The sequence below is a fragment of the Chelonia mydas genome, chromosome 3 (genome assembly GCF_015237465.2).
Source record: "Chelonia mydas isolate rCheMyd1 chromosome 3, rCheMyd1.pri.v2, whole genome shotgun sequence".
Lineage (NCBI taxonomy): Eukaryota > Metazoa > Chordata > Testudines > Cheloniidae > Chelonia > Chelonia mydas.
The window spans coordinates 81,759,225-81,888,602 of record NC_057851.1 but is presented as its reverse complement, the minus strand read 5'-3'; the positions used below and the strand labels follow the sequence as shown (position 1 = coordinate 81,888,602).

At 44.4% G+C, this 129,378-nt stretch overlaps 1 protein-coding gene and 1 long non-coding RNA gene across 2 annotated transcripts; one reads left to right on the top strand and one right to left on the bottom strand.

The window, feature by feature from the left end:
* Positions 1–23,361: 23,361 nt before the first annotated feature.
* LOC122465028 lies at positions 23,362–26,046 on the bottom strand. The gene is made up of 2 exons (XR_006289549.1): positions 25,894–26,046; positions 23,362–24,523 (listed from the first exon to the last, which is right to left on the bottom strand). It is a non-coding gene; the product is annotated as an uncharacterized LOC122465028 (long non-coding RNA).
* Positions 26,047–34,803: 8,757 nt separating this feature from the next.
* METTL24 (methyltransferase like 24) lies at positions 34,804–121,479 on the top strand. Its single transcript, XM_027819843.3, has 5 exons — positions 34,804–35,619; positions 77,445–77,543; positions 86,606–86,745; positions 90,276–90,504; positions 120,181–121,479. The coding sequence occupies exons 1-5, from the start codon at positions 35,263–35,265 to the stop codon at positions 120,493–120,495; spliced, it is 1,140 nt and encodes a 379-aa protein (XP_027675644.2). The 5' UTR covers positions 34,804–35,262; the 3' UTR covers positions 120,496–121,479.
* Positions 121,480–129,378: the final 7,899 nt, after the last annotated feature.

The window sequence follows — 129,378 nt, the reverse complement described above, 5'->3', positions numbered from 1 at the left end:
ACCATCTGTAACCCCAAAAAACCTCCTTTGTCCTATGACTGTGGAGGTGTTAATGGGCCATTTCATTTTGAATGGTCCCTTGCAACATGCATGAACTCCTGTGCTTAACAATCTGTTCCACCTTGTGACACTCTGATTACCTTTTACAGACCTGAAGAAAACCTCTATGTAGCTTGAAAGCTTGTCTCTGTCTCTTCCACCAACAGAAGTTGGTCCAATAAAAGATTATCTTCTCACACACCTTGTCTCTCTCATATCCTGGGACCAACAGGGCTATAACAACACTGGAAAACAACAGTGGGTGATTTCATATGGTCAGCTGAAAGGTACCTTCTCTCTCATAGATCCTATCCAGAGGTTGGCCAAAGCACAACAACCCTTCACTACGCCGTGTACATAATGACAAAGCACCTACTGATAAATTTGCTGTTCCAAACTCTCTTCCTTTTCACTGTCTTCTCTATTCACTTTCTTTTATTGCAAAACATCCTTCCTTTTACCAGCATATTACTGCAGTCTGTGATAGTCACTGCAGACTATCAGATTCAGACATGCAGGTACCCAGCATGAGCAGCACAGAAAATCTCTAAGGGAGAAATATTTTACAGAAAATCCTATAGCTGTGATTACTTCTACGTAATATACCTAGGGTTAATATTATGCCCATCACTGGGTAGCTGGCACTATGTTAAGTAACAGGGTTTCTGTACTGTAAACAGCAGTAGGACATTGTACATCAGTAGGCTCTAGATTTTGATATTGGAAATAAAACAATGTTCAGTGGGTTTGAATTACATTTGTAAATGGCTGTCTCCATTTCCATGCATCCGATGAAGTGAGCTGTAGCTCACGAAAGCTTATGATCTAATACTTTTGTTAGTCTCTAAGGTGCCACTAGTACTCCTTTTCTTTTTACGAATACAGACTAACACAGCTGCTACTCTGAAACCTGTTTCCTCTTTGGGGCTGAAACCTGCATGCACAAAAATGTTCTCATGAAAAGTGCCAGACTGACAAGCCTAAGCCTAGATAGTAAAGTCGTCTCTTTACCTTTATAGAACACTTCAGCACGGGCAGCAAGCAGTACAGTGGACTCAGCATCGCTTTAAATCTGTGAAGTAAGATTAGATAACTTTCTAATTATGATATGCTTGAATCCAGTTTGTGGGAGAAATTCCACAGCCTGTGTGTACAGGGATTCAGGCTAGATGGCTATGGTGGTCCCTTTATAGAATCACGTGGAACTTTCCAGATGTTCTGAGGATTACATTTTCCTTGAACCTCCTAGAATGTTGTCAGCCATGCCCACACAGGTATATAAGGGCTGGGGAGTCACCAGTCTGTCAGTGAGATATAACAACAAACTGAAGTGAGAGCCATAGGTGCCAACTCCGTGGGTGTTCCGGTGCTGAAGCAACCACGGGAAAAAAATGGTGGGTGCTGAGCACCCACCACCAGCCCCCCTATCAGCTCCTCCCACTCCCTCACAGCACCTCCCGCCTGCCGGTGGCCCCACGGATCAGTGCCTCCCCCTTCCTCCACGCATCTCCTGTGTTCCGCAGATCAGTTGTTTAACAGTGTGCAGGAGGCGCTGGGGGCCGAAAGAGGGGAGAGGGGTTGGGAAGAGGCAAGGCACGAGTGGGGGTTTGAGGGAAGGGTGGTATGGGGGCGGGGTCTGGGGCAGGGCAGGGGTGGGAAGAACGGGTGGGGACGGGAAGAGGCATGGCAGGGGTGTGGGCTTGGGTGAAGTGGAGTGGGGGCAGAGTCTGGGATAGAGCGGGGGTCGAGCACCCCCCGGGGACACAGGAACTGGGTGCCTATGATGAAAGCTGTGATATTGTGAATCTTCTTTTATTGTGTAATTGTGAAAGTGTACTTGTGTTTTAAGACTTGAAGAGTGTAAGTAGTGACTAATAAAAGACATATTTAATGAGACACCAGAAATATCTATCAAACCCCTATCAACATAACAACATAAAAGAAATACTGTTACTTCTTTTGCTATGTATCAGAGGGGTAGACGTGTTAGTCTGTACCCACAAAAACAATGAGGAGTCCGGTGGCACCTGAAAGACTAACAGATTTATTTGGGCATAAGTAAAAAATCCCACTTCTTCAGATGCATAGAATGAAAATTACTTATGGATACAGGCATAAATATATTGGCACATGAAGAGAAGGGAGTTACCTTACAAGTGGAGAACCAGTGTTGACAAGGCCAATTCAATCAGGGTGGATGTGGTCCACTCCCAATAACTGATGAGGAGGTATCAATACCAAGAGAGGGGAAATTGCTTTTGTAGTGACCCAGCCACTCCCAGTCCCTATTCAAGCCCAAATTAATAGTGTTAAGTTTGCAAATGAATTGTAGCTCTGCAGTTTCTCTTTGAAGTCTGATTTTGAAGATTTTTTGTTGAAGGATGGCTACTTTTAAATCTGCTATTGAATGTCCAGGGAGATTGAAGTGTTCTCCTATTGGCTTTTGTATGTTACCATTCCTGATGTCTGATTTGTGTCCATTTATTCTTTTATGTAGAGACTGTCCAGTTTGGCCAATGCACATGGCAGACGGGCATTGCTGGCACATGATGGCATATATCACATTAGTAGATGTGTAGGTGAATGAGCCCCTGATGGTGTGGCTGATGTTGTTGGGTCCTCTGATGGTGTCGCTAGAGTAGATATGGGGACAGAGTAGAAAACGGGGTTTGTTACAGGGATTGGTTCCTGGGTTAGTGTTTCTGTTGTGTAGTTGCTGATGAGTATTTGCTTTAGGTTGCGGGGCTGTCTGTAAGCGAGGACTGGCCTGCCTCCCAAAGTCTGTGAGAGTGAGGGATCATTTTCCAGGATAGGTTGTAGATCGTTGATGATGTGCTGGAGAGGTTTTAGCTGGGGACTGTACATGACAGCCAGTGGTGTTCTGTTATTTTCCTTGTTGGGCCTGTCCTGTAGTAGGTGACTTCTGGGTACGTATCTCGCTCTGTCAATCTATTTCCTCACTTCCCCAGGTGGGTATTGTAGTTTTCAGAATGCTTGATAAAGATCTTGTAGGTGTCTGTCTCTGTCTGAGGGATTGGAGCAAATGCGGTTAGGGCTTGGCTGTAGACAATGGATTGTGTGATGTGTCCTGGATGGAAGCTGGAGGCATGTAGGTAAGTAGAACGGTCAGTTGGTTTCTGGTATAGGGTGATGTTTATAAGAAAAGGAGTACTTGTGGCACCTTAGAGACTAACCAATTTATTTGAGCATGAGGTTTCGCGAGCTACAGCTCACTTCATCGGATGAAGTGAGCTGTAGCTCACGAAAGCTCATGCTCAAATAAATTGGTTAGTCTCTAAGGTGCCACAAGTACTCCTTTTCTTTTTGCGAATACAGACTAACACGGCTGTTACTCTGAAACCGGTGATGTTTATGTGACCATCACTTATTTGCACTGTAGTGTCCAGGAAGTGGATCTCTTGTGTGGACTGATCCAGGCTGAGGTTGATGGTGGGATGGAAATTGTTGAAATCCAGGTGGAATTCTTCAAGGGCCTCCTTCCCGTGGGTCCATATGATGAAGATGTCATCAGTGTAGCGTAAGTAGAGGAGGGGTGCTAGGGGACGAGAGCTGAGGAAGTATTGTTCTAAGTCAGCCATAAAAATGTTGGCATACTGTGGGACCAGGCGGGTACCCATAGCAGTGCCACTGATTTGAAGGTATAAGTTGTCCCCAAATCTGAAAGGGTTATGGGTAAGGACAATGTCACAAAGCTCAGCCACCAGGTGTGCCGTGGCCTCATCAGGGATACTGTTCCTGACAGCTTGTAGTCCATCCTTGTGTGAAATGTTGGTGTAAAGAGTTTCTACATCCATGGTGGCCAGGATGGTGTTTTCAGGAAGATCACCAATGCACTGTAGTTTCCTCAGGAAGTTGGTGGTGTTTCAAAGATAACTAGGAGTGCTGGTAGCATTGGGTCTGAGGAGAGAGTCCAAAGAGCCAGATAATCCTGCTGTAAGAGTGCCAATGCCTGAGATGATGGGGCATCCAGGATTTCCAGGTTTATGGATCTTGGGTAGCAGATAGATCTACGTGTGTGTCTGTGTAGATTTGTTCTTGTGCTATAGCAGGGAGTTTCTTGAGAAGATGGTGTAGTTTCTTTTGGTACTCCTCAGTGGGATTGGAGGATAGTGACCTGTAGAATGTGGTGTTGGGGAGTTGCCTGGCAGCCTCCTGTTCATAATCCAACCTGTTCATGATGACTACAGCAGCTCCTTTGTCAGATCCTTTGATTAAAATATCAGAGTTGTTTCTGAGGCTGTGGATGGCATTACATTCTGTACGGCTGAGGTTATGGGGCAAGTGATGCTGTTTGTTCACAATTTCAGCCTGTGCACGTCGGCTGAAGCACTCTATGTAGAAGTCCAGTCTGTCATTTCAACCGTCAGGAGGAGTCCATGCAGAATTCTTCTTCTTGTAGTGTTGGTAGGAGGGTTCCTGTGGGTCAGTACACTGTTCAGTGGTGTGTTGAATATATTTCTTGAGTCGGAGATGGTGAAAGTAGGCTTCCAGATCACCGAAGAACTGTATCATGTGTGTGGGGGTGGGGGTGCAGAAAAAGAGTCCCCGAGATAGGACAGACTCTTCTGCTAGGCTAAGTGTGTGGTTGGATAGACTAACAATATTGTTGGGTGAGCTAAGGGTACCACTGTTGTAGCCCCCTCTGACTATGCTATGCTTAACACGTAATGTTTGATGACTTTCTAAGACTGCGGAACATAAACTATTGTGCTCCCTAATACTGTCTGCTTTCCCCTATAGAAAATAAAAGATGCCCCCAAAGAAGCCTTCAGGAACTCAGTATAGGAAGCAAAAAGCTCAGTTGGAATCTAGTTTGCAGCAAGGGGCAAATTTGATGGAAAAATACCTGAAACAGAACAACAGAGACAGGGCTTTAGGCAGTAGCCATCATCCCAGAAGAAATCTGAGGAGTGAAGTGCAAATGATGGAAGTCCTATTAGTAAGGAATTAGCAGCTTCAGTTCCCAGGGCAAAGGTGAGAAAAGCAACCTTTTGAACTTAAAGGACATTGTAAGGCTGTCACCTACTGTAACGCTATTTAATACTGGTCCACCCAATGTTAGTGCACAGTTCAATTTCTTGATGTTAGTGCATTTCAGTTCTTAAATTAAATAGTTTCTGTAAGCTTAGAGGAAACGATTTTTTAAAATTTTCTTATATATGGCATGAATAAATACAGATTTACAGATCTTAGCATGCAAAAATATATCGTCTTATATAGCAGGGTTAAATCATGCATGCAAATCATGCATCTAAGTTGTGAAATGGGCTACAAATACAATAAAAATATTGTATTCAAAAGTTTAACAATGGAGGGGAAGGCGCCGAAGATGCTCCTCACCTGGGGTCACCATTTGCAGAGATCAGGAAGGAATCCCCATCCTGAATCACCCCTGATTCACAACTGGTCACATGTATTCTGTGTTTGGCTTTTTTTTTCTTCATTCCTCTGTAGCATCAGGGATTGGCCACAGCTGGAGATGGGACACCAGACAGGGTGAACCAATGCTTTGAGGTGGTACAGAGAATTATCTTTCTTAGATGCCTGGCTGGTGTGTCTTGCTCCCATGTTCACAGTCAAATGATCACCAGATTTGGGGTCAGGAAGGAATTTCCCACAGGTCTGATTGGTGGGGACATTGGTGATTTTCACCTTCATCTACAGCATTGGGCATAGTTCACCGACTGGGATTATCTGGGCGTACCTCATCTAATCAATTCCCTGCCATTGCTGGGCCTCGGGCACTGGTGGCGCCTTGGTCTTTTGTGTTGTTTGCCTGTGGCACACAACAGTTTAGTCTCCTGAGGACTGAAATGCTTGAGTCTGACTAAAGTCAAGGGGCTCAATACATGGGTAACTGGGTGAAATTTAATGGCCTGTGATATAAAGGAGATCAGACTAGATACGCTAATGGTCCCTTTTAGCCTTAAGAACTATAGCCCAGATCCTCAAAGGTATTTTAGGCACCTAAAGCCCATGGATGAGGTGAGCCTCAAAGCTGCTTTCACTTATGCTTGGCTGCCTATGGATCCATGAGCCATACGGCATCAGTTGAGCAACACTGGGGCATATAGGTGCCATAGTCACATCTGTTTTTCCCTGGGCACACCTTTCTGCCAGTGCCCAGTAGGTGGGATGGCGAAGGAACCACTTATAGAAGGTATATGCCACTTGGAAATTCCCCTGTAGTATAGCAATCCTTGGGGCCAGATCTGCCAGCTGTATAGCTCTATGAGAGCTAAGTAAAGCGACTGGAACAGAACAGACATGTTCCAGTATGTTGATCCAAGAGTTTATATAGATGTCAGTTTTTTTCATTTGGTTGTTACTATGGTGATTTATTATCGCTTGCATCAAGAAAGACAGTAAGTACATAGGTGTCCTTCCAATAATGAGAGTCAAAGTTATTCCAGCTATATATCGTTGCTATAAATCTGTAAAAGACAAACTTAATAGAATTTTCTAGCTGCAGCCAAAGAGTATCAAATTAACTAATTACAGATACGGTAGTAATGAGTTCTTTCCAGTTGTACTAAATCTAGTTAAGTATTGCCCTTGTTCCTGCAGTTTCCCCAATAAACTCCATCACAATATATTTATTTTATGATTCAGTGAACACACTGCACAATACAGAATTACAATATTGTAAATTAACTCTAACAAAAACAGTTAAAGGTTATTTATTGCAATAAATTACATAGTTTTATATGCATCACTGAGGCTCTGGTTGCTGCATAATCTTACAGTACATTACAATATAGAGCAATATAGGACAAGAAACTGGTACTCATTTCGATCAATCTTGTCTTTTAGCCATTTGCAAACATCTCATTTTTACCTGAGTCCCTTTGACTTTGTTCTTATACACAGTCTTTATGTTTTTCAATGTGTCACACCAGCTGCATTGATTGTGCCTTATGGGATAGGTTTTTCCTCTCTCTGCTTCTGAACAAGAACCCGAAGGGGTGTAGGCTCCAGACTCTCCTTTGTTACTTCTACTCAGAGTTTAGATTTCTTGTTTTTCTCCTCAGGCTGGGCTGATAGGAATAATAAAAAAAAAACCAATCAAAGACCACAAGATTCATAAATAAAATCCTATTACTAATGGAGAGAAGATCAGGTTAAAGACAAATCCAGCTGTACCTGGATATGAGCTAATTAATGAATTTATGCTCACCATTCCATAGTTTAAAGTAGAGCTGAGTTTTATACTTGAAGCAAAGATTCAAATATTTAGTTATGTATGAAGAATATAGGATATCCTCCCCAAAATTATAACAAGGGCTCTTTGGGTACAGAATGATTTTTCTGAGAATTTTACAAGTAAATCTGTTAATCAGTTTATGAGTTAAAATTAGTTTTGAAATAGCTTATTAAAAAATGTTAGTACCCAGATGATTTTTTTGTCCAGAATGATCACAGTAACAAAACAACATAGCCTCTTTAAACGTCTCATATAATTAAAACTCACTGAAATTTTGTGCATAGACTAATTTTAAAGATTTTTTGACATTTAAAGGTTATTTTTGCTGTTATTCTTCATCACTGAAAGTTTCAGCATGACCTGGCAAATAATTTATTCTACACAAAATTCCCTGAAGAATTACCCTATCTCAAAATGGCTGCTATATCCCCTCCCATTGTTCTCAATGGAACTGAAGCCATAGCTGCCCTTAGAAAAGGTCCCTTCTTACTGTTCCTAAAATGAGTGATGTCAAACTGTGTTAAGCTCAGATGTTGCCCCCTGACAGCATAGAGACAAGGAAATTCCCAGACAAAACTCATGAGGAAACAAACTGAAAAAAACTTGATGTGTTTTGAAACATAAGTTTAACTTAATCTGGAACTAGAAACACTACTATGCCCCGAAGAAGTGGGTTTTTTTTAACCCACGAAAGCTTATGCCCAAATAAATCTGTTAGTCTTTAAGGTGCCACCGGACTCCTCGTTGTTTTTGTTACTATGCCCTAAACATAATTGCATGCTACCACCACACGATGGTGTTATGGCCCTAAATGTGAATTCCTATATGAAAAGACAAGGTCTGTTCTTAGAAGCTGACCAAAACAGAAAGAGAGACCTGTGACTGAAGTCATAAGAATGGTCATACTGGGTCAGACCAGTGGTCCATCTAGCCCAGTATTCTGTCTTCTGACAGTGACCAATGCCAGATGCTTCAGAGGGAATGAACATAACAGGGCATTCATCAAGTGATCCATCCCCATCATCCACTCCCTGCTTTTGGAAGTCACAGGCTAGGGACACCAAAAGCATGGATTGCATCCCTGACCATCTTGGACCTATCTTCCATGAATTTATCTAATTTTTTATCCCCCATGTCCCCCACTATAGTTTTGGCCTTCACAGCATCCCCTGACAATGAGTTCCTAATGTTTACTGTGTGTTGTATGAAGAAGTACTTCCTTATGTTTGTTTTAAACCTGCTGCTTATTAATTTCATTGGGTGACCCCTGGTTCGTGTGTTATGTGAAGGAGTAAATAACACTGCTTTATTCACTTGCTCCACACCATTCTGATTTTATACACCTCTATCATATATACCCCCTTAGTTGTCTCTTTTCCAAGCTGAAAAATCCCAGTCATATAAATCGTTCCTCGAATAGAAGCTGTTCCATTCCCTTAGTCATTTTTGTTGCCCTTCTCTGTACCTTTTCCAGTTCTAATATATCTTTTTTTAGATGGGGTGACCAGAACTGCACACTTGATTCAAGGTGTGAGTGTACCATGGAAGTCCAGGAGAGGGGACCTGGAACGCAGAAAGGACATTGACTGAATCCCAAAGAACACTGAAGAGTAGTGAGGAAACTGAGGCAGGGAATTGCATACAAGCGTTGTGATGCGTTCCCTGGGGTGCAACCTGGAACTGGGGTACCACTAAGCCCTGTGTCTCACCAGTTTGGGCTCCCTCTCACACTGTGATGCTGTGGAAAGCTACAAACTTCTGGCAAAAAGAATAGGAGTACTTGTGGTACCTTAGAGACTAACAAATTTATTGGAGCATAAGCTTTCCTGGGCTACAGCCCACTTCATCGGATGCATAGAATGGAACATATAGTAAGAAGATATATATACACTGTGACAAAGTTCCTCCTCTACCTTGGTGGGTCTTGCGCTTATTGGCGGATTTGCTCGCCTTGGAGCTTCACGGCAGCCCTCAGTTTGGCCGTTTTCGTGAACCCACAGTCCAGGTCGACGACTCCTGTGTCTGACCAGGAGTTGGGAGATTTGGGGGGAACCTGGGCCCGCCCTCTACTCTCGGTTCCAGCCCAGGGCCCTGTGGAATGCAGCTGTCTAGAGTGCCTCCTAGAACAGCTGTGCGACAGCTACAACTCCCTGGGCTACTTCCTCATGGCCTCCTCCCAACACCTTCTTTCTCCTCACCATAGGACCTTCCTCCTGATGTCTGATGATGCTTGTACTGCTTAGTCCTCCAACAGTATGTGTTCTCACTCTGAGCTCCTAGCGCCTCTTGCTCCCAGCTCCTTACACGCGCACCACAAACGGAAGTGAGCTCCTTTTTAAACCCAGGTGCCCCGATTAGCCTGCCTTAATTGATTCTAGCAGCTTCTTGATTGGCTGCAGGTGTTTTAATCAGCCTGTCGTCTTAATTGTCTCCAAAAGGTTCCTGATTGTTCTTGAACCTTCCCTGTTACTTTACCCAGGGAAAAGGGACCTAGTTAACCTGGGGCTAATATATCTGCCTTCTATTACTCTCCTGTAGCCATCTGGCCCGACCCTGTCACAATACATACAGAGCAGGTGGAAGTTGCCATACAAACTGTAAGAGGCTAATTAATTAAGATGAGCAATTATCAGCAGGAGAAAAAAAACCCTTTTGTAGTGATAATCAAGATGGCCCATTTAGACAGTTGACAAGAAGGTATGAGGATACTTAACATGGGGAAATAGATTCAATATGTGTAATGACCCAGCCACCCCCAGTCTCTATTCAAACCCAAGTTAATGGTATCTAGTTTGCATTTTAATTCAAGCTCAGCAGTTTCTCATTGGAGTCTGTTTTTGAAGCTTTTCTGTTGCAAAATTGCCACCCTTAAGTCTTTTACTGAGTGGCCAGAGAGGTTGAAGTGTTCTCCTACCGGTTTTTGAATGTTATGATTCCTGATGTCAGATTTGTGTCCATTTATTCTTTTGCATAATGACTGTCTGGTTTGGCCAAAAGAATAAATGGACACAAATCTGACATCAGGAATCATAACATTAAAAAACCAGTAGGAGAACAAGTCAACCTCTCTGGCCACTCAGTAAAAGTCTTAAGGGTGGCAATTTTGCAACAGAAAAGCTTCAAAAACAGACTCCAACGAGAAACTGCTGAGCTTGAATTAATATGCAAACTAGATACCATTAACTTGGGTTTGAATAGAGACTGGGAGTGGCTGGGTCATTACACATATTGAATCTATTTCCCCATGTTAAGTACCCTCACACCTTCTTGTCAGTGGTCTAAATGGGCCATCTTTATTATCACTACAAAAGGTTTTTTTCTCCTGCTGATAATAGCTCATCTTAATTAATTAGCCTCTTACAGTTTGTATGGCAACTTCCACCTTCTCTGTATGTATACACATATATCTTCTTTCTCTATGTTCCATTCTATGCATCCGATGAAGTGGGCTGTAACCCACGAAAGCTTATGCTCTAATAAATTTGTTAGTCTCTAAGGTGCCACAAGTTCTTTTTGCGGATACAGACTAACACAGTTGCTACTCTGAAACTTCTGGCAGGTACTGCAGTTTCCCATACACTCAGAGGCAGGGACACACCAAGCTGAGTTAAATGAATGCTTTTGCCAGCCACTCATGAACCAACAATAGAGAGGCTCCAGCCAATTCCCTCTGGCTCCCCAGCCTTGCACCCCAGAGCTGTATCATTTTGCCCTGGTCAGAAGCCTGACCAGTGTAAGTTTATTACCCAGTCTGCCACTTCTACAAAGGAGAGTGGACATGCACCAGCCCTGGCAACCTGAGCAGATTTCCCAAGCACTCCAAACAAAACACACTGTTTTAGGTAAAATATAAAACAGACTTATTAACTACAGAAAGATAGATTTTAAGTGATTATAAGTAATAAGCATACAGATCAAAGTTGGTTACCTAGACAGGATTTGAATCAAGCAGCATCTGACCATCATGGTATCCTTCCTTAATACATAGGCTGGGATTCTACTTTCCAGTCTGGGACCACCTCCCCAGTTCAAAGTCTGTGTCCTCCAGACATGTTTCCAGGTATTGAGTTGTGGAGTGAGGCCAAGTGATGATGTCACTTCTCCTCTTTTATAGCTTCTTACAGCTTGCTGGAAAGAGCCTTTGCTATGACATTGCTCAAGCAGTCTCCATTGTCTACATGCTATCTCTGAGAAGTCTCCATTGTATACAGTTCCTGGGATAGTCCTTGTGCATGTGTATTCCCTTTAATGGGCCATTAGCATGTCTGGCTCCTCCACAGTTGCATCTGAAAGATTGCGTGTTCCCAACCTCACAACGTATTTCAGTAACACATACATAGCAAAACTTCACAACTCAACATACTGTGATAGCACATACAATACAACAGGATATTAATGTTCAACAGAGCAAGACTTTTAAAATGAAACCTCACAAGGCATACTTTGTACGAAACATGTCATAATTATATGACAGTGGTGAATATTGGGATTCCAGGATGCTGCTTTCAGGGACAGAGTGCCACAGGTATTCATTGTTTTGCTTGGATCTGTATTTTTCTTGTGCTGTCTAAAGTGAAGAGTGACTGATTTAGAAATCCCTATGGAAAGTCTGTGTCTATTTGCTTCAACTGTCACGTGTCTCTGATGGGATAAATTCTAAACGAGAGATGTGGAGGTTTTGGGGAGGGTGTGCTTAAGCAATTAAGTTGTCTTGTGGGGGTTCAGCACTGATCTTGGGGCCTATGGCAGCTGGACTATGGGGGTCCTACTCAGGGCCATCCTTACCCACACGCAAAGTACGCAGCTATATAGGGCACCAGGAAATTTGGGGCACCACATTTCCTGGTGCCCTGAGCAGCTGTGTGCTGCTCTAGCCCTTGCTCCACCCCAGCCCCACTCCCACTCCCCTGAGGAGTGCAGCAGGGCTAGGCCTGCACTCACCAGCAGCGGGAATTGCAGTGACCTGGCCCCAGCCATGCCGCCGGTAAGTGCTGGGGGGTGGTTCCCCCCGTCCCCCAAGCCAGCCCCTCCCTGGAGGCCTGGGGCCCCACACACGCCCCGCACGGCGGGGGAGGGGGGGGATGTGGTGCTGCATAGGGGCCCAGAATAGCTGGGGAAGGCCCTGGTCCTACTTCTGAGAAGGGACGCTAGACAGTGAGTCTATGCCCAGGAAATGTGCCTAGAGGCCAAAGAAAGAGTCGGTGCCTTTGAGCCTACCCAGACCCAAAGGAGCTGAAAAACACACAGAGAACAGTGTTTGGATTCAAGCACAGCCACCTCATGAGCATCCAGCAGAGGGAGCATGACCAAGTATGTGACAATTTACAAAGACATAATTCATCTCCAGCTCTCCTGTTTTAGGAAGTGGAGTCATTTCTGTGTTGTTTCTATGCCACAGATAGCCAGAGAATGTTTCCAGTTTCATTCATTGTTGTATGGGATGTTGTTTCCCTGAGGAAGTTCACCTCAGCCACCCCAGAACCTGCATAGGGCATAATAATAAGCAAGAATTTCCCCTGCCAAACCTGAAATTGGCGTCCGGTGGCAGAGGCTGCACCAGGGGAGGCTGAGCCTTCCCTAGCTTAATATACCCACCGCCCAGGGTTCACCTCCTATCCACTTGTCTGCAGAATGGCTTTCCAACCTGCTATTTGCTTCTCCCCTTTCATCTTGCCTATGCCTGTTTACGAATACAGTTCATTTGTTAACTTTTCTAGTCTCCGCCTAAAATAGGATCCTTTCTCCCATGTCTTTCTCTTGCCTGTCTGAAATCCTTGTGAATGCTAATTAGGCTTCAGCACAGACCTGGCTTCAGCATATTACCTGAAGGAATTTATCATTATGTCTCTCTGGACACAAGTTAAAGAGACCATAGGATCATAGAAATGTAGGACTGGAAGGGACCTCAGCAGGCCATCTGTCCCAGTCCCCTGCCCTGAGGCTATTAGCCTTGAATATGTATTAGCCTTGAATATGTCCACCTTATCCATACTTTGTAATCTATATCAGATATAAATTCCTGGCAGATGGTGCCCAATCTGTCACACTCATAATGTTCTTCAAAGGCATAATTATGGAATAAAAAGGGAACAATTATATTTGAGACATTTGTATCAATCTTTATAATTACAAGCAGCAGATGGCCTGTATGTCTGATTTTATAACCTGGGCAAAAAGTAATCAAGTGGGCTTTTTTATTTACAAAAACAAAAGCAATAAAGATATATTGTCTCACTGTAATCTCCTGCCTGCAGTTTAGTAAATTTGTCAAATTTCTGACAAGTATGTGGAAATTAAGCGTTCAACCATGCAATATATCTTAGTTGAACACTATTGAATATGGAATAATCAGACGTCTAAGAAATAGAATTAATATCATAATTAAAGAGACTAGCATGGCCTAAATGTTTTGGGATGATTTCACACAGGATATAACATTTTTCTACAGTGATATCTCAATTAAACACTGTCAAAGGCTAATTATTTCTTTTGTACCGGCACATTTCTAGTGTTCCACCAGAGGGAGCAGTTGGATCGATCCAGTCCTGAAAGCCAAGAACTCCAGCACAAGAAAAAAAATAGGTGGAGCTGAGTGGTGAGCATCCATGGAAACGTGGGCAGTTTCCCATGCCACAGGGCTCCTACGTATCTAAAAAGCACAGATGGTTTGGCAGGTTTGAGTGCTGTAGTTAAGTTTAAGAAATGACAGCATTCAGCGACTACTGTACCAAGTTCTGGAAACCTCTTTCAAACTTTCTGAGAAAATGGGGCTTGTGAGAGAAGAGATGTACAAAAATACGATTATAGGGTCACTCATAGCTGCACTGTCCTAGGAAGAGACTGGGAAGAAATTGTGTCTTGGAGAGACATATTCCTCCCTTGCTTTCCCACTTGTTCCTGTTGTGGGGAAAGTACTTTGCTACAGCTCTTTACAGGGTACAGCATACTATACCTGCCCTCCCACTAGTGCCCAGTTAACTCTCCTGATTGAAGGGCTCCACATCTACCCCACCCGTTTGCTTACAGTGGGGCATAACGACCCCAAAGACCCTATTCTCGCTCCCATGTAGCCTGCCGATGGTGTGAGGTTTTATGACCCTAATTTCCTGGACTGGTTGCCAAGTGGCTTGTACACACTGAACCTAAGCCTGGTCTATACCTGTAACTTCGGCTGAGGTAGCTATGTCACTCAAGGGTGTGAAAAAATTCACAGTCCTGAGTGACATCGTAAAGCTGATCTAAACGCCGGTGTAGACGCTGCTCGGTCAATGAAACAATTCTTCAGTTTACCTATACCTAGTTACTGCCTCTCATGGGGGGTGGATTAATTACAGCAATGGAAAAACCTCTTCCATCACTGTAGGAATTGCCTGCACAAGGGTGCGACAATAGCACAGCTGCAGAGCCATAGCTCTGCCACTGTAGCATCGACAGTCTAGACAAGCTTTCAGAGGCTTAGTTAATCACGATCAATATTTTTAGGGCTGGCTAAAAAGGGTCGCTTTTTTTAACCCCTTCTTTGGTAAGAAATTTCCAAAAATGTTTGTTTTTTTCATCAAAAATAAAACTAAAAACTTTTGGTCTAAATTTTGCCACTGAAGGAAGGTACAAAAAGAGAGAGAAAGGGAACAAAACTAATAGTTTTGAATTAAACATACATTTTGCCATGAAAATTATCATTTTGTTTGAAAAGGCCTTTTCCATTAAACAATAAAAGTATCAACAGAAAAATTTTGACCAGAGTTTGTATTTTCCAGTGTCACTTCATTCTTTAGGCCTTGATCCTGCAACATTAAGGTCAATGAGAGCTTTGCCATTGGCTTCAATGAGCATAGGATCAAGCCTTTTACACACATTAATTTGTGTCCACCACGCTGTTGTCCATTAACTATATGTTGTTGGGGGAATATGTTTCCTAAACCTGTAACACGCATCACATTCCATGCTTCTGTCATTGTCACATTTTTGCTATTCTGTTTTTAACTACAGCAAACTATTGATTAATTGGCAGAAATCCAAGGCTTACATTTGAAATTTCCTTAATTTATGAGAGTTTTAGGGGGATATATTTAAAAGTCATCTTTGCCACAGAAAGATTAAATAACTAAATAGCCTCTCACTTTCTGAAGGACCCTGCATTTTTTGTGGTCTGCTACTGTACAAGCATGCTAGGAAGCCCAGGATAAGTAATACACTCTTTTCACAAAGTTGTACTGCCAGATGTTAACGTTCCTGGAGCACAAAAGGAAAAAAGGGAGTACATCAGTGATAATGGGATACAAAGAAGGGATTTTGACTCACATTATTATATTTCCCTCTGTGATGAGAGGTGACTCTTTGAATTAGATAGTTTCAATTTAAGCAAATGGGACTGGCAGGGAAGACTTCCATTTAGATAGGAAAGAGGAGAAAGGCGCTTTTGCTTTACTCAAATGATGTAGTATGCACAGTATTTCCAGTAGTCAGTATAGCATTTCTATACTGACTGCTATGAGTACAACCTCAGATTTCCAAGTTCCTCTTCACTGTACGTGTGGACTTTTCAGAAGTGTCTTTTCAGTAGGAGCACACATCCAAATGAAACTCAAAGGGACTTGTGCCCCTGAATCACTAATAGATTTTGAAAAAATTCTTCCCTAAACTCTGTAGGGCAAGGACCACATCTTTCTTCATGTTCTGCACCTGTCCGAGCATTGTTGGCGTTCCAGTAATAATCACAGAATGAATTTCCATGGAGATTTGGAATACGGTAATTGCCTCAAACAGAAGGATATAGCTTTTTTCTAGCATTTAATGGACTTCTCAAGTGAAAAGCAATAAAAAGTATGTGAACAGATGTTTTCACTCTTTTTCCCCCCACTGCTGCATATATTACATAATTATATACTAAAGTGTTCCCGTCTGTTTTAATAGCTTATTGCAGGGTGTATTATACGAGGTAAAAGACAGAGAGAGCAAAGTCCTCACTTTTTAAAGGCCTTTGGAATTTAACAGTTATTTTTTTCCTTTTCACCCATATTAAGCCTGAGAGATGAATGAGAAGTTATATATAGCAAATATTGCCTCTTCCAGAAAACATCTTGCGCTGAAAGGATTCAGCCCCTCACCCATGAGCACCCAGCCTCATCAGCCTGGATTAGCACCTTGCAATTGGACTACAAAAGAAGGACCAAATTGTGATTCTAAGGGTCACTGCTTCCCCATTGCTCCAAGGGAGAAGTAAACTACACCAGCCCTTTCCCTGGTGCAGCTTACTCAACCTTCTGCGCCAGCTCAGCTGCACTGGCTGGCATCTTGCAGGGAGGGGAGCAAAGATGCTGCTTACTTCCTACCCCACCCACCTATACAGGAAAGGTAGCAGCAGCCTGGCAGTGACTGCTTCAATGTGGGTAGCCTGCGCAGGAAAATCAGAGGCTCTTTTCTCCCCCTTCCTCCTCTACATGAGGATACAGCTGGGTTCACGGCTGAGCCCCTGATTACTCTGCTTCCCAAGAGATTGCTGAAGGATTTCTCCATTAGACAATTTTATTTATAACACAGATCTTTCTTTGCCATCTTTCCACAGCAGGGACACAACAGATTTCTGATTAGACTTGAAGAACTCTAGAACAATAATCACTCACTGAAGCAGCAGCTTGCACAGTAGGAAAGAATTTTAGAAGCAATAACAAATATTAGGACATATGGTTCTTATTTATATATTTTGTTAACTATTGTCAATATCTGTAAAGCACCATTTTCCCCACACCACAGCCTGATCTTCATCAGGTGTAATTCAATCAGAAAAGCTTACTAACTGGAGTGTTTAAAAAGCATGAATTTGACTGGCTTCTGCTTGTGGGATCCAGGACTCGTGGTGAATAGAATCCAGGCTGTGGGGAAAGTGGGCCTTCTATGGAAGATAATGCAGAGGATTGTCAGCTGCAGTGGGGACTTAGGCATTTGTAAGCAGGGTCTGAATGAGGTTACCCCAGACTTCTAGTGATGAACTAGGGGAAAAGACTTCAGGAGCAGACCGTATTTACATAGACACACCTTTTCTGCTTAGGTGTTCAGCAAACAGCTGCTTTGCCAAAGTGATCAATTTTGGCAGGTTTTGGGTTACAATTCACTTAAATATTGAATGCAGGGATCATGAAATGTTGGTATCCTTCTTGTATGAGTAAAGGCCAGCAGAACTGTACTTAGCCTGCCCTGATTGAGGGGGGGGGGGTCACTCTAAACTGTACCTCACTTGGTAAGCAGGGGGTAGAGATGCCGAATCCTAGTAAAAGTTAGGAGAGACTTATCTGCCCTAGCTAGTAGGGTGGATTCTACTTTGAGAGTCCTGGAGGGAATTTGACTTTTCTTTCTCCAGGATTTAAAGTTAAAATTGAGTTAACCTCATTATTAAGAGCAGGGTTAAAGGGTAGAACTTCAGAACACAGCATTGCAGAAGTGGTAGCAAGCAGCAGCATTAATTACAGCAGCAGAGGTAACAGTGCGAGCTGAGTGACAGGAGTGAAGTGGCAGGTAGTAGCCAATGGTGGCAGAGGTAACAGTGGCAGTTGTCGAGGGCAGAGGCAGCAACAAACAAGAACAGAGATAGTAGTAGTAGCGAGCCAGTTGCAGAGACGGTATAAGTAGCAGCAGAGGCATTGCTTGACTGTCCCTCTTTTTCAGGAATGGGAGGTGAACCCACATAAACTCACCTCTGAATTCTGGGTCTTCGCTAACCAAAGACAACCAACTGTGCGTGGGGTGCAGCGGAGGGAAAGGAGAGGGGCATGTTAAAGGAACTTTTGTTCATGGGACTTTCACACCACAAACTGGGAAACTGAGGCAAAGGATATTACCAAATGTACTGTGGGGTGGGTGGTTGCTAATGGTTATTTACTTTTGACTTGTGGGTGTGGTGTTTTCCCAAATTAATGCTGGGTTCTCTTTTTCTTTTAATAAAAGTTTCCTTTGTTAAACACAAACTCAATATTTGAGGGTAGGAAAATATTGCCTCTGAGAGGCGCCCCAACTGGTTGTTAATTTTCCCAGATTAGTGGGTGAGGACTTGAGATGGTTCTGTTTTGTATTGTTTAGAGGCAACTCTTATTGTACCTGAACCGGGCTGCTCCTCACACCCCCAGGCACAAGGGTTACAAATTGCAATGCTGAGAATCACAACAACTAACTTTTAGGCACCTAGAAAATCATGAGACAACACTGTGATCCACAAAGCCGGAGATAGGTGTCTCGATACGTTGAAAGGGGAGGGATAGGCCCCCTTTGACTGCAATCCACAAAGCAAGCCCACTAGTCTTAGGTCCCTGCCATACAGTTAGGGTTCCTATGGGAAGGGGTCTCCACCCTGGGATTAGGGTTCCTATGGGTAGGAGACTTGGGACTAGAGTTAGGGCTCATCTGTGTTGAGGCCTCTAAACCAGTCTCCTTAACATTCCAGTCCTCGTATCACCACCAAAAACAACCTCGGGTTCAGAGGGAAGACTGGGTAGCTGACTCTGCTGAGCAGGACAGCTGTGCGGCGCAGTGCTGGGTTTACAATGGCACCATAGCCCACACTTGAAAGGGGCCCATAATGCCTACATGTGGCCCCCATAAAGGATTAATCCAGCCCTAGCCACAGCCTGGCAATGTGTTGCGAGGTGTGCTGGGAGTTGTAGTTCGCATGCTGGGGCATTCCGCCTGGCCCCTTGGACCTGTGCCACCATCTGCACTACAAGTCCCAGAATGCCCTACGCCGGTTGCAAGCTGCCCCAGTTGAAGTGCGTGGTGGTGGAGCAGACCAAAAAAAAAAGGAAATGGTGCAGGGAGAGGGTTTCTGCCGCACAGTATCAGGCAAATACAAGAAAAATGTATTGAACAAAACATGAATCTGTGCAGTGTTTTCATTGTATCAAATGCTTTTGTCAGATCAGTCAATAGAGAAGGATTATGGATGATCCTCCGCATGAGGGGATGCACAATCAGGTACTTTTTAGTGGAGATCTCACTGACTCCTTTCCCATTTCAAATGGAGTTAAACAAGGCTGTGTCCTTGCCCTTGTACTGTTCAACCTCTTCTTTACCCAAGTTCTCAACCATGCTACAAATGGGGTCAACATAGGCATATACAGACACAATGGCTCAGTCCTCCATCTGACAAGGCTTAAAGCAAAAACAAAAGTAACAGAACTACTAATAAGAGAGGCACTCTTTGCCGACGATTGTGCCCTCCTAGCACACGCAGAGGGAGATCTCCAGTGCATCGTAGATCACTTCACTGAAGCAGCACAATTGTTTGGCTCACAATCAGCATGGAGAAAACGGTGGCATTGCAACAATCACCTTCACCACTCTGTGCCGTATCCCCCAGCACAGGGGTCGCCAAACTTTATGAGATGAGGGGTCATACTAGATTTTTGAAGGGGCTTTGTGGGGCGAAGCGACTGTGAAAGAAATTAAATATATGCAAAATCGTTTAAAAATCAACACTACTGTACTGTGTCAGTGTTGCATTAAATTCTAAATCAGGTATAAAAGTTAATCGATGCAGGTACTGTAAGTTGGCTCCCCTTTTTGGGTCTGCTCTGCCCCGTGCCTGCTCCCTTCTCCCTGTGCCTGCTCTGCTGAAGAAAATGACAAAGGATTGAAAGTTTGGCTGTACTTTGGTAAGAGAAGCTCCAGGTTCCCATTGTTGGTTGGGACTGTTTGGTTCTATTAGTGCTGTAGTTAAAATTTAACCATTATGAAATTGTTAATTTCCATCTTCTTTACTCCATTTATTGGAGACGTAATTAAGCATCTGGCTTGTATTTTTACTCTAAGGCAGGGGTCTGTGCCTGCTCGGCTGCAGCAGTGACTCTCCCCTTTTGGGGGGACACCGGCTCCCAGAGGCACTCACCCCTCTGCACAGCTCAGCTGTGCTGCCGCCCAGCGTGAGCTGCTACTGGCGGCCCCTCCCACTGCCTGCTTGGCGTGGCTACTCAGCTGTTTGCTTCTCCCCTCTTGGTTGGAGGGCCGAACAACTAGAAGCCCCGGGCCAGATCCGGCCCGCGGGCCATAGTTTGGAGACCCCTGCCCTAGCATATCCATTAGTGGAATCCAACTAAAGCAAGTTGACAGTTTTACCTGTCTTGGCAGCAACATCTCCAGTGATGGATCGCTTGACAAAGAGATCACAGACAGGATCCAGAAAGCTTCTCAGTCACTAGGAAAGCCACGTAGTAAAGTCCTGAAATCCCATAACATAACCCTCTCAACAAAAATAAAACTTTGTAATGCTTTTGTGCTCACATCTCTCCTCTACTGCTGTGTGACCTGGACACCATACAAATGACATCAAACAGCTAGAGGCCTTCCATATGCGGTCTCTGCGCACCATTATGGGGATCTGCTGGCAGGACAAAATTACCAACCTGCAGGTTCTCCAAAAGTAAAATGCCATAAGCATCGAGGCCATGCTGATTAAAGCCCAACTATGCTGGGTTGGACACATCATTGGGATGCGTGAAAATCAATTCCCTAGAAAAATTTTCTATGGCGAATCGGCACAAGGACACTGGAATCAAGGCTGCCCCAGAAAGCGCTACAAGGACAGCACCAAGAACAGCACACGCTTTGGTGCAATAAAACCGGATGATTTCGAGAAGGCTGCATTAAATAGATCAGCCTGGCAACACACAGCATACAAAGCTTTCCAAGCCTTTGAAGAGGACAGAAATAACCGATTATTAGCTGCAAGGGAAAAGCGTCATACTAATGCTATAGCTACCAAGACACTCACCAATGTCTTTGTCTGCCCGATCTGCTCACAAGCATGCGTGACACACTTTGGACTTCAGTCACTCCAGAATCCACAACAAGAGAGAGCATGAAAACATCATCATTGAATCGATGGACTACACACATACACTTCTTTGGTGGCTAGTCAACTGTCAAACTGACTCTGAGCTGTATTAATTTTTCCTGATATTTAGCCTACATTTTTTTTCTTTATTTTTTTTCTCAGACCTTCATGTTTACACCCTTTAAATATGTAGACTGTTATCATACTCTACAAACCCTTTCCTTATGGCTTAGCAAAGTTATATATACACTTGTTTTCCTGTCTTAACCATTTTTGTTGGTCTTCTTGAGAGCAACACAATACAGGGAGTTCCAAGACGAGAGGTCCATAGGTGCTGGAACTAGGGGCAGTAGGAGTGCTGCTGTACCCCCATGGCTTGAAGTGGTTTCCATCATACACAGGGTTTACAGTTTGGTTCAATAGCTCTCAGCAACCCCAGAATCACCTCTGGCCCATTAGGAGGATTTTTATACAACCCCCTTTCAGGCAAGCTAGAAGATGAACCACTCCTCACATCCTTCAAAGAAATAACAGCTGGGGAAGAAAGTGACACTGCTGGAACCCCTGGGAGCACAGCTGCCATCAGCAGTTAGGGTCAGAAGCCTCCCTCCAGCTCTAATAACACCAGGCTATTATCTTAAAAGCCACAAAGAGGCTAGATGAGTTCTAGTTATCTCCTTTCTTGGGTATATGACTGTAAGAGCCCTGTAGGCTTCATGGCAATATTGGCAGGGAGCTCATTTGTAGGGACTTTCCTTTGCCCTATTTTTCCCTTGGTAATCTCCAGAAATCCCCAGTACAATAGCTTGCTTGTTTTTTAAGTATTGGTTTTCCACACAGTTCCAACCTTTCTGCTGAGCAGGTCAGCTAACTTCAGAGCAGTGTCTATTCTGCTTCAGCCTGCCTGGCTTGGGAAGCCATGAATACCTGAGACTGGATAGAGCTCTCTGCCTCTTCATTTTGTTTGGCATTAGCCAAAAGATAACCAGTAAATTGGTATCAATGTTACTGTTGTCAGCATGGTTTATGATTGCATCAGATTGGCTCTCCCAGACTACTCCTTGGATTAGGATGTGGTTAGTTAAAGTTTGGCATGTTTATAACGGAAAAGCTCACTCGTTTGAGGAGAGATTCTGTTATACAACACAATACTGTATGGTATCCAATTTATATATTATACAGAACATTTTGAAGCCGTGAACACCCTCTCAATTATTAGTGGGTGGATTTAGAACTTGATTGATCATAACCACAGAGAGTTTACAAATATTTGCAGGTATGGATGGGGTTTACTTTTTAAAAATCTTCTGGGAGACTTACATAGTTAACGAAAGTATTCCTCCTATATGGGCTCATTGGTGCCAGTGAAGGTCTCTCACACACATTCAAGGGTAACACTGAGCTCACTGTTATGGGCTAGATTCTCTGCTATATACAGCTGCTTCTAAGCGCAGCAGAAAGGGGAGGCCTTATCCTCTGCCCGCCATGCGTGAAGGTTAGAGCAGCCTGGAAGCTCCTCCAGCCTGCACCTTCCGGCAGTGGTCTCCACAATATCATCCACCAGCTGGGGATAGCCAGAGTGCATAGTGCTCTGGTCATTCCTCCTCCCTGTTTTGACACAGTGACTTAGAAGTTCTAGATTCTTGTTTCTTTTTAACCCTCATTTCTCACACACAGGCTTCCTTGCAGAGGGATCCTTGATAAGGCAATTACTATATAATTTCCTTTCAGTGCTTAATTTATAATGAAAAAGGAACCCAGTTTCAAGCTGGTTGGCTGGAGAGCAGTGGTGGTTGGCCAGGCGCCCAGCTCTGAAGGCAGCACCTCTGCCAGAAGCAGCACAGATGTAAGGGTGAAATGGCATGGTATATTGCCACCCTCACTTCTGCGCTGCTCCTGGTGAAAGCGCTGCCTTGAGAGCTGGGTGGCCAGAGAGTGGCAGCTACTGGCCGGGAGCCCAGAGGTGCTAGGGCTTTGAACTGCCAAGCCTAGAGGTGCTGGGCTCAGTCCTAGCAAGCCCCGGCATAAATTAAGCACCGTTTTCTTGTTAAAGTGAAGAGAGGGCCAACACGGAAGAGAAGGGAGAGAGCAGAGAGTGTTTAAGGATTGTCTATGATTTCCCATTGTATTACACCTTGGTCTAGGCAAGTTTTCTCACTATCCTTGTTTAATATTTCTACCCTTATTCTGAGTCTCTCTCTCTCTCCTCCTAGTCTCCCTTTGTGAGGGAAGGAGATTTATATCCAAAGAAAATAGGAGACATGAGTTATGGTGTATGAGAAATAAAATTATTTTATTAGAAAAAACAATAGTCGAGCATTAGTTTTTACTTTTTTCTTTTCTGGCTAACACTTGATCTACTTTAAATTGAAGTTAACTGAAGTCCCATTGAAGATGACCTGACTGGTATTGTTATTGTAGTACAAGGTCAATGTTTATATTTATGGCTGAGTGATGAGAAAGAATGGCTGCATTTGAGAACCTGAGCTTTCTATTTTACTTGTGTACTGATACAGAAATAACAAATAAATCTGAAGTGATAAAGTCAGCAGCTCCATTGTTTTTAACAACATCCACTCCGTCACACCTCACTAACTTATTTCAGTATCCAATTTTTTAGTATTTTAGGGAACCTTCCATTTCTAATGGCTTAAGCATCACAAGATTATAAAAATAATAGATTTGTGAGTTTTATTTGCCTTCTGGTTCTTGCACTTTAGGGCTCATGTTTTTAAGATTTTTCTCCACCACCATGAGGGCCACAAACATTTTATTTCACTGAAAGCAGAGATTCTCACATTCGTGACTCTAGCAACTGGGATTTGAAGAAAAATACCAACATTGCAAGACTTGTGATAAAATCATGAGGATCAGCAACACTGCAAGACCAGTGAACCATTCCTATTTCATACTGGATTCAGTCTAGTTTTTTAAACCTTGTTTCTCCATGCAAATGCCTTATTTATATAGTCAAAATGAGAGGATAATGTCTAGCAAAAAGCTGTGCTCCTTGAAGCAAGTGTCTCTGTCCTGGTGAATGTGATCAGTATTTTGAAAATCTGGGCCCTTCTGACAAGAATCCTATCAGATGCAGGTAGCCAGTGATTTAAAACTAACACCTGACTTAAAAAAAAAAAAAGTTGGCAATTGTAAATTGGCAGAGCGAACCCACAGGACCATTAAATGTTCCTCCCTGAGGTTTTATTCTCGAGACATAGAGCCCCATAGTGATTAACATGTGGAAATATTCACAACAAATAGTTTTCCAAATAAGTCAGGCTGCTCCATTTCTTCTTCCCCTTATCTTCTTTCATCCAGCTGCTTCCACTCCCCTCCTGCTCCTGACAGGGGTTGAACTCTTTGCCTTGTACACGCTCCTCTTCTGGCAGCAGCTCCCAATCATCTCTCTCAGCAGAGGTCAACTCCAGTTCTGCTCTTTGCTGTGAACAAAAGAGACGTAGCTGAAGAGGCCAAAGCAGTTGCTGCCACAGGCGCTGACTTTCCAAAGTGCCAGGGGGTGCTTGACCCCTGGCCCCACCCCACCTCTTCCTGCCCACACTTCGCTCCCACCCTGGTTCTTTCCGCCCAGTTCTGCCCCCTCCCCCAAACGTGCTGTGTCCTCGCCCCCAGAGCCTCCTGCCTGCACACCACAAAACAGCTGATCGCAGTGGGCAGGAGGCACTGGAGGGGTGGGGGAAAATGATTGGTGAGTGCTGAGCAGCCACTGGCAGCCCCCCTTTTTTTCTCTGTGGGTGCTCCAGCCCCGGAGCACCCATGGAGTCGGATCCTATGGTTGCTGCTGCCGAGAGAGGCAAAGGAGCCTAGGAAGAGCACCAAGGAGAGAAATAGCTCCGTTTAGAAAAGTTACCTCCTATAGCCATATAGTCCATGATAGCTGGAAGGCTGCAGCTATGAGACAGTCACATGAACAAGAAAACAAGCTGGTTTAACAGAACCAGAAACTTCCCAGTTTAGGGTACAACATAGTCCTCACAGGTGCTGGAACGAGGGGTGCTGCCACACCTTCCTGGCTTGAAATGGTTTCCATCATATAGAAAGTTTACAGTTGGGTTCAATGGCTCTTAGCACCCCCACTATAAAAATTGTTCCAGCACCCCTGATAGTCCTATGATCATGTGACACTCAAGCCCAGGGGTAATCAATTATTTTTTGTCAAGGTCCAAATTTCTTGGTCAAGGTTTAGACTCCAGAGAAACATTTTTCACACTGCAAGTGTGAAACAAATTCATACAATGCTGTGCATTAGTAACATACTTCATACTTATATTTTTAGTGCATCAAATGAAAAATCAAATCAAATCACTGTATAACCTAAAAATAACCTCAAAGAAAGATGTAATAAATTACTTCTGAGACTTTGAGAAAGTACATGGATAAAATGTCAAATAGATGCAAATATTAGCATTAAAATACTTCCAGATAACTGTTTTAAGTTTTGAATTTGTTTTGAATTTACAAAGAGTATTAACTTTGGTTTTGTCAAATAAAATTATTGTAGGCATATATGTAGCTAGATAGACATATTTGAAACTTTCAAGCCTTTTGTGGCTTATTTAATATTAGTATCAGAGTTTGAAAGAAAATACTTAGTACACACAAACTCTCTTAGCTTTATGATTATAGTCTTTTCAGTAAGAAACACCCCCCCCCCCACACACATGTATTAACCAAAAGTAACAGGTATTTAACATAATTATTCATGATAAAGCTGTAGCATCACTACTGAAAATGTAATTTTATATGGCAATACAGATGTAAAATAAAATATGTGAATAATTACAATACTCACTATCAGTAGGAGAAATGACAGGTCCTCCACTGGACAAGGGCCTTGAAGTTTGGAGTGACTTCAGTCAAGGCAAGATGGACGCAGTTGTTCAGATGATTATCAGTCAAGGCAGAGTGATTTTGCAATTTAATGTTGTTCACTGTTGAGAATGCTGACTCATAGAATCATAGAATATCAGGGTTAGAAGGGACCTCAGGAGGTCATCTAGTCCAACCCCCTGCTCAAAGCAGGACCAATCCCCAATCAAATCATCCCAGCCAAGGCTTTGTCAAGCCTGACCTTAAAAACTTCCAAGGAAGGAGATTCTACCACCTCCCTAGGTAACACATTCCAGTGTTTCACCACCCTCTTAGTGAAAAAGTTTTTCCTAATATCCAACCTAAACCTCCCCCACTGCAACTTGAGACCATTACTCCTTGTCCTGTCCTCTTCTACCACTGAGAATAGTCTAGAACCATCCTCTCTGGAACCACCTCTCAGGTAGTTGAAAGCAGCTATCAAATCCCCCCTCATTCTTCTCTTCCGCAGACTAAACAATCCCAGTTCCCTCAGCCTCTCCTCATAAGTCATGTGTTCCAGACCCCTAATCATTTTTGTTGCCCTTCGCTGGACTCTCTCCAATTTATCCACGTCCTTCTTGTAGTGTGGGGCCCAAAACTGGACACAGTACTCCAGATGAGGCCTCACCAATGCCGAATAGAGGGGAACGATCACGTCCCTCGATCTGCTCGCTATGCCCCTACTTATACATCCCAAAATGCCATTGGCCTTCTTGGCAACAAGGGCACACTGCTGACTCATATCCAGCTTCTCGTCCACTGTAACCCCTAGGTCCTTTTCCGCAGAACTGCTGCCTAGCCATTCGGTCCCTAGTCTGTAGCTGTGCATTGGGTTCTTCCGTCCTAAGTGCAGGACCCTGCACTTATCCTTATTGAACCGCATCAGGTTTCTTTTGGCCCAATCCTCCAATTTGTCTAGGTCCCTCTGTATCCTATCCCTGCCCTCCAGCGTATCTACCACTCCTCCCAGTTTAGTATCATCCGCAAATTTGCTGAGAGTGCAATCCACACCATCCTCCAGATCATTTATGAAGATATTGAACAAAACCGGCCCCAGGACCGACCCCTAGGGCACTCCACTTGACACCGGCTGCCAACTAGACATGGAGCCATTGATCACTACCCGTTGAGCCCGACAATCTAGCCAACTTTCTACCCACCTTATAGTGCATTCATCCAGCCCATACTTCTTTAACTTGCTGACAAGAATACTGTGGGAGACCGTGTCAAAAGCTTTGCTAAAGTCAAGAAACAATACATCCACTGCTTTCCCTTCATCTACAGAATCAGTAATCTCATCATAGAAGGCTATTAGATTAGTCAGGCATGACCTACCCTTGGTGAATCCATGCTGACTGTTCCTGATCACTTTCCTCTCCTCTAAGTGCTTCAGGATTGATTCCTTGAGGACCTGCTCCATGATTTTTCCGGGGACTGAGGTGAGGCTGACTGGCCTGTAGTTCCCAGGATCCTCCTTCTTCCCTTTTTTAAAGATTGGCACTACATTAGCCTTTTTCCAGTCATCTGGGACTTCCCCCGTTCGCCACGAGTTTTCAAAGATAATGGCCAATGGCTCTGCAATCACATCCGCCAATTCCTTTAGCACTCTCGGATGCAACTCGTCCGGCCCCATAGACTTGTGCACGTCCAGCTTTTCTAAATAGTCCCTAACCACCTCTTTGTCCACAGAGGGCTGGCCATCTACTCCCCATGTTGTGATGCCCAGCGCAGCAGTCTGGGAGCTGTCCTTGTTAGTGAAGACAGAGGCAAAAAAAGCATTGAGCACATTAGCTTTTTCCACATCCTCTGTCACTAGGTTGCCTCCCTCATTCAGTAAGGGGCCCATACTTTCCTTGGCTTTCTTCTTGTTGCCAACATACCTGAAGAAACCCTTCTTGTTACTCTTGACATCTCTTGCTAGCTGCAGCTCCAGGTGCGATTTGGCCCTCCTGATTTCATTCCTACATGCCCGAGCAATATTTTTATACTCTTCCCTGGTCATATGTCCAACCTTCCACTTCTTGTAAGCTTCCTTTTTATGTTTAAGATCCGCTAGGATTTCACCGTTAAGCCAAGCTGGTCGCCTGCCATATTTACTATTCTTTCGACTCATCGGGATGGTTTGTCCCTGTAACCTCAACAGGGATTCCTTGAAATACAGCCAGCTCTCCTGGACTCCTTTCCCCTTCATGTTAGTCCCCCAGGGGATCCTACCCATCCGCTCCCTGAGGGAGTCGAAGTCTGCTTTCCTGAAGTCCAGGGTCCGTATCCTGCTGCTTACCTTTCTTCCCTGCGTCAGGATCCTGAACTCAACCAACTCATGGTCACTGCTCATACATGTATGTCGAGCCAAACATAGTCAGGATGTTAAATGTTACCTTCAAGTGTGGATACTTGGAGTCCAGCAAGTTTCACATGTAGCTTCAGTGTGCTTCACCTTAAGTATGTCATCTGCTTGTAAATCAGTAGGGCCCTACCAAATTCACGGTTCATTTTGGTTAATTTCACGGTCATAGGATTTTAAAAATCATAAATTTCATGATTTCAGCTATTTAAATCTGAAATTTCACGGTGGTGTAATTGTAGGGTCCTGACCCAAAAAGGAGTTTGCGGGGGGATCGCAAGGTTAGTGTAGTGGGGGTTGCAGTACTGCTACCCTTACTCCTGCGTTGCTGCTGCCAGCAGCGCTGCCTTCAGAGAAGGGCGGCTAGAGAGCTGTGGCTGCTGGCCAGGAGCCACCTCCAGTAGCAGCGCAGATGTAAACAGAGCATGGTATGGTATTGCCACCCTTACTTCTGAGCTGCTGCTGGCAGAGCTGGGCCCTCAGTCAGCAGCTGCCACTATCTGGCCACCGAGCTCTGAAGGCAGCAGTGCAGAAGTAAGGGTGGTATGGCATGGTATTGCCACCCTTACTTCTCTGCTGCTGCTGGCGGGGGCGCCAACAGCCGCCGCTCTCCAGCCGCCCTGCTCTGAAGGCAGCGCAGAAGTAAAGGTGGCAATACTGTGACCCCTATAAAACATCCTGGTGACCCACCCACCCCAGGCCCACAACTCCCTTTTGGGTCAGGACCCCAATTTGAGAAACGCTGCTCTCTCCTGTGAAATCTGTATCGTGCAGGGTAAAAGCACACAAAAGACCAGATTTCACGGTCTGTGACGTGTTTTTCATGGCCGTGAATTTGGTAGGGCCCTATAAATCAGTAAGCTCCAGTTGTAGTTTTGCTTTTTCAACATCTGGAAAGGATGCTTCTGCTCGATTCCACCAAGTGCCATTTGGTTGTGCCACGAATGGGCTCTTTGCAAACAGGAAGATGCCTTTCACACTTTTAAATTTTTGGAACCTCTGCTGGAAGTTTTGAGGAAGCCTTTCCAGAAATGATGCCATCTGATTCATGTCTGCAGTGTCCCAGCAGCTTAGCAGCATCAGGAAATACAGCATCTCCCCAGTTTCCAAATCACTTATGAAGAGACTCTGTTTTGAAATGAAACAACACTGCTGTGGATATCCCCTACATTGCGATTTCACCCCTGTAGCTTTAAGTTGAAATCATTTAAGTAACCCGGGGTGGGCAAACTTTTTGGCTCGAGGGCCACATTGGGGTGTGAAACTGTATGGAGGGCCAGGTAGGGAAGGCTGTGCCTCCCCAAACAGCCTGGCCCCTGCCCCCTCTCCGCCCCCTCCAACCTCCCCCTGCCTGCCCCCGTCAAAACCCCCGCCCCATCCAACCCCCCCCGCTCCTTGTCGCCTGATCACCCCCTCCTGGTACCCCCACCCCAACCATCCCCCGGGACACGACCCCCTACCTAACCCACCCCGCTCCCCATCCCCTGAGTGCCCCCCCAGAACTTCTGCCCTATCCAACTGCCCCTTGTTCCCCATCCCTTGACCGCCCCTCCCCCCCCGAACCTCTGCCCCATCCAACCTCCTCCTGTCCCCTGACTGCCCCCCGGGACCCCCTGCTCTTTATCCAACCCCCCAGCCCCCTTACCATGCCGCTCAGAGCAGCGTGTCCGGCCACCGCGCTGCCCAGCCAGAGCCAGAGACGCTGCTGCGCTGCCCTGCCCTGCATGAGCAGGCAGCTCCGCCGCCCAGAGTGATGCCCAGGCAGTGGTGTGGCTGCGGGGAAGGGGGAATTCGGGAGAGGGGCTGGGGGCTAGCCTCCCAGGCCAGGAGCTCAGGAGCCGGGCAGGACGGCCCTGTGGGCTGGATGTGGCTTGCGAGCCGGAGTTTGCCCACCTCTGAAGTAACGTATCAAATCAATAAGAAAGGCCAGGATGCTCAGGCTTGCAGCATCCCTCAAAAATGCATGTAGCTCTTCTGTCTTTTTCCCTGGAATTTCTTGTAGATATTCTTCCATCGGGGTTCCCAAACTTGATTCGCGACTTGTTCAGGGTAAGCCCCTGGCGGGCCACAAGACACTCTGTTTACCTGAGCGTCCGCAGGTACAGCCACTCACAGCTCTCAGTGGCCATGGTTTGCCGTTTTTACTGCTTACCCTGAACAAGCCGCAAACCAAGTTTGGGAACCTCTGTTCCACATGAACTCAAATTTCCCATAGCCTTAGTACTTGCCCTCTGCTCAGCCAGCGGATGCCATTATGAACCAACAGGTCATCTCAATCAGCAGATACTTCTGAAAGAAAGCTTTTGAACTGTCTGTGTTGCAGTGCTCACTTGGACCGAAGGAAGTTGACAAGTTTAATCACGATTGATGTTACATTAGCATATTCATCACTATGCTTTGCACAAAGTTTAGTTTGATGGATTACACACAGATAGGAAATCAAATTAGGGTTCAGGTCTTGCAGATGTTTCACAAGTCCTTGGGGAGTACTGACCATGGCAAGAGCGCCTTCTGTTGTAATTGACACAATCTGAATCACATCAAAATCTTCATTAGACAAAAAAGTTTGAACAGAATTAAACAAATCATCACCTGTCGAGCGATTGTTATGCAGTATTATAAGGAACAACAAATTATCCACAAATTTTTCTCTATCAAAAAAACGGACATACAGAGCTAGCTGAGCCATGTCTCTGATATCACAGGATTTGTCCACTGCCATGGAAAATCTTCCCATTTTCAGTTTCTCACACAACCGCTTGAAAATGTCTTGTGCCATCATCTCAGCGCACCTAATAGCTGTTGTGTCTGAGAGTGACAGTTGTGTGAGCATGTCAATGTCTTCTCTGCAAAAAGAGTTTCAGCTTTAGTAACCATACTTTGCTTAGGAATGTCCTTGTCTGTATGGAAAAGATTTCCTGCGTTTTCCCATTACCCACACACACACACACTTCATGAAGCTTCAGTTGCCTTTTCTTAAGTGCAAGTAGCCTTTGAAATAAAATTTGTGCTCTGAAAATATCCATCTTTTATTGAAGGGATCTTGTCTGATCTTAAACGGGAGCCCAGTGGATATTTCTGGTCAAAATCCATGTTTCACTTCATGTGCTGTTTGATGTTTCCACTTTTAACAAAGACCACAATCTTTGTACAAATTACACATACTGATCAAGAATTTGGACACTGTGGCAAAATAAAACAGTAAGCATCGGTCCATGCGTCTTTAAATGAATAGTTTTTGGTGTCAACTTTCCATTCTTTTTTTTGTTGCCATCATGTGAACCCCCCGTTCGGGGAGGATAGCTCCCTACCCCACCCCTCATGCACCCACCTTGCCTGCCAGAGCCAGAGGAGCCCCAAACCGCGCACTGCGGCTGGAGGAGCTCTCACTAGCCTGGCGAGCCACCCCGAGTTCTGGGCCGCTACCCTGGCCCGAGTCGCCCCAGGCCACAGCCTGCCCGCCTGCCAGCCCAAGCCACCCTGCTCAAGCCCCCGCTGGTTTCAGGGAAGAGACAGAGTGAGGGTGAGAAGAGGAGCAGCAGGGCCACAGCGGAAGAGCAGAATGAGGGAATGGGGCCTTAGGGAGGAGTGTGGGTGGGGCCACAGCCCGGCTGCTTGGGGCAGCTTAGCCTCCCCTGGCCTATTATACCTCCCACTCACGGCTGCCATGTTTAAAAGCAGTGATGTTAAACGCTGAAAGTGTAAGAGGCGGGACTACTGCTTTCAACAGTGTAAATGAGCCTATGAGCATACGGTGAAAATGTAATTTTTTTAAACAGGAACGTACTCTCCGTTTTTTATTGGTGGAAACTTATGATAGCTCAAATTAAGGAAATAAGGAATTAAGGAGAACAACTCAACCATTAATTCACAGTACAATGTATTGGAGATTGTACTGTGAGAGAATGAGAGGGTAAAAATAATAAGTAAATAAAAAGATTTCACAGTCTGTTCAAAAGTGTCTGGCGATCCAGATTTGGCTGGTGGTCTACCAGCTGACTACCTCTATTCTAGCTTGTATAAGATCATGGATTTAAAAAAAAAAAAAAAAAAAAACAGAAGGAAAAACTTGCAAGGGGAGTGGATCTCAAAGGTTGGGCACCAGCCCAAGCCCGAACATCTACACTTCTGTTGTTAGCTCCACAGTCCAAGCCCCGGGAGCTCAAGTGAATTGACCTGGATTCCGAGATGCAATGCTGTTTTTTTATTGCAATGTAGATGTATAGTTTCCTGTGTTCCCTTTAAGATCCTGATGGGCCGTCAGTCCCCAGCCTTGTCACATAAGCCCTGTTCACCTGCGTATGGTGTAAACCAGTGGTTTTCAAACTGCGGGTGGGTGGCGGAATGTAAGACACTGGGTTGCGGTGTCTCTCGTCAGCACCGCTGACCAGGCCATTAAAAGTCCCATCGGCGCTGTTGCCCAGCTAAGGCAGGCTAGCTCCTCTGTGTTCTGACACCGTGTTGCACCCTGGAAGTGGCCAGCAGCAGGTCCGGTTCCTAGGCAGGGGAGTCACCGGGCTCTGTGTGCTGCCCCCACCCCAAGCACCAGCTCCGCACTCCCATTGGCCAGTTTCCAGCCAATGGGAACTGGGGGGAGGAGTGCTTGCGGGTGAGAGCTGCATGGAGCTGCTTGCGTATCTCCACCTACAAGCCGGACAGCCTGCTGGCCGCTTAGCAGCCCCACTGCACCGCTGACTGGGAGCTGCCAGACGTAAATCCACACCCCAATCCCCTGCCCCAGCCCAAGCCCTGAGCTCCCTCCAAACCTGGAGCCCCTCCTGCACCCAAACCCCTCGTTCCCGGCCCCACCCCAGAGCTTGCACCCCCAGCCCAGAGCCCTAACCCCCCTCCTATACCCCAACCCCCTGCCCCAGCCCAGAGCCCCCTCCCACACCCTGAACCCCTCATTCCTGGCCCCAACCCTCTGCCCCAGCCCTGAGCCCCTCATCCCCAGGCATCAACAATTTTCTTCAACTGGGTCGCCAGAAAAAAAGTTTGAAAACTACTGGTGTAAGCAAGCAGTTAACTCCTAGCTTGTTTGAAAATAAGGAAGGCCTCTTTATAGCAATTCTCTTTTGGTAACATCTGAAGTTTCAAAAAATTGTCATGAGTTCAAACTGGCACATTATTAATGACTAAAAAGAACAAAGACTCTTCAGATTTAAAATTTCTGTGCTACTCCCACATTACACTGTAGGATAGTAATTATCAGCTTTTTCCATACCAGGAACACCCCAGGACTCTCTCCCCAACTAGCCATCTAGCCAGGACCCCTCTCCCATTAAGCAATATGGTTAGCAAACAACTTGAACCTCCTGCCAGCTATTTGGGTCGCCCCCAAGTTGAAACCCCTGCTATATCTCAGCCACAGGTGTATACAACAACCAAGCTATTCTCAAATGTCTGTAAAATGGAATAGAAATGAGGCTATTAAATTTGTTCCTCAGAATTTTACTTTCTGAGACAGACTTAATACAAAACGTACATATTTTTCATTTGTTCCTTACCCTTCGTTTACACAATACCATTCTTTCCCATCTAGATTGGCTTTGCCCTTTCCCCAAGACAAAAGGGATTTTGTTGAATTTCAGTAGCAAGTGTTTTGCTCAGCTACCTTTGGTGGCAATAAGTGTAAGTTAATATCTCTGGTAAGTACTCCTTCATTTCAGCAAACACTGTTGGCTGCTTGCCAGCCATCTCTGAAATGACTGAGGCTGGATCATGCATCTTTGAATTTTGCATTTTAAAAAATCAATGACAACACAACAGTTTTGTAAATGTTCTTCCCATCTTAACACTGTCTTGGTTTAGTACAAGTCTCCACCAAAACAATCGTTCTTCCACATGCCCCTGACAAAACATATTCTACTTTCGTTTTAAACATATGACAAAAATATTAAGGACAATTGCTGTTGACAAGATAACCACGAAAACAACAAGGAGTCCGGTGGCAGCTTAAAGACGAACAGATTTATTTGAGCATAAGCTTTCGTGGGTAAAAAACCACTTCTTCAGATGCATGGAGTCAAAATTACAGATGCAGGCATTATTATACTGACACATGAAGAGAAGGGAGTTACCTCACAAGTGGAAAACCAGTACTGACAGGGCCAATTCGATCAGGGTGGATGTAGTCCACTCCCAATAATTGAGGAGGAGGTGTCAATTCCAGGAGAGGCAAAACTGCTTTTGTAATGAGCCAGCCCCTCCCAGTGCCTACTCAAGCCCAAATTAATGGTGTTAAATTTGCAAATGAATTTTAGTTCTGCAGTTTCTCTTTGAAGGCTGTTTCTGAAGTTTTTTTTGTTGCAGGATGGCTACTTTCAAATCTGTTACAGACTGCCCAGGGAGATGGAAGCGTTCTCCCACTGGGTTTTGTATGTTACCATTCCTGATGTCCGGTAACCACCGTGATAGTCTAATGACAAAATAAGGAGGAGGGGGACAAACTTGTCAGCCGCTCCTCTGCCCGGGGACACGCGTCTCGGCGAGCTGAGAGCGAGGCTTGCCCCCCTCACAAGGGAACACCGAACTATTCGGGCGCTGACTGAAGTTCGCTATCCAGGGAGAAGCGCGCACCGAGCAGAGCAGACCGGCCGGGCCACCGCGGCACGGCTCTTAGCACAGAGAGGGGCTCGCTGAGCTCCCCTTCAGCCAGGTCACACCCCCATCCCGGGGGAGCGTCAGGCTGGGTGTGGTTGGTGTCCGCGCCGGCCGCAGCCCCTTTGCACAGCCCGCCCGTGCTGGCTGGCTGGCTGCCGCGGGGCTCCGGCTCTGCCCCGGGGGAGCGCCGCTCGGCCGCCTGCCTTTCCCAGCGCCCCGGCTCTCGCCTGGGACCCCCCCGCCCCGCCGGCCGGGCGCCCAGCCCACGGGCTGTGCCGGCGGCGGCAGCAGGCTCCCGCTCCCAGGGACTCGCCCGCCCAGTCAGCGGGCCATGAGCCCGGGCGCGGCCGCTGCAGCGGGGCGATGGTGCCCAAGGAGAAGCCGCTGTGGAAGGGCTTCGCGTTCCGCCTCTGCCTGCTCTCGGCCGGGCTCTTCCTCTGCCTGCAGCTGGGGCTGAGGCGCTCCCGGGCCCCGGCGGAGAAGGCGGGAGCCGCTGCGGCCCGGGCTCTGCCCGCCCGGGGCACCGAGCGGCGCCTCGGGCCGGTGCCGGCCCGCAGCAGCCGCAAGGGCAGCGCGGAGGCGCACCTGGGGCCGGGGGCGGGGCGGCCGGAGGCGGCGAGCGCCAGCAGGAGGCGGGTGACCTACCTGAGAAGCAGCCGCAGAAGGAGCTCGGAGCCCGCCTGCTGCCCCCTGCAGTCCCTGGGCAGCAGCCGCAGGAAGGTAGGGCCCGGGCGGGGGGGGCGGGGACATGACACGGGCATCGCCATATCACAACATGACACCCCCTCCCCATGCCGAAGGGCCATAAAATCTAGCTAGTCTAAGGCCGGCGCCTGCAAATGGCTCTGCCCGCACGGGTGGTCGGGACCCGCGGGGCTTGGCTCCTACCTCTGATGTGGGGACGCTCTCCGCCTCCCCACCTCGCTGCTGGTGCTGAGCCCAGGGGGCGCTCAGTAGGATGACCATATTTCCCAAAGGGAAAAGGGGACACCACATGGAGCTGGCCCCAGCCGCTTGTCCTGGGCTTTGGAGGGGAAGTTGGGGGAGGGATCGTTCAGTGGTTTGCACATTGGCCTGCTAAACCCAGGGTTGTGAGTTCAATCCTTGAGGGGGCCATTTAGGGATCTGGGGCAAAAATTGGGCATTGGTCCTGCTTTGAGTAGATCCCTTTCAACACTGATAGTCTATGATAAGTTTGGCTCCATATCTGACCTCTGTGGCTATGATGCTAAAAGAGCCATGCAGACCTTCCTGCCCAGGCTCTGAGTGGAGGGTTTCAGAGCCTGAGCCTGAATGCATCTACACAGCGACTTTTAATGCAGTAGTGAGCTCGAATCTTTACACCTGGGCTCCGAGACTAGCTTTGGGGTTTTGTTTGTTGTTTGCTATATAGACAGAGGTACCCTTTGAGGGAAGTGTAGAACTACCAGGATCTTTTCTTGATACTCCAGCAGGCCAGGGAAGAGGATGGAGAAATTGGGTAATTCCCTCTTCCCTTATGCCCACCACATCCAGGAATGAAGGAAGTAAAAGAAGCACATTTTGCCACAACATGGTGACTTTGAGATTTTCTCATGTGGTGTGGTGATGGCATCATGTTACATCAGTTTGCAATGTTGCCAGCTTTTGCAATTTTATTATCAAGTGTTGTAATATTTGGTGTGTTGTCTTAAATCCCCAGCTCCTGATTAGGGGAGATCCATAGCTTTTTTTCAAAAAGAAAGTATATTTTTAACCTTAGTAGTTGCAGGTAAAAACTTTAAATCCTAAGTGTACCTTTAAAAGCTCAAAAGTTAGTAGACAAATACAAAGAGCTCCAATTTATAATTTTTAGGTCAGTCTAATTATTTCTGGGAGGCTTGACTCATGACTTTTGAATACTTGGGGTTGGCACTGTATGTGTTGGTGTTGTGTTGTGATGACACTTCACACCACAAGCACTTTGGGATACAGTGCTGTTATTTTGTGTTGCTGTAAGTTCATTTGAAAGTGAAGTGACTGAAGTTCATGGTCCATGTCTGCATTAAAGAACTGAACTGTTTCCAGTTGAACTGGTGCAATAGAATTGGTTTAAACATAAATAGCTTTATATGTCCACTCAAGGAATATGGATGCATACATTAAAATTTTGCAGTTTCCCCGTTTATCAACACTAGCGCTGTTCTAAACCATTATAATTGCACTGCTCTGAGCTAACAATTTCTGGCATGTCTCCCAGATGTAGTAATTCTAAAGATTTTTAAAGGCTTCTGGTTCATTGTGGCATGGTAGTGTGAGGACTATTTGAACTGTTTGTGCTCTTACATTCGTGGTACTGGTCCACACTGTCACTGAGCCACTGAAATGACCTCATGATCATCTACCTAAAGTACAGTATGCTTCATTTATTGGGATGCTCTTCATCATGCTACTCCCTCTACTGAGACTACTCCCAGGAAATCAAGTTAACCTAATGAAAGAGAATGGTAAAGACTGAGGCTCTGTCAGGGAAAATAGTAACCAAAAAATCACATAGGGTTTGTCCACATACACACAATTTGTACTACTTATCTATGCTGGCAAAATTGGGATGGTACAATCCCCGCAGTGTGGATACAGATATTCCATTATAAGCATTTTTGGAGTGGTGTTGTAGCTGTGTTGGTCCTGTGCTGGCGACCTAAGAAAGAGCTCTGTGAATCTCAAACGCTTGTCCCTTCCACCAAGTGAAGCTGATCCAATAAAAGATATTACCTCACTCACCTTGTTTCTCACATACTGGCATAGTTTATTCCTATATGGGAAGGGGAATAAACACGATTGGGATAAGGCATCTTTGTATTGGTATAATACACAAGCTACGTCTTCACTAGAAATGTAAAATCCTAGTGAGGACAAGGCAGTTTGTAGTCTTTACATGAGTTATAGGTTGAGTTAAAGACTATAGGGGAGCTTAGTCTTTAACTTGATCTGCTAACACATGTTGAAATTACATTGTATTCACTAGGATTTTACATTGAGTTAGTTAACTTCAGATAGTTCAAATAAAGAACACATCTTTAGCCCCTAGTGAAGGCAAGGCCTAGGGATTTGTATAGGTATAACTATTTTGGTTAACTGAAATAATTATACATATTATAGTTACATGTACAAAATTTATATGTAAACTAGGCCTTAATGGGACACATGTAGCCATTGCCTATTGATTAAGCAGTACTTAGATGTTAAATAGCTCTGAAATGCTAGTCATTTTAATAAGAAAAAATAAAGTAGAAATTGAGTGAATCATTTTTATTTTTCACCATGTTATATTTTATTTCATTTAAAGACTTTTCAGACCATTTTAAGAGAAGAAACAGTCTCTTAATTAATACTTTATGGCTTCTGCCTGCTCCTTTGGAGCAAGAAAGTAGCTAGACCAGCACTGGCAGCCAGGCTCATGAGCATCCATAGTGCTTTGGGGAGGTGAGGGGAGGGCAGGGCAGGGCAAAAGAACAGTGCAGAGGGACTGGGTCTCAATACAGATCTCCAAGGATCCACCAGGATGGATGTATTTCACTGTGGATCTTGCAAGCCATCATGCCATGTGTCCTCTGCATGTCTACAACCCCCTTCTTATCCATGGCAAGGTTAAGACCTTTAACTGTATAGTGTACTGCACAGATATTTCTTTTGGAGGGCATTACAATATATGATCTACAAGCAGTGCAACAAAATATTACTGAATATAATTTTTCCATAGATGTTGGGGGATAGCCTACTCTGCTGCCTATTAAACAAATTACACAGAATCATAGAAGATAAGGGTTGGAAGAGACCTCAGGAGGTCATCTAGTCCAACCCACTGCTTAAATCAGGACCATCCCCATCTAAATCATCCCAGCCAGGGCTTTGCCAAGCCGGGCCTTAAAAACCTCTAAGGATGGAGATTCCACCACCTCCCTAGGTAACCCATTCCAGTGCTTCATCACCCTCCTAGTGAAATAGTTTTTCCTAATATCCAGCCTAGACCTCCCCCATTGCAACTTCAGACCATTGCTTCTTGTTCTGTCATCTGCCACCACTGAGAACAGCCGAGCTCCATCCTCTTTGTAACCCCCGCTTCAGGTAGTAAAAGGCTGCTATTAAATCCTCTCTCACTCTTCTCTTCTGTAGACTTAATAAGTCCAGTTCCCTCAGCCTCTCCTCATAAGCCATGTGCCCCAGCCCCCTCATCATTTTTGTTGCCCTAGGCAGAAACACTACAGAATAAAACACTGCAGAATAATTTACATGATCAGTACTTTTAAGGGTCATGTTCACAAACAGTTGTCTTCATATTTTTGTGCTTGATAATAATGTAGTTTTGTTTGTGAACAAACTCACAGGGCATTTGTCTGGGATTTTACCTAGAAACAAATGAACAAAAATTCCAAAAGAAGATGAGAAAGTCTAAGATCCATTCATCAATCCATGACTCCTATCCTTTCAATTCCAGGAAATTGATTGTGTGATTGCACACTTTTTGTGATCAGTGGCACAACAGTAAGATTGGGAAGAATGACACTAAAGACAGTGTGAAAGTTTATACCCTAAATAAATTTGGAAGAATTAGATTTTCATCTGTAAATATTAGTTTCACTGTACATATATAAACCAATGAAAAAATATTTCCATCTATGATAATTGAAATGTACAGATAGGCTAAAGAAGAAAAATGCTGCTTGAGAACTTATTAGAGTTTGAATAAAGAATATTTACTTTGTGTATTTTGATAGTTTGTGTTTTATCAGTTATAAAGCTTTAACTTTTTGAATCTTAATGTCTACTATCATTAACTAATTATTGTCTGACCCCCCCATAATATCCTGCAAATGTAGAAATGTAAATAGATAAAAATAAAAAAGCTTACCATCAAAATTATACAAAAATTAAAACTAAATTCTGCCGAGCCTAACCATAAAAGAGTACAAGTGTAAGTACATTCCTCAGCCCTGGTCTACACTAAGAGTTGAGGTTGAATTTAGCAGTGTTAAATTGATTTAACCCTGCACACATCCACACGACAAAGCCCTATTTTCGACTTAAAGGGCTCTTAAAATCAAGTTCCTTACTCCACCCCCACAAGGGGATTAGCGCTGAAATCGGCCTTGCCGGTTCGAATTTGGGGTACTGTGGACGCAATTAGATGGTATTGGCCCCAGGAGCTATCCCAGAGTGCTCCATTGTGACCGCTCTGGACAGCACTCTCAACTCAGATGCACTGGCCAGGTAGACAGGAAAAGGCCCGCGAACTTTTGAATTTCAGTTTCCTGTTTGGCCAGCGTGGCAAGCTGAAGGTGAGTGCAGAGCTCATCAGCAGAGGTGACCATGCAGAGCTCATCACAGAGGTGACCATGATGGAGTCCCAGAATTGCAAAAGAGCTCCAGCCTGGACCGAACGGGAGGTACGGGATCTGATTGCTGTATGGGGAGAGGAATCCGTGCTATCAGAACTCCGTTCCAGTTTTCAAAATGCCAAAACATTTGTCAAAATCTCCCAAGGCATGAAGGACAGAGGCCATAACAGGGACCCGAAGCAGTGCCACGTGAAACTTAAGGAGCTGAGGCAAGTCTACCAGAAAACCAGAGAGGCAAACGGCCGTTCCGGGTCAGAGCGCAAAACATGCTGCTTCTATGATGAGCTGCATGCCATTTTAGGGGGTTGAGCCACCACTACCCCAGCCGTGTTGTTCGACTCCTTCAATGGACATGGAGGCAACATGGAAGAGGTTTTGGGGATGAGGAAGATGATGATGATAATGATGAGGTTGTAGATAGCTCACAGCAAGCAAGCGGAGAAACCGGTTTTCCCAACAGCCAGGAACTGTTTCTCACCCTGGACCTGGAGCCAGTACCTCCCAAACCTACCCAAGGCTGCCTCCCGGACCCGCCAGGTGGAGAAGGGACCTCTGGTGAGTGTACCTTTTAAAATACTATACATGGTTTAAAAGCAAGCATGTTTAATGATTAATTTGCCCTGGCATTCGCGGCTCTCCTGGATGTACTCCCAAAGCCTTTGCAAAAGGTTTCTGGGGAGGGCAGCCTTATTCCATCCACCATGGTAGGACACTTTACCACTCCAGGCCAGAAGCACGTAGTCGGGAATCATTGTAGAACAAAGCATTGCAGTGTATGTTTGCTGGCATTCAAACAACACCCGTTCTTTATCTCTCTGTGTTATCCTCAGAAGAGTGATATCATTCACAGTCACCTGGTTGAATTGGGTGCTTTTCTTAAGGGGACATTCAGTGGTGCCCGTTCCTGCTGGGCTGTTTGCCTATGGCTGAACAGAAATGTTCCCCGCTGTTAGTCACGGTGTGGGGTGAGGGGCTAGCCACGTGGTGGGGGGAGGCAAAATGCAACCTTGAAATGAAAGCACATGTGCTATGTATGTAATGTTAACAGCAAGGTTTACTGTGAAAGAGTGTACCCATTGTTCTATAAAATCTGTCTTTTTAAATACCACTGTCCCTTTTTTTTTCTCCACCAGCTGCATGTGTTTCAAGGATCACAGGATCTTCTCCTTCCCAGAGGCTAGCGAAAATCAGAATGCGAAAAAAACGCACTCATGATGAAATGGTCTCTGAGCTTATGCTGTCCTCCCACACTGACGGAGCACAGATGAATGCGTGGAGGCGGACAATGTCAGAGTGCAGGAAAGCACAAAATGACTGGGAGGAGAGGTGGCGGGCTGAAGAGAGTAAGTGGCGGGCTGAAGAGAGGGCTGAAGCTGAAAGGTGGCGGCAGTGTGATGAGAGGAGGCAGGATTCAATGCTGAGGCTGCTGGAGGATCAAAAAATATGCTCCAGCATATGGTTGAGCTGCAGGAAAGGCAGCTGGAACACAGACCGCCGCTACAGCCCCTGTGTAACCAACCGCCCTCCTCCCCAAGTTCCATAGCCTCCTTACCCAGATGCCCAAGAACGCGGTGGGGGCGCCTCTGGCCACCCAGCCACTCCACCCCAGAGGATTGCCCGAGCAGCAGAAGGCTGGTATTCAATAAGTTTTAAAGTTTTAAACTTTTAAAGTGCTGTGTGGCCTTGTCCTTCCCTCCTCCACCACCCCTCGAGGTGCTTCTCTCCTCCACCACCCCTCCTGGGCTACCTTGGCAGTTATCCCCTTATTTGTGTGATGAATTAATAAAGAATGCATGAATGTGAAGCAACAGTGACTTTATTGCCTCTGCAAGCGGTGATCGAAGGGAGGAGGGGAGGGTGGGTTAGCTTACAGGGAAGTAGAGTGAACCAAGGGGCGGGGGGTTTCATCAAGGAGAAACAAACAGAACTTTCACACTGTAGCCTGGCCAGTCATGAAACTGGTTTTCAAAGCTTCTCTGATGTGCACTGTGCCCTCCTGTGCTCTTCTAACTGCCCTGGTGTCTGGCTGCACGTAACCAGCGGTCAGGCGATTTGCCTCAACCTCCCACCCCGCCATAAACGTCTCCCCCTTACTCTCTCAGATATAGTGGAGCGCACAGCAAGCAATAATAACAGTGGGAATATTGGTTTCGCTGAGGTCTAACCGAGTCAGTAAACTGCGCCAGCAAGCTTTTAAATGTCAAAATGCACATTCTACCACCATTCTGCATTTGCTCAGCCCGTAGTTGAACAGCTCCTGACTACTATCCAGGCTGCTTGTGTATGGCTTCATGAGCCATGGAATTAAGGGGTAGGCTGGGTCCCCAAGGATAACTATAGGCATTTCAACATCCCCAGTGGTTATTTTCTGGTCTTGGAATAAAGTCCCTTCCTGCAGCTTTTGAAACAGACCAGAGTTCCTGAAGATGCGAGCGTCATGTACCTTTCCTGGCCATCCCACGTTGATGTTGGTGAAACGTCCCTTGTGATCCACCAGTGCTTGCAGCACTATTGCTTGTGGTTTATGTACTCGCCGGCTTGGTGCTCCAGTGCCAAGGTAGGGATATGGGTTTCGTCTATGGCCCCACCACAGTTAGGGAATCCCATTGCAGGAAAGCCATCCACTATGACCTGCACATTTCCCAGGGTCACTACCCTTGATATCAGCATATCTTTGATTGTTTTGGCTACTTGCATCACAGCAGCCCCCACAGTAGATTTGCCCACTCCAAGTTGGTAGCTGTCTGGCGTTGCAAGCTTCCACAGGGCTATTGTTACTCGCTTCTCAACTGTGAGAGCTGGCAATGATGTGCCAGGCTAAGTTTAAAATGACTTTCCTCATTCTTTTCAATTGTATTACACAACTAAAAGTTTCTGTTTAAAAAAGATGTTCCCAGCCTTTGGATTTGTTTTTATAGACTTTATGTCCAGGGTGTCTAGAGCAGGGGTGGGCAAACAGTTTGGCCCAAGGGCCACATCTGGGTTTGGAAATTGTGTTGCAGGCCATGAATGCTCACAAAATTGGGTGTTGGGGTGGGGGCTCCAGCTGGGGGTGCGGGCTCTGGGGTGTGGCTGGATATGAGGGGTTGGGGGTGCAGGAGGGTTCTCCGGGCTGGGACCAGTGGGTTCGGAGGGGGATCAGGGCTGGGGCAGGGGGTTGGGGCATGGGAGGGGGTCAGGAGTCCAGGCTCCAGGCGGTGCTTACCTCAAGCAGCTCCTGGAAGCAGCGGCATGTCCCCCGTCTGGCTTCTACACGGAGGCACGGCCAGGCGACTCTGCGTGCTGCCCCATCCACAGGCGCTGCCCCCACAGCTCCCATTGGCTTTAGTTCCCAGTCAATGGGAGCTGCGGGGGCAGTGCTTGGGGCAGGGGCAGCATGCGGAGCCCCCTTGCTGCCCCTACATGTAGGAGCTGGAGGGGTGGACATGCCACGGCTTCCGGGAGCTGCGCAGAGCCACGGCATGCACAGAGTGGGGCAAGCCCCTGATCCCGCTACCTGGCAGGAGCTCAAGGGCCAGATTAAAATGTCTGAAGGCTGGATGCGGCCCCCGGGCCGTAGTTTGCCCACCCCTGTTTTAGAGTGTATGGGTAGGCATCATTTTTAGTATTCTGTAAATCTGCTAAACATAAGTTTTTGATGTTAAAATTTTTCATGTGTTGATTTATGTGTATATTGTTTTTAAATTGTTTTCAGTTTTTTAAATCTCTGATATTAGTTGTACAAGTCACTTCTTTCTGTGCTTCAGTTTTCCCATCTCCAAACTGGGGATGATGATACAGTAACTCCTCACTTAAAGTCATCCCGGTTAATGTTGTTTTGTTGTTATGTTGCTGATCAATTAGGGAACATGCTCGTTTAAAGTTGTGCAATGCTCCCTTATAATGTCGTTTGGCAGCTGCCTGCTTTGTCCACTGCTTGCAGAAAGAGCAGCCCTTTGCAGCTAGCTGGTGGGGGCTTGGAACCAGGGTGGACCGGCAGCCGCCCTATCTACCCTCTGGTCCCCTAAGTTCCCTGTGGGGCAGCCGCCCAACAGCCTATCAATTGCTGGCAGTTCAGCTGTCCCTCCCCCGACTGCCATGTGCTGCTCCTGCCCTCTGCCTTGGAGCTGCTCCTGGGAGTCTCCTGCTTGCTGTGCAGGGTGGGGAGCAAAGAGGGGGGCTAATATCACGGTGTCTCCCTCCACCCTACTCCTGCCACCCGCTTACCCTATCTCCAAAGAGCAGTGGGGGGACACGACTGGGCTCAGGATGGAGGGAGCTTGCAGGCAGCAGCTGCTGTCTCAACTTCCTGATCTTAAAAGGCAGTGTACTTAGAGTGGGGTCAGCGTACTTAAAGGGGAAATGCACATCTCTCTCTCTCACACACACAGAGTGTGTGTCTCTGTCTCTGTCTGCCATGCTGTCTCCCCTCCCTCCATTCATGCTGCCTTGTAGAGTATGAGGCTACATTAACAACAATGTTTAACCCTTGAGGGCTCAGCTGAGTTCTAGTTCATCATTTAGCAGTAAGGCATTCCCTCGGAAATATCCCACCCTCTTCCACCCTCTGGCTTCACCACCACAACCAAGCTTCACAATCATCATTGCTGTGTACAGTATTAAATTGTTTGTTTAAAACTTATACTGTGTATACATATATATAATATAGTCTTTTGTCTGGTGAAAAAATTTTTCCTGGAACCTAACCCCCTCTATTTACATTAATTCGTATGGGGAAATTGGATTTGCTTAACATCATTTCGCTTAACGTTGCATTTTTCAGGAACATAACTACAATGTTAAGCAAGGAGTTACTGTACTGACCTCCTTTGTATAACACTTTGGATCTACTGCTGGAAAAGCACTATACAAGTGCTGGGTGGTATTATTATTATTTATTACATATTATTGGGCTGCTCCTGTTTCTGTTCAAGCCAGTGCTAACACTCTCATAGGAATCTTGGTTCTCTTGAAATCAGCCTAATCTCTCTGTTTAGCCATTTATAGTACACTCAATAATGTAATAGCTGAACACTTTTAGAATTGGGCCCTAACTTTTTATACTGATTTATTATTGTTTTCTCCCAGTTCCATACATTGTAATGTGAAAGCTGTTGAGATTTGAGAGTTGAAAAGGATGATCTTAAGAGTTTACAGTTATATAGGTTTTTGGGTTTTTTTTAAATTTGGAAGAATCCCCAAACATTTTATAAACTGAAACACAAGTCAGACACAGAGTTTATTCCAACTGCTTTATGGGTATCAGACATCAAAGTTCAGCAATTCACAGAATTGTTACACAACTATTTGGGGCTATGTCTTCACTAGAAATGCTGCTGCTGTGCTTCAGTATAGCCACTTGCTACAGAGACCGGAAGGATTCTCCTTCTGTCAGGCTAGTGCTGGCAACCCCAGTGTTTAGGTCGGCTTAGCAGGGTAGACCTAACTTCTTAGTGTAGACCTGGCCTAGGAGAGGAAGTATAGAATATACCTTAACCTTAAAAGTAGAGGCAAAGTCTAGGTAAAGTTAGAATATAAGTACCCAAATTGGAATTTGGCTAGGACACTGAGTTAAAATCCATACTGTTGTGAAAAGTGCAATGGTGTCTTTAATTACCACTGTGATGGGTTTGAGGCCCTTTAGGGTGTCACCTGATGTACTGGGATGCCACTGAGTCAGCCTATTCTACCCGGCCTTGCTGGGTTAGGCTCACAAGCCTCTTCCAGCCAAGCACACAGAGAGACAGAGATCCGCTCTGGAAAGATTCAGCCTTAGGGGCTTGCTCCAACACTCTGATGCCCACTCCCTTTAAGAGGTACAAACCCAAAGGTTTTATGAAATTCTCCCCCTCCCTCAATGTGAAGAGAGGTGTGCACACTTCCCCCCCCCCGTTAGAAATTACATAAACTGGATTATATTATAAAAAAGAATTAAGTTTATTAACTACCAAAGGTGGATTTTAAGTGAATATAAGAGATAACAGACAGAACAAAGCAGATTATTGAGCAAATAAACAAAGTATGCCAGCTAAGCTCAATATACTTAAGAAACAGGTTATAAAATGTACTTTCTTACCCTAAATGTTATTTTAGGCAGGTTGCAAAGTTTCTTTGGTTTAGAGTTCCAGTTATATTTCTTTTCAGACTGGACTCTTAACTCAGTCTGGACTCCCCACTTGCCCTCCCCTCAGGTGGCTTTAGCAGTCTTTCTTCTTGGGCAGACAGGCCATGGAGAGGAGTAGTCCCGTTTGCCTTCCTCCCCATCCTTAAATAAGATTAACATAAGGCGGGAATCCTTTGTTTCCCAAATTTGACACTCCGCCCGCACCCCTGTTCCCTTCCAGTGGAAAGTTAGAAGAAGTCTCAGGTAACGTTTAGTATCCGGTGACAAGACCACCTGACCGTAGTATCACAGCATCCATGAGTCAGTGGCAGTATGGAGTGTCCACAGGAAGGCCAAGCCTTTTCACAGTCCATTGTCCTCGCTGATGGGCCATCCGCCCTGTCTGGTTTTTCCATTGTTGTACTGAAGTGTTAGCAGTGGGTGTCACCCAAAGTAGCATAGTTGAAATACAGATACATAGTCAATATTCCTAACTTCAGATATAGAAATGATACAGCATACAAATTGGATAATCACATTCAATAAATTATAACCTTTCCAATGATAACTTACAAGACCCATCTTGCATAAAGTACATCTCAGTTATGTCATATTCATAACATAATCATATTTTCATAAAGAATATGAAGTGAAACGTCACAACCACAAATGGTCATGACTTCAGTTTAACACGTCAGTGGGAAGAACATCACTGACGCCATTTCCTTCAGCACTTGGGGGTCTGTTGTATTAATTACAAGGGTCAAAAGAGTTAATGTTAGACACTATCACTGTCTAACATAAAAACAGTGATACAAAGAGGTCTATTGTGTTGTTGTTTTTTAACATAGGCCTTAGTTTACTTGATTTTTTGGCAAACACTTGTAAGCGATTTTAAACTTGAAAGATTATTGATTAAACACAAGAAAGAAACTGAAACTGAGTGATTATGCAAAACAAACAATTAAAATTTTTAAGTCTCTCTCCTTTTGGAGGCAAAATATTAGTCTCTCATTTACAGAACAACCTTTCTTTAATTAAAAGGAAAGGATTAATTTTACTTTCAGTCTTGATGTGTAAAGGGTATTCATGTCTCCTGTTTCTAACAAATAGACACAAGGTGGAGGAAAGAGAGGATAGACAGGGTGGGAAAAATATGGCTTTTGTTGATATCTTTGGAACAGTGGATGGCTGGTTAGCCACAAATGGATTCTTTGGCTGGTTGGTCAACCGTTGCTTGGATCCCGGTTCGCTTTCTGGTCAGAACATCATCTGGTTGGATCTTTTACTCCTTAGACAGGGCAGGGTTGTGGCCATCTCATCTCACTGTGCTAATGCAGTGCATTTGATTTCAGGGTTTGATGAAAAGCTGAGAGAGAGAATATAGGAAGAAACAAATAGTGGGGCAGAAAGGAACACAACAGAGAAGGAGAGGCAAAACTGGATGTTATGTGTCTCAGTGGTACAGGCAATTAGTTTTTGATGGGCTGAGGACAAAATGTCATGATGATTTTCAGAATTTACAATTGAAAAACAAAGCTCTTTGAACAAGAGCAAAGCCAACTGGCCTTCTTCCTGGAAGAAAGTCTTTCGGTTTGGTCTTCTCCTTTTATCTTGCTGTCAGGAAGGAATCTTCCCCTAGGTTAGATTGGCAGAGACCCTGGGGGTTTTTCGTCTTCTTCAGGAGCATGAGGCAATGATGACTTGCAGATTTAAACTAGTGTAATTAGTGGATTCTCTGTAATTTGAAGTCTTTAAACCACGGTTTGAGGACTTCAGTAACTCAAGCCTTGTCTACACTGCCACTTATGGTGCTGCAACTTTCACCATTGTAAAATGGCAGTGTAGATAGAGCAACAGCACTGGGAGCTATTCCCCTCGTGGAGGTGGTTTTATTACAGCGCTGGGAGAGCTCTCTCCCAGTGCTGGAGCTGCGACTACACAACCACGTTAAAGCGCTGCCGTGGCACCGCTTTAACGTCGGCTGTGTAGACATATCCACAGCCAGAGGTTATGGGCCTATTACAGGAGGGGGTGGGCGAGATTCTGTGGCTTGCAGTGTGCAGGAGGTTAGACTAAATGATGGTGATAGTCCCTTCTGACCTTCAAGTCTATGAGACAAGATGAGATGAGCTGGGATGGAAAGTGAGATGAGAGAGAGAGAGAGAGAGAGAGAGCTAGATTAATTTATTTTTAAAGTCTCTTTTTAAGAAACCCCAAAAGGGGAAAAATAGGTGACATAGTTTTTCCCCTCATTATTTTGTCTACCAATTAGGCCTGATATTTTGGTTAATTAATTGTTTGGACTAATCCAGCTTCTTTGTATGGTTCTTTTGCACTTGTTTATCATATTGATTTGTTGAAAACAACTCAACTTATTTTTTTATGGTTAATTTTTAAGTACTCAAAGTACAGGTTATTGTAACATTTTACGAACTTTCACTTTTGAGCTTACAGTTAGGGTAAATTTTATAGGTTTAATAGTCACAACAAGTCTCCCATCCAAGTACTGATCTAACCCAAACTTGCTTATTATGTAAGATTTGCACAAGGATTACATAGCAAGCTAGTATGGTTTCAAGCCATTGGTATGTGGGAGGTAACTATGAGTGCCTTGGTTTTTGTTCAGATATTGTCAAACTAAAAGAGCAGGCTGAGGGAGATTATTGTGTTTGGAATAAAAGAAGGTACTTTTATTAATAGTTGTTTCAACAGCAAACAATCAAATCCCAAGACCACCAGACAAATCTGGTACCAAATTGATGCAGCTGTGTCAGTAAAAAATACAGAAGCACATGAATTCTTTTCAGAGTAATTATGCAAGAAAAATACTGACCTTGCTCTATATTTTAATGGCAAATAACATTTGTTTAATAGACCATAAAGAGTGAATGTAACATTGTTTCTGACAGTGATGTCACTTGTTAAATTACGAGGTAAATGATCTCCCAGTAACCTTGATTCTTACATGTTTTTTATTACTGAAAAAGATTCTTCCTTCATACATTTTTGGGAAGCATCTGGGGAATATTATCTTTCAGAAAGTCATTAAGGATTTATGTGATTTAATTATATCTAACAATATAATATATAGATTTATTCCAAATACATACTCCAGATTTCTTTTCAACATGCACAGGTTGTGGAATAAACTGTCCTAGATAGCCATGATGATGAAATTATTTTTATAAGGGATATAAGCCATCATGCTTAAAGGCATAAGCCAAACATTGAATGATAGATGGGTAAGTTTAGTTATTCCATAATCTTTCATTATGGGGATTGTTTCACCTTCCTATTGAAGTGTCTAGTTCTGGACACTGTCAGAGACAGGAGAGTGGGCTAAATGGACCACTAGTCTGATCCAAAATGCAGTTCTTATGTGTCTGTGTTAGGAGAGAAATACGTAATGACCCATTTCTCTTTTCAGCACATAACCCAAGAAGCTGAGCTGGGCAGATGTATGGGGGTGGGGAGAGAACAATGCTCCCTTTCTCCCATCTGCAGAATGGTTGCACAGCCAGTGGCTGAACTAGCCCTGTGTGCCCTCTAGGCATTCGCACTTTTGGCGGGGACCAGAGGATTCCTGCTGCAGTGGATTCTTTGCTTTCACCTCTTTTTTGCTGTTCCAAAAGCCCCTGCAGAGTAGGTCTCTATGCAAGGGCTCTATGGAGAGCAGGGCTCTACAGGTGCACAGCAGACCTGCACCACTTCTGCCACTCGGGGATCCTCTGAGGCCACAGAGGCAGGATTTTCCTCATATGAATAGTGACCTGTATTAGTTTTCAATTGCCACTGACCTACTCTGTAATAAAAGTGACATACGAATGCGGTAAAAGACTGGTCTTTAGTTTTTGGGCCCAGTCACATGGCCCATATTTACAAGTTATACTTCTGACACATGGCACAAGTCAGCATCCACTGTCTCCAGCGACCGCACACAACCAGCAGGTTGCATTGGTAGCTTGCAAACAACTTCACTGAGATCAGAATCCCACCTCTCCTGAATTTTACAGTCCTACTCAAAAATTCCCTTTGTATAACTTGCTAGAGGGGAGTAGGAGGAAAGAACAGATTTTGGCCATGTCGACACTACAGGCTTGTGCCAGCATAGCTCTGTTGGTCAGAGGTATCATCCCTGACTGACAGAACTGTGCCAATAAAAGCCCTAAGCATAAAGACAATTATACGTGCAAAACTGTGCTTTTGTCTGTATAGCTTATTTCACTCAGAGGGGCTGGAATAACCACCATCAGCAAAAGCCCCATTTTGCCAGTATAAGCTGTGTCCATACTAGAAGTGCTTTGGTGGTGTAGTGTACCAGTATAGCTGTACTGGCAAAGCACCTTATAAGGCTGTGTTTACACTGCCACTTTCAATGCTAAAATTTTAGTCGTTCAAGGGTGTGGAAACACCCCCCTCTCCCCCGAGCGACAAAAGTTTTAGCACTGAAAAGTGCCAGTATAGACAGCGCTTTATCTCCGGGAGCCGCACTCCCAGCGATAAAGCTACCGCCCCTCGTTCAGGGGTGAGCGACCATCCCTCGTTAGGGGGAGAGCTCTCCCCCAGCGATAAAGCGTGTTTACACTGCCCACGTTACAGCATTGCCACTGCTGCGCTGTGACGTGGGCAGTGTAGACATATCCTTAGTGTGGACATAGCCTGCATGACACCCCAGGGGCTTAAAGCTCTCTCGGAGAGTTTTTGGTTTCATCCTTTATCTCTGCAGTGCTCCGGAGTGCTTGCTCTTTCTTAGCATCTTGTCACATGCAGAGCAGGATTTAACTTTCCAGCTGCTAAGGCTTTCATTGAAGCTTGATCAGTTTTTCACCATTAACATTTACTCACCCAACCGTTTACTTGTCAGCATTTATGTATATATTTAAAATAACGTGAAACCCATGGCAGTCGATGGAGTCTGACAAATGTCATTGTCCAGAGGTTATGTTCAAATCTTGAAATCTGGAGAGCCAGATTAAGTGACCTGTGCACAGGAGTGCTCTCCTGGGATCTGGTGGTGGTGATGGACAGAATCTTCACAGGCATCTCCACAGAAGATACTGCAGCTAAGGTTACTTAGCCTCAGCATGCGATACTTCCCCTGAATTCAGCAGGGTCTGGCTAATGGATCTGTGTGTAGTTACTAATCCACCAACTGTATCTTAGCTCCAAAATGCCCTTTTCTGCTACATGGAGCTGTGCCCTGTGGTATGTGGGGCATGTGGTCTCTTTGCATTCTAACCTCCCTGCACAGTGGAACCACACTGGCTCTGTTCCGTGGACATTGTATGCTTACAGGTGGCGGAGGGGGCAGGATTTGTCCTGAAGAAATTATGAACATTTAACATAAAATGAATGCCGAGTTTGAGAAGTGAGAGATTTCCACAAAATGGGTATAGCTTTGTCAATGGCAGGCCAAGCTTCCCTACGCCACTTCACCTCAACCTTGCTTACCGATTGATCACCTTTATGAGTTGGGATAGTCCAGGCCTCATGCTTATTCAGGGCACGCTCCAACTCCCACTGAAATCCAACATCCTCATTGGAAGTTGAATCAGCCCCCAAATCCTCTGTCTGTTGAGTCTGCCGCAAAAAGCTGAAGTTGTGATGTGGACATCGGACAACAACTCCTTTTCACAAACACTGTCCAACAACTATCACATGGTAATGACTACCTGTCTGTAATGGCTTTGTTTGGATTCCAAGTGTTGACATATGGGTGAGAGTCTCTATGTCCCATTACCTATTTTTCAGGCCACATACTATGCTCTCTTACTTATAACTTAGACTACATGCTGCTTGGAATTCCATTCATACTGGATAGTCATTCAGTTTTCCACACCAGTGATGGTGACAGTGAATCATATAATCAGCTAGCAGTAAAACACTTGAGTAGATATACATCATGTTGCATTCACTTATTATAAAAACATCATCTAGAATCCTCCCAATGAGTTAAAATCTGAAGTAAAACAGATAATGAAGTTTAGTTGAACAATTGAAAAAGAACAAGGTTTGATTTATAATTTTGAGACAGTGTTATAGATTGTCTTAGAAGCTGTTAAATCATTCACTCTGTCATTATTTATGGTAGTTTCTTTATATAGAATGTGATTGGATGACTTGCTGGCCTTTTTCTGAGTAAGAGAATTTATTAGAATAATATAAGCCATGTGTACAAATGAGCTGAAGGCCCTGGGTAACAGATGAATACAATCTGTAATTTTGAATCCACCCTTATGGCAGTAATTCAGTCATATATATACTGGAAACAGTTGAAATGTTTCCCGCTGCATTCACAGTAGCTTACAGCATAATCAGTTGTAGGCTGCACTATCACGCATTCTTAGACAATAAACCTACTATGGCATACGTTGTACCAACAAGAAACGTTTGGATCGTTCATCATACCTATGTGCTCCAGGATTATTGTTTTCCCGTATTGGGAAATCTCCCTTTAAGAGTGTCCCCAGGGGGAGCTGCAGCTGGGTGGAGGGCTTAGTTGCCATGGACTGTAGAAGAGAATAGGGAGCCTCAGTACAAGGTCTGTAGATGGATGACTCTGTTTTGATCCCCTTAACTGTTCATTACTTTTGATTTCTAGACTCATGCCATAAAAAAGGAGTGCCTACCCTGTGTTCTATGCATCCGATGAAGTGAACTGTAGCTCACGAAAGCTTATGCTCAAATAAATTGGTTAGTCTCTAAGGTGCCACAAGTACTCCTTTTCTTTTTGCAAATACAGACTAACACGGCTGCTACTCTGAAACCTGTGTTCTATGTGCTTCTTGATACATTTTATAAAATGGACTATTCCTATAATCTCCCATGTCAAATAATGAACACATAACTGAGCAGCTGTTAACCTATATGCAAACTTACTGTGTTCCACCAGAGTCCCCGCAGTTCCTCATGGCCAGGGGAAATTGTCATTGCTGCCAGGGCCAGTTCTAGGGTGAGTGAGCAGGTCTTGACCTGGGTGCTGACAGCCAGGTGGTGCCAGACTACTGTGCCACCTGTCTTTTTTTTTTCTTCTTCTCTGCTCTGATTGATTGGTTGGCCATTTATGCTCCACTGATGATTGGTTGGCCGCCTTTCCCCCTTCCCCCTTTGCATCGCAGCTGGGAAGTGGGGTGTATGGGCGGCAGCACCAAAAACACTTTCTGCTCTGGCTGGCAAAATGGCTAGTGCTACTCCTTCTTGCAGCATGCTTTGAAGGTTGATAGAATAGAACTGTTTTGGACTGGGGTGCAGTGAGTTCAAAATCTGAGTTCCAAATTGACAATGCCCTGCCAGGTGAACCCTCTTTCTTATATGAGTTGTGCTGATCTTAACTGTAACAGTAGGGCATGGGGAGAGAGGTGAGCTTCCAGATAACTAGGTCTTGGGCCATTTAGGACTTTTAGGTCAAATCCAACATCTTAAATTCTAGCTTGTACTTGAGATCCAAAAGCACTGGTGTCATGTATTCCTGGAAAGATTTGCCCCATAACAAATTATGTGCACCAGTTTCCATTTACTGATAGATTTAAGATGTAGCCTCATGAAGAGGAAATTGCTGTAGTTCTTCTGGAGATAACAAAGGCATGGATGGCCGTTAGACTACGTGCTTACCTTTTATTTTCTTTGGTAACTATCTCTGACCTTTTGTGCCTACCACTTATAATCACTTAAAATCTATCTTTCTGTAGTTAATAACAGAAAACAGTGTTTTACCTAAGACAGTGTGTTTTGGTTGAAGTGCTTGGGAAATCTCACCTCAGTTTACAAAGTTTTACTCCTGAGGCATTCTGCACCAAAAAATTAAAAATTATGCACCAAAAAAAAAAAATTACGCACACAATATTTTAAAATTTTGCAAATTTTATTTGTCAAATAAATATGGAGGCTCCAGCATGGCACTGAGGAGCACAGGCCACTGGCTGCACAGAGGTGGGAGATCACTGTGCAGCTCCACCCCCGGGACACAGACTCAGCAATGAGGCTGCACCCAATCCTGACTCAGTGCAAGGACTAGCCTGCCCCAGAAACACCCCATTTTCCTAGTATGTCTAAGTGGAGTAATGCATGGACATGTGACTCGTCCATGTGACTCCAAGCACTATCTTGTCACCTGTGATTTTCCACTAGCTGTGTTGAGGGCTTTGTTCGAAACAATGGGTTTCCCTCCACATGGCAAAAGCTACAAAAGGCCCTGGAAACATCTCCATTTTGCCTCTTTCCTGCTCAAATCTCTGGACTATGGACTTATACTAATGGGAGCATTCTAACCAAGAGACTGAGGTCCTTTTAATGATTTGGAAGCAACCAGAGACTTAACTTAAACCAGCAGTTTATTCCATCACTGCTACAAGCCTAAACCAAAAACTTTGCAATTGTTGTATGTATTTGATTCCTTTAACCAATTTTAACTCTCACCTTTCTTTCTTTTTATGAATAAACCTTTAGATTTTAGATACTAAAGGATTGGCAACAGAGTGATTTTTGGGCAAGATCCGAGTTGTATGTTGACCTGGGTGTATGGCTGGTCCTTTGGGATCAGAAGAACCCTTTGGTTAATGAAACTGGTTTAAAGAGCCACTCATCTTTAAGTCTAGTGATTTGGTGGTGGTACGAGGACCAGAATGCCTAAGGAAACTGCTTTTATGACTTCTTGTTAGCCAGTGTGGTGAAACAGAAGTTTATTTTTGTTGCTGGTTTGGTATATCCCATGGAAGAATAACCTCCAGTTTTGGGGTGCATCTGCCCTATTTCTCAGCATTTTGTCCTGAATTTGGTATTCTCAGTTGTGACCCACGAAGGCACGGTTACACAAGCCTAAGAAAAGTAAGTGTATGTCTACACTGGAGCAAGGTAGATGTACCCATGTTAGGTCTGATCAAGTTAACATGCTAAATATAACAGTGTAGCTGTGGCTGCATGGGTGGTGATACAGGTTAGCCACCCCAAATAAAATCCCATCCAGGATACTAGATACATACTTGTGGTGGTTAGCTTGTCATGCTGCCTGTACAGCCATGGGTACGCTATTTTTAGCATGCTAGTCTTATCACAGCTAGTGCAGATATGTCTACCTGAGCTGGAAATTACATATCCTAAGACATATCCTAAGAATCAGTTTGACTTCCTGGCTGCCCCCTACTGAGTTGATGAAGCTATGGGATGTACTCCTGAGACGTACAATACAGCATAGGAAGTAATGGGTAATGAATGAATAAACTCATAGTGAACACAGTAAAATTTGTTAATCTAAGTGATAGTGTGTTGTAACTTTTTACCTTTCCCTCATCATTTCCTTGTGTCTCTTACATTTTCAAAGCAAGTAAACTTTGTTTCGTCTTTAATAGCAATGTCATCCTCCTCCTTTTTCCTACATCTTTGTGGAAAATTAAACAAGAAACAATTAGGTTTTGATTGGATGCTGCCAGAGTTTATGCTCTTCATTTTAATTAGATGTTATGATTAATGACCTGATTGTGCAGTTTTTATTCATTCTGAAATCCATGGGAATTTTGGGTGCTATGTCTTGTATAATTAACAATAAAACACTGGTAATTACCTTTAGTCAAAGAGGATGTTACTAACATGCAGTTGTGTTGTTTATATCTATACCAAATTGCATGCTTTGGAGCAAGCTTGAGTTCATTCTTTACTAATTTGTAAACAATCTCGTACTTGAAAACCCCCCAAAAACTAATAACTTTTAACCTGCCTGTAACTATTTTTCAGCACACTGAAGAAACTTTTTGAAAAAAACATAGTTTTTCTAAAAGATATGTTCTAGTTCAAACAGGAATTTATTTGGGGAAGTCCTGGGGCCTCTGTTACACAGGAGGTCAGAGAAGTTGATCACAATGGTCCCCCCTGGCCTTATGGACTCTGAAGAGTTTATCATTGCCTGGCACGGCTAATTTCTTTATTTTGAAAGACTGAGCTTTCTGCTCTTGCCCAAGGAATGGTATTCCATTCTTTTAGTAAAAAACAAAAGAGGAAAGTATGTTTGTTTTGAGATAGAGATGGCACAGGTTTCATCCTGCCAAGTTAGGTTCCCCATTGATTTCTTTATTAGCTAACTTTTACCTATTCAAAATAGCAGTGAGCTTAAGAAAAGTTGAGACTCAGCGTGGTATGTGCTGATCAAGTGAACAGAGTATGGTTCTGAGAGACAGCAGGGCCTCATGGGTTCAAATTGTGATGCATTGTGAGCCTCCCTTTATCTGATTTTTCTAGGTTTTTATACTGTGCTCATCACTATGACATCTGAGTGTCTGAGTAAATCACTCAATCTCTGTTTCCCCATCTGTAATGTAGATAATATTTACTTACCTATCTCACAAAGGTATTGTGAGGCTTATATAGTTAGGGGGAAATACTGCCCCCCCTTCCAGGTGTGCAGACCCTTAATGTAGCAGTGCCAGTGTCAGTGTTGTCCACTCTTCTGATTTTTATCATGAGTCTTACTATGTTTGGTGTTTTTATTGCAGCCAAAGATCCTGTATTTATTTCATTTTTTAAAAGTAAGTTTATAGACCTCATTGCTATGGAGAAAAGCTTGAACATATGACTAAAATACACTCTAAAGGTTCAAAAACAGAAGGCAAATTAAAAGCAACCAAAATGTTTTTTTTTTTTTTTAAATCTCATGCTTTGGGAGAGGTGAGAGAGGATGTGACTCAAGATTTTTTTTTTTAACGCTTGGGCTTGGCAACACTGCTGTGCCGTTACATTTTTTTTTGTCGAGGAGGAGGGCAAGGCTGCAGGGAGCCTGCACAGAGGGCCAGCATTTTCTGTATGCCACAGGACACTACTTCATGGGGGTTCCTTCTATACTGACTGCAAGAAATTTAGGGGTGGGCTCATGGATCCACAACTACATGTATCTACTAACCATTCCACCACTGCGAAGGGGCATATGAGTAGCAGCTGCATGGGCTAACACAATTGTGTGAGCTAAAGGGAAGGGTTCGGTCCTGACTCTTGCAGGCTTCCATTGCATACCACCCAGCTAGTCAGGGTTTGCTGAGGAGAGGATTTGCTCCATAACATTTGTACATTGCTTTGAAGACCTAAAGCTCAATACAGGTGTTAAATACTGTTGTTCAAATACAAATAGTATTTTAAGATTTGTTTTCAAGTATCCTTAACATGCTGTACACTGTAAGCCTAATCCAAAGCCCGTAGAAGTCAGTGGACAGACTTCCACTGATTTTAGTGGGCTTTCGATCAGACATTATATTTGTTATTCATTAGTAGAGTGTCTGGTTTTTATGCAAAATCTAACTATTTGTTGATTAACAGCATTTGGTGTGCAGTATGGTTTGAATAGCACAATGAAGTCCATCTAGGGAAATCTCCAATGTTTTTCTATCAAATGTTGGTTAGACAGATTAATATAATATCACATATATATTCCCAACCAAATAACTTCATTTAAAAAATAAACAAATCAACAATTAAGGTTGCAGATTGGTCTTGTTTCTGCACAGATACAGCCCAGATTTGGCAAACAGTAGCTAGCCATCAGTGTAGCTGCTTTGGTGCTGACCCCTCCATGTAGACAAAGACATGCAGAGGTTTGGAATAACTAACCTAATGTAGTTTTACTCCTGCTTTAAGCACTTTTTGAAAATCTTGGTCATTGTTTATTTTTCCCTTCCGTTCCTGTTTAAAGTCCACTGAAACATTAACTATAGTTTGTTTTTAAAACTTAAGCTTCTGAAATATCTGCTCCTCAATCTTTTACAATAGCAAAGAAAACCTAACATACCTTCCCTGTACCTTTTATGCCCTTTTAGAGTACAAACAATCTCTCTCATTAACTATATATGTTTTCATGAGTTTGGTAACTCTGCCTCTGGAAACCCGAACAATCTTCCAGCAGGGTGGATTTAAATCACCAGGTGCAAAACCTCAATTTAAATTGTCGATTTTAATCAATCCACTATGATTGTTGGGATTTCTTGAGGCAGAGTTACAAATCTCATGAAAACATATCTATTTAATGGGGGAGATTGTTTTTTTTCTGCTAACAGATAACTTCAGTTATTTTCTAAAGAAAGGTGCATTCTCATTGGTTGGTATAACCATTGTTTCTATTGTGTCTAGAGTAATCAATATTCATAATTTGAGAACTGAGCCTATCAGAGATCAGGTAGGGTGAAATCTATAAAATAGAAAGAGACCATGTATGTGGGCTCAGTGGATGACCCTGATGAGATACATGATGGTGTCTCTTGGAGTAAGATGCCAAGTCACTATGTGCTCAGTAGCACAGCTATCTGCAGGATGAAACCCTTAATACAAGACCTTTTGTTCCATATTTATAAAGCTTGACCTCAAAAGTTAGATGTTTTCCCCTGATTCTTTCTTTATATAAACAAGCTGCCTTTAATTCAAAGTTTTTGATAGAGGCTCATGGGTTCAGCATATTTATTTTTTATTTAAATATTTTAAGAGATCATAATAAGTTTAGGCTTTATATTTCGTATTAAATTCAGATTTCATTTTAAACAGGTTTATTTTTAAAACTGAAAGCTTATTATAATTTAAATAATACAGCTAAAACTTATTTACTTGATTTAAAAAAAAACCCAGACCACTGTCTTCCAGAGACAGCTGGATATACTTAGAAAGGTCTTCAATTTCAGAAGTCTGCAGAAGTTTCCATATTGCCACATTTTAGCTTTTCTAGCATCCCAGTTGATTCTCGGGGTTTTTAATTGTGGTGATTTTATTTTCAAACTCTTCATACTCAGTGAAATACATTTGTGGCACTGTGTAAATAATAATAAATTAGTTGCAGTGCTCTCCAAAGTCATCAAAGACTACAAAATAAAATAAAAAATCTGGCAACTGTACATGGAATACATGCTTTGTGATCTGGAGGCATAAAACGCAAACCCTGGATTTTTATTCATTAACAGCTGTCTTCTTCATTTTGGGAAGGCTTTCTTGGAGGCTCTCAAAACTCTTTTAAGTTTGTCATTGAAATATAGACTATTTGATTTTAAGCATCTCTGACTTCCAGCATGCTCTTTAGGTTAAGTGCTTGACTGGTGAAAAAAACTGAAAAATTTAGAGAGACCGTACTTGAATTTCAACCTATGTGTGATATACCAGCTTAGTGTGTTTGATCATGTCTCCTTCTAGTGACTGGTTTCCGTGATTATGGATGAAATTCTGGTGCCATTAAGTCAGTGGAATTTACTTTGTGTCAACACACTACTTTCTTTCTCATATGGTAGAGGCTTTGGATGTTGAAAGTCCCAGATTTGATGACTGCAGTAGCCTGTATGCGTGATGCATTTCATTACATGTTGTCTTCTGGACACTCAGCTGAGGTAGTCAGAAATGAAGGAGGGGTAGAAAATAAGCACAGCCATTAACAAAAAGAGAGTGGAAGTGGAACTCTCATCGTTTGTAATCTTTCAGCAATTATTGTGTATGAACAGACCCACCATTTTGCTATGTATATTGACCAAGATAAAATCTCTTTCAATTTCAATTGCTATGTTTTAGCCTGGAGCTCTTCTAATTAGAATTAAACCACAAATTATTTTTTTCAGTTTGATGTATGCCTCCATTTTCAGAAAGTGTTACTTTTTTTTTTAAACAAAATCAGTTCACTTAGAGTGCAAGACTGTCTGGGGGAGCAAGTGCCTCTTAAGGGCTATCAAGCAAGTCCCTCTTGCTCTGGGTGATGCTCAGAGCTGTATTAATTGGCTCTGGAAGCAGTCACATCCTGCCCTCTCCAGGCAGAAGGAGGTTTGAGGCAATGCAGAACTTTGGAGGAGGTGGCTGTCTGGAGAACAAGGAGTTCTAATAGGAGGGAGTTTGATGAAGTTTGCTCTCAAACAAATCAAGACACACAGATATGTAAACTACTTTGGTTATTAAATTTTTTCTCTTACACAACACATGTCAAAAATTTTTATTTAAATATACAACAAATTATTAATGCCAGGGGAACTTTAATCCCTGCACCTCTTTCTGTATGCAATCTTGAATATGGCAAATAGACATATTACACAAGAGAACTTGATTGTGTACATATTTTATCACTAGCTGATGTTGGCACAAGGCTTTGTTCTTCAGCCTGAAGTTTCATGATCAAGTTTTATGCTAACATACTAGTTTTTATAAGACTGTAGACCTCCTGTGGGATGGATTCTGTACGTGGTCTTTCCACTCTCTACTGCATGAAACTAATACCTCTAGAGAATGAAGCTATTATTCAAGGTTTTGATACAAAGAAGACAGTGTGCGTGTGCACACTGCCGTCAAAGGCTTTAGAAACATCCTGTCTCAGGTTAACTCTTGGAAGGCTAAAAATGGTGAAACAGGATTTTCATTATTAGGTAAAATGATTCATTATGGGCCTGATGTGGCAAGCAATCAATAGAAATGCTATGCTCAGAGGCCTTGTAGAATTGGGCCCCAAGTGTGTTATCCTGGGTCTCACAGTGGCCAATGCCTAAGGATAAGTTTTTGCCACGGTTATTTTAGTAAGAGTCACAAACAGGTCACGGGCAATAAACAGAAATTCACAGAAGCTGGTGACCTGTCTGTGACTTTTACTAGAAATAACAGTGGGGCTGACTGGGGTGGGTGGGGGGAAATGACAGCTCCAGCCCCCGCCAATCACAGTGGTGGCTGACAGCGGCAGCTGACAGCTCCAGGCCCTCCCCTCCTCCTCCCCGGCGGCTCGGAGCCCTGGGGCCCCCTCTGCCCAGGATGGCTCAGAGCCCTGGGGCCGGTGGCTCAGAGTCCCAGGGTCCCCACCGCCCGTGGCAGCTCAGAGCTCTGAGGCCAGTGGCTGAGAGCTCCGGGGCCCCCACTGCAACTTGGAGCCCTGAGGCCCCTGCTGCCCAGGATGGCTCAGAGTCCTGGGGCTGGTGGCTCGGAGCCCCAGGGCCAGCAGCTTGGAGCCCACTCAGGGCTCCAGGGACCCTGCCGCCCGCAGTGGTTGAGAGCTCCCAGGCCCCCGCCCCTGGGGGCTGATAGCACCAGTCCTGCAATCTCAGGGTTGAAGCTGAAGAAAAGGTCACGGAGGTCTCTGAAAGTCTGTAAATCTAAATCTTATCTTAACCAGTGCCTGATGTTTCAGACCACGGTAACCCCTTCCCTCCCCACCTTCTGATGATGCCCCTAACCAGTTGTGCAATGCTCTACATGGATAAAAATCTTTATATGTAAAGAAGTCAAGCCTAGAGAGCAAACAGTTCAGCCATATAAAGATGTGATACGTGTAAAACCAGGCACTTTAGAAAGACTTTGCTATTTTAGTAGTTCACTCAAAGCATATATGGAGCTGTAAAAATCAATGCTATTTGCTTTTGAAGCATCTGTTTAAATGAAAGCTCACTGAAGATGTAGATGTCCCAGCTCTATAATGATGCTACTTCTATGCAAGTAGTGGGTAAGTCTTTATGGATATACCTGATGCAAACTTGTAATACTGATGATGCTTAGTATGGGGAGAACTAACATGGTGCACCTTAAATGGATTAAAAGCTGCCTATCTGACAGATCTCAAAATGTAAATGGGGAATCATCATCAAATGGGTGTGTTTCTAGAGGGATTGGTTCTTGGCCTGATGCTATTTAACACTTTTATTATTGATCTGGGAGAAGACACAAAATCATCACTGTTAAAGTTTGCAGATGACCCAAAAATTGGGGGAGTGGTAAATAATGACGAGGACAGGTCACTGATACAGAGTGATCTGGATTGACTGGAAGCAAACGTTACGTGTTTTACTGTGGTAAATGGAAATGTTACATCTAGGAACAAACAATGTAGGCCATACTTACAAGATGGGGGACAGTATCCTGGGAAGCAATGACTCTGAAAATTTTTTTGGAGGTCGTGGTTGATAATCAGCTGAATATGAGCTCCCAGTGTGACACTGTGGTCGAAAGGGCTAATGTGATCCTTGGATAAATAAACAGTGGGATCTTGAGTAGGAATAGAGAGGTTTATTTTACCTCTGCATTTATCATAGAATCATAGAATATCAGGGTTGGAAGAGACCTCAGGAGGTCCTCTAGTTCAACCCTCTGCTCAAAGCAGGGCCAACCCCAACTAAATCATCCCAGCCAGGGCTTTGTCAAGCTGGGCCTTAAAAACCTCTAAGGATGGAGATTCCACCACCTCCCTGGGTAACCCATTCCAGAGCTTCACCACCCTCCTAGTGAAATACTATTTCCTAATATCCAACCTAGACGTCCACCACTGCAACTTGAGACCATTGCTCCTTGTTCTGTCGTCTACCACCACTGAGAACAGCCTAGCTCCATCCCCTTTGGAATCCCCCTTCAGGTAGATGAAGGCTGCTATCAAATCCCCCCTCACTCTTCTCCTCTGCAGACTAAATAAGTCCAGTTCCTTCAACCTCTCCTCAAAAGACATGTGCACCAGCCCCCTAATCATTTTCATTGCCCTCCTCTGGACTCTCTCCAATTTGTCCACATCCTTTCTGTAGTAGAGGGCCCAAAACTGGACCGAGTACTCCAGATGTGGCTTCACCATTGCCGAATAGAGGGGAATAATCACTTCCCTCGATCTGCTGGCAGTGCTCCTACTAATGCAGCCTAATATGCCGTTAGCCTTCTTGGCAACAAGGGCACGCTGTTAACTCATACCTAGCTTCTCGTCCACTGTAATCCCCAGGTCCTTTTCTGCAGAACTGCCGCTTAGCCAGTTGGTCCCCAGCCTGTAGCAGTGCCTGGGATTCTTCTGTCCTAAGTGCAGGACTCTGCACTTGTCCTTGTTGAACCTCATCAGATTTCTCTTGGCACAATCCTCCAATTTGTCTAGGTCACTGTGGACCTTATCCCTACCCTCCAGCATATCTACCTCTCCCCCCAGCTTAGTGTCATCCATGAACTTGCTGAGGGTGCAATCCATCCCATCATCTAGATCATTAATGAAGATGTTGAACAAAACGTGCCCCAGGACCAACCCCTGGGGCACCCCGCTTGATACCAGCTGCTAACTAGACATCTAGCCCATTTATCAGTTTATACCCATTGAGCCCGACGATCTAGCCAGCTTTCTATCCACCTTATAGTTCATTCATCCAATCCATACTTCTTTAACTTGCTGGAAAGAATACTGTGGGAGACCATATCAAAAGCTTTGCTAAAGTTAAGGTGTATCACATCCACTGCTTTCCCCGTATCCACAGAGCCAGTTATCTCATCACAGAAGGCAATCAGGTTGGTCAGGCATGACTTGCCCTTGGTGAATCCATGTTGACTGTTCCTGATCACCTTCCTGTCCTCCAAGTGCTTCAAAATAGATTCCTTGAGGACCTGATTCAAGATTTTTCTGGGGACTGAGGTGAGACTGACTGGTCTGTAGTTCCCTGGATTCTCCTTCTTCTCTTTTTTTAAAGATGGGCACTATATTTGCCTTTTTCAAATCATCCTGGGCCTCCCCTGATCACCACAAATTTTCAAAGATAATGGCCAATGGCTCTTCAATCATCAGCCAACTCCCTCAGCACCCTTGGATGCATTGCATCCAGCCCCATGGACTTGTGCGTGTCCAGCTTTTCTAAATAGTCCTTAACCTGTTCTTTCACCACTGAGGGCTGCTCACCTCCTCCCCATACTGTGCTGCCCAGTGCAGCAGTCTGGGAACTGACCATGTCTGTGAAGACCAAGGCAAAAAAAGCATTAAGTACTCCAGCTTTTTCCACATCATCTGTCACTAGATTGCCTCCCTCATTCAGTAAGTGTCCCACACTTTCCCCGACCTTTTTCTTGTTACTAACATAGCCCTGGTGCAACCGCAGCTGGAATACTGTGTCCTGTTCCAGTGCCCACAATTCAAGAAGGATGCTGATAAATTAGAGAGGGTTCAGAGAAGAGCCACGAGAATGATTAAAGAATTAGGAAACATGCCTTATAGTGATTTACTCAAGGAGCTCTATGTAGTTTAATAAAGAGAAAGTTAAGTCGTAACCTGATTACAATCTGTAAGTATCTACATAGGGAACAAATATTTAACAATGGGCTCTTAAATCTAGCCGAGAAAGGTATAATACAATCCAATGGCTGGAAGTTGAAGCTAGACAAATTCAGCCTGGAAATAAGGTGTAAATTTTAACAGTGGAAAGTAATTAACCATTGGGACAATTTACCAGAGGTCACTGACAATTTTTAAATCAAGATTAGATGTTTTTCTAAAAGATCTTCTGTAGAAATTATTTTGGGGAAGTTCTATGGCCTGTGTTATAGAGGAGATCATATGAGATTATCACAGTGGTCCCTTCTGGCCTTGGAAACTGTGAATCGACTCCAGGAATACTTTGTCAAGACTGAGATATGTTTATTCTTCTATTGTATTCTCTTATGTCTTCTATAGACAGCTCCATTTGGGGCGGGGGGGGGGGGGGGGAGAGGAGGGATTTGTGTTGCTTAATCCATGTATTCCCCTCTTGGATATAAAGCATTAAGTATTATTTATCCCTGTTGAAGATTTTTTTAATCTTTTGCACCACCTTCCTTCTATAAAATCCAATTAAACGTTAATTGCATCTCATAATCATGTCAAGTGAGCACAGCAATTTCAGTGGCAGCATGGTGTATGTATGTGGTAGATACAGTATCATTAAACTGATAGAAATCAGTAAAACTGCACCTGAATGACAGCTGATTACAAGCAAGGGTCTTTCAAATCAGACAGGGTGAAACTAGAAATATTCTGAATAAATCAGAGTGGCAGGGTGAGGGTGGGGGAATCATTTGTTTCCATGGCTTACAAATATTTATAGATATTGATGGTATTTATTAACACACAAGTGTTGCATTCTTCTTTGCTCCTGGCTCAAATGTAAAAAAATTCTTATTACATAGTGAGAGGATTATATATTTTCTCTCAATTAAGATGCCTGTGCATAAGCTGATGGAGTCTTCCATTTCTTTCTTGGAAGCAGTAGACATTTTGGCAGCAAATTGTGATTTTTGAAAGGTTTTGCTTATAAACATTGCTGATAATTAAGCATTACGTCATGAGACTGCTAAACAAAAAAAATATTTAAAAGTGTAATTAAGCATTACATCATGAGACTGTCAAATAAAAAATATTATTTAGAAGCGGGAAAAAAGCACTTATAAAGATCAAACACATGGGATCATGGAAAACTTCCTAACTAACTCCCTTTTAAAATTCAGATACCAAAAACAAACGTTTTTTGAAATGTAGCCAGGAAACAGATCATGAGTGTGTCTCATACTTTAGACTAAAATTTTATTGAAAGTTCCTGGGCTTCGGGCAGTCCTTTACTCTGTAATTGAGAAAATTGCTAAAAAGAAAGTTCAGGTCTGAAGGAATATACACACGTTTATGCTTCATTAAGCATTGTATATCTGATTCAAGTTTTGCCCTCTTATTCTAGCATAGGAAAAGATGGTTCCTTGGTGATTTTGGCTGCCCGGCAGTTTGAATTACCTCACTACAATCTGGATTTGTTGCTCCATGAAGAGGTCCGTGATTTACAATTTGTGTTTTTAAGCATAGGCTAGGAAAACCTGCACCTGCCCTTTAACCTGGCCTTTGCATATGCTGAGTTAAACTTTATATTATGGCTTCAGAATTTTAGCAGGACAAATGATACCTTGTGTATGCTGCAGCTTATTAATAGATTATCAGATGAGTGTCACAGATGGCCATTGATGGAGAAAATGTGGAAGTAAATGGTCTCCAGGGGAAAATCATCATAGGTCAGATTAGTACCAAGGAGAAGTTGTCCATATGTCTGAAATGTCTGAAAGCCCACCTCACCCCCAGACCTTCAAATGAACTGTCATGTTATTTCAAGTAACCATGAACAATGTTATAAGACTTTCTTTGTTTTAAGGTTACTCTATTTATTGAATCTCTACAGTGTATCCTGGGTCCTATTGCAGTGAGTCTTACTTAGAAAATATCTTCAGGATAACATTTCTCTTGCTGTCCATTACAATTCTGGGTTTCAAGAGTCAACTTGTAAAGGGACCATAGTAAAATGTATCTAAAGAGTTATTTTTATTATGGTAATTTCAAGGCAGTAGTTGTCTTGTGGATGTAAGTGAAGGGGGTAAATGTAAAAGCACAGACATCTCAGGATGCCATTTCAAATTTTCACGTGCTATCACCTGTAGAATGTCTCTTTGTGCAGCAGCAGCTGGCCCATTTGTTGGGAATGGAATCAGCAGATAATATCTATGCTATAGAAACATAAACATGGCACCTCCATGGATCTATCCTTAATATGAAGAGAGAGGATGGTCTTGTGGTTAAGGAGTTGGACTGGAACTCAGGAGATCTGGATTCATTTCCTGGCTCTGCAAACTTCCTGGATTACACTGGGGAAGCTTTTTTGTTTGCTTCAGTTCACTATCTGTATAATGTAGATAATAGTACTTCCTTTGTCTGTCTTGTCGATTTGGTTTGTATCCTCTGTGGGGCAGGGACTGTTTCTCAGTACATGTTTGTGCAGTGACTAGCACAGGGGTCGGGAACCTATGGCACGTGTGCCAAAGACGGCATGCGAGCCAATTTTTAATGGCACGCTGCTGTCTGCCAGGGACAGCAGCATGCAATTAAAAATCCTGCCCGGCCCACTCTTCTCCGCCCCCGCTCACTGCTCTCTCCTTGCAGGGCAGGCAAGCTTCCCCCTCCCCCCGCCTCTTCCCCCAGCATGCTGGGTTCCTGCCCCTCCTTCTCCCCCTCCCTGTGGCCAATCAGCTGATGGCCCTTGCTACAGAGGGGGAGAGGGAAAAGCAGAGCCGCAGCACGCTCTCTGCTCCGGGGACATTGGAGAAGGGGGTGGAATCGGCATATCCCCTCCAGCCCCATGCCGTGAGCTGCTCAGGACAGGAGGCTGGGAGCACCCCCATGACCCCAGCCCACACCCCCAGCCCTCTGCCCTGACCCCTGCACCCCCCTCACACGCCCCCAGCCCTCTGCCCTGACCCTGAACCCCCCCAAATCCCCAGCCCTCTGCCCTGACCCCTGCACCTCCCTCACACACACCCAGCCCTCTGCCCTCACCCCTGCACCCTCCACACACCCCAGCCCCATGCCCTGACCCCTGCACCCCCCCCACAACCCCAGCCTTGACTCCTGCACCTCCTCACACACCCCCAGCCCCCTGCCCTGACTCCTGCGCCCCCCACACATACCCAGCCCCCCCACACCCCATGCCCTGACTCTTGCACCCCCACATCCACATCCACATCCCCACCCCCACCCTGAGCACCAAACGGGAGCTCCTGCACCCTCCCCACTACCACATTCCCACCTGCACCCCTCGCACCAAATGGGAGCTGCCCAGGTAAGCACTCCACACCCAAACCTCTTGCCCCAACCCTGAGCCTCCTCCCTCATTCTAGCTCCTGGCCAGACCCTGCACCCCAACCCCCAGCCTGCTCCTTCACCCCCAGCCCTGTTCTCAGTGCACTCCCACCCTCAGCTCAGTGCAGAGAGAGGAAGAGAATGGGCCAGAACCAGGGAGAAAGTAGGTACCTACTCTATATGGACAGGGCTGGGACCCTAGGCCGGCAGAGGGCTGAGCGGGGCCGGCAGCCGGGACCCTGGCTGGCAGGAGCTGGCGGACAGAACCCCAGACTGGCAGCGGGCTGAGCCGCTCAGCCCACTGCTGGTCTGGGGTCCCAGCCGCCAGCCCCACTCAGCCCGCTGCCGGTCTGGGGTTCTGGCTGCCAGCCCCTTGCCAGCTGGGGTCCCGGCCGCAGGCCCCGCTCAGCCCGTGGCTGGCCTAGGTGAACGGAACCCCAGGCCAGCAGTGGGCTGAGCAGGCCCGCGGTGTAAGTTCAGCATTTTAATTTAATTTTAAATGAAGCTTCTTAAACATTTTGGAAACCTTGTTTACATACAACAATAGTTTAGTTATATAATATATAGACTTATAGAGAGAGACCTTCTAAAAAACATTAAAATGTAGTATTGGCATGCGAAACCTTAAATTAAAGTGAATAAAAGAAGACTCGGCACACCACTTCTGAAAGGTTGCCAACCCCTGGACTAGCACAATGAGACACCAGTTTCAGCTGGTGCCTTGTAAGGCTACCACAAACAATTATTACAATAATAACATCGAATACTCTTCTTGGTGGACAACTGAAGCAACTAGACTGTGTATTGGAGATGTTCTTGGGACCAGAAGGGCAGGAATCCTCCTCACCAGCCCATGAAACTGCTCTACAGATGCAACTCCAGCCTCAGGGATGGAGTTTTCTCTGTGCTGCCTTTGCCCATCCCTCTCCCACCACAGGAGGAATGACCAGTGGATCCACAGAGCAGTAAATCCTCAGCTCCCAATTCCCACTGCACAGTGGTATGCAGGGAGCCTCTGTGGAGCGGTGTTGCACAACTTGGAAGGGCCCCTCCCTCCCATGTGCTTTTCTTCAAACATGAGTAAAATATTGATCAGCTTTAACAAGAAAAGTAAAGATGTTTGAACATTTGGAAAGGAAGCAAAATCCTGTTTAAAGAGTGAAAAGGGAAATATTGGGACAATGTTAATGTTTACAGATCACCTGTTCTAGACAACAGGGTTGTTGCCTGCCCTTACAACAGATGGGAGGTCACAGCTCATGCATTGCAAGTCACAGTGCATGGAAAATAGCCTCTGGATATGTAATGCAGTGTAAGCCCATGCTTGAGCTCAAGTCTAACCCCCTTCATGTCTACACTGCAATTGCACTAAAACAGGTCTTGAACCCAGGGTTCCAGGATCCTGCAGGGCTGAAAGGTCCAAGCTCCTGTCAAGCCGGGACCCTGGGGTTTGAGCCCTATTGCTTTGCACTGTAGATGCAGCCCTTCTTGACGTGGGTCCCAGGAGTCAGCCAGAAGTATCCCACAATCCCATGAAACAATTTCCTTAGTCCTCGCGATCTCAATAATCTGCAATCGACTTTACTGAAAACGGAAGCCATTGCCCTTGGCAAACAGCAGCAGCTCAGGTCAGCGATAACCCATCTCCAAGCACAGTATCAGAGTGCCTCCTGGGTTTGCAATGGAGAGTGAACCAATCAAGCTTTTTGCAAAGCAAGCTGCTTCCTGGTCACAGAAGCACAGCCAAATTTTGGTGACTCTCTGGTGAGAGGCAAGTAAAACTGGGGACTTCAGCAAAAGCAGCAGGAATGACCACGTGTACCAGCAGATAGCTACAAAAATGGCAGCTCTGCAGATTTTCCGGATGCGTGATCAGTGCAGGGAGCATATTAAGAGGCTGAAGAACGAGTACTGGAAGACCAGGGACAAGAACTGCACTTTGGCCAACTTACCAACAACATGCTCATTTTATGATGACTTTGACCGGATTCTGGGCACTGCACCCAGCACAGAGCCAACCGTGCTTTATGACGACCTGGTCAGCTGAGATGGTGCCCTGCTGGCTGTTGAACCCAGCCTGGGGACTGATGGAAGTCAGCAGCAGGCTCCCAGTGAGGAGTATGAAGTGACTCTTTTAATGAAACCAGTCCCAGAGCAGGCTGTGAATCAGGAACAACAGCAACTTCTTGGTCCCTACTGAGAAGAATTGTTTGATCCCCACCCTGAGGAACAGCCCACTGCTGAGCTTGCAGAAAACCCGGTGGAGACAGAAGGTGTCCCAGAGCCCAGTAAGTGTATGACTCAAATGTACAGTTTATTATTACAATAATGGGGGTGGTGAGGGGATTTCTGCTGTAAGAAGCATTGATAAGCCCTGGCTACCAGGGTGTGGCCACTAATGACTGACTGTATCACAGCATCTGGGTGTCCCCTCTTTCCCTCCCCCACCCGCCTCCCATGTGGCATTCAAAATGGCAACTTGGAATTTCAAACATTCATAAACAGCTGTAAAGGTTATTTTAACTGTTAAGTCACAGATGTTTGTCAGGGTCAGTCATGTTCTCCTTCCAGTAATAAGAAACTTGCCACTCTGTAATCACTCCTCCAGGGTCTGTGGACCCACCTGTAAACAGTGAGCTGAGTTGGTGACTCAGTATTCTATTACCAAACCTAGTCCATTTCAGTTAGAGGTAATCCATGCAGTTTGCAGGCCACCGGATCATTTCTCCCAAGTACAGGTGGGGTGTCAGTTTTGTCCCCACTGCTGCAGATTTCAAAGCGTTTGCATGCAGCAATAACAGGGTAAGCCATGTGTGAGCTAGTGCAGCATCATGTTAATTCCATCATGGATTCTGACTCAATCCTGGCTGTTGATAGCTGCAAACTATTCCTGAAGGAGGACCTCCAGACAGTCACATTGCATGGAAGGGTGTATTTTCCAGGTCCCCCATAGAGCTGACTAGTCCACTCCACTCACAAATGTGCTGTACGTTTCAATACTTCAGCTGCATACACTGCAGGTTTCCCTCCAGCAGCTAGGAATAACATCTCCCTTTGCCATTAAGCACCACACGAACAGTTATGCCTTCCAAAATATGAAAGGCCTGACAAGACAGAAAAAGCCGTTTCCAATAAGGGCACGAAACAACCCGTCCCCGCTCCATATGGCAATTAGTTAAGAAATTTTTATGAAACAGAAAAAGGTTATAATTTTAAACTTACCATTGTTTCTGCACTTCTGTAACTGCAATTAACAAGGCTGTCCAGAGACGGTATGAGGACTGAGGCATCTCCTTTACAATGTGTGTTAGTTCACTTTAGAAATGTTACATTTTATGTCCTTGAGATGCCACCAAAATTAATTCAGTGCTCCTCCAGTGAGCTGGTGTAGACAATAACCCTCCATTTCTTGTCCTATTTCAGGACCCTCAAACTATACTGCCTACTTCTTCTTCAGGAACTCAATCTGTGGCCCGGCATACCTCCACAGACTGTTCCAAAAGGAAGCATTTCTATGATGAAATTATGGTCGAAGTTCTTGCAAAGGCAGACCAGCAGGTCCAGTACCAGAAGAAGAGGGACAGCATGTTTACAGGCAGGAAGAAAGGTTGAGGCTCGCTGCACAGGTGGAGGACAGGGTTTCAGCAAGGGAGCAGAGACTTCCAAAGCAGTTCCTGGAACAGGAACGGAGGCTAAGGGAGGAGGACAGTGCTCAACAGACAGAACTGTTTCAGCAACTCATCTCCATAATGGCTGCAAGAGACACATCTCTTGCTGCCTCCCCAACTCCATGATATGAGCACGTGCAATGTACCCTCAGTCCATTAGTAGCTTGGACAGCTCTGTGTCAGGGTGGCCCATGCACTCAGGACTCATGAGTGGCTGGGCAGGGCAACTAAACCCTGTGTAGCCTTCCTTCATCAACCCCTGTCCGGTGGAAACCTCCCCTCCCCTCTTCCGCTGCTATGTGAGGGGAAAATGTGTAAAGAAGGGAAAGAAGAATGTAGGGTCAGCGGTGATGTAGCAGTAGGGGGATTGTATCGTGTATTAACTATTTCCTGTTCTTTTTGTGTGTGTGGGGGGTGGGGGGGTTTGTAATGATAGCTGGCCTGCCAAACGCTGTGTGTGTTTTACTATTTTAGGACATGTTTACAAATAAAGGATGTTATATTTTCACGAAAGTATACTGCTATGTCTGCATCACATCATACAATCATGATTTGAGATGATAGAGCTAAAAATGTGTTTAGGAGTAATTAAGCACCAGTAAGAAAACCAGATTCCTCTATTTAGCTATTCACATTTTAATACATTCCATCTGTACACCCATTCTACCCTCTCTCCCAACACATAACCAAATTCACTATTTATCATGTCATTCAGACTTACTCTGCATGTCAGTCAAGCCTACATCTCTCCCAAGCACTGCCCCCCACCAAAAAATTAATAAGCCACTTTCCCCCCACAAGCACATTCCTATGGGTACTATTCCCCCTCTTCCATTGGGCCATGCAAGTCCATAATGTGAGAACACCAAGCAACACTGACTTCCGTTGCCCGGGTGCAACCAGCTCCCTCAGTGGTAGCTGCAGTTTCTGGCTGGGGGTACTAATCCAGCGACCCGTCATTATCATAGGTCTATTCAGGGGGAAATGGTTCAACTCTGGCTTTACAAAGGTTGTGAAGAGCACAGCAAGCCACAGTACTGCAATCAACACTGATGACATTGGAATCCAAACAGACACCTCCAAGGGGATTTTAATCTGCCAAAAGCACATTTAGCCACCATTCTACACCTGCTGAGAATGTAATTAATCTTTCTTTTGCCAGGGCCTCTGAAATTAGGGTGCGGTTTTGTAAGTCAAAGCAAAAGGGATGCATGGGCTCCCCCACAATAACAGTGGGGACAGTAACGCTGTTTAAGTAAATATCATTTGGTGGGAATAGTGTCCCAGCCTATCTATGAATGTAGACTCCTGAGCAGCAAAAAACTCTAGCATTGTGAACTTTTCAAGTACAGCCCTTGTAAACATTCATAAATCTGCCTCTGTGGTCCACAAGGGCTTGCATAACCATGGAGTAGTACCCTTTGTGGTTTGTGTACTCGTGCTCCTTGAGGAGGGCAAACTATGGGCATATGAGTCCCATCGGTGGCTCCTGGCACAGTTAGGAAACCCCATTCTCTCAAAGCCAGTAATTACCTCCAGAATATCTTTAATGCCTGCCACCTTGGGGTAACCCACACTCCTGATTGCCTCAGTTAACTACCACTTTACCCACAGTCAACTTTCCAACCCCAAACTGGCTGGCAACAAACTTGTAGCAACCAAGGGTAGCCAGCTTCCAGACCATTATAGCAATCTACTTCTGGACTGACAAGGATGACCTCAGATGTGTCTCTTTATGTTGGGGACAAGCTGCTCACAACACTCCAGAAATGTAGCTTTCTTCATGTGAAAGTTCCGGACCTACTCCTGGTCATCTGAGGTCTGCATGACGATGTGATCCCACCGGTCTGTGCTTGTGGCGTTGCTCCAGAAGTGGTGCTATGTAGGGGGCATCAGCGGCTATGCAGTTATATTGAGCAGCATCTGCCAGTGCGAGTCTGAAATGGTATTCCAGGGTACTCCTCCTCTTCTGCTGCCTCCTCTCCTTGCAGCTCCATCGGGAAATCCATCAGGTACCTTTGGGGGGGACAGAAAACATCGCTAATATGTCCACAAGTGCCTCAGATGCTGTGCCAGTTTTCTGACACAGGAGTGAAAGCGCAAGAAAAAGAAGTTCATCAAAAGGCACCTCGTCCAGGTTGCTGGCTCGGAGAGCTGGGAGTGCCCAGACCAAAATGACGGCTTGGCAGGCTGTGTTTGGCAGGCTGTTCAGACTTCCTACAGCATGTTGGGCTGACAGGAAAATTTTCCCACATTGTACCACAGTCCTAGGGCTTGAGTGGCCACATTTTGTGGGGAGGGAGGCTTTTGGGACTCTGGGATATGATTACTTTGACTTGGATCTGCACACTGCAGTGTGGATGTCAGAACTCTAGATTCGAGCACGTGTTAGAAAAGTCTTAATGTAGGGTTAAAATACAATGTAGATGCTCAAGCCCAGGGTTCCCTAACACGGGTCAGCTGACTCAAGTCCCACTAACCCTGGGCTTACATTTCAGAGTAGACATACCCACCGGGGCTGTTACTCCCTCCCTTGCAGGGGTACAGACTGGGCCTTTGCTTCACCATCTCCCATCCCAGGGTGCCAGCCAGCACAGCCAAGCTGAGTTGGAGGGGGAAATAGTCTGCTATTGGTATAGACCTACTGGATCAATTTTGATCAGCTCCTGATGCAATGCAGCTTACTCAGAGCAGAATGTAATGTTGCAATCTAGTCCACTGTGAGAAAAAAAATCAGAAAACCTCGAGAGAGAATGCCACAGGAATTCTTTAACATCCCACCATATGAAAGAGAATCTCATTTCAGACAAAAACAAAAGGAGTACTTGTGGCACCTTAGAGACTAACCAATTTATTTGAGCATAAGCTTTCGTGAGCTACAGCATGAAAGCTTATGCTCAAATAAATTGGTTAGTCTCTAAGGTGCCACAAGTACTCCTTTTCTTTTTGCGAATACAGACTAACGCGGCTGTTACTCTGAAACCTGTCATTTCAGACAGTTAATGCCAGAGTTTTATTTTCTCTGTCAACTAGCAGTAAAGATAATTTGTGGGTGCAATGGAACAATTGGTGCCCTGTAATTCTACTACTCTGTGGAGTACCTGCAGTGTTCTACATTTCAGAATAGCTGACTCAGCTGTTTGGGTGCCCCTGGTTTTGCCTGAAAATTATTGCCAGACTTCATTCTCATTTCAGCTTTCAGACATGTCAGATCTACAGCTTTCCTGTCATCATAAATATTGTGTAGCCAGATGAAATGTTTGAATCATTTTGAAAGATTCCACACTTTTCCCTCCCAAAGTGTCCACTTAACTTTCTGACATCAGCAGTTTCAACATCACACTTTGAAATCAGAGTATCAATGGTCTGTGCCACAAGTGGGTTTCTTGATATTCTGGCTTCTGTGACATGCAGTGTGGGACATGAATTCTTGTTTAATAGCAAAAAGTGAAAGAAAGCCAAAAAAACATGGCGGGGGGGGGGGGGGGGGGGAATGTAAGGTTACTGTTTGGCTGTTGCTGCAAAAGTTTCTAAAATGTTCAGCATCTCTTCACTGTTACAAAAAAAAAAAAAAAAATGAAAACCCAAGACCAAAACTCTCCTACAGATTACTTGGCTCATATTCACTCACAGACTGTGTTTACTTAGAAAGCAAAAATATGAACTTGTGATAGGAGTTCAAGGCAAAAATTCCATCTGGTCTGGAGTTCCTGTCTAATAATCTTTGTGTTTGAGCTTCATCTTTCTTTCCTTCTATTCTTGCTAGGGTTGCCAACTGTCTAATCTCACAGACCCAAACACCCTTGCCCTGCCCTGAGGCCCCACTCCTTCCCTTCCCTGAGGCTACACCCTGCTCACTCCATCCCCACTACCCCCCTTTACTCACTTTCACCGGGCTGTGGCAGGGGGTTGGGGTTGGGGTGTGGGAGGAGGTGCGGGCTCTGGGCTGGGGCCGAGGGGTTCAGAGGGTGAGAGGGGGCTCTGGGCTGAGCCTAGGGCAGGGGCTTGGGGTGCTGGAGGGAGCTCAGGGTGCGGGTTCTGGGAGGGAGTTTGGGTGCAGGAGGGGGCTCAGGTCTGGGGCTTGGGGTGCTGGAGGAATTTAGGGGTATGGACTCTGGGAGTTTGGGTGCAGGAGGGGGTGTGCAGTGCAGGCTCCGGGAGGGGGCTCAGGGCTGGGGCAGGGGATTGGGGTGCGGGGTGCAGGCTCTGGGAGGGAGTTTGGGTGTGGGAGGGGACTCAGGGCTGGAGTAGGGGTGCAGTAAGGGTGAGGGGTGTGGGCTTCGGCCGGGAGGCGCTTACGTTAGGTGGCTCCTGTTCAGCAGCGCAGCGGGGATAAGGCAGGCTCCCTGCTTGCCCTGGTCTTGTGTCGCTCCCAGAAGGGGCTGATACGTTGCTGTGGCCCCAAGGGGGGTGGGCAGGGGTCTCTGCACACTGTCCATGCCCCAATGCTGCAGCTCCCATTGGCCAGGAACTGTGGCCAATAGGAGCTGTGGGGGCGGAGCCTGCCTGAGCCCTGCTGCACTGCCATCTGAGGTAAGTGGGACCAGGGGGCTCCATGCGCTGCCCCCTTGGTGCGCCATTCCGGAAGTGGCCAGCACATCTCTGTGGCCCCTGGGGAGGTGCAGGTGCCGCCCCCACAGCTCCCATTGGCCACAATTCCCAGTCAATGGAGCTGCGGAGTTGGTGCTGGGGGCAGGGGCAGCGTGCTGAGACCCCCGCCCCCAGCAGCCACAGGGATGTGCTGGCTGCTTCTGGGAGCAGCGTGGGGCCAGGGTAGGCAGGGAGCCTGCCTTAGCCCCACTGTACCACCAGACTTCTAGTGGCCTAAAATCTCCTGGGTTGTCTTCAGTAGCCTCTGGGAGATAGGGCCTGATTCCAGGACACTTCCAACGAAACCAGAAGCATAGGCAACCCTAGTTCTTGCCCATCTGCTATGTCCCCCATATCACTACAATGGTTCCTGTACCTGAGGAGAGAGGGCTGCAACTTCCTCTATAGCCTGTCAATATTGCTGTGTCAGTCAGCTTAATGGAAGGCTCTTTCTTCCTCCTATGATTTCAGCTCTGACAGTGTTCAGTCTAGTCCAATTAGTTTTACTTCCTTTAACTTTATTGTTTTGAGACTTTCTTATTGAAATGAGACCCTGCTGGGATCACAGACCGCTTTTGCTTTTGTTTTTGTTTTGTTTGTTTACTTGATGCAAAACAGTGTTATGAAAAAACCATGGTTGTCTTCCTGGAATTTTCAGTTAATCACAAATGACCAAGGGAAGCTAGACCCCACCTAACTTATTATAAGACTAATGGACTGTCACAATGCAAAGAATAATCTTTTTGGTGGGGCTCAGTCATAGGGAATTTGTCTTAATTTTAATTTAAGATTTCTCCATATACTTTTGTGTGTGTGTTTGAGGGAAAGAGCAATTTCTAAAATGACAAAAGCATGCTGCATTTAGGGAAGGTATTGCTGTTGGGAGTGCAACACCCTGTTGGTATGCAAACACATTTCTGAAAGACCTTTCCTGTCCTACTTTCTGTGGGAAGTGTTGTTTGAAAAGCTGACAGGATCTCCAAGGTTTTGAGCTGATGGGCCCCTCACAGAGTATGCAAAGCATCCACTGAAACTAGTTCCCTGTGGAGATGAAAATGAAGAGTTATAATACTATGGGCAACAATGCTGCCATTTTTCAGGAAAATAAAGAATTCTGATAACTCTTTTTAGGCGAACATGAAAGAATAAAGGACCTTTTCTTTTAAAAATGCAGACTACCATATTGAATTATAAAACTAGACTTTAAAAAAAGAAAAGCTACTGATTGTCTAGGTTTATTGCTTATAATCACTGTTTGCAGTGTAAGATCCCCATATATTACCAGAAACTGAAGTGGAATGGTATGTTCAACTGCATTAAATTTTATAGTGAACTATTGTAGGATTTTAGCCATTCACATTCTGATCTTCTACATGTCAGTAACAAATTTTAGAAAACATTTTTATATTTAAACTTATATCTCATTTAATATATTGTGCCCCTGCATTTTATGCTTTTACTGAGAGATGCCATTCCTTTAAGTGTTTTTTCTGTATTTACAGACTATACGATGGAACGTAGACCTGCAGCCTTGGGCAAGTCCAACTCCTTCCCTGAATTATGAGGCCTTGAGGTTCCTGAAGTATATCACCACACCTCAGGTTGGTTTCCATTTCGATATCCAGTTTGAAAATAATTTGCAAAACGCAATCAATTATTCCCCCCAAAAAGATTCTTCAACAAGAGTTACAATGATTTCCAATCCCCATGGAGCTGAAGGTTGCATCTTGTTTAGATTATATATATTGTTTCTGAAGCTGTGCAACTTAACAATGGTGATCAACTTAAATATGATGGTTAAAAGAGAGGCTAGAAAGAGACTCCTTTCCTTTGAACATTTATTTATAAAATCCATCATTGCTACCTGTGCCGCTTCTCGAGTACAGTACATCTGAAATTTCAGAAATAGACACACAAGGGCTGGGGGGGGGTCCCAAAAGTTTTGTGGCAGGCACTGGAGGACCTTTAAATAATCATTTGGTAGCCAGGCACATTTTCTTGAAAAATATGCATTCTAGGTACTCAACCAGTTTAGGAGAAGTGGCAGGTCCCCCTATATATTAAACAGGTTTCCCCAGTAATGTCAATAGCGATCCAATCTCTCTGTAGCAAAATATTCTTCTATTCACCCCAAAAAAATGGTGGGAGTAGAGGGAGAGAGGTTAATTTCTGAGATGCTGAACACTTAGAACTCCAGTTGCAGTCAAAGGGAGCTGCAGGTGCTCAGCACATCTGAGAATCAGGCCTGGATGTCTTGCTAAAGATGTAACTTTTTACAATGACATTTATATGTGTATTTCACCCAAGAAAGAATGGGAAGGGCCGCTAGATGCCCATAGTTTAGAACAGGGTGGGTATTTTATTATCCTTATCTACCAACAAGTAATCCCTGAACATCTGACTTGCAACTTGTCTATTCTGTGTCTTGCACCTGGGAATAACAAAGAACTTTATAAGATTGGTGTTTGTGTCACTCCCATAAGAAATTCTTTCTTTATACAGTGTTTCTGAGGATGATACCTAGAAATATACCACTGTCCCTGTCTGTTGGTAATTGTGAGGGTAACACAATCCCTGCTTATCTGCAGACCTATGGGTGCCCTAGCTGTATGATTAGAAGTACCTGAATCATTTTTACAGTGATGTCTGTGCCCCAAACACTCACTAGAATGAAGTATACTGAGAAAGCAGGAATGAAGATGATTCAAATGAAGACAGTAAGATCTAAATGGAACCAAATTAATTATACTTCTTGTTGTCAAGTAGAGATGCTTAGCCTGAAGCAGGCTTAGAGCACAGAAAACAGTCCTTATTCAGTGACTTAATACATTGTGGCAGACTCTGCTAGTTGGGTCAAAACCTACAAGAGCATCAATTAGTAAAGAGTTTATAGTTTTTGACATAGCAATCAAGAGGTTCACCTCCCAGAATGATGACTGACCTCTGGGGCAGGCATAAGTGAAATCAAGAAATGAAAGAAACCCTCATTGCTGATCTAACAGATGCTACTGAATTAATAAGTGACCATGATAGCCCCATAAAAGGAGTAAATGCCACAAGAAATGAAAGATATTTACAGAATTGGGCATCAGGTCTTGTTTTTCTTGTGGACTGAGCAAGTTTCAATGAAATGAAAGACCAGTGCCGCCAAATCGAGAAGATATCATAATCCCTTGCCTGAGCAAGGTGTGGACCTGGGAAGGCACTTTAAATACTAAGATTAGGTTATCATGAAAACCTTAATATGTTTCATTCATTATTATTTGTATTAAAGTAATACCTAGGGGCCTCAACCAAGATTGGAGCTCCTTGTGCTAGGCTCTGTATAAACACATAGTAAGAGACAGTCCCTACCTGAAGAGCTTACAATCTAATTAGATAATACAAACAAGGGTGGTGGAGGAGAGGGGAAACAGGCCGAGAGAGGTGAAATGTGTTGCTCAAGGTTATACAACAGGCCAGTGGCTGAACTGGGAATGCAACCCAGGGCTCCTGGCTCCCTGTCTGGTGTCCTCTCCTCTTGCCCATGCTGCCAAGAGCTGTTAAAAGCTTTCCAAATTCTGAGCATTGTAATTGCTTGAGTATCATGAGTCAATTAACTCAGAGCATTCTGAAGTTTATTTATTTTGCTGCAAATAGATTTCCTGTGGAATACAGATTTTTTTTGTATTTTAAAATGAGCACCGATATATTATGTGCTTGTTATTGCAATGCTATTTATTTGCTGATTTTTATATGACTGAGGGTATGTCTACACTATGAAATTAGGTCGAATTTATAGAAGTCGGTTTTGTAGAAAGCGTTTTTATACAGTCGATTGTGTGTGTCCCCACACAAATGCTCTAACTGCATGTAGTCGGCGGAGTGTGTCCACAGTATCGAGGCAACCGTCGATTTCCGGAGCGTTGCACTGTGGGTAGCTATCCCACAGTTCCTGCAGTCTCCGCCGCTCATTTGAATTCTGGGTAGAAATCCCAGTGCCTGATGGGGCTAAAACATTGTCGCAGGTGGTTCTGGGTACATATCGTCAGGCCCCCCTTCCATCCCTCCTTCCGTGAAAGCAAGGGCAGACAATCGTTTTCCACCTTTTTTCTTGAGTTACCTGTGCAGACACCATACCATGGCAAGCATGAAGCCCCCTCAGCTAACCGTCACTGTATGTCTCCTGGGTGCTGGCAGACACGGTACTGCATTGCTACACAGCAGCAGTTTATTGCCTTTTGGCAGCAGAAAGTGCAGTATGACTGGTAGCCATCGTCAACGTAGTCCTGGGTGCTCTTTTAACTGACCTCGATGAGATCGGGGCGCCTAGGCAAACATGGGAGTGACTCAGCCAGGTCATTTCCCTTTTAAGTTTCATCTCATGGCGATGAGTCCTACCGGCAATGCACTGTCTTTTAATCAGCAGTCAGCAGAAGACGATGGCCAGTAGTCATACTGCACCATCTTCTGCCAAGCACCCAGGAGATGACGATGGGTAGCCGTCGTACTGCACAGTCTGCTGCCAGCAAGATGTATAAAGATAGATGAAGTGGCTCAAACCAAGAAATAGACCAGATTTGTTTTGTATTCATTTTCTCCTCCCTCCCTCTGTGAAATCAGTGGCCTGCTAAACCCAGTTTTGAGTTCTATCCTTGAGGTTTTGAGTTCTATCCTTGAGGGGACCATTCAGTTTCTCACAAAGCCACCCCCTTTCTTGATTTTAATTCCCTGTAAGCCAACCCTGTAAGCCATGTCGTCAGTCGCCCCTCCCTCCGTCAGGGCAACGGCAGAGAATCGTTCCGCACCTTTTTTTCTGTGCAGATGCCATGCCATGACAAGCATGGAGCCCGCTCAGATCACTTTGGCAATTAGGAGCACATTAAACACCACACGCATTATCCAGCAGTATTTGCAGCACCAGAACCTGGCAAAGCGAAACCGGGCGAGTAGGCGACGTCAGCGCGGTGACGAGAGTGATAAGGACATGGACACAGAATTTTCTCAAAGCACGGGCCCTGGCAATGTGGGCATCAAGGTGCTAATGGGGCAGGTTCATGCGGTGGAACGCCGATTCTGGACTCGGGAAACAAGCACAGACTGGTGGGACTGCATAGTGTTGCAGATCTGGGACGATTCCCAGTGGCTGCGAAACTTTCGCCTGCATAAGGGCACTTTCATGGAACTTTGTGACTTGCTTTCCTCTGCCCTGAGGCGCAATAATACCAAGATGAGAGCAGCCCTCACAGCTGAGAAGCGAGTGGCAATAGCCCTGTGGAAGCTTGCAACGCCAGACAGCTACCGGTCAGTCGGGAATCAGTTTGGAGTGGGCAAATCTACTGTGGGGGCTGCTGTGATGCAAGTAGCTAACACAATCAAAGATCTGCTGATATCAAGGGTAGTGACCTGGGAAATGTGCAGGTCATAGTGGATGGCTTTGCTGCAATGGGATTCCCTAACTGTGGTGGGGCCATAGACGGAACCCATATCCCTATCTTGGCACCGGAGCACCAAGCCGGCGAGTACATAAACCACAAGAGGTACTTTTAAATAGTGCTGCAAGCACTGGTAGATCACAAGGGACGTTTCACCAACATCAACGTGGGATGGCCGGGAAAGGTACATGACGCTCGCATCTTCAGGAACTCTTGTCTGTTTCAAAAGCTGCAGGAAGGGACTTTATTCCCAGACCAGAAAATAACCATTGGGGATGTTGAAATGCCTATAGCTATCCTTGGGGACCCAGCCTACTCCTTAATGCCATGGCTCATGAAGCCATACACAGACAGCCTGGATAGTAGTCAGGAGCTGTTCAACTACAGGCTGAGCAAGTGCAGGATGGTGGTAGAATGTGCATTTGGATGTTTAAAAGCACACTGGCGCAGTTTACTGACTCAGTTAGACCTCAGTGAAACAAATACTTCCACTGTTATTACTGCTTGCTGTGCACTCCACTATATCTGTGAGAGTAAGGGGGAGACGTTTATGGTGGGGTGGGAGGTTGAGGCAAATCACCTGGCTGCTGGTTACACACAGCCAGACACCAGGGCAGTTAGAAGAGCACAGAAGGGCGCGGTGCGCATCAGAGAAGCTTTGAAAACCAGTTTCATGACTGGCCAGGCTACCGTGTGAAAGTTCTGTTTGTTTCTCCTTGATGAAACCCCCTACCCCTTGGTTCACTCTGCTTCCCAATAAGCTACCCACCCTCCTCTCCTCCCGTCGAGCACCACTTGCAGAGGCAATAAAGTCATTGTTGTTTCACATTCATGCATTCTTTATTAATCATCACACAAATAGGGGGATAACTACCAAGGTAGCCCAGGAGGGTTGGTGGAGGAAAGAAGCACCAGGAGTGGTGGTGGAGGAGGGAAGGACAAGGCCACACAACACTTTAAAAGTTTAAAACTTTAAAACTTATTGAATACCAGCCTTCTGTTGCTTGGGCAATCCTCTGGGGTGGAGAGGCTGGGTGTCCGGAGGCCCCCCCACCGCGTTCTTGGGCGTCTGGGTGAGGAGGCTATGGAACTTGGGGAGGAGGGCGGTTGGTTACACAGGGGTTGTAGCGGCAGTCTGTGCTCCTGCTACCTTTCCTGCAGCTCAACCATACGCTGGAGCATATTAGTTTGATCTTCCAGCAGCCTCAGCATTGAGTCCTGCCTCCTCTCATCACACTACCGCCACCTTTGAGCTTCAGCCCTCTCTTCAACCCACCACTTACTCTCTTCAGCCCGCCACCTCTCCTCCCAGTCATTTTGTGCTTTCCTGCACTCTGACATTGTCTGCCTCCATGCATTCGTCTGTGCTCTGTCAGTGTGGGAGGACAGCATGAGCTCAGAGACCATTTCATCATGAGTGCGTTTTTTTTGCCTTCTGATTTTCGCTAGCCTCTGGGAAGGAGAAGATCCTGTGATCCTTGAAACACATGCAGCTGGTGGAGAAAAAAAAAGGGACAGTGGTATTTAAAAAGACAGATTTTATAGAACAATGGGTACACTCTTTCACAGTAAACCTTGCTGTTAACATTACATACATAGCGCATGAGCTTTCGTTCCAAGGTTGCATTTTGCCTCCCCGCAGCGTGTGGCTAGCACCTCTCCGCTTCCCCCTCCCTGTGACTAACAGCGGGGAACATTTCTGTTCAGCCACAGGCAAACAGCCCAGCAGGAACAGGCACCTCTGAATGTCCCCTTAAGAAAAGCACCCTATTTCAACCAGGTGACCGTGAATGATATCACTCTCCTGAGGATAACACAGAGAGATAAAGAATGGGTGTTGTTTGAATGCCAGCAAACATACACTGCAATGCTTTGTTCTACAATGATTCCCGACTACGTGCTTCTGGCCTGGAGTGGTAAAGTGTTCTACCATGGTGGATGGAATAAGGCTGCCCTCCCCAGAAACCTTTTGCAAAGGCTTTGGGAGTACATCCAGGAGAGCCGCGAATGCCAGGGCAAATTAATCATTAAACATGCTTGCTTTTAAACCATGTGTAGTATTTTAAAAGGTACACTCACCAGAGGTCCCTTTTCTGCCTGGCGGGTCCGGGAGGCAGCCTTGGGTGGGTTTGGGAGGTACTGGCTCCAGGTCCAGGGTGAGAAACAGTTCCTGGCTGTCGGGAAAACCGGTTTCTCCGCTTGCTTGCTGTGAGCTATCTACAACCTCCTCCTCCTCATCATCTTCCTCATCCCCAAAACCTGCTTCCATGTTGCCTCCATGTCCATTGAAGGAGTCAAAGAACATGGCTGGGATAGTGGTGGCTGAACCCCCTAAAATGGCATTCAGCTCATCGTAGAAGCGACATGTTTTGCGCTCTAACCCGGAGCAGCTGTTCGCCTCTCTCCTTTTCTGGTAGGCTTGCCTCAGCTCCTTAAGTTTTACGTGGCACTGCTTTGGGTCCCTGTTATTGCCTCTGTCCTTCATGCCCTGGGAGATTTTGATAAATGTTTTGGCATTTTGAAAACTGGAACGGATTTCTGATAGCACGGATTCCTCTCCCCATACAGCGATCAGATCCCGTACCTCCTGTTCGGTCCAGGCTGGAGCTCTTTTGCAATTCTGGGACTCCATCATGGTCACCTCTGCTGATGAATTCTGCATTGTCACCTCTGCTGAAGAGCTCTGTATGGTCACCTGCAACTTGCCACGCTGGCCAAACAGGAAATTGAAATTCAAAAGTTCGCGGGCCTTTTCCTGTCTACCTGGCCAGTGCATCTGAGTTGAGAGTGCTGTCCAGAGCGGTCACAATGGAGCACTCTGGGATAGCTCACGGAGGCCAATACCATCTAATTGTGTCCACAGTACCCGAAATTCGACCCAGCAAGGCCGATATCAGCGCTAATCCCCTTGTCGGGGGTGGAGTAAGGAAATGGATTTTAAGAGCCCTTTAAGTTGAAAGAAAGGGCTTCGTCGTGTGGACTGGTGCAGGGTTAAATTGATTTAACGCTGCTAAATTCGACCTCAACTCCTAGTGTAGACCAGGGCTGAATGGGCCTGGGGAGAGAAGAGAAGCCTCCATTCGTGCTTACGGCTTAGTGAATCTTGGGGACAGCATGAAGAAAAACTGTTTAAGTTTTCATTAATTTACCATAGGTATTATGAGCTAAAGAGGGGAAAAATGCAGCATGCAGCCCTCCAAATGGTAATTTTCAAGATAATGGTATTTTAAAGATTCATCATAATCATCATCATCATGTTCCTATTACGCCTCTGGCGTTTAGGGCAATGACGAAGCTCCTCCGCTCCTGTCTGTTTCTGGAAAGTCTTTCAGTAGCTTCCCAGCTGTGTCCCAGGTTTTTCAGCTCGGCTTCCACAGCTCTTCGCCACGTTTTCGGGTGGCCTCATTTTCGCTTGCCTTCAGGTGTCCATCTTATTGCTACTCTTGTGATGGAATCAGTTTCCATCCAAAGCACATCACCAATCCATCTCCAGTGCCTCCTGGCAATGATGATGCTCAGATCCTCTTATTTTAAAGATTAAGCCTCATTAAAAGTGAGTGTTTTGTTTATTTGTAAACAGAGGATATGGATAGTGATTGCTAGAGCTCAGCCTGAATTGTTTCAAAGTAACAGCCGTGTTAGTCTGTATTCGTAAAAAGAAAAGGAGTACTTGTGGCACCTTAGAGACTAACCAGTTTATTTGAGCATGAGCTTTCGTGAGCTACAGCTCACTTCATCGGATGCATAGCATATCGTGGAAACTGCAGAAGACATTATATACACACAGAGACCATGAAACAAAACTTCCTCCCACCTCACTCCCCCGCTGGCAACAGCTTATCTAAAGTGATCCTCAAGTAGAGCCATTTCCAGCACAAATCCAGGTTTTCTCACCCTTCCCCCCCCCCCCCCACACACACACATACAAATTCACTCTCCTGCTGGCAACAGCCCATCCCCCTTTGAAACCCCTCTTTATAATGCGCATGATAATCAAGGTGGGTCACCTCCAGCAGTAATCCAGGTTTTCTCACCCCCCCCCCCACACCCCCCCCCCCCTTTTCCAAAAACCACACACACAAACTCATTCTCCTGCTGGCAACAGCTCATCTTACAATGTGCACAGCAATAATCCAAGTTTAACCAGAGCGTCTTGGGGGGGGGTTTGCAGGAAAAAAAACAAGGGGAGACAGGCTACCTTGCATAATGACTTAGCCACTCCCAGTCTCTATTCAAGCCCAAATTAATAGTATCCAATGACTTCCATTCTAGCGCTGTTATTTAGTTGTTCTGTCTCATCAGTTCCAGAGAGGTCAGTGTCTGTGCTTTCCTAGTGTTGGTTGAGATTGGAAATTGGATGAGAGCTAGCTGTCTGAGGCTCTACCTGGACAAAACAGAAGACATCAACTTTTTGTTTGCCTGTAAATTGCGTAGCAAACCTATGGCACTATATAAATAATAACAGTGAATCACAGGCCTGTAGATCAGTGGTTCTCAGCCAGGGGTCGGGGGCCCACTGTGGGGCCCTAAGCAGATTTCAGGGGGGCCTCCAAACAGGGCCAGCATTAGACTTGCTGGGGCCAGGGTAGAAAGCTGAAGCCCCACTGCAGGGGGCTGAAGCCCAGGGCTCTGAGCCCTACCACCCAGGGCTGAAGCTGAAGCCTGAGCAATGTAGCTTTGCAGGGGCCCCTGTGGCATGGGGCTCCAGGCAATTGCCAGGCTTGCTACCTCCTAATGCCGATCCTGGCTTTTATATGCAGAAAACCAGTTGTTGTGGCACAGGTGGGCCATGGAGCTTTTATAGCATGTTGGGGGGCCTCAGAAAGAAAAAGGTTGAGAACCTCTGGTCTAGATAATCAAGTGTTACGAGATTTTTTCCAAAATGATACAAAATGCAGAATTCAGTCCAATGTTTGAAAGGAAAAATAAATTGACTTTTATGCTCAAGTGAATTGTTTTTAGGGAAATCGATTCAGTATATAATACTGAAGCTCAGTTATTTGCCTTTAATATTTGTATTGGTCTTAGGAGGGATTTTTCTGATCCATGACAGTCTTCACCCAACAAAAGAAACAAACAAGGAAAAAACAACCAGTCTTTATAGCCATGGACCTGATTGTAACTCAGATTATAATTAAACAATTTTTAATTTTCCTACCCTCCACCTTTCCCCCACAAAGTAAACCAAGAGTAAATTTAAAAGATTGGTGTTCTGCACGTTAAAACAAAACCTCTTCTGATTTCAACAGATTTCATGTGAACATATGAATATGAACAGCCTGACAGATAACTTTGAAACCATAAAGAAGCCATGGTCAATCTGTCTTGATGACAGGTTCAGTTTAGTTCATCGAATCAAAAGCAAGCAATGCCGTCTCTATTCACTTGGGTAAGTACTCCTTTTGGAGGAACAGAAAAGCATTTTAACATGAATGCATTTTAGCATGAAAAGGCCATTTCTTAAAGCAAAGTGTAACAGTATTATCTAACAAAAATTTGGGTTGTATTCAGTTGCCTTTAGTACTTGTTGACAAGTGTTGGTCCCTGTTGTGGAATGTGATTTAAGAAAAAACCTTTCTTTCTGTGAGGTCCTTCCCTTTTCTTTCTCATATTCAACATGACAATGATGCACATGATGGAAAGTAAAGAATTAACAATTTAAGAGTGATGGTTCCATTAAAGGAAGATGGAAGTTAATGAGGTCAACTGAGAAGCAAACGCTTCCTTCTCTAAGCAGGAAATTCTTGTATAATTACCAGTTACTTCAAAGGAATTATTTGTAAAACATCTTTCTCCACTCCCCAGCCAAGAATCAGATTTTCCAGGGTGAGAAAGCACGCTATGTGGTCAGGAGTGACAGAGCACTTGTGCTGAAGTGATAAATAATAAAAACATTGTGGCCTTCTTGTAAAATGTTTTAGTCAGTTTAGTGTTCACAAAATGTTGAGATTGAAATTCACGTAGTTCACCAAACTGTCATTTAATTAAACTTTGTTTACACTGTCCTAGACCAGTTTCAAAACAGTGACGTAGTGAGAGAATCCATCTCCCATTGCCCTGAGCCTGCACAATTTATTTCTATGATTTTGATAGTGTGGATTTAATAATGAGCAAAAAGAAATGAATCCATTCCCTTCAAGATTGGAATAACTGAGAAATGTGTTCGTGTATCAGTGATTATGACAGGGCCGAGAGTAAAAGGGCTATCAAAGTCAAAGGGAGTCTTTCTATTGACTTCACTAGGCTTTGGATCTGAGGAAGTAAGAGTCTGTGACCAAAAACAGTTGGGTGAGAAAGTTTTCTCATTGGGGAAAATTACAGGTGAGTTCTGAGTTTTCACCCAGAGAGAGCTCCTCCTCCCTACTGTTTTCTTTTTCTTTTCTGAAGTATTTACACAGCATATTTCAAACAAACATGTAATTTTAATACCAAAACAAAGTTTAGGTATGTCTGAGTTTTTCACAAGTTTTTTACCTTCACCATGAAGATTTTTTGCTAGGCTAGCCTCATAAGATGCGCATGTGTATGTGTGTGTGTGTGTGTGTGTATATAATCATACACCCAAGCAAAATACATCCCATAAAGCAGTTTTTTTTTAAAAAAAGAAAGTACTTTGTGTTACAAAAAAGCAGGCTTTAATTCCCTCAGACTCTATTTATAGTCTTTCAGACTCATTGCCACTTAATTCTTCTGTTCTTTGGTTCATGACTGGCAGAAAAGTAATTTTGTTCTGAGTAAGACAAAAATCGTCTTTAAATGTTCCACTCCTCTAATTCATTTTATAAAGAGCAAATGAAAAACAGCTGCTTCAAATTAACAGCATCTTCCACAGTGGGGGAGAATGTCACACAAATGCAGCAGTTCAATTTGAGTGTAAAAGGGACAACCCTGCATTAAATCTGTAATCTTTAATAATTGAAGAAAATATTTTGCATATGTGGGGGCTATGCCAAAAGGGGAGAAATGTTATATGTCAGTGTGAGTGAGCCGTGCCTAAAACCTCTGGAGGCCCTTTGATATTAATTTTAACTATTTCGAGTACTAGCATGCATGCTGCCTTTTTTTGCTTTGGGGACAGGATTTCCCAGAATGATATGGAATTGTAATATGTATTAGTGAGCTGTAGCATTATCAGTGCTAAATTTGTTTATATTAAACTAACTCTGTTACAAACACAATATGCAGACATTCAAACTGGGATAATATGGGATTTCAAAAACTTACCAGTTGAGGTTTTAAGTGTCTCTTTGAAACACTGTGTTAAACCGTACACAGTATAAGAGTTAGTTAATGTAAAAACTACCTAAAAATCAATGCAAAATGTGTCTCAGACACAAGCCAGGCCTGGAAATTGCCCTCCTGCCCACCCCCCATCTGTAGGCCTAGGTTATCTCCTTCTATGGAAAATCCAACAGAAGGGGAAGATAGGACCTTAAAACTGCAAGTTTTTCACAGCTGCTCCTCTCTGTCTTTGTCCCCTCGAGACCTGTAATACATGAGCAGGCCAGGAATGTGCACTTGGAAATGGGGTGTGTGGCAAAGGTGTATTCTGGGACTGTGCAGGGGCCTGCCTGGCTCCCAGTGCAAGTCAGAAACAACCCATCTGCTCTAATTTCTGTTCTGTTTCTCATGGCCCTCTATGAACCCCAAGAAGTAGAGACTAGCTATACTGCACTGCACTCTCGCTATGCCTAATGTGCTCTAGTACATCCCTGGTCTGTCCCCTCCAGAGAGGGCTGGGAGCAGGGCCAGTGTTGAGCCTTTATTCCACTTTTACACAAGCTGTAGAGGCCCCTTGAACAAAAGGTTATTCCCAGGGTGTGATTTCTCCCCACTTTGAAACCCACCTCTTCCACTGCCTGTGCACTGTACATGAAATTTCAGTGTAACTATTGATTACAGCAGTATTGTGTCTTCACCTTTACTTAGTGTAAAATAAGAGAGTTCAATGACAACAGCATGTTTCATTGTACTGACACTAGAGACAGAAACTGTTTTCTATCCACGGTTGGATGAAGGGGTCTCCTTTCTTTTTCTAACTCAAGCTACTTATACAGAAGATCTGTCTTCTGAAGCATCTTTTGTTTACTTTGTTTCCGCTACTGCATTATCACTTACCCTCACCCTCAACACAGCCACGTTTGAATGTTGCAGAAGGATAAGCAGATCTGTTTTTTGAATCTCACCTTATTTTTTTCAGTTTGTGTTTGTTGTTGATGTCCCAAATGGCCTAAGACATTTCAACTTCCTGTCTTCCACATATACTTTTTCTGTTTTCCACTCTCTTGGTCTCATCCTGCAGTCCTTATACAGGCAAAAATCCTTTTGAAGGCAGTGCAAGTATTGCCTGCATCTGGTGTAGTGCATCTGGTTCTCTGAAATGTACAATTTGAAAGTACTGAAAGACTGTCAGAGGTAAATGTCTTCCTCAATCACTGAGCCTCTTACATGCTCATCAGCTCTAGTATGCTGATTTACACTCAGTTATTCTGATTAATTTAGTTCACGCAATCCCCCTGAAATATTTTTGATGTGTAAATAGGGTTATAGCAATTAAAAGAAAACAAATCTCTAAAAATACCCTAAAGATCACTTAGCATATTGCACTAAGGAAGGTAGTTATTTTTTTTTAAATTTCCTTTTGCTGTGAAGTTATTGGTGTTGATTCTTAATCTTCAGCGGGAGAGAGAGTGTTCCATTTGTTTATTCTGTTTATTTTTAGTGACCCAGTCAGAATCAGGTCCCCATTGTGCTGCAACAGCAAGTTTACAATCTAAAAAACAGTTCCTTTGCTCTGCTTCAAAAGCCAGTATGTAGGAGTATCCTCTCCCCTTGAGTATCCATGAAAGTCTGGGATAATTCAACCGTTGGGTACAATTTCTTTTTGCAGTAATAATAATATCTTGTTTGTTTCTGTAGACTGAGCAGTGATGATAACCAGTTTGAAATCAGCCTGGCCAACAGTGGATGTGAGGTGCATCGATTTGATCCTAGTATCAAGTCAGCTCATATTCAGGAGGGACGACACCTCTGGAACCATCGCCTGTCCATTGACTGGAGAGATCCCAATCCGGCAATTGCTCCTCATAAACTACGCAGCCATACGAAAAAGCTTGGCACCATCTTGAATGAGTTTGGACACCAGAAGGTGAGAATTAAAGTGCTGCAATTATAACACAAGGATAATGAGCCGAGAGAATTCCAAAAGTTTCCTTCCTGTTAACCCGAGGGGCTTGAGGCACTCTCTCTCATTTTCAAAATCCTCTTCCAATAGATATCTCCTCTTTCTAAAAAGTTGTGTTACATTCTGTCATGAAGGTGCTTTTCTAAGGTGCTTTTTCAGTTCACTGGCAACAAACACCTTGATTTTAAATCACTAGCCAGGCATTTAATATTCTGTCCCTCTCTCTCCTTTTAGACCCTCTTAATAGAGGCTATCTGATGACTTCGGCTACTTGTTTTCTCAGCCCTGTCCATAATCCGAGTTTGAATGGTGAATCCTTAATACAGCACCGTTTATAAGATCACAGAAACATTTACAACTATAATTAGAACAGAAGAAATTTTAAAAGGATTGTTTATGTTCACAAGGCCATTCATTTTTATTAGAGACATCAGTAACAAAAACATCCTGGTTTGAAATTGCCAGTAATCTGTTTTCTTGGGCTTGCCTGATCTCCTTATAGGGAATTTTAAAGATACTAGAGTTCTTCTGGTCTTCAGTGACTTTTGCCAAAGTACATTACACAAAGTTCCTGACGTGCAGACGCTGCATACTTTCAAATGAATATTGCCCTCAAAGAATGTACTGGCATGAATTAAAATGTTAATATGCCTTGATACCCTCAGCTAGTTCTGCTTGTCTTTGTTTTTTAAGAAATGGACAGACCTAGCTGCAGAGGTGATCTCCTGCAGGACTTTCAGAGGAAGCAGTAACATAACATATAGGTTTGTCATTGTAAAGTATGAGGCACTCTTTTAATTACTTTTTTTCCTTTGGTATTTTATTTTGGCTCAGCTATCCTGACAGAACCATTTTGAAGTTAAAAGTAAAAAGCGGAGTGTTTTTTCTATCACATAGTCATATTGTTCCTATTTTAGACTTATGCTTTAGTGAAAGAGTATCTGAATAGAGAGATGACTTTTCTTTGATATTTGTGCTGTGAAGAATTATACATGCTAAGATATATATAGCAAAGAAAAGCCCATGAAACTTGTTACACTATAAACCTACTGGGGAATAATCATCTAGTTAGTGTAGAAATTTAGAATGATAAGACCCTGAATGAATCGGAAGATTGGACTCTGTTACTTCTGTGTATATTAGGTGAAAGTCATCCTTGGATGGAGGGGCCACGAAAAGGCTCCAGCACAGGAAAACCAGAGCAGTTCTTTTGTGCCAGTGGAGGGCAGCCAGGGAGCATAGCTTAGCATGTAGAGGAAGTATGGGAGTGTGGCTACTGAGTCTGTAGTTATGTGGATCCATTGGCCACATATGCATATCACATAGGATTTGGTTGTGGAGGGTCTCTGCATACATGGTGAGCAAAGTACCACTTTCCACACTCTGCCCTCTATGTAACTCCCCATATGAAGCCAGTGTGTTTGTTGAAGGTGGGAAGTGAATTTCGTCCAGTGAGAATAAAACCATTATATGCTTTGCAGTATTCTACCATTTCCCATTTACTGAATATTTGAATGAGCCAATTCAATTTACATAACTTTTTCTGTATTACAGAGACAAGGCGTGTGAGGTAATATCTTTTATTGAACCAAATTCTATTGGTGACAGTGATGAGTAAGTTGGTCCAATAAAAGATATTATCTCACTCGCCTTGTCTCTCTAATATCCTGGACCAACACAGCTACAACAGCTCTGTATTAGAAAGGCAGTCTAAGAAGATTAATGCTGCCCTGCATCTCTGGATTATATGTTGTATAAAGACTCAAACAAGCTGCTGTTCATTAAGAGTACCTCAAAGTAAATATCCTGACTTTCAGTTTTTCATTTTCCTACTGAATGTGAGTGGAATGTTTTCCTTCACTGTACAAATAAGCTAATGCAAAACATTTTCATGACATACTTTCCAAAACATTTTTCAATTAGCCATTTAAAATATTCTCCTCCTTTCATTCTTTTAACTTTAAAAATCCCTCCTCTTTCCTTAGAAGTTATTGTTGCCCCTGCTTCTAGTAAGGAATTTCAAGCAGCTCCATTTGAGCTAAAGTCAAGTTTTGTCCATGCATTAACTACACTGGTGCTGTAAAATCATCTGCAATCCTCCCATTATAATGTGAGTGCCTCCTCTCTAACGTTCGGCCTCTGCTGGACCATCAGGGCTTACCAATTTATATATGAGGAACAGATGTGACATGGCCACGGGAAAAGACTTTGGAGTAAGTATTGGACAAACTAGGAAACATAAGAGGAAATGCGTGCAACATCTGTGTGTCCCTTCATGGGCAGTTTTGGTGTCCTAGTGTATTCTTGTTTCATTTCCTCTATGTCAGAGGTGGGCAAACTACAGCCCACAGGCCACATCCGGAAGTCCCAGGAAGTCGCACTTGGGAATTCCTCCCTTTGGGGTACCCTCAAGCCCTTTCACCCCCACTCTGGGGAAGAGCTGAGAAAGAAAACAAAGGAAATCAGCTGTTGCCACCAGGTAATTAAACAACATATGCACAAACCTCTTAGGACACAAAAACCCAATCCTGTTCTTAAAAAAAGTAAATTTTATTAAAAACAAACAAAAAAAGAAAATACATTTGGAACTTAAGCTATTGCTAGATTTAAAAAGAGCAAATATAATAATTAAGCATCAAGAATGGTTTTCTTGAGGTCCAGCTTAATGGCTATAAGCAAAACAAAAGCCTTTGGGGGTTAGCACAGAGGAGTCCACAAGCCATAAAGAAATAAAAGAGAGAAACCTAATTGCGTCTTCCTGGACATTCCCTGATCTCACTTACATATCTGGGGTTCAGATAAGTAATTCCTAGGTGTGATTTAATGATTTTTCATACCTGGTTAAAGCTTCTTACAGCACTGCTGCTCTGTGTCTCCTCTCTCTGGAGAACAACAGACAGACAGACAAAGGGAAAGTTTTTTCCCAATTTTAAAAAGTTCTAGCCTTCCCATTAGCTCTTTTGGTCAGGTGCCCACTCCCTTTTACCTCTGGGATTTTTTAACCCTTTACAAGTAAAGCAAAATCCCTAACAGGGATTTTGTAGCTAACTGGTTGGCTGGGTGTCCAAAATAGGTAGTTCTCCCCCCTCCTTCATTTATCACAGTAGGTATCAACAATTTGTGGCTACTTGGACAACTCCCCCCCCCCCATTTCAAGAGGCAAGGAAGTTATTAGAAAAATCTCTGATTAGTCCAATTCAACTTTTTGAAATATTCATACATACTCCAGTGCTGCAGTCCTCTTGTATATGCTACTCTTACCTGATTCTGGCAGGAGTTATCTGAGCGCAAATATTGCAGGACTGGGACTCTCAGTGTGTTAGAGATAGATGAACACAGAACTTCTGTTACTGACCACAGACTTGGTAAATTCCAGTGTTCTTTTAGACTGGTCACAGAGAAGCAGCTCATTCTGTTGCTCAAGGGTTATCTACTAATCCTAAATTCAGACTTTATTTCAGTAGATAGCTGGTTCAGATTTCCAACCAAATCATTCATCCAGTCTTAGTATATATGTGTGTATTAGCTTTGTATACAGCTTTTGCATCTTCTCCAAATGGTAAATGTTTTTTCCTTGTAACCCAGGCTTTAGTATGCAGTATAAGGAACAGAGGAAATCTTAAGAGAAATCCAAGCTCCCATGCCAGTCCTGAAATCCCAAACCCAACCATTACATATTTTTTGTGTTATAAAGATTGTGCTAAAAAGCAAAAATAAGAATCTTTGACAGTAAGGCTCTTAGCAGCAGAAGCAAATTAATTCATGCTGGCTTGAAAGTATATGCATGAAAAATCATGCACGTTCACACATGCAAACTGTTTATTCAGCAGTAGTTTTCCTTCCTCTTGAGCTCAGCAGTTCTGATCTATCAGGGTGTCCTATTATGCACAGTCCAATGAGCCAGGGTTTGCATTCCTAGGAAAGATAGGTCAGCAGCCCAGAACCGTGTAAACAATGACCTCTCAGAAAGTCAGAAAAACAAGAAACTGAGACAGCAAATTGAATTTGCATTTAACAGCAAAGCACCTCCGAATATAATTTTTAGACTGCAGTAAGGAGTTGCTTTCACCTGTATTACTATTAAAATAATGATTTTTTTAAAAAAAAGAAATTATGTAAGATACAGTTGCATCAGGTCCAGCGTTTACTATTAAAAGAAATTATGAAAGTTTTAATATTTTAATTTATGCTGGGTTTTGCATTAGGAATTGTTTGGGTGACAAGCTGGCTAGCAGATGTCAATTCCATTTTATAGAACATCCTTAGATTTAAGGCTTATAGAAATCCCAAAATTGTCCTCTTAACTTATTATTTAATACCTGACACAACTTCAGAAATTACACCCTGCAGTAATGTTGATTAATAACCTCATAACCTCCTAGACAAGTAATTTATCACCTGTCTTCATCTCCTAAAGCAGTTAATGTAAAGTCTGTTTCATGCTGCACTTCTAGTTTTGAGAAAGCTGGTAAGAAAGATCAAAGATGCCAGAAAATTAATTCCCCATTTTGTTTTGGTACCACTTGTGTTGGCAGCAGCACAAATAAATATAAAAGCAAATATACAAGGCAAAAATTGCACAGTGACTTAGTTGTATATGACGATCAGATTAAGAAAATTCAAAAATAATGCATAAAGGTTGGTGAAAGACTACTTTCAAAATTTTTAAAAGCAATAAAATGACACTTCCCTGCTTCCTGAGGGCTATTATTATTAATGTAGTGAGAGACAATGTGGTCTTGTGGATTTCTACCATAGCCTCTGACTTGGGCAAGTCATTTAATCTTGGTATCTCATTATCCTCCATTAAGATTGACTTACCTACTGCACAGAGATGTTTGGAGTTAGTTGGTGTGTTCCAGATCCCCAAAGGGCCTTAGGCATTGTGATGCTGAGCATTGCAACTTTTAGTCAGCTAAGAAACCACTGGAACAGCGATGAGCTCCACAAAGTCTTGGGTTAGGCACCCAAGCTCCCTGTAAGAGAGAGGGGAGAGAAAGGCACCTAGGAATGGGATCTATAAAAGCCAGCACACTAGGCAGGGAGCCTAATGGGAGATGCTGACTAGAAGGATGTGTCCTAAGTCCCACCTGTCCTACAGAGTTAGGCACTTACATCTGGGATGTAGGAAGGCACCTATCTCTGCTTGTGATTCACAGCTGGGAAGCCCTCCCCTGGAGTCATGCAGTTTAAGTGCCTAAATCATTTCTTGTGAGAATGAGTTAGGTGCATGTCTTACTACTCACAGAACAGCTAGAGTAGCAGGTGGCAGCAGTGATGACCTTATAACTTTTAGTCCAGTAGCTAGAGAACTTACCTAGGATGTGGTTCATTTCCCACCCTCTTCCTAGGAGGGTTGAAAGGGTGTGAACAGGGTCACCCACCTCTTGGGAGAGTGCCCTAACTACTGGGCTGTGGGTAGGGTGACCAGATAGCAAGGGTGAAAAATCAGGACAGGGGGCGGGAGGTAATAGGCACCTATATAAGACAAAGCACCAAATATTGGGACTGTCCCTCTAAAATCTGGTTACCCTAGCTGTGGGATATTCTGATGTGAGCTGCCTCAGTCTGTCCGGCAGAAGTTGTTCCACTGTGTATAAATACTTAGTCTTTGGAGCAAAGCGAGGGAGTGAGAATGATTCTATAGTCTAGTGGGGTTAGGTCACTCACCTGGGAGATGGGAGACCCAGGGTCTCGTCCTCTGGCTCCAAGGACTGTTTCATTATTTAGCCCAAGTGGAATAGCATCGATAGGAAAGAGTGAGGAAGCTCATATCAGAATATCCCATAGCCTAGCAGTTAGAACATCGTCCTGAGAGATGTGGGAAAGCCCTGTTCCCTTTCTCCCCTGAGGCAGAGAGGGGAATTGAACCTGGGTCTCCTGGGTGAGTGCTCTACTCATTGGGCTAAAGTTATAATGTGGGTGGTTTTACTTCCACCTCCTCCTCCAGCTGATTTTGAATGGGGCTCAGTCCAGTAAATGGGCTCAGAACACACCTCATGGATGGGCTCAACAGGCAAGATAGGAGCTCTTCCGTTTTTCTTCCCCAGTTCGTAGATTGCACTAGGGCTTAGGCACCAGTACACCTAGAGTGAGGCAACAGCGTGCATGCCCAGAGGCAGAAACTTACGTGTCTAGGGAACTTTTACTCTGAAGTTTTAGGTGCAAGTGAGTTTAGGTGCCTAGAGGGTTAGGTGGCTGCCAAGATGGGGTTTTGTGTATTGCTGTGGAGCGTAAAACCAGAGACTTAGGTACTTAAACTCTGGAGTTTAGGGGCCTAAGTATCTGTTTGGATCTGGGTCTCTGTCTGTAGTGCTTTTAAAATATAATATGAGTGTTAAGTATTACTGTTAGGAGTTAGCCACAAGCTCACAAAACTATGGATGTTTAATGGGTGAGGATAATTTGCAGTGAGACACAACGCCACTTGGGCAGAATTTAAAAAGACATTTAAATGTGGTTTTGGTAAAGTAAATTTTCTGCACACACTCATCACTGCTGATTATCGAGGTATTAGTCTGTAAACATTTGTTCTCGTTTACCAGGAATTGCTCTTTCTGTCAGATTCTAGCCATGATGCCACCAGCTGCTGTTAGTAACTTTCATAAATATTTGTATATTTATATGATAATCATCAACAGTGGATTTTGGCTTTGTGGAAAGACTCTGGGAACAGTAGGAGACTGAACATCAATGAGACCATCAGTTTAAACCCAACTATTCCTCTAATCAACAATGTTGGGAAAAGGAAATAGAGAAAAGATGCTCACTGGGTGATGAGAGTCATTGAATTATTATTTCATTTCAAGCATTGGCTGCCAGTGGTGGGAGCTCAGTAAATTTTTGCCACGTGCCCAGGTTAGTGGTAACCAGCATTTTTAAATGTAGACCACAAAAACTGACGCTCTTGCCTGCAACTGTATCAGAGTTGTTCTTCTCACTTGCTGGCGCATTGTACAGACATAGGCCTCATACCTGTCTTTTGTGGCTCTCCTACCATTCTTCTTTGAGTGCTGGTCTAACAGATTTTTCATCCATGGGGATTCCCATCTTGGATCCTCTTTGCAACCCAGGGAAACAGGAAGTGCCTGGCCTATTGCTCACAAGATGCTCAGGGGTACAACTCCAGAAGGGATGCCTTCCTAGTCCAGTGGTCAAACCTGTTGAAGCACACCTTCTGTCCCATCACCCTGCTATCTTGTATCCTTTGGAAGATCAAGCTGGACAAGGAAATAGTGATCTTAATAGGACCATGGTGGCAGCAACAGTTTTGGTTCATCTTAGCTCTGCAGATGTCTCCTTGCCTGTGCATTCACCTACAGCCATTTCCAGATCTACTGTCATGGAATGGAGGCATGACCAACCATCCCAGCCTGGCATCCCTCCATCTGGCAGCCTGTTTTTTTTGGATGGGCAATGCACTTAGAGAGATCTTGCTCACAGGAAGTTCAATCCATCCTTCACAATAGCAGAAAACCCTCTATGAGAAAGTGCTATGCTGCCAAATGGAAGCAGTTCTCCCTGTGGTGCCAGAAGCATCCTTTGCCTCTGTAGAAGTCCAGGATTCCTCTTATCCTGGATTATCTACTGTCCTTGAAGGCACCAGGCCTATCCATCAGTTCATGATGTGGGTATTTAGCAGCTATTAATGCCTTTCTTCCTGCAGTGGAAAACTGATCAGTTTTCACGCACCCCACAGCAGTAAAGTTCTTAACAGGCATTATCAGAATGTTCCAGCCAGTATCAAGATCTATGCCTGCTCAGGATATGAACATGGTGCTATTGGCATTTATGAACCCAGTATCCCAGAATCCTTAGTACCCTTGGACTCCTGCTTCCTCTTACACTTATTGATGGAGGTGGGCTTCCTCACGGCTGTCACCTCAGCCAGGAGGGTGGGTGAGTTCAGGGCCCTTATGGCAGACCTGCCTTATATGATCTTTCACAGAGACAAAGTATCCCTGAGAATGCACCCCAAATTCATCCCCAAGGTTCCTTCTGACTTTCACCTGATGCAGACGGCTCCCCTGCCTGTATTTTACCTGAAACCTCACAGTAATAGGGAGAACAGGAAACTCCACTCCCTACATGCACATAGAGCTCTGGCCGTCTACCTGGACAGGACAAAGCCCTTTAGAACAATGTTTCTCAACGACCAGTCTGTGGGCCGGTGCCAGTCCCTGAGATCTCCCTGACACAGTTGAGGAAGGCAGCAAGCTGGACTCTGGTATCAAAAAGGCTGAGAAACACTCCTTTAGGAGATCTGAGGTTATTTGGCTGTATTGCCAAGAGGATGAAAGGAGAAGCAGTATCTTTCCGGAGACTCTCGAAATCACCTGCATTCTCTTCTGCCAGAGCTTTCAGAAGCCCCTCCTCCTGAGTCTGTCAGGGCTCATTCTCCCAGACATCAAGCACCTCACTGGGTTCCCTGCAAGGAATTTTGCTCTAGGAGAGCTGTAGAGTGGCAACCTGAGGCTCCATTCACACATTTACCATGCGCTATGCCCCAGTTCAAGCCTCAGCTGAGGAGGCTTCCCTTGGTTCAGTGATTCCTCAAAAACAGAGTTATTGATAGATTAAAGTCAGTAAAATATATGTACAGATGAGTCATAGTTTGTAATTCCAAACGGTGGCAATGATGTAATAAACTGCCTGTCTCCCAAAAGTCTTTTCAGGGTACCCAGAGATCTCTGGGGATCTCAGCTTTGCATCTGGTACACTTCTCTGTAAGAGTCCAAAAGAGGATGGATCATTTCTTGAATCCATATTTATAGCTCCTTTACACAGAAAGCAAGATGACAGTGTCTTTAACCGTGTGGGCTTTTCCTTTGATGTCAGAGAGCGAGGAATGCATTTTGAATCTTTGACCTCTGATCATTACACACAATGACCACTTGCAAGGAGTGTGGGGAATATAAACAGGAAGTACTGGAAGTGTTAGTACATAAGCTAAACTATGACTTAATTGGCATTACAGAGACTTGGTGGGATAACTCATGACTGGAATATTAGTACAGAGGCTAAAGCTTGTTCAGGAAGAACAGGCAGGGAAAAAAGGGAGGAGCTGTTGCATTATACATCAAGAATATATACACCTGTTCTGAGGTCCAAAAGGTGAGAGGCAGACCAACTGAAAGTCTCTGGGTAAAGATAAAAGGGGTGATGTCATGGTAGGAGTCTACTATAGATCCCCAAATCAGAAAGAGGAGATGGATGAGGCATTTCTAGAACAAATAACGGAAATATCCAAAACATAAGACTTGGTTGTAATGGGGGACTTTATCCAGACAAATGTGTTTTTCCATATTACTTTTCTAATATTATTTCCAATAGTTTCTTGGAATGTAATGGGGACAGCTCTTTGATTCAGACAGTGGAGGAAGTAACTGGCCATTTTAAACTCGATTCTGACCACATGCGAATCTGAAGGTGGAAGGCAATTTGGGTGAAAGTGACCATGAAATGATAGATTTCATGGTTCTAAGGAAAGGAAAGAAAAGAGTGAGAGCAGCAGAATAAGGACAATGGACTTTTAAAAAGCAGACATTAACAAGCTCAGAGAATGGGTAGGAGAAAAATCTAAGGGATAAGTGGGAGAGTTGGCAATTTCTGAAGGAGACAGTATTAAATGCACAACTGCAAACTATCCTGATGCAAAGGAAAGATAGGAATAATAGTAAGGGGCCAATATGGCTTTATCAGGAGCTCTTTAATGATCTGAAAGTCAAAAATGAATCCTACAAAAAGTTGAAATATGGATGAATTGCTAAGCAGGAGTACAAAAGAAAAACACAAGCATTTAGGGACAAAATCAGACAGACTAAGTCACAAAATAAATGACACCTAGAGAGGGACTATAAATATATTAGGAGCAAGAGAAAGATGAAGGAAAATGTAGGTCCACTGCTTAGCAGGGAAGGAGAACTAACAACGGATGACGTCAAGAAGGTTGCGGTGTTTAATGCCTATTTTACTTCAGTCATCACTGAAAAGATTAATGGTGACTAGATACACAACACAATTAATATTAACAACAAGGAGGAAGGAACACAAGCCAAAATAGAGAAAGACCAGATTAAAGAATATTTAGACAAGTTAGATGTATTCAAGTCAACAGGGCCTGATTAGATTCATCCTAGGGTACTTAAGGAACTAGCTGAAGCAATCTTGGAACCATTAGTAATTGTGTTTGCGACCTAATGGAGGACAGATGAGGTACCAGAGGACTGGAGAGAGGGAAACATAGTACCTGTCTTTAAAAAAGTGAACAAAGAGGACCTTGGGAATTCTAAACCGGTCAGTCTACCTTCGACACCTGGAAAGATACCGGAACAAATTACTAAATAAGCACTTTGTAAGGACTTGCAAGGAACAGCCAGCATAGATTTGTCAAGAACAAATCATGCCAAACCAACCTAATTTCCTTCATTGACTAGGTTGCTGGCCTAGTGGATAGAAGGAAGCAGTACATGTGATAAATCTTGATTTTAGTAAAGCTTTTGTCACAGTCCCACATGACATTCTCATGGGAAATGTGGTCTAGATTAAATTACTACAACATGGGTGCACAACTAGTTGAAACACCGTACTCAAAGAGTATTCAGTGATTTGCTGTCACTGGGAGAGTGTATCCCGTGAGGTTCCACAGGGGTCAGTCCTGAGTCAATATTTTTATTAATGACTTGGCTAATATAGTGGAGAGTATGCTTATACAATTTGCAAATAACACCAAATTGGGAGGGGTTGCAAGCATTTTGGAGGACAGGATTATAATCCAAAACAACCTTGACAAATTAGAGAAATGGTCTGAAATCCACAAGATGAAATTCAATAAAGGCAAGCGTAAAGTATTACATTAGGAAAGAAAAATCAAATGCACAATTACAAAATGGGGAATAACTGGCTAAGTGGTAGTATTGCTGAAAAGGATCAGGGGGTTATAGTGGATCACAAACTGAATATGAGCCAACAGTGTGATTCAGTTGCAAAAAAGTCTAATATCATTCTGGAGTGTATTAATAGGAGTGTTATACATAAGACATGCACAGTAGCTGTCCCACTCTGCTTGGCACTGGTGAGGCATTCGCTAAAGTACGCTGTCCAGTTCTGGGTGCCACACTTAGGAAAGATGTGGATAAATTGGAGAGAGTCCAGAGAAGAGCAACAAAATGATAAAAGGTTTAGAAAAACCATGACCTAAGAAAAAAGGGTGAAGAAACGGGGCATATTTAATATTGTAACTTGGAGAATCTGGAGAATCTGGCTAGGTGCAGTATTCAGTCAGAGTGCTGGAGCTGATGCAGAGAGAATAGGAAGGGGACCTGGGGCTGATTTGAGTTGGGGAAGGGTAATAGTGGCTGGGAGGTATGCTTGAGCACCTATCTCTGGGGTATTTAGAACCACAGGGGCTGAAGCTACTGCAGAGGGAAAGATGGTTGGGGAACCAGAGTATCAGTTAGGAGGCCCTGGAACTTGAACCCCATGGAGTTACTGTATCTGGGCTGAATTTGAGCCTATGTTTATACCTTTACAAGACTAAACCAATAGTAAACTCATGGATAAATAGCACCTAAAGTACTAATGGTTCATCTGGCTGCCTAGCATTTGACTCAGTGCTTTTTTCCTTTGTATGCTTCCAAGCCAACTCTAGAGCATTGGTGGGGCCTTTGATTCCCCTCAACCAGTTTAATCACAGAGAGACAAGAAGGTTACTTGCCTGTAACTTGGGTTCTTTGAGATGTGTGGTCCCTATTTGGATTCCAAATGTGGGGTGCACATGTGTGCCATGCACCAGAGTCTGAAGGTTGACCCACATGTGCGTCATGCGTCCCTTCATGCTCGCAGCCTAGGGTAGAATGGGCCATGTGGGTCGACGCCTCTCCAGCATCCCCTTTACCACTGAATAGTCAAGTCCGCAGCAGAGTGGATGGAGGGTGGATATTGGAATCCAAATAAGAACTGCACATCTCAAAGAACCGCCAGTTACAGGCAAGTAACCTCCTCTTCTTCTTCAAGTGATGGTCCCTATACAGATTCCAAACGTAGATGAGTAGTGAGCAGTGACCAGAATGGAGGTGGGTGTAACGATGTGCTTGGAAGTGCTGTCTGTAGTACAGCATGGCCCACAACTTCATTCACAGCCACCGTATGGGCGATGGCGTAATGAGATGTGAAGATGTGTATGGAGACATTGGTGAAGGAGCCCGATGTGGCCACTTGCGCTCAGGTAGAGTGTGCCGTGACAACATCAGGTCGTGTTACATTGTTGAGTGTGTAGCATTCGCAAATGCACCTAGAGACCCATTTGGAAATGCACTGTGAGGAGAGGGCTTGGTGCTTACAACAGTTAGCAATCAATACAAAGAGTCTTGGTGATGCACGGAAAACATGGGTTCAGTGGAGGTAGAACACTGATGCACGTTGGATGTCCAGAAAGTGGAGGACCTTGTTTGCATGGGAGGTGTGCGGTTTGGGGCAGAAAATTGGGAGGTGGATACACTGATTTAGGTGGAACTCCAACTTAAGAAGGAATTTAGGATGGAGACAAAAGGAAGCTTCCTCTTTGTGGAAGATGATGTAAGGGGAGGGTCAGCCATCATGACTGCTGAGTTAATGGCTACTAAGAAGATTACTTTCATGGAAAGATGAGAAAGGGAGGACATGGCCAGGGGCTTGAAGGGCAGTTTTGTGAGAGCAGAGAGAATGAGATTAAGGTCCCACAAGGATGTGGGTTTGCATACAGGCAGGAAGATATTGAACAAATCTTTTAGGAAGTGTACAGTGGTAGGGTGTGCGAACATGGAAAGACCATCCACTGGGAGAGAAAGGCACTGAGCGCTGCTAGGTGGACCCATATGGAGCTGAGGGATAGGCCCAAAGTCTTAAGTTCAAGAAGGTAATAGAGGATGATAGATATGGATATCGTAGACAGCGGGTATTGGTGGCGGTGAGTCCAGGAGGTGAAGTGCCTCCATTTCACCTGGCAGCAGGCTCTGGTGGATGCCCCCCTGTTTTGGGTATGGATACGTCACATGGGGGTGTAGCATGCCCTGTCTATGCCTGAGCTCCATCCAAAAATGAAACTGTGAGGTGAAGAGGGCCGGGATTGGTATGGCGAAGTTGGCCCTGGTCTTGCATGAGGAAATCCGGTAGTGTGCAGAGGTGGAGTGGTGTGCAGGTGGAGAGGTTTAGGAGATCCGTGAACCAAAACTGACAGAACCAAAATGGGGGTATGAGGATTACCATCACTTGATCCTGGCAAATCATGCACAGTACTTGAAGTTGAAGGGGAGCAAGGGATAGCAGAGAGAGTCTGTCCAGGGAGGAGAAGGGTATCGTCCTGAGAGTCGTCCCCCACGACTCCTCTGGAGCAATAAAATGGAAGTTTGAGGTTCTTGTGAGTGGTGAAGAGAGGTCCCAGCGTGGGTGCTCCACTTGTGGAAGAGGCACCAGAGTGTGGTCTTGTGCAGCTCCCATTTGTGGTTCAAGTAGAGTGTCTTGCTGAGTGTGTCTGCCAGGGAGTTTTGGGTGCCTGGGAGGTTCGTGGCCAGGAGTGTGACTTGATGTTTGATGCACCAATTCCAAAGGTGAATGGACTCTGAACAGAGATAGGGAGACTTGGCACCACCCTGTTTGTTGAGGTAAAGCACTGCTGCAATGTTGTTGGAGAGTAATTAGATGTGCTTGGCCCGTATGAGGGGAATAAACGGCTGGCAGGTGAAATGGATTGCCCTCAGTTCCAGGATATTTATATGCAGCCTAGCTTCCTGAGGTGTCCAGATGCCCTGTGCTATATGGCAGTCTAGGTAAGCTCCCCAAGCTACGAGGGAGGCATCCATTGTGAGCATGGGTTGTGGCATAGGAGGTTTGAAGGGAGTACCAACCAGGACCTGGGAAGGATCAGTCCATGATGTGAAGGATGTCAGTACTTGCCAGGGGATCAGGACTTTGCTGTGCAGGCAGTCACAATGTGGTCTGTAGACAGAGAGGAGCCAGAGCTGGAGGCAATGCATGTGAAGACGGGCCTGTGGTGTCACTGAGGTACACGCTGTCATATGTCTGCGAAGAGAGAGACAGCAGCGGAATGGTGGTACAGGGTTGCAGCACAGGCTTGCAATTTGGTTTGTGCTGGTGGTGAAGTGGTCTGCTGGAAGGAAAGCCCGTGCTGCATTGGAGTCAAGTCACGCCCCAATGAAGCCGATTGTTGGGTAGGTATGAGCACTGACTTGTCCTCATTAATACAGACCCCAAGAAAGGTGAGAAGAGCGCAGACAGTGAGGATGGTGGAGAGGAGGCATTGGCAGGAGAGCACAACTAGGAGCCAGTCATCCAGGTAGGAGAGCAGAAAGTAGCCGAGACTTTGCATCTGTACTGTTATGATGGCAAAGACTGGTAAATACACATGGAGACGTTGCTATGTCAAAAGGCAGGATTTGGAATTGGTAGTAGTTGTGTCTCACTCACAATCAGAGAAACTTTCGATGGGCTGGGTGAATACTGATGTGGAAACAGGCATCTTTTATGTTGAGAGCCGCAAACCAGGCTCCTTGGGAGAGGGAGAGGATAATCAATGCGAGTGTCACCCTATGGAATTTGAACTTCCGGCTAAAGGTGTGAGCACTCAAAGGTTTAAAATGGGGCAGCGCCCTCTGCCCTTCTTTGGGATAAGGAAGTAAGGGGAGTCCCTTGTAGCTAGATGGGATGGTCTCTAAGGTGCCCTTTAGGAGAAGAGCATCGGCTTCTTGTTGGAGGAGGCCCTGATGGGAGGAGTCCCCGGGGGACAGTTGGGAGCAGGGAAGCAATGATGCAAAAACAACAGGAATTCTATGGAGTATCCAGGGTTGATGATCTCCAGTACCCAACTGTCCGTGGTGATCTTGCCCCAGCGGAAGCGAAGACAGTATGTGGCACTGTGGGAGGGATGGTGGGGGGTCTGGGTTCTCGACAAGTATACCAAAACTGTTGCTTTGATAGTTGGTGGGGAGGGGCAAGGAGGTGGTCATGGCAGAGGCGAGATAGTGTTATCTCTGGGATTGCTGCCGTTGACGTGGTGCTTCCTGCCGGCAGTGATAGTAAGCCAGATGGAGGCCTGCGGTCAAGGCCAATATCGCTGCTTTTGCTGTCTGTATCATAGGGCTGAGGTATAGAAACTGAGAGACCTGAACATGGCATGGGAGTCTTTAAGAGAGTGCTAGAACTTGTCAGTCTTATCACTGAATGCCTCCACGGATGCATGGCATCCTCGATCAAGAACTTCCAGAGGCAGGAATGACTTACAAATAGGGCAGCAGGGGGCAATGTGGGCCTCACTGAAGCGATACAGGCAGCGCTCGTGCTCATCACTCACCGAAAATGAGCCAGGGCAAGAGGCACAGTTCTTGAAGCCAAGAACTCAGGGCATAGTCCCTGGAGGAGGGGGGGTGTCTCCCCCAAATGTGGCAATAAACGACACTAACTATCTACTAGTAACTACAGCTATATAACACTATGAATGACAACTACAAACAAGAAAAAACAGACGGGAAATCACTCGCTTAGCAGAGTTAAGAGCATGAAGGAACAGGGGTTCCGATTCCAGCCATGTGGCAGTCAGAGGGAACTCAAAAGGTGTTGACCCACATGGTCTATTATACCTCGGCTGTGAGCATGAGGGGATGCACGTGCAGGTCAACGGACACTGCTTTAAAAACCTCCTGGTGCATGGTATGCATGCACATCCACATCTGGAATCCATATAGGGACCATCACTCAAAGAAGAATGTTTGGTTATCAGTTCCTGTCTGAATGTTCTCTGGAGACACTAACTGTACTCCAGCTAAATTCTGCATTGTGAACTACTGCAGTTCTTGCAGACCTGTTTCTCACGTCTGATTTTCATGCTGGCTGTTGCTGAAATGGAGATCACCAGTGAAAACTACATTATGGCAAGCCAACTAGAAAATGTAAAGCTAATGTTTTTTTAAAGTCACCACATTAAAGCAATAATCCCAAAGTAGTAGAGTGTGTGTGGTTCAACAATAAGCATTTGTCTCCAGCTCTATAATTTGATTTATGCATTCATGCTGGACTTATTGCCTATGACACACATTCAATTCCTCTGAGGTTATTCTTGTGCATGTTGGGCCAAGTTCATCCTTGCTGTAACTCCACTGGCTTCTTGTAAATTACACCAGGATGCATTTTGAGCACTAACTGTTTCCATGTGTGAGCTTCCCATATGCTTTTGCATCAGCTAGCTGGTATTACTCCAGTTACTGCAAATTCAGTGGAAATCAGATTGGTGCAGATGTTTCCAGTTGCAGTTTGAACATATACAGCCTTTTACCATCAGTAAACTACAAAGTATTGATGCTTTTTTAAACGAATTAATAAATTTAGCAGTCATGAAATCAAGGCAGCAGCTAGAGTCAGATGGATGCTGTGCAAGCCCCGCTTCCCCAATACAGTTTTACCAAGCCATCACCATGCTGACCGGCAGCACCCCTAGAATCCTGCTGCGGAACTCATCTTTAACGGAGACTGCTGCTTTGTACAGTGTTTTGTGCATACCTGGCTCTAATGTGATATCATCAAACCCACTTTTACTGCTCATGGCCCTTGAAATGAAAGGCTCATGAACTGACCAATGTTTCCCTTCTCTCCCTTGTCCCTTCCAAATGTTTCTTTAAAGGAGTTTCTCTCAGCCTCTTTTGTCTTTCTCTGCTTTTTTTTAAACTCCATTCTGTTTATTTGCCTGGTTGGATACTTATGGTGCTATCAACAATAGTGCACCTACCAGGAAACAAACTGGAAGCATTGTTTAGTATGCAGCTATCTTGCATTCAGTCAGCATCTTTGTTAATAGCCATAGTAATATAGGTCAGAGGTTTCGCAGCCAAAACCTGTGTGCTCCCCAAGAACACAAAAATGTGAAATGTCTTTACAATGGGGAAAATGTGGGCACCAGTTTTCAAGGCGACTAGTAGAAGATTTTTTTTTAAAATTGGTGTATGCCCTTTTTTGCTTCTGTATGTTATATAAAGCGTATGGTGTATAAAAAAGGACTAAAATAATGTTTATTTTGTACGGTTTTTAGTGCATGTTTTTTATCTTAGAAATATCAGGAATATAAAGTCTGGTCTTCCCTAGTTTTGCTGGAGAACCAGTGGGATGTATGTTGTGGGCATTTAACACCAGTTAATTGAAGGGGAAAGGGTGTTGAATCTCTCTATTCAGTACATTAGTAAAATTAAAACAGATTTTCCAAATAAATAAATCTACCTCTCTACCCCAGTTGCTCTCCTTCTGTCCAGTGACTGACTGACAAATTCTTTATAAAGGTTCACGAATCCAGCATGGGGAGGGAAAGAACGGGAGATTCTGCAAACATGGCTGTACCCCTTAATTCTTCGTTACCAAGTTTTTCAAATTGTTGCCAAAGAGCCTACAGCACATCCCCCTTCTATAGCTTGAAATCTTTCCATTCGGAGTTTGACTAGTGTTGGTCTGTACACTTAAATCATAGCAGTTGGAGCTCTTTCTGCTGTTACCATTTGATTCTGATGTCACCTCAAAGTATCCAAATCATTTTACTCAAAGGAAGACTGGGTCTAAAAATGTACAGATTAGCCCCACAAACGGCCTTTCTCTCTCCCAATGCAATATTACAGTCTTCGTGGGAGAAGAGCAGAAGAGGGAAAGATTCTTCAAGAGAGTCTTTGTTGTGTGCCTCAAATGTACATTGTACATGCTGCCGTACTTCTGCTGCCATTGCAAATGAACACTGGGACCACATAGGAAGGAATGGGCAGCCTGGAAGTACATAAGCAAGTGGAATGAAATTAACAGTCTCACAAAGGGAATATTTTTTTAAGTACTGTATTGAGCGGCCTAGCATGTATGTGCACCAGATCCTCCACTGGATGAAATGAGAACTGCTGAGCTACATCATAGACCCCATTCTGCTAATAACTGAAGGAGAGTCCCTTTAAGAGATGATGACTTATGTTTTAGGAACAAGAGAATCAGAGTTCTCTCTCTGTAGGCAATGTGAAGTACACACAGCCACGGTGTGGTCCATAATTGAATGACAACTGATGTCCAAGAGGCTGCAGATTTTCTTTCGCATATATAGCAATTGTTACATTAATGTCCACACACACCTCACATCCACTGGATTAATTTAATACCTTTAGGAGCTTCTCACTTTCAGTGAATCACTTTTATAGAGATGACAACATTTGAAGAGCTGGCTTGCAGGGAGATGGAGCCTCCCAGGCTGCTGGAGATATAAGGGTTGGGGCTATTTCAGCAACTAGCAAAGAGCTCATTTTGAAGATGAGAGGGAATTTGACTGAATTTGGTCATATACCAAAGGATGCGTAGAGAGACCCTAGGTATGCAGTGATATATTTTCCTTAATATAATTTACATTGCATTCAGCATCAGGTTCCTATGGTTTATTGTTGGTTTAGCAAACACAAGAAGAGCTTTAAATACTCTTCAGTGAAATATTTTTTGTTTTGTTTTTAACTATTTGCTTTATTCTGAAAATAGCCTACCGCAAAATCTCTTCTCTAAGGTGTTTTATTACTTTCTAATGGATTTTTTGAAGTGTTGTAGCTGTGTTGGTCTCAGGATATTAGAGGGACAAGGTCAGTGAAGTAATAGCATTTATTAAAGCTCACCCACCTTGTCTCTCTAAAGCAGTGGCAGCCATTAACTTCCATGTCTAGTAAGAGAGAACATGACCTTCATCCTCTTCAGTTCTCAGAGTGGTAGCCATGTTAGTCTGTATCAGCAAAAACAATGAGGAGTCCTTGTGGCACTTTAGAGACTAACAAATTTATTTGGGCATAAGCTTTCGTGGGCTAGAACCCATTTCATCAGATGCATGGAGTGGAAAATTCAGGAGCAGGTATAAATACATGAAAAGATGGGAGTTGCCTTACCAAGTGTGAGGTCAGTCTGTTAGCGTGAGGTGAGTTCTGTTAACAAGCCACTTTTATACCCTTGCATAATACTGCAGCAGCATAAACAAGATACAAGTGTTTGTTCCTCTTTAATGAAGAGAACTGAAGCTCCAGTGAACAGCATTTATTTTCTTGAATAAACATCCGTTCCTAGGAGCATCCAGCAGTGTCTGGTAGATAACATCAAAAGAGCAAAAACTAGAGGATTTTTTTCCTGCTCAGAGGTCAGACAATAGAATGTTCTCTCATTAGATTAAGTTAGCGAGTAAAGGCTAAAGTCAATGCCTAAACCCTAGTACCCTCTCATCCACTGGAATTCACAGGCCTGAGGTTGCAGGGTATGGGGAGAGTCAGGGGCCTGAGAAAGGAATTCACAGAACCCACCGAAGCTAGCCAGGAGCAAAATGCTGTGGAAAGGGCAGGGTTGAGGGTCCAGATCTGACAGGACATAGGAAGCTGCCTCTCTCTGTTCGGGATCATGAGCTATGGGTATAAGAGCCCAGGGATGGCTAAGCTTCCCCTGTCGCAGCTGCTGTCAAACCCTGCCGGACCCCTGGGCCATGGTGGCCTTGACTCTTCCCCTCCCTGCTCTACTCCTTCTGATAGAGGAGTACTCCTACTCCTGCTCTACTCCTTCTGCTCCCCACCACCTGATAAGTCTTCTTCCTCTCCTCCACTGAATCCCCTCCCCAAAGGTCCCTGCTGTTCGCCACGTCCTGTTCCCTGACCCCCTGCGGGGGTAGAGGAGTCAGGAGGGACATGACGAGCCAGTGGGGTCTGTGTGTGTGTGGGGTGTGGGGAAGTGAGGAGGTGAGCGGTGGGCATAGGGTTGCCAGGCATCCAGTGTTCGACCAGAATGCCCAGTTGAAAAGGGACCCTGGAGGCTCTGGGCGGCACTGCCGACTGGGCTGTTAAAAGTCCGGGTGGCAGCAGTGCAGCCAGGGCCCAGGGCTAAGGCAGGCTCCCTGCCTGCCCTGGCTCCACGTGTCTCCTGGAAGTGGCCACCAAGGCGCATGGCGCCCCTCACCCCAAGTACCGGCTTCGAGGCTCCCATTGGCCGGGAACTATGACCAATGCGAGCTGCGGGGGTGGCGCCTGCCGTCGCAAGGGCAACACACAGTCTCCCTGGCTGCCCATGTGTCTGGGAGGGAGGGGGGGGGCGCAGGGACCTGGTGGCCACTTTCTGGGAGCCGCGGTAAGTGCCACTGGGACCCCACACCCCAAACTCCCTCTTGCACCCAATCCTCCATCCGTCCCAGCTCGGTGTCCCCCCATACCCAAATGCTCTCCCAGAGCCTGCACCCCCCCCCACACACCCCAACCCTCTGCCCCAGCCCTGAGCCCCTTTGTGCACCCCAAGCCCCTAGTCCCCAGCCCCACCCCGAGTCCACACCCCCAGCCCCCCTCAGCCCCTTCCTACACCCCAAACCTCTCATCCCCAGCCCCACCCCAGAGCGCTCTCCCTTACCCCAAATCCCTCATCCCTGGCCCCAGCGTCTGCCCCCCAGGAGTGAAGAGGCAAGCAGCAAGCCAGCAGCGGCAGAGAAGGTCTTGCATTGGGGGGGTGGGGGCTCTGGCGGGGGCATGAGGAGATGAGCGGCCGGCCAGGGGGTGGGGTGGGGAGACGAGTGGTGGGCCGAGGGGTGCGGAGGGATGCGGCGAGCCGGGAGGTGTGTGTCTTGTGGGGAGCAGGGGGTGAGGAGGCAAGCGGGTGGGGTGAGGTGGGACGTGAAGAGCAGCAGCGGGGTGGCCTAGGGGGCAGGGACTGGGGGAAAGCAGGGATGGAGTGTGGGCGGGGCCAAGGGCAGGAGAAGGAGCTAGCCCCCCCGGGGGCTGCTTCACTTGCCACCCATACTTGGGATTCTCAGCTGTGAACCCTCCCTTTGCACTTAAGCTTTCTCAGTGGAGGAAGAGACAGCATGAGACCCCATTATAGCCAATAGCCCAGTGGTTAGGATACTCTCTTGGGATATAGGAAAGCTGTTTTCAGGTCCTGCGCTGCCTGATTTGAAGCAGGGACTTTAACCCAGGTGTCCCACATTCCAGGTGAGTGCTAACCACCAACCTAATGGGTACTGTGTGGTGGGGCTTTCTCCATCTCTCTTGTTGAAGCTGTGTTACTTGGTAACTATTCATTGGGCCAGAGAGCATGCCCAACCAAGAGATTGATACTATAGCCTGCTGGCTAGGGCACTCAGGTGGGATGTGGGAGAGAGAGGTTCAAATCCCTTCAGATCTGGCTGCGTAGGGGTTCTTCCATAGCCTAGGTAGATACCCTAACCCCTAGGCTATTCAGAGGCTTGCCTTCATTCTCCAGTACATAATGTAGGATTTAGGCTTCTAAAACTCCTTTTCAAGAGAATTCTTCTACCCCCTTAAGCAACAGTTTGAAGGACCAGCAAGGCCCCGAATAGGTGATGATATTTTGATCCTTTTCTATTTAACATAGATAAGCTTTGCAGGTTGGAAAAAACACTCAACACCAGCAGACAGTGCAAATGGTGTCTTCTGTTTCAGAGCAGAGGTTTGCTAGTATTGGTTAATGACACTGACTGCAAGTAAAATAAAGTCACTGGTTGAACATTATGTAAAACATCAACTGAGCCAATCCAACATTTTCACACCCTGCTTCCTCTGGGGTAGCTTAATTTTAGGAAGTACTCTAATTTAGTTATAAATGAATGGTCCATTAGCTCAGAATAATCTCCAAAGCAGTGACCAGGGCCAAAAGCTTTAATTACCACACTTTTCTTGCAAGAAAGAGGCTAAAATGAGAACAGGATTTAATGTGAGTTCAATAGAATCAGCAATGGTGAATAGGAAGGTGCTCAGAGCAAGAGCTGTGATACATTACATGCCAAGCAAAAAAGAGTACACTGAGCTTTAGAAGCCAAGGGGATCGGTCGTATGCAGTTTAGCAGGATTTGGGCAGATTTTTGGGTGGGCAGGGAACATCCCAGTAATTTTAAACAAGTCATTTCCTGTCAAATGAAAAGACACTAATGCAATTTAACTGGACTGATTTATTACACCCCAGGGGCTTTGTTTTATCTTTATGTCTCAGCCCTGCTTTCTGGAAGCTGTCTTGACCCAACACATCATGTTCAAAATTTTAAGTCAAAGCCATTTTATGTATTTTTTTATTCTGATATGTTGACCATAAAATATTACTCCTTTAGCCCTTGAGAAAGCATCTAATGTACAGGTCACTGCCAGCAGTAGCAAACCCACAGCCTTTCTCTGCAGAAATAAAGCCAATAAATCTGTAATTCCCCACCTCAGCCCCCACAAAACCATACTCTTTCCCCACATAAATAGGCACCTTCTGCCTCTCAACCTTTTCCAAATGCCTGCCCAGATAGACCAGCTTTACAACATCCCCTAAATGTCACCACATTTGGGCTACTTTGGACCAAAGGAAAGAGAGGATTCCAAAGTCGGTGTCTTCTGGAGAACACTGTGTCAGCAACTTCTTCTTTTGTATAATTATTACTTATCATTTGTATTACCATAGCACATAGGAGCCCTGTCACGGACCAGGAGCACATCATTCTAGAACAAACACAGAACAAGACGACAGTAAGTAAAGGTTCTCCCTCAGGAGCACCTCCACTGATCCCAGCTGTAGTAGTGTGCACATGGGGAGAAGTGGTCACGCCCTAGCAGCCAATACTGATTCCAGAGCACAGGTACTTTATGCTCACAGGGAGATACACTGCTTAGCAAGCGAGCTGCCATTTTCTGCACCACCTGCAGTTTCCAAGTTGATTTAAGGTGTAATCCCATGCAGAACACTTTGCAGGACTCTAACTGTGAGGTGAAAAAGGCATGGATGATGGTAGGGAGGCCTACAATTGACAGAAAGGGTGACAGCCTCCTGCTCAGCTGTGGATGGAAAAACACTGTTCTGGCCCCTGCAGCAGTATGATTAGCCAACAGCAGCTGGGAACCAAGAATGAATTATTTGGATATGAAGCTATCTATACAATGCCATCATCTGGAGGACAAAAAGGAACTTTAGTTCTGATCCAACCTGAGTAAGAAACACAGGCCTGGGTAGGGGCACTTTATCTTTTCACCCAAGCCCTGCACCCTCACCATCCTGGTCAGGGCCCCAGGAGCATGCATGCAACTGCACAGCAGAGCCTCTTCCTCCTCTCACTGTGCAGAGATGACATCCATTCTCTTTGGATTGAAGAGATAGCAGGAAAGGAGGTCCTGCACTGCTGCATCTGCACTTTGTTCTTAAGGATGACCACTGTTCCATCTGCCATCAATTACAACCCAGGGTAGGAGAGAGACAAGGGCACAGGGCAAGGAAATAATAGGGAGCTAAGCAATAGGCTGTTGGTGAAGAGGACAGAAATCAAGTTGAAAGGGGATGAATAGAAGGAAGGAGAAAGAGGGAAAACATATGGAAAGACTGCAGAAAAGAGGACAGCAAGTCACAGAAGAAAGAAAGAAAAAATTTAAAAAACACAATACAGCTTTTTCCCAAGAAAGCTACTGCCAAAATGTGGATTGCATTCATATAGTAGTGTCTAAATTCTTATCTACTGAGGGCATCTTAAACTAAGGGTGGGGTAACAAAAGACAGATACAACAGAGAACAGAGCTTGTCTCATCATGCAGTTGATATGAAAATTATAATTTGTTAATCATGGCTTTGGAGGTCAGGCACGGATCAGTCTTATAATCGACTTTCTGGATGAATTCTTAATGTGAAGCTGCAGGGATGTTTGATCATGAGCACTTCCACATAGCTTTGAACTAGCAATAAAATATCCTATTCCCCTCTTCATTCCACATTGTTTCCAAAGGATCAGTTTTTCAAAGGGATGGTGGCTGACTAACCTGCAATGAATTTGCCATTTCTCTCTTTTGGGGCTGCTGGTGCCACGTGGTGAGTAATTGCTTCCTCCAGCAATCCACTCTCAATTGACTCTTCTCTCCAAGGAGCTCTAAATGGTGTTCAGAGGGTACCAAACATCCTAAATCCCTGATAACTCTGCTATTTCTAAGATTATCAAGGCAAACTGAACTCTTGCTTGTGTAGTGGGAAATGACACAAGGTCACAGCCAGTCATTAGCTTTAAAACAGTAATTGAGCCAGTGTATCATGTGTGAAACGTTAGACACCTAAAATCCTCTCCTCACATACTTCCCTTTAAATAGTTTGTGTGCCCTCTGGTGGGCCTCCCTGTCCCCTTTTGCTGTAGCTACCAGAACCTTGCCAGAGCAGCATAGCTGCTGAGTGTTAATAGTCACGGCTATTTGGAACCCAACAGTCTGCATCTGTGCGACTTCCACGTATTCTTAAGGTTGTGGGCAGGAGGACACAAGAGGGTGGTCATCTTCAGAAGGGTAAAATATTTAGAAAACATACAAACTTGGCATTTATAATATCGACATATGTGATGAATCCAATTCATCTTTAATTTCTCAGTCTAATCTCTGGTGTTACTTGGAACAGTTGTAGATAAAATATATCTAGACAATGGCATGATGTTTAAGTTGGTGTCCCTTTAAGCTTTTTAATTATTTATGGTGTATTATAAACAACAGTAGTTTAGAGCAATGTTTCCTCAATCTTTTTTGATGCCAGGGACTGGCTTGCTGCCTTCCTAAATTGTGTCAGGGAGATCTCAGGGACTGGCACTGGTCCATGGACCGGATATTGAGAAATATGTGCTTTAGAGCACAGAGGAGATGCATTCCATGCCCACAGAAGCTTACAATCTAACCCTGAGACCATTTTGTTCAAGGCTATTATTTACTTCCTGTTATTTAATTTCTTAGCATCATTTTTTAATACTTGAATCAGCTATGGCAGGTTTCATTTAATAAAGGAAGCCTCTTAGCGGTTTCAGGGACCACACAGTATCCTGTCAGAGATCACAACCTGAGTGCAGCTAAAGCGCCCTCTCAGAAGCAACATTGTATGCGGGAAACTCCAAAGACTGACATAACCAAGTCCTGGCAGCGTGAAAGTGAATGAGCTATACTTCCACCATTAAGCAGGGGCTTCCGTGCATGAAATAGTGTTCTCGGTGAACAACAGTGGCAGTTCTTTGACGTCATTAAGAATCTGAGATGGAGTTAAAAATCTTTCCTCTGCAGCTCCCCATACTTTGTTTTCAAGTGGCTTTTTTGTAATCCAGCACTTGAATAATTTTTTCCAGTGTCAGTGTTTTTCTTCAGCAAGTCAATATGTGGCAGCTTTGGCATTGTCTGTATAATTCAGTACTGAAAGGAAATAGTTTGAAAACAGAGATCTGGCCCCTAAGCCTCTACAGTCCACCCAGCCACAAGTCACAGAAGCTATCAGTTACACAGATCAAAATTATCTCCCATAGCGTGGATGACTAGATTTCCCACACAGAGCTAAGGTATATGAACAGAGCTCTAACAGCTGGCACCCAGGGCAAATACTAACATTTTCAGAGCTTATTTTGTGGGTTAACTCCCTCAAAGGACTCAAATCTCAAAATCAGAAATTCTCTGCTAGGAGGCACCATGCTGGAATCATTGTATATTGACATCCGGATCCTCAGAGAAGAAATCTGTCAGAAGGTGTTTGGCCTCCAGTAGGTTTTTCAAAATATATCCTTAATCCTAGGAGATGGTCCACAGAGAGGCTTATTTCCATTAGTAATCTGTGTACTTTCATTCAAACTTCTCTCTCTCTCACACACATGCTCACACAATTTCAAAAGAAAATTAGACCAAGAGTCTACCAAGCTCAGCCTCCCACCTGGGAGTCCCTGCTCCAAATCAGACAGAGCAGGGATTTGAATTTGTGATTCCCCCCTTCTAGGTGAATGCCCTAATCCCCAGACTATTGGGTATTCTGGGGTCATGCTTGCTTGTTTTTTGGTGAGATTTCTCATCTAGATTTAGTCTGCCAGAGCACAAGTCTGACTGCTTAAGTGCCAAACTGTAGGAGAAGGTATGTGGCCTCTTTCCTCTACATTTCACTCCTGGCTAGTTTAAGCAGCTCCCTGCTCAACTTGCTAGCTTCCGAGAATCCCTTTCTTAGCTGCCTATCTCTCACCATGCATTGTACGAGAAGTCTGGATGCCAAACTTGGTGGCAGGATGCCTAGGGATTAGGTGTTGCATTGCTGAGTGTTACAATGCCTAAGTACCTTCATGGATTTAGCCCTTGGTACATAACAGCAAGTAGGGCAATCGGAGTTGCACATGAGCAGGTGGTAAGTAAACAGATATGTGTATGTGTTTCTGTCTTTGCCTGAGCAATGAAGAGCACTGACTAGTTGAACGTTAAACTAAGAAATTCTGGCTTGGGTATATATCACATCTCTGCTAGCATCATATTTCTTTTCTGCTCCTTCCAGTATGTGTTTAATAGAAGTCATTATTGTGGCTTGGCAACCAACTTTTCTGCAGGATAAAATGAGTTAATAGCCACATTTCAAGTCAGTTTTATGAAAGTGGGATAGAATATGCAGGGTGCCTGCTGTTCAGCCAATGCAGCTACAGGGCTATTAATATTTTTTAGACAATAACTGTAAATAGATTATGACAGAATGACCTCAAACTATATCACTATGGGGCAAGAATAGTGGGGAAATGAGAGAATGAAGCCAAGCAGCAATTTTTCTGAAAAGTTTTCAAACTAGATAATGTCTCCATTTTTGAAAATTACAGCAGTCCCATGAAGATAAAGCCAGTGGTGTCTAAGGCATTGCAATGTAGTTCTGTAATGATCATACTTGTTTAGACTGTAAATTAGCTACAAAAATACAGCAAGGTCCAATTTTTTAAAGGTATTTTGGAAAAGCAGCAGCTATTTGAATTTATAAAGAGGAACTACTGGGTTCATCCCTTAACTACTTTTCACCTTAAATGTCATAATGAGTTAAGGAAATACAATTTATATTTATAGTGCTTGTCAACACAATAGAGTATAAAATGCTTCACAAGTAAACTGAACTATATAAACTATTAAAGACAAAAAGGTAGCAAAATCAAGCACTGAAAGTTAGGAAGTGCCAGAGTTGAGGATACCTGTGCACCCTTAATTTGGCCCCCTTGTGCTTATGCATTATGATATAGTCTTTAATTACATGATTACATACTATTTTTTTCCCATAGGACCCTCTGCCTCATTCAGAGCACAGGATGGACAATACTGACAATGAGCAGCTAGTCAATATTTTATTTTCTCCTCATTGTTCAGTGTGTGGCTGTAAGCTTTATTTACTGTACACTATTCAAACCTTGCTCTGGAGACATAATTATTAGTTTCCTCATAGGCTTTTCTATGGTGCTTAGCACTAAAGTATCTGAGTGCTTCACAGATGTTTTTTTAATTCATTTTCACAATACCGCTGTGAGGTGAAGGAGTATTATATCCCAATTTTGCAAATTGGAAACTGAGCTACAAAGATTAAGGTCAAAAGTATCCACTGATTTTGGGTGCTGAATTTGGTACACCTAGGACCTGATTTTTTTTTTTATAAGTAACATTATATAGCACTTCATATATTCAAAGCACAGTTCCCACTCCCCTTAGTTTCAGCTGCAAGTCAGATGCCAGTGCCTCAAGTCAAACGCCTTGAAAATGAGGATTATACAATTAATGACCACCTGTGGAAAGTTTGGTGTAAGTAGCCTGCCTAGCTTCACATAGGAAATTCCATGGCAGAGGCAGGGGTAGAATCCAGTCCTTCAGAGTAGCATTCAGTTGTCTCCAGTTTGCTTACCCAGCAAGTTCTAGTCATGCCTTTCTGAACTCCCTGTCCTACTCCCAGGTAGGTAGAAAAAAGCAGCACTGCCTTTCAAAACAAGCCCAACCCATTTCAGAGAGAGGGGAATGGGGGCAGTGCTTAATTTGTAACAAAAGAGGTGCTGGGACTCAGCCCTGGCAAGCCCCAGCACAAATTAAGCCCTGTTACTCAATTTAAGTTCAGTGCTGTGGTGGAGTCCTACACTTACAAAATGGATTGTGGGATCTTAATAGCCACAAGTGGTCAAGGCCCTGGTTTTAAGCCTCTTCCACTAGAAGGCACGCCTCCAAGAGCATGCTGGGACTGATTGAAAGGAAATAGCACCACCAAATGAATCACAAACACCACTTCCTACAGCACTTCAATGTTCCTTGGAGATCTCCCCTCCAAGTACTCGGACCAACTGGGCATGGCTTGTGAGTTCTGAATGGGTCACAGCAAAACACAAGTCAAAACAGGGTTCCATCTACCACAGCCAAAGAGCTGCATACCAGGCACTCCCCAAATGGTCAGCTTGTGTGCATTTCAGCTGTACACTTCTGTTCTGTCATAACCGTGTAACAGAAATTTACATAAAAGTTAAATCACAAAAATTGAGACAATATTATCTGACTGACATTAAGCCCACAAACAAGAAAATGCATACGCATATGAAACACTACGTTTCACTCATCTCATTTTCCCCTATAACAAGCATTGCAGTAGCATTGTCATGCCTCATAAGCTGCAATATCTAGGCAAAAACAGGAGGTAAAAGGACACTGAGCCCCACTCCCCCAGCATCTGGACCCCCATACCCTGAAACACCCAGACACCCACCCCACTGAGTTCCAACCACTTTCACCTGGATCCCCCTGCAGAGTCCCATTACCGTTGCACCCAGAACCCCACCAACAAATCCCTGTGTATCCAGATTGCCTTACACGGAACCCTCTCAACCCACACCTGGATCCTCCCACACTAAGCCCCTCCACACTTGGATCCTGCCAGGCTGAGCCTGCCTGTCCACATCTGGTGAACCTGGCACAGAGGGGCAGGGCCCTGGGGTGTTTCTGGGGCAGGCCCAGTCCTTGCACCGTGTCAGGGTTGGGTGCAGCCTCACCGCTGAGTTTGTGTCCTGGGGGGGAGTTGCAGTGTGATCTCCCACCTCTGTTCAGCCAGTGGCCTGTGCTCCCTAATGCCATGCTGGAGCCTACACATTTATTTGACAAATAAAATTTGCAGAATCTTTAACTATTGTGCACAGAATTTTTAATTTTTTGGCGCAGAATGCCCTCGGCCGTAAGACCAAAAACAATTTCACTGTTACTCTCTGCTGCCCTTGTCTGTTGTATGCAGCTGTTTTGTCCTCATATACTTAGATTGGAAGGTCTTTGGGGCAGGGAGGGAGGGAGTGAGTGTCCTAACATAATAGTCCTGATTGGGACCCTCAGTGTTATTGCTGTACAAACAAACATAACTTGTTGGGCTCAGTGGATTTTGTAATAGTAAAGAAAGTAATGGACAAATACCACTTCCTTCAGCCCAGGCACAGCCAAAGTTAAAGAAAAGTATGATCCGATATCTTTGCATATCAATGTGTGTTTCTCACCCCTCTAACTTTGAGACATGCGGAGGATTTGTAAAAGAATAATAAAATATAGTAGTTTAATGACCACATTAGTACCCTCATTAGAAGCCTCAAACTACAAAGCATTTAAAACAGGGAGTTGAGAGCGTGGGGAGTTGGGGAGGGGAAGCTATGAACAAGCAATTATGAAACTTCAAAAACTGGTTCAATTATCCCCAGGAGGTGCTGGGATTGCTAAACAAAAACAGCCATACTCAAGAGTAATTAAGTAAAATTGAATGAAATTGAAAAGCCTGGCACGTCAGATGGTTATCAACAGCAATTGCAAAGTCTGTCTTTTTCATAACGTAATTAGCTTTTTGTTTCAGATTGATGTCCTCAAGGCAGATATGGAAAGTGCTGAGTGGAAAATTTTGGAAAACCTGATTCTGGAAGACATTGTTGAACAGATAGGACAATTGGTCTTTGAAGTCCACATTCATTGGCCTGGATTTGAGGTCAGTGGCAACGACAGCACGGTGGTCCGATACTGGTACAGTCTTCTCAAAGAATTAGAACTGAAGGATTTCAGGCTTTTTCACACTTACAAAGACTTATTGAAACCACAGATGTTTCTGAAAAAGGAAGCCTTCAATGCAAGTAGCTGTTACACACTAAGCTGGGTGAACACAAGATGGAAATAGCATAAAGGAATTGATGACATGTAATCATCCCACTGAACCATATTAGTGAAAAGGACATTGGAGCAGCTGACAAAAGTTACTGAACTTGCAAACCGAGGCCCTGTTATCAAAATGTTTCTAAGCAATATCTCAAAAGCTGAATGTTATCATGCATTGTTTCAGAAAACTAAAAAGAGATCCGGCATTGAAATTGTTTTGTACATGCATCTTCCATAAGTTACGTAGATAGACTTTATTAGAAACAGATGAGAGACATTTTCTAAGTGTTTGTCTAAAGTGGCTAACAGTTCTCCACACATGGCTGTGGATTGACCCCAGCCTTCCTAAAGGTCAGCAGAGAGCATTCCCCTACTCTGGCCCTGAAAATTCACTGGGAGCAGCTCTAGTACAGAGAACACCAAGAGATGCTGCTGAAAAAAATCACTGATCCAAATAAGTTACTTTCTCAGGGATGGCCAAGTGATACATTTTCCTTAAATGATTGTGCTTAGACTAGCACCTTTTATTACTTTAAAAACAAACACTCCCATGACAGTTGTGGCAGATTGTTCTCTTCCAACCAACAATTACTTAAAAGGGACAGTCAATGGGAAATCTAGTCAATTTTTAAAAAGGTGTAATGTATTTTCAGATACTACACCTGCCCCTAGTATATGCATGCCAGCGCCTCCTCCACATGCATTCTTCACTCAAATCAGTCCCCCTTCCAATGGCTAACAAGCTCAAATCACTCAACTGGCCCCTCCAGATTTCCCTCAGAAGCCCAACTGGCAGGCTCAGTAGGCCCAAGCAATATATTTTAAACTTTCCAGAGAAGTCATTTCCCCCTCACTTTAACAGAAACATAGTGAAGGAGTGCATGGTTTATGTGAACATTTCAAAAACTCTAGCCCATCCAATACTACCCATCTGAGGGGGGTTAAGAGAGAATTTAGTATTTTTATGTAATGTATTGCCATTAAACTTTGTATTAAATAAAAGACACACAGTCTCCCTTGCTTTGGTACTTCCCCTTCCTTTTCCATTCTTTAACTTCCTTTACTTTCCCATCTGCTCTGAGCCTTGGTGTTTCTCCCCTGCCACTCAGTTTTCAGTCTATCCTCAATTCATTTTACTATGTTTAATAAGACTTTCCTCAATCATTCGTTTCCTGTTTTGCTCCTTTAAGCCCCTCATTCCTTTATTCACACCTATCGTCACAAACTCCCTGCTGTGCTGCTACACCGCACACACCATCATGCTATATAGACCTGCCTTCCGAGGCTGGCAAACAGAGGAAGTTATGTACCATTTTCCTAACACTTGTGTACCATACTAAATGGGTGCCCTGCTACACAATTTCCCCAGATCCATTAACTAGTCCCACACAAATACATCAGTCAGTTCTTCTCCTCCACTGTCCCTCCAGGCTCCTCCTACAAGCAGCATCTTCTCCAGTCAACTGTCTTCCCCCTGTAAGATGGTAGCAGCAGCCGGCTCAGCCCTCTCCTCCTCTTCGCTCTTTCCTTCCCCTGCTGCTTAGTACTGCCTCCCTTGGCTCCTCCCCCAGCAATCTCCAAGCCACCCATTTAAAACCTAGGAATTACCATGGTGGAGCAGACTAGTGATCCATCTACTCTTTAGCACTAGCCAGTACTAGATGCTTCAGTGGAAGAGGCAAAATATCCTGAAATTGACAATTATGGAATAACCTGCCTCTTCCACCACCAAGGAATTTTCTTCCTACTTCCTTCCGTGAGAGTCTGCTTTATGTCCTGATGCAATGGGGTTTCTCTCACTTCTAAACATTTAAAACAGGTAAAAGAAGTCATTGCTATTTATGTGGCTAATGTCCTATTCTTTTTTGACTCCTAGTAAGTTCTTGGCCGCATTGTTATCCTGTGGCAGAGAGCTCCACAAGAGGCTGGGGCTTCCAGACAGATTGATGTACAGAGGACCCAGTTTATAGATAAGCTTTCAATTTTCATTTCTGTACTAACCTGGGTCCAGGCAGCTGAACTCTGATGTCATGCTGAACAAACCCCCGAATAAACGCTGTAATTATTGATTGCCTCCCGAGAACTACAACACTGAAGAAGCCCTGCAGCTAAGCACTGCACTGACTGATTCACATCATCTACCTGTAGTTACAGATTCCATGGAGGGAGCTTTTCATGGGGTCAATCTACACCAATGAAGTAAATTAGCGTTCTGCTCAAGAAGCTATGATCCTACGGAATGATCTTTGAATGAAAGTGGAGAGGGAATTCCTTCTTTACTACAAGCACATTGGATGCAAACTCTTATGTAGTGAACAATAATATTCTTTAGGGGACACAGAGCCATAAGAGTTTGTATAAAAATGCCTAAAGTCGTCAGACTTCCTCAACTGTTACATGGATCTGACTTAAAAATGATCACTAACAACCCCGAGAATGTCTGAGTCATCATTTTTCAGAAGTCAGATTGGGATAGTATCAATCTGGGTGTGATTAACAACTTGGTTTTAGAAATAGTGCCACATCATCTTTTCCCGTGGGACAGTCTTCTAATAACTAAACTGGTAATCTATAACAACTCGCTACAGATTAGTAGTGTAAGAAAGCACAAGTTAGAGGCTCCAAACATGGATTATGTAAACTTTTCCCAAGAAATTAAATTAAGATTCTAAAGGAGACACACAAGTTTATTATAGTTTATTGCTCTGAAACAATGTAGGAGCGTAATGATGGAAATGGACTGAAGTTCCATCATGCATCTCTTGACGTTACAGCAGACTTGTAACTTTAGAATACCCAGAGCTCATCACTTTTCTCAAGATTCCCAAATAAAATCAAGAGTGAGCAGGGTGGGAACAAACGTTTCTGGTTCTGTACCTCCTCCAGGAAAATACTGGAGTAGCTACAGGAGTTCTTTAGCATTTGCAGTTTTAGATTAGACAGGACACTCTTTAGCGGAGTGCAGGTCGTTCTACTATTTTGGGAAAAAATGAGCAATTCTGGTTTTCCTTACACACTATCCAGGCCTTCAGCTTTAGAGTCCCTGAGTCTGGCTGTAACAGGTAGGTGTCACGATTTTGGGACTTACTTTTGGTCCCATCCCCCCATGTTTGTTAGTCTTTTCTCATTTAAAGGGCCAAATCTCAGGTTGAAGTAGGGGATGAAATTTACCAAGTCTTTCCATCTTCCCAATATGCTAATGAATGCTAACAAAGTTTAATTTAAAAATGTTTCTCTATCACATATCAAACAGTAACATGGGACAAGTAATGCCACATATGATGCACAAGGCACTTCTTCACCTGAATCTGCCATTGGAATCTGAGAAGATGACTGTACAATAGAGCAGAACCTGTTACTTCTAGAAAACATCCATCCTGCTTTCCTACTTGTTCCTTCGCTGAAAAAGAAGGGCCTGAATTATCTGTCTGCTTTATATGTTCAAAAAGACAAAGTGGATCACACTGATAATCTTTCAATAGCAAAGGAAGTCATTCAGAAGTGTAATTCAAGGCTTGCTGCTTTTGGAAATGGAGAGCTAGAATGTCAGATCATTAATATCATACCACTTAACGGCACATTTGCTTTGCATTAGTAACTGTACTGATATAATTGATTAATTCCAGCCTAAGTGACTGACTATATTTTAATTTACAGTTGATTTAAAAGCAGTCATTCCTACATACAGCTGGTGCCCTGTAGAGCTGTAGGGTGTAACACTGGCAACCACTATGCCAAACAATCTCATTTTTCAGGCACCCTCGCTATGGGCATGCTGGACACAGGACGGCTGGTCATTATAGCAAACAGCAGTCCCGTGCTGAGGCATGTTGAAAGGAACTATTCCATTTTTAGAACACAGAATTGTTTTATTTACAGGTTTTTAAACCTGATCAGGAAAGACAGTAGCAACTCTGGTGCCCTGGCCCCCTCCAAATGTAATTTGTGTTTACACCTCTGGGACCAGACTTTGATCAAGTCTGAATCACAATGTACGAGTCTATGCTAGCAGGACAGGCATCGGTACTTGAAGGATCAAAGGACGTGCAAGAAAAACATGCTGATCCTTTGTGCTATCCTTTAGAATGATGATTCTTGGCAGATGCAAACAAGGCTGTTGCAGGAATCCCAAGGATAAAGCACCTGGAAGGAAATACTCTCAGGTGAATTATTTGAGAGTTGAGCCGAGCTGTTTTATTATCCAAATTGTTGGTTTTATTTCTCATGCTTTTTGGCTAGCATTATTAGATGCGTCTCTGCTCTAGAAAGAACTTTCTGGAATTATTTAGTAGATCACTCCTGGTCTCTTCTTCCTTGGTTACATAACATGACAGTAGTTGTAGTTTATTTAGAGCAGTTTTATTGCTGAAATTTCCAGGGGTAAAGTCACAATAAACACTGACTGAAGTTCAGACACATTTTTGCATCTCTTTCTCCTCTTGGGACCTACAGTCTTGTATGGACAATATCTAAGACGACTTCCACTTGAACAATGCATTTTCTTAAACGAAAGTCCCTGTTGAGAGATAACTATGTTATGTCATTGTAAGATATTTCAGCTGATTCTGGAATAAGCCTTTGCAGAGATCATCCGCTCTACTTCACTTGATCTGAGAGCCAAACCACAGAATGATCAAATACAAGCCCACTTCACAATATGTACAGATAAGTTCTCAAGCCTGAATAAGAACTGGAATGTTTCTTCCATTTTAGATTACCCAACCTAGATTACCCAACCTAAATTCCATTTTAGATTACCCAGCTAAGTAATCATATTTTCAACTGTTCCTGAAAGGAGGGTGTGTGTCGGTATGTACGAACACCCACCCTTCAGGAACAGTTGGGGAAAAAATAAGTGCCTATAGTGATGATCTCTTCCTTTGTATATTTAATATAAGATTAATTTTTGAATCAAAATAACTGGACCACAATGTAATCCAAAGGCTCTTAAATTAAACCCCCACTTACAACAGGCCTGAAAGCACAGGCTGCATATACAATAGTAAAGCTTTAAAAAAGTTTCAGCTCATGAGTGTCCATCTTTTGATCATAAAGGTCCTTTCAGAGCCCTACAACAAAAGGATTAAAGCCTTTTTCTATAACATATTAATGGAAGGTCCATTTAAGGGACAAAAGCCCAGTCTAAGAAATAGGGGTTGGAATAGCTATGCTTTGCACCTCTCTGGGAATGATGATAGCATCTAACAAGCCTCAAACTGGGTTAGTTCTCTTTTGAATATTTTTCTGGAGAGGGAGGCCTTCTTCATTATTTTCCTCCTTTGGAAGACTAATTTCAGTGAGGTAGAGTAATACAGTCTTTGAAGGGAATAATAAGGAGACCAAGCGTTCATATTAAAACCCCTTTAATCCACAGTCTAATCCGTATCACGTAGAAAAAAATGCGTAACAGGATAAAGTGCCATGACATCCCTATAAATCTCAACCTCTTGCTAAAGATAACTCCTCTGAGGGGCACAGTGTGAACTAACAGCAATGGTTACTATTCCACATTCTCTACCACCTCGCCAGAGGCTGTTTCAGAGCTAACAGGAGAGGCTGTTGTGACTTGGGTCTGCTGTGAGATCTGGAACACTAGAACCAACAGACCATTAATTACCTTTTGGACAACAGATGCAAAGCCACAAACCCTTCTAAAATAGAGGAGACAGCTCTGAGTGAGACATGACCACACAGTCACTTCTAAAGAGCCTCAATATGCAAAAATGAAAATGCGAAAAGGAAAGCATTAGGAGTCAGGTAACTCCAAACTACTTTTTTCTTAAAAAGAGAAACAGATAAACTCTACTAACTGGAATTCTTCAATTCCCACTTTTACCTCCCACTCCCAACCCATACTTTTAACTTCAACCTTATTTACCTTTTTGAAGTGGAGCCAAAGCCAAGCTCACTTTGGAGGAAAGCCGTGACTTCAGACAAATAGGTATGTGCCATTCTTTATGGAGATGATGAGGAGTGCTTCATGTGAGCCCAGCCTGACTCGTAGACTTGTGGCCCTGAGAAAGTCTTAATCCACAATCAAAATTTAAGCCACTTGTGAATTTTATTCTTCAGGGAAAAGGGCACGACTTACCACTAGCACTTACCTCTTCAAGGAGATAAAGGAGAGAGAGAGAGAAGAGGACCTGGCTGTGGAGAAAATGGTTTGAAAAAAAGCTCATCACCATTTTTGCATCATTTGAGAACTAGAAGGAATGGTTCTTTTACCTTTCTCTTTTTAGGTGTTTTTCATGCAAGCCATCTTGGATTTTGACTAAAACCCTCCCCCCACAGGAGACACACAATGTGAAAGAGGTGTGCTAAGGACAGATCAGAGACTGGGGAGTGGAGGGAGAAGTGTCACATGAGGACTCAAGAGGCAAAAAGCCTCAGTTAACCAGCTAATCTGCCCGAGGGCAAATAAGAGCTACCTAGGAAAGGTGTACTGGTATAAGCTAAGGTGCGAGTTTAAAATCACTATAAATTATACCGACAGCTCACCATGAAGACACTTAAAAATGCACTCACGTTCCTTTGGAAGCACACAGAGTTATACTGGTATAACTTTTAAGGCATAATTCTACGTTCCAACTGGCAAAGTTTCCCATGCAGACAAGCCTTAACCCAGCACTCTAGCCTGAGGTACTCCAGAAACATGTCTGCTTAGCTACTGACCATAGTTAAGCTTCATAAGTCTCCATATCATTGAAATTGTTTCCCATAAGGCCATTGAGGAAAATCAAGCTTGATCAATGCTGTCACTCTTTTTATTAAGAGATACTCAACTAGGTTTGAATCACAACTTCACGTTCTAGTTCTTATTCTGACCATTAAAGTCAAATATATCTAGCACTCTCTCAATGGCCTATTGTACAGTAAGTTAACAGTGCGCCTCAAACATGCAGAATACCACCAAACACTTTAATGATACTTTAACATTATAACAATATAATAAAAGGGTTTATGGTCAAATTTTCAAAAGCAGGTAATTGATTTGAGTGATTGAGGTGCCTAAGTCAAAGAAACTTCTAAAGGTATGTCTACAGTATGAAATTATTTCAAAATTATTCAATTCGAATTTTCGGAAGCGATTTTATATATTTGGTCTTGTGTGTCCTCACTAAAGCATGTGAATTTGGTGGGTGCATCCACAGTACTGAGGCTAGCTAGCATCGAATGTCGGAGCGGTGCACTGAGGGTAGCTATCCCACAGTTCCCGCAGTCCCCGGCGCCCATTGGAATTCTCGGTTAAGCTCCCAGTGCATGATGGGGCAAAAACATTCTCGCAAGTGTTTCTGGGTGTGCGTCGTCAGTTGCTCCTCCCACTGTGAAAGCTATGGCAGACAATCATTTCGCACCTTTTTGGCGTGCAGACACCATACTGCTTTCAGCAGATGGTGCAATACGGTGCACCGCTTCTCTCCCAGTACTATGAATCTACCTCGCATTTCCTCTCGTCTTTCTATGTAATCTCTATAAGTATCTACTCTCTCTTCCTCATCAGCTGCTTCCGCTGCCAACTCTGCTCGGCCATTGTGAACCGAGCAGCACAGCTTCCGCCACCAACTCTGCTCTCCCGCTCTTGCTGCGCTACCGAGCTTCTCCATGTTGTCTGTCCTGGGCTCCTGCCTCTGTGAAAGCTACAGAAGACAACCATTTCCCACCTTTTTTCAGCTACCATGAACCGAACAGCACCTCTTCCGCTCCCACTCTGCTCTCCTACGTTTCGCGCCCTTTTTCCAGGATTACCCGTGCAGGTGCCATAGTGCAGCAAGCATGGAGCCCGCTCAGATCTCTGCTGCAGTTTTGACCATTGTAAATACCTCGCGCATTATCCAGCAGTATGTGCAGTACCTGCAAAACCGGGCGAGGAAGTGATGACAGCGCGATTACGATAGTGATGAAGACATGGACACAGATGTTCCTAGAAGCATGGCATGTGGTGATTGGGTGGGGTTGGGTCAGGTTCATGCCGTGGAACACAGATTCTGGGCCTGGGAAACAAGCACAGACTGGTGGGACTGCATACTGTTGCAGGTATGGGATGATTCCCAGTGGCTGCGAAACTTTCGTATGCGTAGGGCCACTTTCATGGAACTTTGTGACTTGCTGTCCCCTGCCCTGAAGCGCAAAGACACCAAAATGAGAGCAGCCCTCACAGTTGAGAAGTGAGTGGCCATAGCCCTGTGGAAGCTTGCAACGCCCGACAGCTACCGGTCAGTTGGGAATCAGTTTGGAGTGGGCAAATCTACTGTGGGAGCTGCTGTGCTGCAAGTAGCCAATGCAATCATTGACCAGCTGCTATCAAGGGTAGTGACTTCGGGAAATGTGCAGACCATTGTGGATGGCTTTAATGCACTGGGGTTCCCTAACTGTGGCGGGGCGATAGGTAGAATGCATATCCCTATCTTGGGACCGGAACACTGGGGTGGCCAGTACGTAAACCGCAAGGGGTACTTTTCCATGGTGCTGCAAGCACTGGTGGATCACAAGGAATGTTTCACTGACATCAACGTGGGATGGCCGGGAAAGGTGCATGACGCTCGCATCTTCAGGAACTCTGCTCTGTTTGAACAGCTGCAGGAAGGGACTTACTTCCCAGACCAGAAAATTACTAATGGGGATGTTGAAATGCCTATAGCTAACCTCGGGGACCCAGCCTACCCCTTAATGCCATGGCTCATGAAGCCGTACACAGGCACCCTGGACAGTAGTAAGGAGTAGTTCAACTATAGGCTGAGCAAGTGCAGAATGGTGGTAGAATGTGCTTTTGGACGTCTGAAAGTGCGCTGGCGCAGTTTACTGACTCAATTAGATCTCAGCACAACCAATATTCCAATTGTAATTGCTGCTTGTTCTGTGCTCCACAATATCTGAGAGAGTAAAGGGGAGACGTTTACGGCAGGGT

What these genes read in the sequence shown, in the direction of transcription:
- METTL24 (XM_027819843.3), top strand. Translation starts at nt 35,263, where the DNA reads ATGGTGCCCAAGGAGAAGCCGCTGTGGAAGGGCTTCGCGTTCCGCCTC. An exon ending in TGGGCAGCAGCCGCAGGAAG is followed by an intron (nt 35,620 to 77,444) that starts GTAGGGCCCGGG and finishes CTGTATTTACAG; the next exon opens with ACTATACGATGGAACGTAGA. An exon ending in TGCCGTCTCTATTCACTTGG is followed by an intron (nt 86,746 to 90,275) that starts GTAAGTACTCCT and finishes TTGTTTCTGTAG; the next exon opens with ACTGAGCAGTGATGATAACC.